Source organism: Erithacus rubecula, assembly GCF_903797595.1.
Source record: "Erithacus rubecula genome assembly, chromosome: 4".
NCBI lineage: Eukaryota > Metazoa > Chordata > Aves > Passeriformes > Muscicapidae > Erithacus > Erithacus rubecula.
Genome location: NC_136686.1, coordinates 20,224,096 through 20,367,959, shown reverse-complemented (window position 1 = coordinate 20,367,959; position 143,864 = coordinate 20,224,096). Strand labels below are relative to the sequence as shown.

Genomic DNA, 143,864 nt, shown 5'->3' with positions numbered 1-143,864 from the left:
AGATGAAAATCAGAATGAAAACATGTTGCTGGGAGTAAAAAAAGATTCAGTTCACGGTGAATACTGGAGGGGAAGGACAGGATGCTTTAGTATCCTTGGCTGTGATGGTTGCTGTGTTCTGTAGCTCTCTCTCTTTTTCCAGGTGAGTTGAGCTATGAAGGTCAGCCTTCTGTGCCCTCAGAGTAGAAGAGGTACTTACAGCAAGGCAATTCCAAAATTTCTAAGTCATTCAATATCTCTTGACACTTACTTAATAATTGTCTCAGATGACCCAAGGGTGAAGTCACTACCAGCACTGCTACAACAGCTATAATAGCAAACTACTGTCACCTTAACGACTTCATGTACTGCTAAGTTTAATGAAAAATGTGCCACTTCAGTGAGGCCAAAGACACCAGAAAATAGGTTTTGGGAAATAGCAGTATTACCTCAGAAATGTCATCTGCTTGGTGGTTGAAGAAATTAATTTCATAAAGGTGTAAAAATCCTCATAAATGTTTGACAGCTTTATGTAAATGCAATAAACCCAAGGTGTAGGGAGAAGAAATGAAACTCATTTTGCATTTATGATGTACAACAAAATTATAGTGCAGATCAGGACAAAGTGACTTAGAAATGTTAAACACGTGCTTTAATGTCTAATATGGCAACAGTGGCCCTGCTGAGTGTGTACAGTACTGTGATATTATGGGCACCATGGCTGGGGTGGGTGGTGAATGAGCAGTGCACAACTCTCTCTCCTCGAAATCATGTGTTGGAATTTGTGGGCTCAGTGAGAAAAACACCAGATAATGAGAAATATTTGTGAATCACATCTGACTGTAAGAATTGTGAGACTAACTCTTGGAAGCTTAACACCAGTAAGAGTCTGTTTACCTGTATTGAAAGCTTTTCTTCACTCAAGGGTTGAAGTTACTGTGCAGAAAGCTTTGGACCATAGATGCTTTCTGAGAACTGCAGAGGTCCTGTATTTGGCCTAACATGACTTCCCATTGCTGTTCAGCTGAAATCTCACATTCAAGGTCTTCTCATCCCTTTAGAAGCTGAAGGACAGAAATCTGTGAGGTGATCCCCTGAGTACCCTCTGGATAACATCTGGATAGAGGGCTGGGTGCTGCCCCCATCCTTGGCTGGCTGTCCCTCCCTGTGCCCTCTCCCTCTGCCAGACCATCTTCAGTGGAATATGCAGATGGCTGCAGGATCCAGTATGCTTGTTCATTGCACAGGCACACTGGGGGAGCAAGAGTCTTATCTTTAAATCCTCATGATGGTAAAGTAGATAAATGTTGCTGTTCTTGAACATATGTTAATGTAAGCCATGTGGCAAATATTATGTTATGGCATTAATAGTATAATTATACCTGCTAGCATTTTCTCACTCATTGATGGTTTTATCATCCTGTTGGCCCTTGAGCACAGTTTTATTCTGACATATATATGACATGTGTGCCTGTGTCTTCTCCCTCAGCACAGAGCTGCTGCTAGACATCAGTTTAGAGCAGGTTTTACTTTTGTTGCAGGAGATGCATGCCTACAGAGAAGCTCCTGGCTCAGATCCTGCCCTCCCTGTTGTACTGATTTCCATGGAACCCTGGGACGTTTGGCTCCCTTCCCTGCTGTGCTGGCAGGAGGAGGGGGTGGCCCACCCTGGGGTCTGGAGCAGGCTGCAGGAGCTGAGGGGTGGCCAAGCCTGCTCTCCAAGCCCTGGCAGCTGCTGGGGGAGCAGCTCGGGAGGCTGGGGCTGGCACCAACAGCTGCAGCTGCCTGAGGGTCACAGCCCCTGTCAGCCTTCTCCTGACCCAGCAGCACAGGGCAGCCTTGGGCTCTTCCATGTTTTTCCTCCTTGGACTTCTGCTAGAGTCCTTCTCCATCATTTCCACCGTTGCAAAATATGAGAAATCATTTCTGAGAGTAAACCAGAGCTAAATGGACTAAAGGCAACCAAAGGAAGGGAGCAAAAATTGATTTGATGCTGTAACATCAGCAGGCATGCCAGATTTTCAGGGAAGGAACTGGAGACTGCATTAGACTGACTCATCACTATGTTTGCAACTCTGAGGGGGTTTGCAGCTGGTTGGGTAAGTACGCTGAGCAGAGTAAAAAATGTTGAGTAAAGAAGAAAATAAATCCATGCCAAAGGCATACAGGCTCTGATAACTCGTTCTGTGCTGAAATTTAGACAAAGGGCTGTTGTGAAGTTGTTTTGTTAATGTCTAGAGCCTGTTTCAGACCACGTTCAAATAAATCTGCAGATTGCTGCAAGCTCCAATATGCTTGATAGTGAATTTTCTTTTCCTGTTGACCTTTGAGTGCAAGTTTATTTTGATATGTGTGTGAGATTTCTGCAAAATCTGCCCCTGGCCTAACAACTAGGGTCCTTTAGTAAAAGAAGAAGTGTGAGGCTGCCCAACCATCAGCTACAGTGACCCTGGCTCCCAATCCTCTCTGACTGTGACATTGCTGTAAACACAGCTGCCATCATGTCTGGAAGCACAAATCCCATCAGGTTCTGCACAAGGGTTGGGGAAATCCAAACCACAAATACAGATTGGGCTTAGGATGCATTGAGAGCAGCCCTGAGGAGAAGGACTTGGGGGTGTTAGCTGATGAGAAGCCTGACAAGCTGCAGCAATGTGCCCTTAAATCCCAGAGAACCAGCCGTGTCCTTGCTGTGGAGTGTGGCCAGCAGGCTGGGGCAGGTGATTGTCCCACTCTGCTCTGGTGAGACCTCAACCTGAGCTCTGTGTCCAGCCCTCAACATGAGGACATGGGGCCCTCAACATGAGGACATGGACCTGATGGAGAAAGTTGTGAGGGCCAAGGTCAGAGGGCTGAGCACCTCCCCTACAAAAACAGGCTGAAAGAACTGTTCAGCCTGGGGAAGAGAAGGCTCCTGGGGCATCTTATTACACCTTCCAGTACCTAAAGGGCCTGGAGAAGGACTTTTGACAAGGGCATGTAAGTGATGGAACAAGGGAGAATGGCTTCAAACTGAAGGAGGGTGGGTTTTGGGTTTTTTTTTCCCAATTGTTTTTAATTTTTTTTTTTATTTTTGGATTTTATCCAGCTGTCAACTGAACAGGAAACTGTAAACATACCAGACTTTCAGATCATTAAATAATTGTGTTTATTTATTGTGTTTCCTTGCAGTTTGCTCCAGCTTCAACTCTGACCTAAAGCAGAAAGCACAAGAGAAATTGCTTGAAGTGAATATGGGTTTCTAGGTCAAACAGACCTTAGGGGCTGAAATTACAAGTATGCATCTTATTTGACCCAGCTGTTGAGGTCTATGTTTGTTTTGTAGTGACTACTTGAGTTCTGGTAGTTCCAATTAGGCAAGAAGATACTGAAGCATAAGAGGTCCTGAGGAATTTATAGTCTACTTGTGGCTAAGTGAAACAAGCTAATAACACAAGCAATAGGAAGGAAGGTGGGAGGAACAGCAGGGATAACAAAAACAGGATTGCATGGTCATATGGAGAGATATACGTGGGTAGACTGTGGTTCTGAATCACATGCAGAATGGATCCTGCTGAAATCCAAAGAGCTGACACAGCACTGCTCACCCTTGTACACCAAGGTTCTTGTGGGCAGCAGGATCAGACACTGAGGGCATGGACCTGGTAACACAGCCCAGGGGAAGCTGGCAACAATTCCCTTGCTTGTAATGATGCTGTGGAGACCTGGGAAGAAAGGAACTCTTCCAGAGTAGCAAAAAGTATTTTGGGAAGGCCACAGATAACATGAAAGGGAAAGGAGGCCGACGACCAAATGGCCTTTACTTTTTGAGTCACAAAACTTTTTTTCCTGTTGCTGTGTTTACCAGTTAATGTTATAAAGTCAACATTGCTTTCCATGTGTTCCAAGATATAATCAGTGTTGTGCACAGTAATTCATTCAGGTGGGTGTAGGTAATAGTCTAGGAACAATTTTATCTATGAAATTGCTATAAAATGGTTGCTGCTGATGCATTCTGCTGTTGTTTGCCTCACAGTGTTTTGCCAGTGTTTGCCTACATAGCACCTGCCTAAGGATGAAAACTTAATCAGGAATTTTATATCCCTATGGAATTTCTGCTGTCCATGGCAATCTTCATTATTGAAACACTGTATCTAAAACCCATAGCCAGTCTTGGTCCACCAGGAGGAGCATAAAAAAGCACAGCATCAACTCAGAAGAGTTCTGTCATGGCAAAAATGACATTTAACCTGAAATGACATAGAGAGGAAGGAAGGAAGGGAGGAAGGGAGGAAGGGAGGAAGGGAGGAAGGGAGGAAGGGAGGAAGGGAGGAAGGGAGGAAGGGAGGGAGGGAGGGAGGGGAGGGAGGGAGGGCGGGAGGGAGGGGAGGAGGGAGGGAGGGATGGGAGGGAGGGAGGGAGGGAGGGAGGGAGGAGGGAGGGAGGGAGGAAGGGATGGAGGAGAAGGGAGGAAGGGAGGAAGGGAGGAAGGGAGGAAGGGAGGAAGGGAAGGAAGGGAGGAAGGGAGGAAGGGAGGAAGGGAGGAAGGGAGGAAGGAGGAAGGGAGGAAGGAGGAAGGGAGGAAGGGAGGAAGGGAGGAAGGGAGGAAGGAGAAGGAAGAAGGAAGGAAGGAAGGGAAGGAAGGAAGGAAGGAAGGAAGGGAAGGAAGGAAGGAAGGAAGGAAGGAAGGAAGGAAGGAAGGAAGGAAGGAAGGAAGGAAGGAAGGAAGGAAGGAAGGAAGGAAGGAAGGAGCACAGATGGGTCCTTTTACAAACCAGTACATTTTTGACTCTTGTTTTTAGAAGTGCACATCACATTTGCTTGTGAGGTTCCTGGAGAAACATTTGCAAGATTTGCAATAACTTCTCTGGCTGGAGAGCCAGTGGGAAGGGGCTGGTACTGGTGGTCCTGAGTTCTTCTCTCCTTGGCTATGAACTCCTTTGTTCCTCTCTCTTCATTTGTCTATCTGAGGGAAACAGTGCTTGTGTAATAACAATCTCTCACTAAATTCTAAAGCCCACATATTGCCTTTTCCTCTCTGTGGGCAGAGAGAAGTGTGAGGATAGGAGCACATTATGGGCTGCTCAGATTTAGCCTGCTCCAGAATGTATTTCCCTTCTGGGAAATACACTTCCCACTTGAGAGTGGGAAGAAACTGCTTGTCTTTTTCTGGCAGGTGTATGGATCACTTTCAAAAGGTGCTTGCATCTTGACAGATGCTTTCCTTTTCTCATTTGCTTTCATTATTAAAAATAAATAGCAAAATATCAAGGACCAGAGTGCCTATATACATTTCAAAATTCAAATATACAGATATGATTTCTTCCTGTTTTGATGAAAGTAGAAAGAAATTATGAGAAATTTATTCATTTTGCACCTTTAAAATATTTTTGATGTGAATTGAGTTGTTACTTTCTCCCTCTTTAATTTTATGAAGCCTTGAAGTCAGGTTATCAGAACACCCAGTGCAGCAGTTGTGGGGAAAAAAAACCAAACCAAAACAAAACAAAAAAAGTAAAAAAGAAAAAAAAGTCAGGATGGGGAGTACCATGCCTTTCCATCAGTGCTGTGCCACCCCATCTGGTTAAACTGCAGCTCCAGCTGCAGGCTGATCCCCATCCCATTGCCATCAAACCCTGCTTCCTGGGCCCAGATTTCATTTCCATGCCTGAGTAAATCCACCCACATGCCAGACTGAGTCCTGCTGTGCCTGACATTTCTCTTCTGAACAGGCTCTGGGATTCAGGAGCTGCCTGGAAAGCACACAAGTATGATTCAGCCATGCAGGTCTGCTTCCTTACTGTTTGTGTTAGCAGAAAGGAAAGCCAAAGGGGAGTTCAAAGGCAGCCTCACTGTGCTGAAATGACACTTAGAGAGATCACAGCATTGTAGTTGGACACAGTCAGTCCACAGCATTTTATTTTTAGGGAATCACAGCAGAAACTAAAATGGCTCATTAACAAAAATGCACTAGAAGAGAAATGCAAATCACTGCTCAGATTTCCATGCTGCAAAAAATTTGACAGAGCTAATCAGGGGCTACTCCCTGTGTGGCTTTGGCCCACATCTGAAGTCACATAATTTTTTTGGAGACTTCTGGACAATTGTCAGGAACAGCTGTTAGTTGACCACAGCATCTTTTGGCCACAACCAGCACTTGCAAGATAAATCCAGAACTAAGGACCCAAGTGTCTGGAGAGTTGCACAGGAATCACACTGGTGCTGCCTGCCCCTGCAAGGCAGGTGGTTTAGGATCACCCAAAATTAAACCACCAGCTGAACAGAGATGGAGAAAAAGTGGGCTCTTCTCTTGTTTAAAACTCCAGACTGTTGCACATATTGTGAGGCTAATTGCAAATGCTGCTTCAATTTCTTGGTTTACTTTTCATAGGAGGGAAAAATCTGATGCAGTTCCTGTCTCTTTCCCATCATGTCATTAATGTACCAGATGGGCAGATGGACAAGTAATTTCCATCCCTTGTTCCACAACCTCAGTCCATATCTTTGAGCAAGTCAGATCACCCACCCAGCCCTTTGTGTGTTTAGCCAGAGATTTTTAAGAGAGCATTTGGTGTGAGGCAAATTTCCTTCTAGCTTTGAAATCCTTCCCTAGGGAAAAGGAATGCAAATGTCCTAGGCAGGAACTGTGGGCCATTGTGTTTGCAAGGCTGTGACACAAATCCTGGTCTTCACCAGGCCTTCAGGTGTTTGTGCAAGGCTACAGAGTCACCATGATAATCCTCCTTTTCCATGCTCAGTGAGAAAGAAAAACAGGGATTGACAATAAATACTGGAAGAGCATCAGGGTAGAAAAGGGAGAGGTATGCTGAAAAGACAGAGAAGTGGGAAAAAAAAACCAGACCCAGGACAAGGACAGCAAATAGAAAAAAAGGGCTTTGCATGCAGGAAGGTGAGAAAATTAAGCGACAGCACAGTGGGAAAAAATAAACACAAAAAAATTAGAGAAATTAGTATTAACAGGTGGAATAGAGCACATGAAGCAGAAGGACAAAAGAATGGTTCATGAGGGAAGAGGGAAAAGAGAGAGCAAAGGGAACAGTGTGTACTGATAGCTGAGCACTCAGGAAAATTCAACTGATGATCTTTAAGAAATCTTCCTGTGCTGCTTGGAATTAGGATGCTTTTGGCTCTGCTGCAGGAATGAAAGCTAATATTCTTTGATCTGCTCCAGTGGTGCAGAATGACTCTAAGGGAATGTATCAATTAAGAAAATATTGGAATTGCTAGTACAGCATTTTACATATCTTAGGTTCCACTGAAAGTAGGTTGCATTGGAAAATAAATGAACCATGATTTTGGCATGACAAAAATCCACTTTGTGGAGCTCTTTGTGGAAAGGAGTAGGAAAGGTACAGATGTGCACATTCTGTGGCTCTTAATGATGACCACTGTGTTATAAAATTACGGTGCTTTTTGTTGTTAGGGCTCACCTCCCACAGTAGCAGTGTAAAACTGTGCTTCATGAATTTGATAACCTTTCTCCTCCTGAAAATGTATGCTGAACTCTTACCAGTTAATTTCCTTAAGGCATGGTCAAAAAATCAGATTCCTGGTGCAGAATGTCAAATATCAGACAAGACTGGTCATAGGAGGAAAACTGCAATGCTTAGAGGCTGGAGATGACAGGTCTAAAGATCATGGAGGTGTAGAAAATTAGTTTATCACAGAATAGACCAAACTTTTGTGAGGCTCTCACATCTCCTTTTGCAGCACTAGATCCTCTTCATTCTTGCACAAAGTATCTGTGAATTAAAGTTTTCTGTTCCTGATGTACCAATGGGAAAAACAAGAGTTGAAAAACTCCTAATGGTAAACTCCTTTCCAAGTCTTTGTGTACCTACAGAAGTGCTTCCCACTCTCTGTTGTTATTTTTTTAAATTCAGACAAATTAAAGGACTTTCAAACACAGAAACTTCATTTTCATTGCCTAAAGCCACAAAAACCATGACTGAATATTCACTAGATTCGTCGGGTCTGTGGCAACTCAATCATCTGGCTTCACTAAAGAAGAAATCATTTAATCTGCCTGCATCTTGGTCCTCTCATGAGCCTGCTGATCCCAGCTTCTGTCATCCATCTGGGTTATAAAGAAAACCATGTATAATGCAGAGTTTTGTGTCATTTGGGAGCAGAGAGGAGTGCTAATGTCATGACTCCTGGACTAAGACAGCAGCCTGTCTTAGCTGTGCTGCTGCCTCCAGACACAGAGCGGGAAGTTCTTGTCAAAAAGCTTGTTTAATACTTCCCTCATCTTTGACAAAGATAAGAAAAAGAGATGTGAATCTGGGTGTTCTTTCTTTTTTAACCATTGCCAAGTAACAATTGTAGCTACATGTTTTATAATGTGATTTTTTTTCCTGAATCAAAAATAGGAATAGAAAAAACATCAGGTACAGTAATGTACAGGAGCATATCTGGAGTCTGCTGTGGAAATAAAATAGGGAAAACACTCTCAGTGCAGTGTGTTACCAGCCTTCAAAATTCCCATGAGGAAATTATGTAAATCTCTATTCAGTCAAAGTCAACAGACTTGCAGGAGAGTCAAACAAGGGTAATTCCAGATGAATCAAACAAGGGTAATGGATGGGTGTTGTGGAGGAAGTCTGTCTGCTTCCCTGGTTCCAAGTGTGGTATGCTGGAATTCCAGAGGCTGTTTAGGGCAAGGGAAGGAAGAGCTGCACAGATAACCAGTATAGCTGGGAAACAGCTCCTAAAAGCTGGAAAAGAACTGCAGTAGATTTAGGGGTTGAGCTATCATTTCTGCATTTTTAACTATATGCTTGTTAATGAAATGTCATTTTAATACAGAAGGGAACCTTTTTTTTCTGAAAAAAATGTTAAAATTAAAGAAGCTGAGGAGTGTATAGAGGGACAGCTGTGTTAGAGTTTTAAACTGGTAGGAATTGATAAAATTATTAAGTGTATGTGTGTATCCAAACTCCTGGGTTTTGTACAAATAAAAATATCAGTCAAAACTTCTCTCCAGCCCAGCAGATGATTTGTTAATAGGAGGGGTGTTCTGCATGCCTGGCTAGAAGTTATGAAAGGGACTCATTGGGCACAGGATGGAAACTGTGGAGGGAGGTTTCTCAACAGCCCATTGTGAGCAGTGACCCAACACGGGCTGGAGAAAGATGCAAACAAGTGACAACAATTCAGCCAAGGATCAGGATATTTTGGCCTGAATGCTTCCTGTGGGTGAATACAAGAACTGAGCAGCTCTGCTCAGAGTCAGCCACCTGTTTACTCAGCATTGCAGAGGGCAGACAGCTTTTCATCATTGGTTAGATAACCAAAAATGTGGCCAACACCTGACTGTGTGTTAGTGCTCAGCTCCAGGCCACAGGTCACTCCACGAGTTCTCAATGCATGGTGGACATTTCCATCTGCTTTTCAAATCATTGTCTCAGCAATCTCTCTGCCCAACAGGGTTTTCCCCTTTCCCAGCAGTGAAAAGGCACGAGTGGAATCACTTTTTCCTTTGGAGGTATGGTCCCCAAAGCCACTGTCTCCTTGTGCTTTCTGCTCAGGAGAGATGAAATCCCTTTCCTGGACCCAAAGCCAGAGCTGCAGGAGAAAGGGCTGCTCTGGACTTACCCATGCCAGCCATGCTGCCTGCAGCAAAGAAGTAAAAGGCACCATTATGTACTGAAAAATCTTTCTGGATTGTATTTGTGCATTCATCCATGGGGGCTTTCCTTCCTTCCTTCAATGTATTTATAGGTCTCAGACCTGGGAATATTGATTAAATGAGGCAAATGGTAACAGTTGAAGCTAAATCCCAACACCTGTTTTCATAATCTGTAGCTGTCATCCCTTTTCAGCTGTTTTCCATTCTCCTTCACCAACAGTCCTACCCATTGTAACACACAAATTCTCATTTGCTTCACTGGCCAGGTCTCATCTCCCTAGAAAAGCTCAAGGTTAGGAAATCTGCACCAGTGACTATAGGGGTATGGATAAAACATGAAAGTCTGTGCATGGATGTTGGGCATCATTGCACAGGGTTTGCATTCTTCTCTTTTGTTTGACTGCAGGTGGAGTGTGGCCAACATCTCTTGAAAGAGGGCCATATGCTCTTTAATGTTTTACTTGAGCCTCTTATACCCATGAAGAGAATGACCTTTTAACTGTGTCTCTTGTCTAGTTTCATTCTCATGGTCAATGAATCACACCACAAGCTTTGATTGACCGAGTGTGAAAATTACACCATAAGGTCATCTGTCCCTTTGAAAATGCAGCTGTTCCATTTTTTCTGTCTAATTGAGTTTGTCCTGCTGAGAAGGACATGAAGTTTCTTTCATATTTCAGAGTGATGAGATCTTTGCATAATTTCAGTGAATTTGGAGTAGGAGAGAGACTGCTTCTGCTTATTGCTTCTTCATTCTCAGAGGAAATGTAGGAGGCTGATTTCATTATCAATAAAATGCAGCTCACACAGGCTGTTTAATGGCATCCCTGCACCAATGTGGCATGTGCTGATGAGGGCCCTCTGTATTTCACCTTTTGCTGTCAGGTTGGCATTAGCTTGTGCTGCTGCAGAGGCAGTGTTTGAATTCCCCTGGAGTAAAGAGCACCTGTGCAAGAGATAATTCTCCCATTCCTCTTTGCCTGACTAAATGGCAAAAATATGCTTCATTATCACATTTTCCTGCAGTACTGTTCAAGGGAGAATGGAGGACAAAGAAATAAAAACAGAACCAAAACAAAAGTACGAAAAAAAAATTTAAAAATCCAACCCCCTCAAAAATCAAAGAGCTGTCAAAAGGCTCTCTCCTTCCCTGTTACTGTTAAGTACAACCTTGAACATCCAACTTCTAGCAGGGACTAACCAAAGCTGAGTCACAGAAACTTCTAACTGCTCTGCCTATACTTAGGCAAGCTCACAGGTGCAAGCAGTGTCAAGGCAAGGCTAAGACTATGACTCAAGCCATTTTGAGATAAAGAAGCAAAACTGTTTCTAGAGTGGTAAAAGCAAGACAAAGTAAAAACCATGAAACCATTATTTTGCCCATTAAATATAAGAAGTACAGACTGAAACACTGTCTGCAGGTTCTTTATAAAAGCAAAGTTTTCTTCTGCTGTAGATGATCAGCCTCAGTTCCACTGAATTTTATGCAAGGTTTAAGCCAAATTTGCAGACTATAAATTGAGCAGCCACCTGAGTAGAAAAGTACAGATTTATTTCTGTGTGTGCACCTGTAGTGTGCCTTCCCAGAGAATGTCCTGTTGCTATTCAGAGAATTGCTTTCAGCAGTCAGTGCAGTCACTATTTGACCAGCATCGTGGTTTGTCAGAGAGGACATGAGGGACATCACTGTGGGGCAGACTTACTGCAAGAAGAGGCAACAGGCACTTACCAAAGGTCCCTCTAGCCTCATTCTGCTTCCAGTAATGCTCAGGTCCAGAAGTCTGGGAAGACACTTAAGCAACTGGATAAATTAGCTTTTCCTTGCGGTATCATTCATTTACTTTTCCTATTTTTTTTTTCTTTCTTTGAAAAAAGGTATTGCAAACTATGTAGACCATAATTTCTTAACAGACACATTTTCTCTATTAGCAACTTCATTGTGTACATAATTTAGCTCCTGATCCCTCCCTTGCAGCTTATTCCAGGGAATGTCCCAGTTTCAGTGAGGAGGCAGTTCAGGGCCCAAGCTACACAGAGACCATCACAGATGAAGAGCACCTGTTATGCTTTTATGCTGTCATAATAAACCTATACTGTTTTATTATTGTCTTTAGCTTAGATTCTTCATCTGTGTTCAGTTATAATGCAAGTGGAAATTTGTATCAAGGATGTGAAATAGGCTACTAATTTCACCCTGCTGCCTTTGGCCACAACTTCACTGTTGAATTCTCTAGAAGTTTAATAGAAGGACTGAATGTTGCTGGAATCTGTTTTCCTAAAGAAGAACTTTCTTCCAAGGTCACTGCTTTCTTGGGTAGCCAATAAGCTCTGATGCTCATTAATAGCTAAAAACAAGCCCAGACTTTAATCAGAGGTGCATTAACTCACATCCTGTTGTTTAGCTCTGTGATTGCAAAACTAAAATGACTGAGCACAATGTGGCAACATACATGCTTTAGCAAGCACTGCTGCCAACTGTTCTTGGCACAAAATGAGTTGACTCATCTTTAAAATAGGCCTCTGTTCCTTTAAACTGGGGCAGAATGCAAATGCCTGCCTTGCTGACCATCACCCACATCATTACCAGTATTGCTTGTGGAGCACCAATCCAAAAAACTTTGGATGTGTCCTGTTGAGCTGCTGTATTGCAGAAAAACAAAATCACTTGTATGATCAGATAAACCTGGAGACCACGAGTAAACCTAATGCAGACTGCAAGTGTTTTGGGAGGTCTGTCTGTGTAAACAATCTGTCTGAGCTGAGCTCCTTCTTTCTGGAAAGTAAAATACTGAGTACTCATTTTGTTGGTTCCTTGGGGATGTGTACTCCATTATCCCAACCTTGAAATTAACAGGTGTCAGGAGACAGAAAGCATGTAAGGGAGAAGAGCAGTTTGTGTGGGGGGAAGGATTACTAATGAATGGTGTTCTCCTGAAAAGGCTTTTTCCAGACACTGGATACATTGCTTTTCATTTCTTTGTAATCTTAGCTAAGTTATACTATGTGAGAGAATAGATTTACATTTTCCCACTCGGTTTTATGCAAAGGGGATGGTAACTATTCAGTTTTTGACTGATTTTCCTTCATTATTTCATGTCACAGGAGGCTACAAATGTAAGATGATAATGTGGAAGGTCTGTAACTGGACCTGTGCTAAGTGCTGGGTTGAGCTGAATATGGCACTCATTAGCTCCCCATGCATGGAAGTCCTGTAAAGCTATTTTGGAGCTGCACAGCATCCCTTTCTTCCACACCTTAATACATCTAATTGTTCTGAATAATACAATCCTAACTGAGAAGCAAGAGAGCTAGAAATGATCCTCTGTTGTTCTGTAGACTTGCACCCAAATTCCTGTCTTAAACATCAGAAGACATGTGATCTTCATCACAACCAAATTCCCTTGGCACTCTGTGAAAAATCTATTATTCTGCCTAATAATAATGACCTTACTAATCACATGCAAACTCCTAGTGGATTAGAGACATTAAAGAAAGACAAGGGAAAAAAGAGAAGGAAAAATAAAAAAGGAAAAGAAAGGAAAAAGAAATAAAAATTAAAAAAAAAAAAAAAAAAAAAGAGAAAAAAAAAAAAACGAAAAAAAAAAAAAAGAAGAAGAAAAAAAAAACCACCAGAAAAAACAAAAAGTAGAAGAAAGGACCAGGTAAGGATCCAAATGTAATTTAGCTAAAATGAGAATTGCCTTTCTCATCCTAGACCCTTCTTGTATACAGGGCAGCCTTTTTCCACAACCTGGACTAGGATGACCTGGTAAATCTTTGTTAACCTTTCCTCCTTTTCCCCCTCTGCTCCGCCATCCCAGTATGAGGAAGGCTTTGTATCACTGGCTTGGTGCAAACATAAAAGGTCTGAGACTGGGAAGTGGCAAATAGCTGGGCACTCATCCCACTGCCTGGAGCAGTGGTGTGCTGCAGAGCTCAGATAACAAGTGACTGCCTTTAAAGGCACTAGTTTCCTACACAGATTTTGGTTAGTGCTCCTGATTCAGCTGGCAGTACAGGGAGAGACTGTTGGATGAGTCTCAGAGAGGCTGGAGTGCTACCCCTGCTCTTTCTGGAAAATCTGGTGTTTGGGGCTTAGAGCTCATTTTTTGCACTGCCATGTGTTTTTGAACCTGTATGTGTATTGTGAACCTTTTGAACAGTGACTAGGACAGGCTGAGCTCAAAATGATCATTTCAGATTTCCCTTTCCTCCAGGTAAAAGTAACTGCAGCAGCAAAAAAGAAAATGTGTGGAGAACAGAAAAGAGGACTGCAGACACTGGAATGCCTTTATGGCAATCTATATAAATTTTGCATCAATTTACAGAAATAATTCATAGCCAGTGAAGTTGAGCATTATGGTTTTTTAAAATTGAATGCTGTACTGTGCTTTTCTACTTATGGCATACCACTGCCCAGGGATTTGGCAAGAGTAGGCTCTGCAGCAGTGACCCAGGACAGGCAAATATTGCTTGTTTAATAAGGAGTAAAGTTGTGAACATGGGTATGTATCCTGCATGCCATCACACTCATGCTGGGCAGTGTGAGCATAGTTATGAAAACTCCTGGGGAATTCTCTCTCATTCAGGTCAGGGTCCAGGCAGCTTTACACCAGGGACATAGAATGGCCAACCTCAGCCTCCTTGTCAAGGCCAATGCCACTCTGGCCCCTCCAGCCCTCCCACCAGAAATGCACACCAAGGCTTGGTATGGGTCTCCTGGTAGAAGCCTCCTGCATTGCAGTGGGTGATTCCTGAAGGGTGCAGAATGCTCTGTCCCTGGCAGAAATCCAGAGTCAACCTGATGGTGCAGAAGTGTTTGGGAAGGGCAAGTGAAGCTTTCTGGCTGATTCAGAGGTGTTGACACACCGTGGCAGCAGGTTAAGATTGATCTCCATAGCTGCTTGCCCTCTCTTCCTTCAGGGAGGCATGTCCCTAAGCAGGGGTGACAGAAGGCATTGTCCCCAAGCAGGGGTGACAGGAAGGCTCATGAGTCAGCTCCTAAACCAGCAGAGCCCTCAGTGCAGTGTTTTGGGAAGTGCCATTGACACAAGGTCACTCTGTGAAGCTCTACTGTAAACTGCAGCTGCGTGGGAGCTGATTCACATCCCTTTCATCTCTTTCTGATGAAACTTTCAGGAACAATTTTTGTGTCTTTCCTCCACCTTCCGTTGTTTGTGGGTCAACCTGGGATCAGGAATTAAATGCTCCTGCAGAAGCAGAAGAGGATGCTTCAGTACACCTGCTTGAGCAAACGTGTTTCTTTTCCTTGGTCTCATTGTCCTTGTGTCTGTCAGTCTGGCTGCTGGGTTATGACCTAAAATGGGCCTCATGGCCTTATGATGGATGAGCCTCAAAGAAGTTCTCTGTGCACTAGAGAGAGTTTTTCTATTAAATAGAAACAGATGTCCAATCCATTCTTTGAAATTTCAGTCCAAGACTTGCTTTTGTTGGATGTTTCTCTGGGCCTTGAGGGATGGACCTAGCAAAGAGAAGTGGCCTGATTCTCTTCAAACACAATAAATTTCCAGACACTGTGTATAGTGTTAAGAACAAAACCCAACATTTTTTCTTCATTCTTGATTTTAGAATAGTATTCAAAGGCCTCAGCTGACAAGAACCACTTCATAAGTACATAGTGGAAAACCATCTCTCTTACAAAGAACTTCAAGCTAATGGTCAGTGAGAGCATTAATACTTAATATTAATGAAATTCTGCAGGGGGAAGGAACCAAACCACACAGAGGGAGAAATTAGCTTATCTCATTTGAGCTACCTGGTTTGGCTAACCAACGAAATTAGCTCTTTTTGATAGTGATTTACCTTAAGTTTAGATCAATGTTGAAAAACAGTCTCTGTGCCTCTCCACTGACAGGGGAGGAAAGACTACTTGACTCACATAGACCAGGTCAAATGGTCTAATTTTTCGGTGGATAAATTCAAGTGAGATGAGTCCCAGCCTTGTCTTCATTTTCACTGCAGCAGGGCTAAGAGCTCTAACTGGAGCACTCTCAAAGGACAACTTGTACTCTTGCTCTGTTAGCACCTGGCTCCTTTAGCAGCCTTTGCATAATGTTCAGATCCTTCCAACAGAACACATTTTGTCCTCTCTGTCAAAAGCAACATCAGAAAATTGTAATCTTGTCAGTAAGGCTTTGACACAGTCTTACATCACAGGCCACTGAAATACTGTTGAGATGAATCTATGGTAAGATGGGCACCAGAATATCTTAGAAAAGTCAGATGGTAGTCACCAATAGTTTACTGTCTAACTGAAGACTTCATTGACTATAATGTGTGAGATTTAATGAATAGCTAGCTATCCATCCATCCATCCATCCTAGCAACTGTATATTAATTTATTCAGGGGCTGAGAGTCTGGAAGGGACTGGCCAGATGACTGAGATTTCAAGGAGTTATGAAAATCAGAGCACTAGTTTTAAGTAGCCAGTGTGGAGCTAAGTGAGGACACAGGTAGAATCAATTGCAGGTATGAAAATGAGTGTGTAGGAATCAATTCTCATTAAAAACATGTGAGGCACTTGATAATGCATCAAAAACTGAAATAAGTGCCATATTGTTGAGAAAAATACCAAACCAAATCATCAGGTGAATACACTTAAATGGAAAGTTTTTAATGTAAACCACCTAATACAGAAGGGTGGAAGAAGTGTAAAGGAAAGTAACAAAGATACCCCAGAAAATATAACCCATTAAAAAAAAAATAAAATTGAAAGAATGCATACTGAACAGCCCAGATGAGGAAAATCTGAAGGAAATATAGGCTGCAGTCTTCAGATACGTAAAAGGTCATCATAGAGATGGTGGTGATTGATTTCCTGCCCCACCCATATTGTGCCTTAGGTGAACAAGGAACAAGAAGATGAGATTACTGTAGAGGAAATAGAGCACAGATGTTTGAGCTGCAGAGTACTTCAAGAGACCAAGGAGCTTTAATCACTGGCAATTCTTAATGAGAACCCTAATGAGATCTTTTCAACTCTATATTCTAGGAATCTGTGATATCACCTACTTCGTGGTGAACAAACACACGTGACCAAGTGCCTGGAACAATTTGCTGAAAAAAGCAATTTTTCAGCAATGGCAACTCTTCTTGCTGGTTGCTCTAACCTTTGCCAGAACTTAGATCTCTCTCCCCTCCACTCCCACATTTCATTAGTTGCCAGAGTGATTTGGCCTAGCCTGTAGCCTGCATTTTAGCTTAGAGGGGTCAAACACTGCTCATACTGTCCATGTGCAAATGGTGGCCTTTGAGACTTTTTGGCAAAGCACTTGGCAGACAGTGCAGACCCTCTCCATCTTGGGGCTCAAGTTCCTCAGAATCATTTCATCATCTCTTCAAGCGAAATAAAAGCAGTTCTGGGGGTGGGGCTGAGGAGTGGTTGTTAAAATCTCTCTTTCCACAATGTAAGCAGCATCTTTATGAGGACAGCAAAGTACTACCAGCTGGAGAATTAATTTAGAAATTTCCTTTTATGGAAGAAGTCTTTTTTCTAACACTACCAAAGAGAAGCTTTTAAAGAACAGCTCTAATTTGAAAAGCTTACTGTTTCCTTTTAGGCTGCAGATTCAGTCTAAATAAAGAGCATCTTCCCATTGCAGTGCAGACATTTTCAAGTGCACTGACAGCAACAGGGAGATTTTGGTTATCAGTGAATCTGTCTGTGTTTTATTCGCCTAACAAAATAATTTTGTTGTTCAACATTAAACATCCATGTCAGATGGGAGGAATCTAATTCTCCTCACTGGGGGTAGATCCAGCTGTGCCGGTGGATGGAGGAAAGGGGGAGGGAGAAACAGGGTGAGCTGTGCAATTGCATGGCCACAGCTACTCTGTGCAGCTGAGGGGCTGTGCAGGGTGCACAGTGATGCTAATGCAGGGAGGGGAGACTCCAACCACCTTCCTTTCCCTCCCCAGTACAGCTGGACCGGGCTGGGAGCCTCTGGGGAACCCACCTGCTTCTCATATAGAAACACTGCTTGTTCTCTGCAGTCCCTGTGCTGGTGTAGGACTCCTGTTTTACAGACAACAAACTGGATTTTATTTTGGATTCTCATTTTGCCAAGAATGAGTGGTTTGCTATTGATTTTTCTACAGGTCTCTTATGCCTGGCTGTCTCAGCCTGTATTTTGCCTTCACTCTATAATCTTGATTTTATTTGCCCTTAGGCTAGCATTTTCACAAACTTTGCTGGTTTGGGACCTAGTGACAAATTTAGGAGGTGTCTATCACCCAGAAGTCCAGGTGACATCAGCTGTGACTGAGTAGAACAGAAACTGGGGCTAATCCACACAAGTATCTTATGGACTGATCCCTGCTGTGTCCTTAAGGTCCTGTATCTCTCCAGTCCCACACTATGCTGTCACCTCCTTCCTAATTCATAGAAAACCTGGATTCAGACAGACAAAACATTTCTTTTGGATTAATCTGGAATGATTTCTTGTGGCTGGCATGGACACAGCTTTCTGCTATGCCTTAGTCTGCTGTTGTAGACATTTTCAACTAAAGCAACAACCTGTTTCAGAGGAGTTTGACTCATTTAATCGAGGCAGAGGATCACTGCTCAATTTCCATTCTCCTAAAGAAGGTTTTTTGCTCTTTCCACTTTATGTCAACAAGCCATGAACTTGTCAAATTCTGCTGCTTCACTGTAATTACAACGTGGGCATGAGAAATTATTCACAGAGTCAAAGGCGGAGATGTGGCTCCACAAACACATTTGCCAAACTGACCTCAAGTCGGCAGGCAGGCAGTACCAGTGCCAAAAAATATTTAGCAGGTGCAAACATGCCAGACACTTCTGGTATGCAGTATGTTTCTTTAGGAAGTAGATGGCTCTATGTGGTGTTTCAGTATCTGTGGACAATTCTCTCATGTGCTTTTATTTATTTGCCATGGTATTTTTGACTGATGCCATGCTTGACAGTGAAGCACCTAACAAACCCATTCTCTACTCTCTTTTTTCACTTGTTACCCAACTGCAAATTTTGTATATTTTATCTTTTTCCAAGTGATTGGAATTCACTCTAACTTCAGAGAATTGAACATTTGACATAGAGAGGACTGAATGCATACAAGCAAGAGAGCAAACATGCCCACTGGACAGAGCCAGTGGAGACAGGGATGGGGAGAAAAAAAGCAATGAAGAGTCATGAGAAGAAATAAATGAAGTATAAGCGATTGCAGCAATGTATCTTCTACAATGTAAAAAAAACCAAAACCACTCTTTATAGTGATGAGGAAGCTTGATTAAATGGACACAGGGGAAAAAAAAGGAAAAGGATATTAAGAAAAGCCAACAAGAGGCATAAAGCCATGTGTATGAAACTTACTTACCAATATTATTTATCAGCATATTTAAGCAGGTTGGTTGTGTTTCACTCTTTTTTTCAGCCTGGAAAGAGAAGGACAGAGCTCTTAAAGCACAAGACAGCTAGAGTAACAAATGGTTATGGAGCCTGCAGAGCACTGGCTTTGATCATAGTCCAGCCTCTGAAAACTTCACACACATATAGTGAGATAATGAGACACATGTGAAAGGTTTTGTTTTGATTTGGTGTGGTTTGGTTTTTCTGGTGTTAACACCAGTGTTTTCCTTTGTCTTCTTGCAAGCCCAAGGGATTCCTGACACCTGTATGCTGGGTTTTCTGCTATTGTGAAAAAGAAAAGGGACAGGAAGCATAGGAAGTAATGGCAGAGGGCCAGTCATAGAGCCAAAGCAAAGGAAGGGGCATTGGAAGCTGTAAAAGCAGGATGCAACAGTAGGCAAAACCAAATCCAGCTTGTCTGAATCCAGACCAAGCTCATCTGAAATGTTCACAAGGTGTTTGCAGTAGTTTAATGCCTGGAATGACTAAGCCTGAAACTCATTGGGCACTTTACCTTGGTATAAGATGACTTGAAAGTAGAAAGAAACTGATTCTGTGCTTGTTGGCAGATGAAGTTTTCTTTCCCACACGGAGCCAGCAGGAATAGAAAAGTGGGAATGGAAGAGGAATATCTGGAAAACATGAAAGGTATTTTGTTCAAATCCTGATCCAATTCTGACCAGCTTGTAAATGAGACATTCTCCTCTTCTACATGTCTCTCATCCAATAAAATTGGAGCATTAGGCCTGGCCTGACAATTTTTTAAAACTTTTTTAATATAATATTGGTTGAGAGAAGCTCTGCTTGCAGTTCCCCTGCTTGAATAAAGCACAAGACTGACATGCAGTCTTGTGCCACTGGATCTGAAACCAGAGTCACTGGTCCTCACAGGAATAAACTGAAGACATGAATGAATTAACAGGATTGCAGCAAACTGGGGAAGAGCAGAGTTCCTGTTGTCACTTAGACCAGACTGCAGAGGCCTGGCTTATGTCAGCTCTCTGCTCCTGACTGTGCCTTGCTCACCTCCTGCAGCAACAAAACTATCCTGGAAGCCTAGAGTGCAGCACATTATGGGGACATCTGTCAGAAACTACACCCAGGCTGTTGTGGATGAATGTCAGAGGGGTAAGGTTGGTCACAGTCAGTAAAAAGGCATGGAAGGTAATTTAATCACTCCACGAAGTGAAACACAGAACAAAGCTCTCCTTCTTGCACATGGGGTCTTTGCAAAGCCCTTAGAGCCAGGCATCCCCACTCCTCTCTGCTGCATGTAGGCTTGGGACAAGATTGCCCTTCTCCTTCCACCTTCAGGCTCATTCCTGTCAGTCTGTCATTCCTTCTGCTTGGCAGCCAGAGCTGCTGGGGTTTGGAGGGGGCAAACACCCAGCCTGGGGAGTGGGGAGCTGCACATCTGTGCTCATGAGAGAACCTGAAACTGGGCTTCCCATTCCCTGACCAAATCCCCTCACCAGCAGGATGCTGTACAGAGCTTGACCTTGAGTCCTTCTGCCCACAGCTTCTTGGAGGAAAACCAGAAACACTCCTGGTGTCTGAGGCAGAGAGGCTCCTTGGGAGGATTTTTGTAGGCTGTTGTTACACTCAGATACCTGTAACCTGCCCAACTGACAGGCAAGTGCTCTTTGAATCCTGTTCTTGTTATCTGTGTGGCTTTGATAACACCAGTGGGTTTATGCCTACCTAGTTTTTCTTTTATGAATATATAAGGTACAGACGACATTTTTACAGAGTGCAATTAATGTCACCCATGCCAGAAACTGCAGTGGCATAATTACTGTAATAAAAATCCCTTACTTGTTTCTAATTTAATATTGCCTAATCTCTGTCTGTAAAATTGAATATTGCAATGGTTGGAGCAGATACCACTTGTTTTTTTTTTTTAAATTATACTGGTGTTCATCATTGACATTTATAACATTTTATACAAAATCATTATTTTTCATCCTACTCTGAAGGGTGCCTAAGAACTGACATTCCTTTGTCAACATTTCTGGAGCACATGTGCTCCTCTTTTTCTAAAGACCATGGTAACGCCCACTTCAGAAAGTTTGTGTGTGGAATCTGGTGAATATTTCACAGATGTGGAGCAGGACCTCCCTATCAGCCATCAGATCTGACCAGATGAAATTTATAACATCTGCTGTTCCTAGTCAGGCACAGCTTTCTGTTATTCCAGCTGTTGCTGAGCATGCATTAAGCATTTCCAATTAGTTCAACCTCCTCCTAATGTTACAGCAGCTTGTTTTTTTGCTGTCAGAGAAGAAATATTTTTTAGACCTAAAAGATTTATTTGTAGCTGTGATGTTGATACACCCTGTAATGGGCTTTCAGATTTTAGGCCAAAATACCAGAAGCCCCAGCTGTCAATAACAGTAACAGATCGCGTGGCATCACCCTTCTCCAGAATTCAGAGTGCTAAAAATGGGTAGTGAATTCCCTTTTCTGCACATAGGAAAAATGAATAATGGAAAGGATTAAGACAGCAGGAAACAGCCTGCTGTAAATTAAGATGGAGAAACTCAAAACATTTTTGCCCTGGGATCTACTAGGCAATGCTGTTTAGTATCAGCTACTTTTAGCTGATGTGTGTTTTGCATCAGCTCCATTGAGTTCCTACCATGGTTTGTTGCTGCAGCACACATGCAGGGCTCATTTTAGACACACTGTGGTACTTCAGTTCAGAGGGCTGTGGATTGCAGTGGGTTTAAAGCAAAGACAAGTGCTGGTACAGACCTTTCAGCAATGTTCCCCATCTCTAATTCAGTGTGACACTCCCTACCAGTGCTTCACAGCATCACATCTCCCAGGGGTTTTGCTGGTTAGAATCTGTGGCCAGCAGCACGGTGAAAACTGTGCCTTTGATTTAGAGGGACATGAAGACTTTTAATAAGGTCATTTTTTCTTGTTAGTGTCTCTGTCAAGAGAATGAGGCATCATATTTTAATGGCCAATGTATTTTGTTAATTATGGCATTTCATTATTTTTCTCTGACCTTGTCAACAGCCAACATTTAGATCGTGTATATGCATTAAATGCATTAATGCCTCTCTTTCTAATAATCCAAACTGTCAAGCAGGGGTTCAATAGTCAGGCAGGGACTCTGTGGAATAATGAAAAGATCAAAGCAGTGCCATGAACTTCCCCAGTTTGTGCAGCCTGCAAGGCAATCACTTTGCAATATTTCATTTCTGTGACAACAGCTGGAGGAGGGCACCAGCAGCCTCTCTGCATAGAGGCCTGCACAAAGAGCAGCAGAGCAAGCTCAAGCAGTTGTCACTGGCACTGGGCAAACAAAAGCAGCCAGCAATAAGTGGCACAGAGGCACAAGGTTGGAGGATATGGCCTTCTGTGCATTGTCAGGGAAATGGGAATACTCTCCCTGTTGTGGGAGAATGGAGCACTGTGCAGGGGGCTTCTTATAACACAGCTGCACATCTAAAATAATTTTGCTTCAATTAATTACTTTGTGTTCTTCTCCCTTCCTGTGTTCCAGATCCTCTCCTCCTTTGTCAAAACCTGAAGCAAAGAATATCCCTGAAAACTCTCAAAAACTATTGTCCTTTCTTTAGTAGTACTTCTCTGAAAGTACATTGATTTGTTCACTTTCTACCTGAGAATATTTTCTCCTGATGATTCTTCTTCATTTTCCTTTGTTTTTATTTTGTCTCTTATGCTGGAGAAATCAGTGACACTTTGATAAAATGTGAAGTTGTGGTGGGTTGCCAATAATTCATCATTTGATCCTTTGGTCAGTGTGGCTCATTATCTGTGTGGAAGAGGTGGTATCTTCTACCCTGTGAGAGTTTCTTGTGGGAAAAAAGCCAAACACATCTAGCATCTGTTATGCTTTCCTTCCCAGTGTTTGGGATTATAAATAGGTATTAGCATACTTTTTTCCTGCATTTTTTTACTGAGTAAAAACAGACAAACAAAGAGACCTGAGTGTTTGGCTCACTTACTGCAGTCTTACTGGATTAACTGAAAATGAAGCAATGGAATTGTAATGGTAAGGTTATAATGAAGCCAGAATCTATAAATCAATGGGTTCAAATTTCCATCCAGAGGATTCATCATGCATGTAATGAAGCAATATTGTGAAGTTAACAGTAGAAGCAATGGGGCTGTATTAGTTTGTCTTCAGAGGGTTTATGGTGGGGGGTTTATCAGCCCATCAGCAATGATGTATTGTGGGGTGAGTGCCCTGAGCCTGCTGACAGAGAAGAACCATTGACATGAAAACCTAAAGCAACACAGCACCAGTTTCAACCCAATTTTCACCCTGGTCAAGGGAAGGTGCCTGGTTGGTGAAAATCCTGCATGGCTTTGCACAGTCAACAATTCCACATCAACAGTCTCTGTTAAGGTATTTTTGCACCAGTTTCTCCCTTTTGATAAAACAATACAAGCTTTTCCCAGCAATGAATCAATCAATGCTTGTAGCAGCTTTTGTATACCGTTACTTTTTAATTCAGAAGCTGATGACTAGCATGATGGCACCTAGGTGCTGATTTCTGGGAACCAATCCTCTTGTAATGCACACCCACATGCACTCTTAATGAAGGTGTCTCTTCATTAAACAAAGGCAAAGGGATGAGTCTGTATTCCTTCAGCTCAGAGACTCAGGAGCTGTCAGCTCTCCCATGGCAGTCTAAAATTGGGAGACAGAGGGTCTGCTGAGTTTAATTCCACAACAAACTGGCTACACCTGAGGACAGATCGATAACTGTGCTTTTACAGGGTTTGATTCTTGTTACATTGAGCCCATTTTTAGAGATGCTTCCAATTTTCAGTGCTCTGCCCTTTGTGCAAGCCACGCCAGGTTACAGATTCTTCTTAGATGTCACTCATCCCAGTAGAGCTCTCTCCTCATCTCCCCTGAAGTGAAAAGCACAGATTTCTTGGCTGATGGGGCACTGCAGTGACTGCACCAGACAAGTCCCCAGTGCTGTGTGGCCTCTCCATCTAAGCTGGCTCTGCCACTGCCCCTGGGAGTGGCTGGGAGCAGTGGCACAGCAGCAGCTCCACGAGAACAGAGCAGCCAGCAGCAGGCAGGTGTGGGGCTGAGGCTTTACAGGGAGGTGGTGAGCAGTAAGGGGTTGTGTTGGCATGGCTGGGTAGCAGACCAAAAGCAGAGTCTGAGGTCATGTCATGATCTGGAGTGAGCTGCTTCCAGGGGGCAGAGAAATGTGAATGGAGCTGGAGACAGTCCCTCCTAGCCTGCTCTTGATTCCATGGAAGTGCTGCCCAGGAATGCAGGGAAGAAGCTCTTCTGGGCTATCAGAGCCCTCATAGCAACTCACCACACAGGATAAACAACCTTTTGTCCAATGTCCTGCACCACCTGTCCTGTCCCTCAGTATGGTCTGAGTCATATTTTATATCCAGTGATTATCCCTTTAGTTGCTACTATTATTAGTTTGGTTTATTTTGGTTTGAACCATGATGCAGAAGTCATATTTGCCTTGGGAGTGTCCTCTTTCCACCCCATCATCACCACTCCCCCAACAGCTGTTTCTAATCTCCTTGTTTTGTTTTTAATCTCCTTTTGGGGGTAGGGTGGTACTATTTACCACCCTCTCAACAAGGGAGCTATTGCCAGTGCAGGGCTATCTATGTGTTACTTGCATTCATCATGAGGAGAAGCTATGCAGAGCCAACTACAGGCTTGGGAGAGGCAAAAATTATTCCAGCCCAGCATATGAGTCAGGTTATTGCAAAGGAAAGTGGCATTTTGCTGATGACAATGGCACATGAGCAGAAATACAACTAAAGTATTCCCTTGTGTGTACTGCTAAAAATCTGAGGGACTGTAAGCAAAAGTTACTTCTTCAATAAGGAAGAATGCTAAGTCGTGCAGGTTGGGAAGAATAACATCCCCATGCACCAGTATGTGCTGAGGATGGGTCAGCTTCTTTGCTAAGAAGAACCCTGGGGTCCTGGTGAATGGCTCCCCAGTAGAACAGAGGCATGGTTATACTGGAGAGAGTCAGTGGAGGGCCACTAAGATAACTTTTATACTGGAGCATCTCTCCTGTGGCTGTGAGAGCTGGAACTGTTCAGCTTGGAGAAGAGGAAGCTCAGGACAGGAGATCTCCCCAGTGTGTACCTGATGGGAGAGAATGAAGATAAGGGAGACAGACCTTTAGTAGTGCCCAAGGGCAGGGGAAGAGGCAGTGGGCACAAATTACACATGAAATGCCATTTGAACACAAGAAAACACTTTTTACGGTGAGGCTGGTCAAACACTGCACAGTTTATCCATGGGGGTTGTGGAGTCTTCATCCTTACAGAAATTCAAAACACAACAACATTTCCTGGAGCAGGCTGATCCAGCTGCTCCTGCATGATCAGTGGGGCTTAGACCCAGATGACTTCCAGAGGCCCCTCCAACCTCAACCATTCTCTGATGCCAGGCTTCTACCATTTTGCCAGAAGAAGCTTTTGGCACAGCCATAGAAGAAGATGTCACTATTTTTAGGCAAATTGTTTCTTTCCTTGTGTTATTGTAATCACTCCATCTATGCTTTTTCTAATTTTGCCATCAGTTTCACTGGTAGCAAAGTGCTTGAAAAAGGTTCCCACTGATAAAGACAAAAAATCACACATCTTGTTTCTCTGACAAGATAACCAAAATGCCAGGCTCTGAGGGCATGCCTGGAAAATGTGAGGCCAGAAAGCAACTATTGCAAAAGTTGCACAGATGGAATATACCTCCTCAACAGCTGGAACACCCACTCTGCAGAGCTTGTTCAGGCAAGGACCATGTCCAGATCGGTGACATTTTGCCAGAAAAAAGGGGTAGGCCATTGCAGTTATTTTCCTGCATAATCTGACATTAAAACTTCTTCAGAAAATCTGGGCTGCCATGTCACTAGATATTTTGAACCAAATAAGTGTTTTTCATGCAATAAAACCTCATTGACTTCAATGATTTTGGGAAGAAAAAACCTGAACTCTTTTCAGGGGATTTAAATTATTTTTCAGCCTGGAAAAACATAAGCACTGATGTTTGCTCTACTTAGAGAATGTGCAATAAATCTACACTGAAAATGTAATTTCTCCTTAACCAGCTAAAACACAGCAAGGAGCAGAAACAGCTGCAATTGTGTGTGCTGCAGTCCCCTTCACCCTCTACACAGCTTGGTTACTTGATTTGCAGAAGAAATTGCCCTTAAGTAAATGTGAAAGCAGGTTTTGACAATAGGTACAGCTCAGTTTTAAAAAGAGAAGCAGGAGAAAATGGGAGAGGAGCAGAGAGAAAGGAAGGGGGGATGGGAAAGAGAAGGGAGGGTGTGGAATAATGGTCAGATATTTTTAAAAGCAACAAAACAAGGTCTTTAACACTAACCTAAGAATCCATTTCATGCAGGTAACTTCCACTGCACAGAATGTGATTTTGAAGATGTGGTAACATTGCAGTACTGATATTCAAGTGGTATGTTCACACCATCTCCTCCTTCAGGTGATGGGGCAGAGCACAAAATCTGCTACCACCACCAGTTCTGCTCATATTTGTATAAACTAAAAGCAGGGACAAATTTAAAACAGAATGTCTTGAACCTCAGAACAACAGGAAAATAGAAAAATACTTAAGCAGCAGAATAAGCTAAGGCAGATTCACTGTCAAAATTAATCTTGTATTACAATGAAAAAATTGTAACTAGCAAAGACAGTCTAGAGGTACTACTTTATCTTGTCCAAATGTTTCAAATTGAGCAGATTCTACATTTAGTAAAGCCTTTGAATTAAAAAACAATCAGTATTTGAGTTTCTTCCCAAAGTTAAAGTGTTTTCTACTGATAAAGAGTGTATATTAGATATTCCTTGTCTATCTGAAATTGGGCAAAATGTAAAATTTTCTATGCTAGAGCCATTGAGGAGGAATATTTTTAAATTAAATGTTAATATTGTTTATTCTTTTAGAGGAATATTCCTTTTAGGGGAATAATCTCCTCTGGCATCCTTATTAGTCTGTTGGAATAAAATAAAAATTAAGCATGGGTATATGTACAAGCTAACAGCTTTTGTTAGTCAATATAAGCATCCAGAACTGAGTATTTACCAGACTCTCCTAAAACTAGGAAAAGGGACAAGAATATCTAGAAGAAATATTTTCCAGACTCTGTAATTAAATCACCCTATTTGACAAGAGCTGTGGCTATTGCTTGCTGCTGTACATAAAGCAGCTCATCGCTTCACTGATACCAAGGCTTGCTGTCAGAGATGTGAATGCACCATTTATTAAAGAAGGCAGAGCCAGAGAAGAGAGGCTGAGCTAAATGAGCTGCCCTTCTCCTGGAGTCTGATTTGTGTTAGTGGCTGGAAGCTCCTCTGGTTGTGTCAAACCCCTTGCCACGTTGGCTCTGCAAAATGCAGGATTTGCTCCCAGATGGACAGGACAGTTTCAGGGGGTGGGTCAGAGGTCAGCTGTGCTGCAAGCCATGACGGATAGAAAATCCTCTTTGTCAGTATGTGCAAAGCATTAGGTTCTGTTTTCTAAAAGTTATGAAGTGTGAATCACAGTACCTATATTAAAAGAAGCTGGAAAGCAGCACGCTCTGCCCCATGTATTCCACTGTCTGTAGCTGGGTTAGATCAGCAGGCATCCCCCTGTTTCCCCTGTTGCTGGTGACAGGCAGCCTCCACTGCAGTGGTTGCTAATGGTGACTGCTGTAGCTCAGGAAGAGCAAGGCACCTCGAAGAGCTCTTTCACTGCTGCACTCACCCATCTGCTTCAGGGCTCACAGGTCACTAGACACTGGCTTTGAGGTCACTGAGAGAAATGTTTGCTTTCCTTTCTTTGTTCTGTCAAGAGTACCTTCTGGCTCTTCCAATGATGATCGCGTCTTATGGTGGAGAGAACAAAATAAACCTGTGACTTCAAGCAACTATGGAGAGATCTGTATTTTTCAAGGGTGATTTAATAAGGGGTAGGAGCTAAAATAACATGTAAACCCCTCATTTCTGAAGACTTATGGTGGTGTTTCAGGGCAGTCCTACTTCCAGAGGAAAAAGGAGGTTTTTTCTCAGTTTTGTCACTAGTTCCCTGCTTGATCATTGCCCTATATCCAAGAGCTGCTATGAGACTAATTCCTATAAAATTGCTTTGGGCCCAAAACTTATTCCAGAAGTATAAGGTAATATTGCTTCTGTGTCGAATTAATGAAAGAAGCACACAGATGATGCATCCAGCAGCACAAATGCCTTACTGTGTTTGCCTTAGTACACCCTCAGTTCTGTGTTATTAATTTTAGTGGGTTTCTAAATGCTAGTGATGAAAAAAAATTCTCTTCCCTTTCTCTGCAGTTATAGGGCATCCAAGATATGCTTTCACTCAGCCTTCCTTTCTGTCACATAGACAGAGACAGGCATGGCCAGGGTCTGAGGGGTGTTTGTTGTTAATTAGAGGTTTTATGTTGCACAGGATGGGCACAGTCTAAGAACCAGTACAGGTGCTCTATTGGCAGGAGAGATTTTTCTTACTTTGCAGCAAAGACATTTACACTGGGGTTTACAGAAGGATTTAAGAGGGTTAGGTGCCCAAATCACACCTTGCTGCCTCTGGTTCTGCTGCATAAAATGGTACATGCATGAATGCACTCCACTGATGTCACCAGTCATAATGTGTCCCCAGATCAGTGACAATATTGAAATAGTGGGTTGACCTCTCCCTGATCTGGAGCCTTTTTGCTCCAGTAAATTATTCTGATGCACTCAGCTTGACATAAATCATCAGTGGGCCTTTGCACTGATTCTTTCCACTTTTTTTTTTTTTTTTTTTTTTTTTTTTTAAGTGTGGGCATGTGTGCGGGAGGAGGAGAGATAGAGAGACTGAAAGATTCAGGAAGAGCAGGGAATGAATGCTTGGGCAAAGGATAGACCAAACAAAAAGGGACTCTGCAGGGCAGATCAGGGAAGGCCAGGGGAAAGCATGATTTCCGAGCCAGGTAAATGAACATTTTATGAAGGCAGTGGTTCTTCCACTGCAGGGCTATGGATTTTATAACATGCTAGGTAAAGTTTGCTATCCATACACAGGTAGGCTCCTGGGACAGAGAGCAACACTCTAACTGTGTTTAATAAAATATGGGAGGCATTAGAGGGTGAGTGAAGAATATTTTCAAGCTGATACCATCTGAAAGATGAGTCCAGCTGATGATAATTTATGCACCTTCTGCCTCAAATTGCTTAACACGTAGTAAAGGAAAGGCAGAGGCAGGAGGCCAAAGTGTGGAGAGAATGTGATTAAGGCAGGTGAAGTGCTGTGTCCATGGGGTTGTATGATGCCCCTCTCTCTGCCAGTACCTTCATGCCAAATTAATGTACTCAGGCTCATGTTCAGCTATAAGAGAGCTGAACAATGCCTGGGACATTCCATCAGTCTCCTGTGATTACAAATACTGTGCCTTCAGTGTGGCTTTGCATCTTCTTCAGCCTTCACTGCTCGCTTCTGCATGCACAGCACTTGGTTTGCTACTGCTTTGCAGGTTGAACATCATCTGGGGAGTTGCCTGAAGGGCTCAGATCTCTAAACATAGCCCCAAGCTACACGTGCCCTTTACGATCTTATACAAACTTACTCTTAGCAGAGTTTTTAATTGCATCTTCTACAGACTTGTATAAAAGTGTAAAACTGAATCACAAAAAAATCACAGTTTTCAGATGAATTCACATCAGCCTGGAATGCCTGAGGTTAGACACTCCTTTCTAATTGCAGGGGCTAATTCCAGCAGGTGAGCAACCTTCCCTCCCTGGAGGACTCCAACTCCTGCTTCTTACTGTCTTTCCCCAAATAGGACACTTCACCTAGACCCCATTACAAACTATCAGGCACACCCAGAGCATGGCACAGAGCTGGGGATGGAATTGGTGCTCCAAGTGCTTGTGGGGAGGGCTGTCCCTACCTGCAGTCCACAGAGTTCCTGGAGAAGTCCAAAATGCCAGGTCTGACCCTAACAGTATCTTTGATTGGGCACAACAGGAATGCTGGTGCATTGCAAAGCAGGCTGGAGGCCAAACACCTCCAAGGGCAGAGACCTGGTGTCTAAGTGGTCAGACCAGTGGGGACCTGAAGTGAGGGTTCCCAGAGCTCAGCATCTGGACAGCTGCAGCTTCACTGGGTGGTACATTATGAACTGGGCAGTGGGAGTGAGAAGGACACCACAGGGTAAAGACTCCAGTGATCTCTGCTTACAATTTTCTTTATGCCATCTGTGTTTTATAGTATATTCTTAATACAAATACAGCCTGATTAAGAGGCTGCACAAAAACTCTACAAGCACAGATATCAATAAATGCTTCATACTCTACTGTTTGTGTACTATAATGACATGACTTATCCTGAGTGCTAAGCCAGACAGTTTAGACCAGCTGTACTAAATCTCTCCTGCTTTTTATTGCTCTTCCCTGGTTTTTTATCCTGACACACCAAATCTCTCTATTGGGACAGTTGCAGTGGAACACATCCTGTTACCTGTGCCAACCCATACCCTGACTGCCTATTCATTCTCTCTGCCACAAACAGCATTTTTTTTCATTACAAAGTAGACCTTTCATTTGAAAAATGTGTCATTTTCCACACCTACAGATGTAGAAGGTATAGTTTCATTAATAATTCAAATCAACAATGAGGCTGAAGGGAATACACTGCAATAATGTGCACAAGCATAGAGCCCTGAAGCACCCCGAACTTCATTTTTGGTATTAGAAGAGAAAAGCAACTTATTTGACTTTGATTTGGTATTAAGGGAACATTTTATTTGTTCAGATACTTTGGCAATTCAAAATTTGCAGGAGAAAAGCACTTCCCTGAGTGCAGGACTTTGAGCAAAAGCCTCCCCAGGGGCACAGAGCTAATGCCATGCTCTCACACAGCTGAGAGGGATTTCTGAAACAACATCAGGAGGAATGGCTGGATGCAAATGCTCCTGGCTGGATGTTTGTCTCCTTGGCTGTTGGTTGTTCAGAAGGCTTCCTTGTGAAGGATATTTTGACCACATAAACATGTGCTGCGTTCAACAAAGGTGAAGTTGCACTTTTCCAGATGAATATTTCCAAAACCACCTTCCAAATTCTTGTTTGCTTTCACAGATTCACAGAATGGGTGGGGTTGAGAGGCACCACTGGAAGTCAACTGGTTCAGTCACCTTGCTCAGGCAGGGTCCCCTAGAACACATAACTCAGGGCTGTGTTCCAGATAGCATTTGAAATTTCCAGGAAAAGAGACTCCACAACCTCTCTGGGCAGCCTGTGCTGGTGCTTCATCACCTGCACAATAAAGAAGTTGTTCAGATGGAACTTCAGGTGGGACTTTCAAAGCTAGAGGTCGTCCTAACTCCTTATGCTGAGCTGTCAGACTGACATGTACACCCCTGCTCCTCATTTTTGCAGGAAGACACACCAAGTACACTGAGAACTGTCATGACTGCCATGACTAGAGGTAAAACAAGAATATAACCCATCTTAGAGGGCTGTGATTCTGCAAATTTGTGCAGAGGGAGCTTTTTCATTGATTACAAATACTTCAGTTCACTTCCTAACACACTTGCTGTTTGTCAGAGTTTTGCCTGTTGTGTTCCATATTTTGTGCTATTTTTGAAATCTTTTTACACTCTACACCATAAGATATGCTTTGAAAGCCAGTTATTTCTGCAGAAATGTAGATCTCTCAGCTCTTTTCTCCCAACCTTCTCAGTTTGGGTATGTTAAGCATTTTCTCACCTCTTAAACACATTTAAATTTGCAAGTTATCTGCCATAGTTTTGTAAAATTAGGCTACTCTTTTTATGTAGGTGATCTGGCAAGCATCTGAATGCAGATTTCCCAATTTTCCCTGGGTATTTTTTTGTCCTGACCACCACGACCTTTTCATCAAGAAGCAGAAGACTGGCACAAATCTCACATTGTCTCATTTTGAACAATTTTCAAATACTGAAGTACAAAATTAAAGAGATAAAAATTGTTTTTTTTCTTTATTAGCATGAGTCTAGCACATATGTTTTATTTGCTTGCTATTCCCTCGAATATGAATTATAAAACATTTTAGCAATGCAGAAATATTCATTTTCTCCCTAGCCAGAGCATTGAAAGCAACCAGCAGAACAGTGGAAATCATGCCTTCATGAGCATAATACATCACCATGAAAACAGCTTTGAGAATATTTTTCAGTTTTGACACTAAATTTAACCATGTCTTATCAAGAGAGTAATGTCTAGAAAATCCGATTTACGTAACATGAAAATCAGTCATTACTCAAAATTGTGCATGAATGCTTGCATCAGAAATCACTTGCTTCTCTAGACACAATATCCCACTGCATATTTGCACAGTTAAATTGGATTTCTCACCCTTCTTGTTGAACTGAGTATTTGTTTAGATACTTACAAACGTACCAAAAACTGGATACACAGCCAGTCCATGGAAACCATGCAAGCCTCCCTCTGCTGCTTCATGTCACTCATGTTTTCCAACTCTTACTTCTCAGTATAATTTAAAATTGTGTTATTGTAGGCAGGTGGCTACCTTTAACACCTACTGCCTGTAGCACAGTAATTCTGGCATAATTGGAGTCATTAGGAAGATAGTAGCACATTTAAATATTTAAAGAATAAGACCCAGTGAGAGATTAAGAGTGTTAGGAAATTATTTTCTGAGAGATTAAGAGTGCTAGAAAATTATTTCCCTCCCCAAAGATAACTGAAGCAAGTAGAAGGGTCTGATTTTCCCTACCCTTAAAGAAAAGAGTCTTTCAGGGCTGGAGTGTATTTAGTTTGCTCTTCTGCTGAGGACAGTCTTTGCAGTGGCCTAGGAGAAGCAGCTGGTCCCAGGGAGGACCAAGCTCAGGATAACCAGTCTTGACATGCTGAACACAATTGCAATTTCCTAAGATGAGGCTCAGTGGAGCTCTTTCATGTCATCCTAGAAGAGTGACATCTTTGGAGAACTACATTAATAACCTAAACAAGTGTGTGATTTTCAAGGATGCAGGTTGCCTGCCACTCAGATTAAATTTAGACAGTATTAGGCAAGACTCACCATGTCTGAAAATCAAATTTGAGCTCAAAGAAGTGCTTTAGGGAACTGAAAGCAGATTTCCTGATTTAGAAATGTCATCTTCTCTTCCCTAATGGTGATTTGTGGAGGTGTTTCCATGAACCCACCAAAAAGAAAGACTCTTATAACCCCAAGAATTGTACTTTTTGTTTGCAAGTGCTTTTGGCCTTTTTCTTTTAAACTCTTTTCCTTATATCCATCCATTGTATCAAAGCCCACCATTATTTGGCTTCAGCACCAAACTCTGTGAGCTGCTATGAGCTGTGTGACAGATCCAAACCTAGGTGATGTGCCCCTGGATGGAGCAGGGGGTCTGAGGCTGGGAGAGCCCCTTTGCTGCTTCCCCCATGGGGCTGGCTCATGGGAATGGAGAGCACTGGGGGCAGGGGAGGCCAGGCTGCTCCACAGCTCTACCTCTGCATTTCCTGGCAGCAAGGGATGCACTCCATTCACCTAGCAAACATAACACCTACAGGGACCTTCTCCATCACCCACTAGCTTTTCCCAGTACAATATATGCAATTTGAGGCTTTTGTGGACACACATGTGTAAGAACTCCTTTAAGAAAGTAGACCTGTTATTTCTGTCTCCCTGGACTGCAGTAGCAATTAGGTCATGCTAAGTTTCATTGCTTATCTCTGAGCTGAGGGTAGGAGCAGAAGAAGCCAGATATTACTTTCATGCAGGGATTAAGGACATGACCCCAAATGAACCCCATTTACTTGCTCAGTCACTCAAATGTCACCCATCTTAAAAATCAATGAACACTGAATTATGAATAGTTTTCATATGGAAAGTTTGAGAAATATTGATGTGGCTCCTGAGCAGTTGGTTCCACAATATTAATATGAGCTGTGAATCTAATTAGAGCTACATACTCAGCAGAATATGGACAAAGACAAGGTTAAAGTATTGCCTTCTGCCCTTCAGAAAGAATTGAGTGGCTTGCCTGAAATATCATATTTGATATTCCCTAAGTAGGTTAAAAATGCGATTATAAAATAAACTAATAAACCCAAAGCTAAAGAGCTGTGTGCAAAGTAGGTTCTCTTTTCTTGCCCACAATGACAAAATTTATATGACTAAATCTGACCTTTTCTTTTGACAATCTCCATGTGCTTCCATCAATGAAAATAACTCATTTTTCATCTCTCTATGCAGATTTTATCTCTTCTACAATTATATTTTCTTTCAATTATATTTTTCTTTCAGTCCTGAGTGTATTTTTAGTTTCCCAGTCTTTCAATATCTGTATCATGATGACATGTATACAACCTCTCTGTTAAAGAACACACAGCATGCCTCCCTACCCCCTTCTAATACAGTAGAGGAGCCTCTTGTTTGAAACATTTTACAACAAAATAGTAAATGACAAGTAATTGTTGTGCTTGGTCCTTTCTGTTGCTGGTGGACAGTGGGAGACGCTTTTCCTGGGAGGCACAATTACTGGCACAACATAGCACAAGTCTTACCAGCTGTGGTGTGGCCCTGCTGCCTTGGGAGAACAAAGATGTAAGCTTTCACTGTAATGTCCCAGCCCATGAATACCTAAGGTTGTTACAGCAAACAGGATAGGAGGAAATTCAATAATAAATGGTGACTTGTTTTCTTACTGTTGCCCACAATAAACATATTTACAATTCAGTGGTGTAAGAAATTATGGATGTTCAAAAAAGCCTGTTTGTATCTCAAGCACGTTGAACAGTGGGTGAAATTCAGCCCCATGTTGAACTCCATTAGAATCAATGGTGTTTCTTCTTCTTTGGCTATAATTAAAGGCCAGTTGTCTCATCTTTGCCTCCAGATTGCTGCTGTGGAGCAGCCCCAGCGGGTGCACTATTGGCTTGGGGGCTGATGGGGCACATCCAGCAGCACTCAGTGAGTGAATCAGGGAGGGACATTCCTGGGACCCCCCAATAGCATTTTTCTGCTTGGTATCTCCTCCCTCCAAGGGCTCACCTTCAGTTTAACCAAGGAGATGCCAAATATCACCTGAAGGCTCATGCAGATGGAAGCCAAGTCCTGTTTTCTGCAGCGCTTTTGCAGAGCTGATTTTTGGAACCAGGTAGTATTTGTGGCCTTCAGGGACCAGAGGGATAAAAAGTCCCTTCTCTGGATCAAACTTCCATCTATGCTGCTTTCAGTGCTGAAGCTGCCTCTGCTCTGGCTGCTCCTGACCAGGGGCTGAGCTCTGTCAGAGCTACAAATCACTGTGCAGCCACTGTAGGGATGCTCTGCTTCTCCTCACAGGAATACCCAGATGGTTCACATCCAAACACTGTCCAAAGTTCCTGCAGTTCTACTGCTCTACACCACTCTCATTCTCCAGCACACTGGAGGTACTGCATCCCCCTGAAGGGATGTGGTACCAGCTGATACCCAGTTGGCAATGCACAGATATTTTCATTTTAACAGTCCTCCGTGTCATGCCGTGCAATTTAACCTGATTCTCTTTTGCCTCACACAGACTCTGCCTTCTTTGTTGCCTGCTTACTTACTTAAATGCTCAAATACTTAAATACCAGGAACTCCATCAGAGCAGACAACCCAACATGTTCAATTACATTGTGCTGTTTGCTATTCAAAACACTAATCTCAGCACTGGAGCCAGTAAGGTTTTGGTTTTTGTTCTTCCTGTATTTCTCTGCAGCAGAGCACAATAGATGTCAGCACATGCAATGCCCCCTTTCATGGCCATGGAATAACAAAAGACCATAACTCTGGGTTTTCCATTTCACAGACAGTGCACCTGGGAATTCATAGCTGGCAGTAGCTTGGGAGAGTGCAGACAGCTACATTGCAAGTCACTACTGAGAGAGAATTATTTGAACAAGGTAGCAAAACAGCTTTAAAGTCCAACAGCAAATATGAATAGCTCCAGAAAGAATACAGGGGAAAAATTAAACAATGACATTATGTATACAGTTGTATGTCTGCTGTGTTCCACAGTTTATGTTTACCCGAAGTGTGATGGAATATTTGAAAAATCCTGCCTTTGAAAATAAAATTTTTATGTTTTTCTCCAAGCCAAGCAATATGAAATAATCCTCACTGCTCAGGCATGCAGCTTTGGTAAGGTTATTACTGAGTTCACAACACAGATGGACAGTCTCGTTACATAGAACAAATAGGAATTGTTTTTATTAGATTATTTAATTGGCCATCTCCAGACAACACAAGATAGGGAAAGGCGTGTTCCTCCACAATGATGCTGGAGAATTATTGCCAAGCTTTCCATGAGCTTCCTTTCTGTCTGATGACTGACTTTTTTTGGTGGAGCAGGCTCCACTCTCAACCTCTGCCTTCTCAGGGGGATCAGCTGCCCCTCCTCTCCCTCTTACACACTTCCATCTGTGTTTGCTATCACTGACCCCTAATGCTGAGTGCAGAAGCTGTCAGAACTGCAAACACCCAACGTGCCAGTACCTCAAAGAAGGCACAGCTTTCACCCAGTTCCCCACAACACTGTGGTTTTATGATCCTTCTCTTCTTTATTTGGCTGAACCCTGGGGGAGCCCTGTCCTTCCACCTGCCCATTGCTGGTGTCCCAGCACAGGCTGAGCTCAGACCCCAGCGTGTCCTCAGCCCCAGTCACTCCTTCCTGGAGAGGTGACCTGCTTCCACTGAGAGGGCAAGAGTACCCCATGCCTCCTCTCAGGGCAATATGGTGATTCAGGGGGGAAGCAGGAGGGGGTTTTGGTGCTCCCAAGGGAGAGGAGGGAGCTCAGCACACACTTCAGGATGGAGGCTGACTGCTCTGCGGCATCCAACCCTGATAGTTCCCAGCACAGCAGCAGCTCCTTTTTAAGGAAAAAAAAAGCCAAATGTTCAGAGATGCTGGCACTGCCAGAGCTAGGCAGCAGCTGCAGTCTGGCATCACGTTTTTGGACTTTTGTGCCTGACACTCCCTTTTAGCCCTCAGCTGAGTACCATAACTGGGGTTTTTGGTTGATTTCACAGAGTAGTACCCTTCAAGCAACTCAGGATTGCTCTTTTAGGTGTACTTGTGATTTGCTGTGTGTGTCCTTGGCTGAAGGAGTGTGCATAGGGGCAAGAGGGAGCCACAGGCTCAGGGAGATGCTGCTGCTCATAGCCTGCTACAGCTGAGTACTGGAGTGCAGCCCGGCAGAACTAACCTAAAAGATCACAAATTATGCACATTGCAGCTAGGAGTATAATTGCTCTGCTATTATGTACCCGATTTCTGTAAAATAGCATTATTTTACTGTTTAGAAATGTGTCTTTACCAGCAGCTATAAATATGTTAGCATTCCACAGCGGGTTAATTAAACATCAATTAAAATATTTATTGAATAACTTATTAATTGACATAACTACCATGTTACATGAAAAAATTGTTTGGAGATGTGAAATTATATCTTACACTTGTGCAGTTACAGCTGATGAAACTGTAATTTTATATGGTACATTGAGAATAAGCACTTGTGCACTTTTTTTGAACCCTTTGTTTTTTAAGCCCTCCTACTTCACGAAAGTTGATTTGGTTAGACAGTATTTTGAAATACAGATGACAAATTAAAATGCTACAAAGTAGTTTTCCAAGTAAGCTTTGGAAGCAGCAGAGGTGGAGCAGGAGGTGCTGTTTCTCAATCTCTGCAGCCTTCAAGCACTTTATCTGCTTTTGTGGGGGAAGCGTTTGGTATGCACAATGCACTAAGGAGAAAATTACAAGGAGGAATCTCTAGCAGCAGGACTCATAAATTATGTTGCCAAACCCCTCCTCTCGGTGACATCCTCACAATCAAGCTGGCACTGCTTTCATTGTGGAGGTGGGAAGCATCCTCAAGGTTACATGGCTTTTGGCTCCCAGCCTCTCCTTCCCCTCCTCTCACCTCAGCATCACTCCAACATGCCCTTCCCTGCACTCATTTCTCCTGATTTTCACCCTCTCCTTTTTTTTTAATCTGGCAGTACTGTACTTTCAGATGTGTTACCCATAGGCTATTTGTGAAATGAAATACACAGGCCATGAAATCTGTGAATGTTGTGACACAACAGCCATGTGAGTAATTACTTGTGGAGGGTTAGACCTTTTCCTTTCCACCTTAAAGCACAGGATCACTTTGCATTTGATGCTGGTCCAGGTTTCTAGTGTTTATTTTGAAAGCATTACTGGGACTTATCTTGCATAAACGTTGCTGTTTATCAGCTGCCATGCTTCTAATTGTGAGGGATGTGCACAGGAATTAACAACATATGTGCAGAAGAAACGTGGGCACAGGGCATGCAGCTTGCCAAGCTGCACCAGATTGCATGTGAGTAGTGTTCTCCAGACACACTCTTCCTCCTGTAAAAGATGTCAGCAATACTCAAACCAGAGCATGCTGCTTGCCTCTGGCTCAGGAGTCCCCTCCTGCCCCTCCCAACAGCACCAAGACAAACTATAAAATGACCTTTATAATGAGAAAAAAAAAAAAGAAAAAGGCAGGCAATTAGTATGCTAGAAGGGAAAATATGATGCTCTATGGTTTCTTTCTTGCTATGCTTAATAGATTAACTATGCCTGTAATTTAGTAAAAGGCTGTTTGTGGAGGGCATGTGACAGAGAACAGATGCAGTGAATACTGTTTTTAAATTTTCTTCTTTATTCAGTTATTGAGTCTGAGACTCTGAAAGAGATTTCCCCTCAGACCTGAGTACTGCATTCTGGTATTTTCACTATACTTTAGGATGTAGTTATGCTACTGTGCAGATTTAGGTGAAAATCCCCCTTTTTATTAAACTTTTTCCATTACTTATTACAAAGGTATCTTTCCTGTAATGCACTGTCACAAACTGGGGGCAGATACAAATTTCCTCATGTTTGACTTGTACTTCTGTGAATGCCTTCAGAATAAGTAGAAACTGAATATAGATAAGTGAGCATCAAAAATATGAACTTTTATTGCAAACTTGGCAGCTTTGAGATCAGTGGAAATCCCCTCTTTCAGGGGATTTCAGCAGGGCCAAATTTTTGTCCTTAGATCTTTCTAGCTATTGAAAATATGAGGTTGACTGTCAGCAGCTCTGGGTTTTTCAATATTTATTTGTTGTATGTATTACTCTATGAAGGTTGATGCCACTCTGATGCTGTGGTGTCCTTTTCCATTGCAATAGAATGGCTCTCATCCAAGCAGCCCTTCAAGTGGCTTCACTCCCTGCCTGATTCCATCCAAATTTAAGGGAGGAAGGTATCAGCATGTTTCTGGCTAGATGGGAGAACCATTTGGTGAGAAAGGAATGGAAAGTACTGAGAGCCCCTGATAAGTAACTTGATCTTCTTCACACCACAACAGGAGAGGAGGAAGGGAATCATTAGGACTGTGAGTAAGTGTGTTTGGTTTAAGCAGTTATTACATGCTACTTGAGCCCTGTGAGAAGGAAAGTGTGTCTGCTTTCCATGCACACATGCAGAATGGCTTGTGAGGGTCACCACACAGCTGTGACTTTGCTTGTGCAGTGCCATAGTCAGTGAGCAGGAACTGGCTATCACATTCCTGAGATGAGCAGCACCTTTGGGAGCAGCTGGGAAAGAGAATACCCATCCAAGGTGCTACCACTATTATGATCCGTGTGTGTGACAGTTTTCTGGAGCCTGGCTGCTGTGTTGCAAGCAATTCAGACAAATAAACATTGCCCCTTTTTCTCTTCAGATGCTTTGTCAGATGATTCCTGATCTGAGGCAGTCCCTCTGCCATGGTCTGAGAGCACTGGACACTTGGGGGTGCCTTGGGGGACATTGGGTCACAGTCTACCCACCTGCCAAAAGCGTGGCTACCATCAGGAGCCAGGATGCAGCACTTGTGCCTAGAGCTGGCCAGGATACAAACATCAGGGCCTAGTTAAGAACCCCTGTGTTTTGCAGGAGTTGTCTTTTTTTTTCCCAGCTGTGGAGAGGAAATCAAGAGACATGAGTAGCCTGAGAAACAAGCCCTTCAGCTGAACTGTGGGGACTGAAGGATTTTGTATCCTCCTTACCCAAAGGAGTAGTGAAACTGGAGACTCTCAGGTGTGGAAGCCAAGCAGCAATGGCATGGTACAGCTGCTTGGCTCCTGAGGAGCCTGCCATTGTTGGGGAGCTGAAAGGGAAGAGAGGCTGGCTGTTTTTCTAGCTCCAGCTCATGGTCAGCTGGGTTTCTGACTGCATGTGAGCAAAGTTAGAAAGACGGAAAAGAGCACCTTCCTGCAAAAGGGTGAATCTCAGGTTTCTTCTGCCTGCCTTGCAGCACATTTTACGACCCCCTCTCTGTAAGGCTCACCAGCATGGGCACATCTGGGCACATCATAGCTCAGCCCAACAGTGGGCATCTCTGGATCCCTTCAGGAGTGAGGGCAGCACATCAGCACTTGAAGAAGTCAGCAAATATGTATGGGTTTTTATTCAGTACACCTTTTCTGAGACAGACAACACTCCCACTTCTGATTTGTAGGGTCTGTGGCACCACCTCATGCCACATCTCTGTTCTCCTGACCACAGTTTCTGCACTTGATGCTTCCTCCCACATTTTCCTCAGGGATGCAGTAAAGAGTGTAGCTCTGTCCTTTAGTCCTCTGTTGTATGTATCACTTGAAGGACCATAAGACCACCATCTGCAAGCCCTGAGGTGTGCAGTTATCAGCAGAGTGCACCCCACTCACACAAACACTTCATTGTCCAGAGCCTCCAGAGAAACTCCAGGGATGAGAGGAAGAGGCAGAAGGTGATGTCAAGATGGGAAAAGGATGAGGGGACAGCACCAGGAGTTTGGCAGTGCCAGGAAAAGGTGAAGAGGATTAAGAAGCCCAGAGCAAGGTTTTTCCCGTGCTTCAGCTTGCTGCACTAAGCATGCCAAGTTTATGCTGGTGGGGTAATGCCAGTTCATTTACAAGATCTGCTGACTGGAGGATTCTGCATGTGTATCTCTCTATCTATATCGATATATGTATATATAGCTTTTGGCTTCTGAGGTGTTTTTCCCAAATAGCTGAGCAGACAGAAAAGCCCTTACAGCAGCAGGGTGTTTACACATTCAGATGTGCCCACTGATGGTTTCCTCATCATAATCTGGCACTCTGCACATTTGTGGGATATTTATGGACAGGAACCAGTTATATTTTGGGAAAAGGAAGCTACTAGAGCAGGAAAAATAACCACAAAAGGGAAAACATAACAGTAGGAAATAGAAGGAAATTTCTCACTGTATTACCACAGGAGCTAAGAGCTTTATCACACATCATGGTAATGAGAGTTTACAATGCAACAGAGCCCTAATTCCAGGGTGATCTGCATCCCCTGGTTTAGCTAGGATGGGACTGGAACACAAGCCTGAAAATAGCAAGGGGCTTTTATGTCTCAGATCTCTGTCTTATGCTAATGTCAGGTCACGCCACATCAGCCAGCAGAAATATATTCCTGCCACATCCTTCCTCTCTGATTTCCCCTCCTTACACTTTCATCTGCATTTCCTTTTTCAATGAGCAGGTACTACTTGGTCTTCATATCCCACAGGAATTAATTTCATCCCAGCTCAGGAAAAGGAATATACATCCTTAAGTAAAGAGATATTGTGCTTAAATAATATTGTTATACTTTAAAAGAAAATTCCAGATGCCAGTCTTGCTCCTCCTGTCCATGTCTTATCTACATCCTGCATGAATCACACAGAGCACAAAAGACTCCCTGTCTGATTTTCCTTGGCTGTGTCATAATGGAAGGTTAATGACAGTGCAAAACACAAACTTAAAACTCCTGCTAGCTAATGCCATTTAAGTATGTAGCTGAGAAAAACAGCAATATACCTTTTCAAGCAAATGCAAATAAGCTTGATTAAAAAATCCTGCAGAAGTCTGGCACATTTGCTCAGGCCAATGAAATTCAAAGTATTGCCATAATACCTGCCTTATAAAAATGCATGTATTTCTTCAGCTGTGTGTATTTAAACATTTTAGCAGTTCTAATGAGCTTTCAGAATGAAGCTACTACAGCAATCAGCTTCTGTGTAACAAGCAACATTTAAATATTAAAAACGTAAATTAGCGAAGCTGGTTAATTACAATTTTCCAAATACTGTAAAAGCGCAAGTAAGACTATTAACTGCTTTGAAATTCAGATATCAGTTCCTCCCACTCAGGGAACATCTAGTTCAGCAGCAAAGATGAAGTTACAGAACAGTCTCCTGAGCTAGCCAAAACAGTATCTGCTTACCAGCACTAAAACCCCTGCATTTCAGAGGCAACTGAGAGATTTTAAAACTGCACAGGCTTTTGCTCTGGTGCTGGGCACTGTGGTCAGCCATTCTGGGGGCAGGGCAGGCTGGGTCTCACCTCCACAGCCTTCCAGGCATGTGAGGACGTTTCTCTGAGCACACAGAGAAGCATTTGTGTCGAGCTTACCCACTGCCAAGAGTGTGCAGGTGGTGTCTCAGCAACAGCTCCTCTGTCCCAAATTCTTCATAAAAATTAATGTAGTATCAGCAGTGTTTACAAAAGTCCAGCTGATGAGGACTTTATCTTAATTTTCTCTTAGAGAGCACAGGTTGGCATATGCTAGCATTCACACCCAACCCATTTCCTTTAGAGGGAAAAAAGTAGATGGAATCCTCTTTGAAGTCACCGGCTAGGAATGTCCCTTAAATCCCAAATCCCCATTCACCCATTACACACACCTCCATGTACTGACATGGGTGCAGGCATGGAGCAAATTGCCTGGCAGAAGGATGACAAATGGCTCTGAAATTGTAAATGTGCACATCTCTTGAGTGTATCATCTGCCTGCACTGCTTCATGCTGCAGAACAAAGAAAGGGTGCAGAAAATTCCTCCTTCTCAATCTTCACTGGAACTGATTGAAACCACAAGGAAGTCATGCCTCTTCAATGAGCTCTGGAAGTTTTTATTTTCAATACTGAAAAAACCCATATTATTTTCTCATTTTTTACTTTACACATTGCTGCAATTCAAAACCTTATGAGATAATGTCATGTAAAAGTAAGGAAAATGTTTTATTATACTTCTTCACAGGAGCAAATGTTTTTGTTGTTGCTCAAGGAAATTATTTCACTGCTAGCTCTGCAGTGGTTGTGTGAACATTTAAGTTTCTAATGCATCTCAAAATTATGCATGTTGCCTTTGTTTCCTTTTAAATTATCTTTAATTTTCCATCTGTCTCTGACCCACCCTGTTTTTTTCTAAAATACCAGCTGGCCTGTTTAGCTTCATCTAAAGTAGAAATGAAGTTCCAAACTACCTCTAGAAGATATTGTGTATTAGAAGGATCAACACTTAGTGGCATCTTTCCCCGTGCAAGCCCCTAGCTGGCTTCATTTGGGGTTGTTTTCAGGCAAATATCTCCCTGAAGAAAGTGAGAAAATTAAAAGATTTACTCAACTGACTTTTGACTACTTTATAAGAATTGAAGTAACACTTGTGTCACTCAAGCATACTGTAAACTGAACAATTGTTATCACTAACAGCTAAAAAACTCCATAATACTTCAGAGCAGTGGACAGAACAGCTGCTGTACACCAGTCTGAGTAACCTTTCAGCTGAATTAACAGCAAGATGGTTTTTGCAATGGTAATTTCTTGCTTATATTAGCTTTGAGTCTGTTGGTTCCCAGTTCTGCTAGATCCCTGTCTTGGCATTGCACACAGTGTAAGAGACTGTATTCCCAATAAAGGTTGTAAACATGGGGATTTTTTTGTTACTCTTGGGAGATTGAGAAAAGAACATGCTGATTGTAAAATACCACTGTTGAGACACTGGATCAGCTCTTATTTCACTGAATTTAGAATGAGGTTATTTAAGCCAGTGGAAGGGAATTTAGTGTCTCTCAGCTGCATAGAAGTGATTTTTAAAGATTTTTGTGGCTGCTTCAGACTGTGTTCAAGAAAGCTTATTACTGAAGTAAAGTTCAAAAGGACTAGGCTCAGAAGGGGGATAAAAATGGATCTATAAAAGCAAAAGCTACAACAATTGTATAGATTTCTCTACAAAACAGATTTTATCTAGTCTTCCCAGTTAGCTCACTTTGAAAGGAAAACTTCAAAGATGTTCTCTGCAATGACAGTGTTTCAGTGCTGAACCACAGCAGCAAGAGATATCAACAAACTCTCTAAGTCCTTTAAAAAACCCTCCACCTTATTCTGCTCATCCTCAAATGCTAACATCTTAATAGTGCTCTTTGTGCTGTTAGATTTAGAAGCAGGCATTAAATCAACAAAACCTTACACAAGCCCATCAGTGAGAGAGAGAAATACAGAGGTGGACACTCACTGCATTGACATACTTTGAGGCATTTCACAAGCAAACTCCACTGTGACTGGTGCGAGTTAAAATCATTGTGATTCTCCTTCCTTTCTCTCAACCAACCTTTTACTGACTTGCTATGAGTGCTTTTTCTGGCATAGAAATCTGAGTGAATCCACAGCTACTTGCTGTATAGTTCATGCTCATGATTCTTGGCCAATTGTGGCCTCACCCAAAATATCCCTGGGTTTCTTTACAGATTATCTTTTACTTTCTGTTTCCGGCTGAGGGAAGGGTTTTTTGTCTGGAAAATCACAAACCAACACAAAGCTCTTTTGGACAATTCCTACATGGTTATCAGCAGTGAGCACCTTAATTTCTTTTGAGGATGGAAAGGGCAGAGGGGTAATTGCTGCTCCAGACACAGACACTTGCTGTGGATGTGTGTTTACAGCAAAATGTGTGGTTCATCTGCCTAGGACAAGCTTCTGCCTGGAGAAGTTTCCCTTCAATACAGGCACAGAGCATTTCACTGTGTCAGCAGATCAGCCACTTTTGAAGGCTCTTTTCTTTTTTGAAAGGTGACTGTGTGTAACTAATAACAGCTTCTTCAACACCTGGCCTGATGACCAGAGCACAAGCACCTAAAAAACCTATTTGCTTCCATTTGTTTTTCTCTGTAGTAATTCTAAGTCATCTGTCTCCAAGGAAGAACCTTAATTTTCCTGAGCCTGACTAAAGGTGCACCACCAGTGGGGTATTTACATTTTTTGGATGTTTAGATCTTTTGAGTCACAAAGAAAAGTATGGGCCTGCTCCAAAGCCCCTTGTCTGATGCTTTGTTAAGTCCATGCATAAGATACTTGTGCTGTTGTTTTTCTCTCTGCTGAAAGGAGAATAGGACCAGTTGAGTCCTTAATGAAGTATTTAAATTACTTTGAATAGGATCAAGGAAAGTGTATGTGATTTGTTCCCCACACCCCAAAAGGAAAAAACCACCCAGCTACATGGATGGAAGAGATGTCCCCAGCACAAGGCTGGCAGAGCACACAGTTTAGGGGCTCTCAGAGAAAATTATTTCCTCTCTCTGTTGAAATCTTGGAGAGCATGGAAGACCCCTGCAACACAGCTGGTTTATTGTCTCTGGGAGAGAGCCTGGAGGTTGCTGGTTTGAAAGAAGAATGGAGGGGGAGCACAGGGCACCTCAATGTCAGTGCCCATGTGTCCCTTGCAGGGGGCACCAGGGGCTGCAGCTGAGCCACAGCTTGCAGGATGTGTCCAGCATCGTGGGCATGGCTCAGCCCTGCTGCTCCTGTATCCCTCCACTGTGACTCTGGCATTGTACAGATTCACTGGGAAAACCCATGCATTTGTTTAAGGAAGTGCTGGAAATGAAAGCTTGAGTTTGATGATTTTTCTATTTTCCCCATGCGTCTTGTATCAAAGGAATAATTAAAAAAAAAAGATACTCCAGCATTAATTCCTAAAATTATACTCCAGCATTAATTCCTGTAACTACATAAACCAGCAAGTTAATTCCACAATCTTCTTTTCTATTTTTAGTTTCTTCTGCAGAAGACATGAATTTATTATGTTATTTATTATGTGTGAGGAATGTTTATGTTGGTAGCAGTTCTCTGATGAAGGAAAAATATTAGCTCAGTTAGAGCCCAGGTAATAAGGGAAATCTGAATCTGTCCTATGCTTGGATAAACATCAATCCCGTCAAAATAAAATACCTTCAAATTTTAACTCAACGTATTTTAAAAATAAAAGCAAAGGAAATGTCTTGACAGTGTCCTTTTAAATAACCTTCAGAACTGGAAGTCTATTTAAATTCCTCTAAGCATCTAAATGGCTCGGGGGAGAGCAGGCAGAGGAGCAGATAACAAAAATCAATACATGCTTTCAGTAAAGGACAGTGGCAAAGGAGGAGGAATGTAAACAATTATAAGAACAGAAGATTGCTGTAGCTCTAGTAATATTTCAGTTCCTTTCATCTTGTTCAACCTGCTGTTCAGTTTCCCTTATTTTAGACAGGGGGGTTGTTAAAGCTCTTTCCAGCCAAGGAATGGAAGAAAGCAGCCTGCTTTCTTCTGTGTGCTTTTTAAAAAGCAGAGAATAACTACATTAAAACACTTCCTGGCCTTTTCAGGTTTTGAACAGAGGCTTATTGGGAGTGTCCATGACTCTTTTGCACGTGCAGGCCAGCTGTGCTAAAAACTACTATGTATTTAGAGTAATGCATTCACCTTTGAGGGAAAAAAATCACTAGAGGCTCCCTGGCACCCTTCACAGGGTCACTAGCTGGAACAGCCTTTCTTGTGCAGGACTCCCTGGGCATTGATCTCAGAGCATATGATGAAGAAGCTCTGCACTATTGCACCAATATCACTTGAATAAGAATGACCTTGCTTTATAATGCAGTTTCACAGCTACTTAATTGTGTAAATATTAATAATTCAGGATTCACAGAGATGGCAGCAAGAATTATGAAAAGTGGAAGTATATGTGTATTAAAGAGGGGTTACCAGAAAGACCAGGAGAGCTTGTGCACTTATTAGCTGAACTCTGTGGCAAATGTGAAGTGCAAGAGGGGCTACTGGAAAGTTCCAGATGGGCTTGGCTGACACACTGGTCTCTTCTATCCTTGCCAGGCCTGTTCCCAGTAGCATGTGCTCAAATGCTTTGTTCAGCTCCATTTTCATGTAACCAGCTTCATCCCTACTACACCCCAATCAGTTAATATTTCCTTTGTTTTCCCTTCTTTTTTCATGAGATATGGCACATATGCTGATGAATCCCAGATTAAATGCTACTGCTGTTCCATGTCACTGTATGAACACAGACAGAGCAGGACCAGAAACAAGGAAGATGTCTTGGCTTCTGAAATCCCCACATGTGAACCTCTTCACCATAGGCTTCTGGGGCTGAGCTGCTGAAGCCCAGCCTGGCCCTGGTGGTGCCCAAGGAGATTATAAACTTGAATTTATGCCACTTCAACTTTGTCCCTGTTTTGGCATCAGCTGGAGATGGTCTTAATCTTGGTGCAGACATGAAAAGAGACCTCTGGACTGCCCAGATGTGACCACTACAGAGGTGTGGTGCCATGGAGCTCCCCACAGAGCAGCCCTCCACACTGGGCTGGGACTGACCATGGGCAGGCTGTGCTGAGTCACACAGCCTGCCTAAATCTGCCTCCTGGCTTGAGATAAATTTCTGTTCCTTCTTTAACCATGTTGGATGAATAGCCCAGCAGCTGCCTCCTGCTTTACTTACCCAGGCTGTGCAGGGGCACAGCTGCTTCACTTCTTGTGGCTGCAGGGATTTGAGATCACCTCTGGAGCCTGCTCCTGTGTCAAGCTCAGCACTTGAGCCCCACTGGATCTTTGAGCATCTCCTCTGGGTGCTGGGCTGGATTGGTTTCCACTGAAGCTTGAAATGAGATGTATTTTTTCTCGAGGAATCAGTTGTTTTAAAAACAGTATAAATGGTAGGGGAAGGGGGGGTGGGAAGGCAGGGATGGGGTAGAGCAGGATAGGTGGGCTCCAGGGATTTTATCTACATGGGCAGAGAAAAGCCTTTTGCTCCATTAGTCATCGTGTCATGGAACGTCTGCCTCCAGAGGCATCAGGGCTGTCGTGATCTCATTGCAGTTGCAAGGTGGGCTCCTCCAAAGACAGCTAATAGGATCATTTAATGCTTTTAAACCAGCACCAGCTGGAAAACCCTGCTGTACAGCAGCTTGCTGGAGTGATGTCAGGTGCCCAGGGGCTAGGAAGGGGGAGAACAAAGGCATCACGGGGATACAGTGCACCACTGCTGCCCAAACACATGATACAAATTGCCCCTAACGCTGAGCAGCCCTTCTGCTCACTGTCAGTCAGACAAACAGGAAGAGGAACAATTGAATTTGGGTGCAGCTGCTCAGTGTGCTGATGGAGCTGCCCTCTGCCCATGGCCATGGCTGCGTGGAGCCAGATTCCCTCCGTGTTTCCAATGCATGTCCTGGGAGCAGCTTGTCTCTAAAGCTGCCAGCTTGTCTGTCCTGCCCAGCTGCTCTGGGTCCTGTGTCCTGCCTGTAAGTGCCAGGCAAGTTCCAGCAGGAACATGTGTCACAGTGAGCCCTGCTTTTTTCATCTGTGCTATTATTTTCACTGGCTGTACCAAGAGCTGCTGGCCATTCTGTAAGACTTCTCTTGCCTCCAGCTGGAGGGGCAGCCAACCTTCAGGCATCCCTGAAGGTAGTCCCCATCTTTGGGGAAGCTGGCAGAAGGCTTGGGTGGCACAGCGTGGTGGCACAGAGTGAGTGGCTCTGGGTCCTGGCTGGAAGAGGTGACAGTCTCCCCTTGGGTTTCTGCCATGCCATTGCAAGGGCTCTGTGACAGGAGGGCTGGGCAGTGCTGTGGAGGGCAGTGTGCCAGCTGCAGGATGGTACCAGGCTGACTGGAGCATCTCTAGTGGGATTCAGAAGGGGACTGCACTTTGGTGCCGGCCAGCATGGGTGTGATCTGTAGGTTTGCAGTGAGCAGGCATGCCTGAGTGGAATTCCAGTATCTATGGGCAAATGACAAGTTTTAAACTGTCCTTTGAACTTTGGAAAGCCACGTTTATAAAGCTTATAGAAGAATGCCAGAGGGATAAGAAGAAACCAGAAGAAAGTTATTATTAATAAGCACATACAGTCTCATGTGCTGCATTCACACTGAAGGGTTGCAACATTACAACACTGACTTGATTTACCCACAGAATTGTAAAACAAGAAATAGTAAACATCCCTTGAGATGCAAAGCAGCATGGTGTTTTTTTCCCACTCAGTGATTGTTAGACACTTCTTTGTGATTAAACATTATAGAATTAAGTATTAACTAGACTAGGTCCTTTGCAGGACTAAACTTAACTGTATATAACCTGGTGCATTTACTTACTACCATTTGGTGGCAGTATATAGTTTGGTGCCAATGGACCTGCAGTTACAAAGAAATAAAACTGGGAGAGAAAAGATCCCTGAACACTGAGCCTGTGCTTAGGGGACAGAAATATTTTCCCTTGTTTTGGAGGATCATGAAATAGACCTTAAAGCTTTGTTGTCTTCCTGAAGGTTGACAGTGATGTGCTGAGAGAAGAAATAGCAAATGAGGTAGAGACAGGGCAGTGGCACACAACAGACTGCATGACCTCATAGTATGGTAGTCTGGTTGCTGTTAAAATGATGCACTTAGAAAATGCAGCCAAGCTCAAATCCAGACACTCAGGGAGATAGTGCAGAGCATCTTTCTGGGGAAAGGGCAGTGCTTCCTCCAAGGAAACTATGACAGACTGGAAAAGAGCTGGAGACCACGACAAATATAAACTGCTAACCCAACCCTTCTGCCAAGTGATTAAAGACATGGGAATACTGAGTGGGAGTAAGTAGGATATATTACCTCCATGTTTGGCACCAGCATATTGGCCAAATGAGTCTGTTTCTGGTGTCAGCAATTCAAGGAGGATATTGAAAACTGGAGAGGAATCAAGTAAGAGCTATCAGAGTGTCTAAAACTAAAAAAGAGGAAAACATAAAACGTGAGGAAGTCTCAAGGAGAGAAGCCAGTTTATCTTATGAAAAACAAGGCTAGTGCAGCCTGTGAATATCTATAGAGGAAAGAAAAAATTATTAGCAGATAAATCTTCAGCCCAACAAATATAGAGCACTGTCCATCAAGAGAAGCTAAAGACAGAAACACTTCACGTTAAAAATAAGGTGTGTTTTAACAAAAGGAGTAATTAACAACTGAGCTAGTTAATAACTACCATAGATTGAATTATTTTCCTGCTGAAAGAGGTGCTGTGGATACAACAGGGGTTAACAGAGAAATCTGAGTTTGATATTCTGCAAAATCTCAAACCAAATGCTCTCAGCCATCTCTTCCAGCTCTGCCTTTGAATTCTGTAATATATTCTGTTCCTAATTCAATATGGGGAAAAGGTTTCATTCCAATATCTACAATTTCTACCAAATGGTTTTTGCATTTGTCTTCCAGTGTTTTTTATTTCCTGTAATGAAATTTTGGCTGATCTTTAGCTCTGTGTGCATAAACATTGCAGATAACAATTGGGCTGCAATATCCAAAGCTTCATAGGAGCATTCCATAACAAAGCAGCCAGTTGTGAAGATAAATTATTAGATAATGATTCTGATTCTCTGTCCTGAGGGAATTTCAGCCCAAATCCTTTTTTTTTTTTCTTTTTTTTTTTTCTTTTTTTTTTTTTCTTTTAATAAAAACACAAAAAGAACAGTCAGGGCTTTTGCCAAGGGCTTGCAAAGTGGAGACTGAAAAATAACCTGGTTGAACCCTGTGTATTTCCTATAACCATAATTTATTGTACTTGTGTGTTGCAGATAAGTATTCAGGAGTAGATAATTTAAAAAATAAATCTTGCATTGCTAGTTTGTGTGAAGCTTGGTGACATTTTTTGACATTATGTGACACCTTGTTTAAATGCAGTTCTTGCTGAAATGCATCTCTCTAATGTGGTTTTGCCTAGCCTTGTATTCTGTAAAGTCCAAACCAGGTGGGTGTTAGAAGATACTGAGCTATAGAATGAATATTTTACATTTGTTTTCTGGGGGCCAGAAGAGCAGGACAAGTATCTGAGCTCAGTTATCATACTGCTTGCAACACCTTGCCTGTGTCTTGTGTTTAAGAATACAAGTTTCCTTTTTTGAGGGATTTCTGGCTTAGATCATCCACTGGTTATAGCATATCATTGTCACAATTTTATTACAATAATACTTTCATAATTTTTACTGTTGGTATTACCCAAAGAGTTTACAAAGCTGTGGCATGTGGACACAACACATGTGACATTTTTATCATAATTAATTTCTGAATTAGCCATATGCATATGCTAAAAAATAAAAAAAAAAAAAAAAAAGGAAAACAGCTATGTTTAAGGATTAAAATGTTGCTAAATGCTGCGTGAAGCATTTGAGGAATGGAATATTTTTATTAGGGTTAGTTTAATGTTTTCTCTTGGTTTGTCTGTTTGAATAGCTTGTGCAGTTCACTTTTCTGCCCTTGATGTGGAGCAGTCCAAAGCTCTTCTAGTTTCATTTTTAACTAGCCTGGTATGTACAACACAGAGTGATAACCCAGATCAGGTGGATTGGTTGGGACAATGAACTCAAATGAACACATTTTCTCTATGAATATAGAGGGTTGGGCAAGCTTACATGTTTGACCAGCTAACTTTTAATTTGTATCTTTACCAAAGTGGAGAAAGCAAAGGGGAAAAATCCAACACTAACAGCATGGATTACTGTCTGGACTCAGTGAGCACCCATAAAAGATTTGCTATTTACAGGATTTTAGATTTAGTGTTTCTGTGCTGTCAAATCCATTATTAAAGTCAAACTCTGTTTTCAAATTTACCATGTACAAACATGCAGTTAATTCAAACCCTCTGCATATAAATAACAATAATTTGAAGCACCAGAAAGCACAGACAAATTCAGCTAAGAAACCTTCAGCTCCTGTTTCGTGCTTGATTTAGAAATCAGTCCAAAGCCTTAGCTCATACTTGCATTTCTGTTCCTATATGAAGCATAAAGCCTCACATGTTCAAAACACACACATCCTAGAGTCAGAATTTGAGAATGATTTGGCCTGTGTGGAGTCTTCTGTCAGAAAAAGGCACAGAATCAACTGTGTCTTGTTAGCTCAGTCACCAGTGCAGCTTGGGTTCTTTAGTCCTGTCACAGGAAAACAGATGTGGTTTTGGTGATGCTTCTGTTTCCTTGCTTTTGTTTCTTTTTCTTCTTCCCTTTCTGTATGAGATGCCTCGTCCTTATGTATATTTCAAAGCAACACTCCCCACTACAGGTCATCAGTGGGAAAGAGAAGAGAGCCATGGCTGCCCTGTGAGGAAGGCAAATACAGATCTGGAGTTTTTCATCAGATCCTCTTTCCTCTGATATAAATGCTCCATTGGGAACTTTAGGAAAAAAAACAAAACAAAAAAAACAACCACTCAAAACCCCCCAAACTATTATTTAAATAAATTAAATATAGATAAAAGATTAAAAGAGAAATCTCTGCTTTTATCAATTCATAAGCAAGCTAATTTATACTAGCTAACTTGTTCTAGCCTGGCTGTTCACACGCTTTTGATTTTTTGTTACTAAATTAGTGCTAAGCTTTGGATGAGCAAGGCTGCACTGCAGAATTAACAAGGATAAGGGATAGAGCAAATAGATGCTTGTGTTCATTCTGTAATTTACCAGCTTTTAAATTCTGAGCTCTGAAGAGGAAGCTGTTCATATTTCTGAATATGAAACTTTCGGAGGTGTGGTTTGGTTCTCAGCTGGGCTCCTTGCTTCTGGCCCTGGGCAGTCAGTAGCCCCTTCTGAGTCTCTGTTGCAGCAGACAGCTTTATGTCAGCCACTCTTAAAATGCTCATAATGTGCTGATAGTACCTGCTTTGGGCATCAATGTGTATGAGTTATTAGTCCCCAGCAAACATGCAATGGGCCCCTTGCGTTCAGGGGAAAAAGAAAATGCCAGGATGATTTTTTTGTATGTTCCAGCCACTGAAATGTAATAGCAGGAAGAACAGCAGAGGCAAGCAAAGATACCATCCCAACAAAGTTTGTTCTGAGAAGCCCTTAGGGATAAAAAGAGGAGTATTATTGAATGTATTTTTGAGGTACAACTTCGCACAGGACTGAGTTCTGCAGGTATGCAAGTCATTTAAGATTGTTCCCATCAAACATTCTGCTGGAGACACTTTCATGTACTCTGAGAGTACTTGTGGGAAAAAAGTATTTTAGACTCTTTTATTCATTTTTATCTTTCTCAGACTTGTTAATGTTTCATTTGGAGTTAGATACGCACATGATGAAGGTGGAATTATTTCATCAGGACATCCATCCAATTTAATTTCCTCTAGGAATCAATCAAAGTGCATTTAATGCTCCTTCATGCTTCACAAAACAGTATAGGAGTATAAGAATGAAAGTAAAGATGTAATTGAGCATCTGTGTCTGTAAAGACATGGTTAAGCTCTAGGAGGGTTATATCTTAAAAACAGACAGAATTCAAAAACACAGCTTTGCTCTGTGTTCTTCTTGCATTGAAGGAGACTGAGGTAATTCAAAAGGAGGCTTTTGAATTAATGACTCAAGACATAAAAAAAAAAAAAAAAAGAGATCTTTTAATTACACCCCAGTGACAGAAAAGTATGAAAGCACTATTCATGGTACCCTGGAGAATACACGATATCTTGGTGGCAGTTGTTCTGTCCAAACAAAATTGCTTGAAGGGAACTATTTACATTTTGTCTAAATACATTCCCCTGAGGATTAATATTTATGGGAGATTTGGGAAAAATTGGTTTCAAATCAACACAGATTATTTAAATGAGAAACTGGACATTAAATAAGGGATGAAGGATTCCAGAAGAATATAAGATCAGTGGCTCTGTTTTCTAGGACAGAGAAATATACGTGCTGGGAGTCAGTCTGTAAACCTGGTTTTTATGAATGGGGTTTTAAGTGATGCTGGCCCCACTGAGGATGCAGATGTGGCACAAGCAAAGGGTGTATCCCTAGGGAGACAAGGGACCATGCCTACCCACTTTGATGGAGGATGGTGTTGGGGTTTGTGGAGTTCTGCCTCGTTCTTTTGTTCACAGAAACAAAGACATTTTCAAGGTGTATATCTGAAATCCTGCTGCTCAGCATTGCTAGCCTGGCTGGCAGAGAGATGCAGCAGACCACAGACATGGGCATTTGCTTTGTCACAGGCAGTTCTGGTAGCAGAAAATGTTGATTTTCATATGAAAAAAAGGAAAAAATATTGGTGTTCTCTTTTATACTCCTTATTAGGTTTTCATCCTTCCCTCTGGGGGATTTGCACCTTTATTCAGGGTGATGCTGGGACTGGTGAGCTATTTTTAAAATCTTATTTAAAATGTATAGCTTTTTGATGTGATTTTTTTCCTAAAGTTGGGGGGGAAGGGGAGAAAGACAATCACAGCCTTTCAAGGAAGGAGGGAAGGCCAGTGGGGATTTTTGGTGTGCTCCCAAGTCATTAATTAGTATCAGCTGATGAGTCAGAAAAATGTGGCTGTCTGCTGACTTGTACCATGCCCTAGTAACAAAACAGGTTCCTGTAGTGGCAGTTCACCGTTTCTAATCCAGAGACAAGCCCTCTGTCAGCCCCACATCCAGATAAAGGGCTGCCCTTTGCCTCCTGTTTGCTTCTCTGATCTCTTGGTCCCCCCTACCAACCTCTGCGGGCAGCCTGATGGAAATAAGGTTTCTACAGCATTCTGCAGCACTCTGTGTGTAAATATATATATTCAAATTGAATCAATAAGGATGCTGAATTGTTCAGTATTTAGCAGAACAATAATCTCCATGTTGAGACTGTGGAAAGCTGCAGAGGGGTTTCAGGCCATTCTTGTGGCAAAGCTGAAGGCAATCCTTCCCCTGCATGTCGTGCCCCCAGCAGCCCAGCACTGTCCTCACCGCCCAGGAAAGGAAGCAGCCCCAGCTGGGGTACACCATTGCAGAGAACTGCTGCACCTGCTGCAAGACAGTCCCCAGGGCCAGCTGTGATGGAGGAGAACAATGGAATGGCAAGGCAGATGGCAAATGGGATGCTCCTGCTCTGATGGGAGCCTGGGCTACACCCACAACCTGATGAGGTCCCTTCCTACCTGAGTCACCCTCTGATCCTCTAATCCACACCAGGACAACTCAGGACCAGAAGTCCTTGCATCAACTTGCCTGAGTCAAATATTTTGCTCCCTGGCATGCTTTCAGCCTTTTGGGCACAAATTTGTACCTACATCATCATTTTGTGGCTTGAAAATCTGGCCCCTGTTCTACATCTTCAGGAAGTGCACAAAAAAGAAAAGGACATAGCATTTTATGTTAGGGAAATTATCCAAACCTGTGTTTTCTGGTAGATTTTTATGGTTTGAGATGCAGACCTGCTATGTGCTACCAAAGCTGAGAGAGAGGATTGTGGTAAAAAACCTTAAGAACTATGACAAAAGGCATTCAGGGAGACAGAACTGGCACCACTGGGGTATTTGTCCTCTATGATGCTGTGACACACTTTGCCCAAGACACAGACTGCTGTGCTCTCCTGGCCAGGATGATGCTGTGACAATGTCACTATGAGAGGTCAGACACACTGGGATCCCAGCAGAGCTCCCAGCTGGCCTGGGGTGCCACAGCACTGCATTGCACCTCTCTCTCTGGGGAGCTGTGCTGCCTGTTTGGCAGGATACACCATCTGTCTGATCCAAGCTCTTCCTGCCTGTCCTGCACAGTTGTGTCACATGTCTTCATTCCTCTATATAGGCTGAAAGAAACACATGTAATCAGGCAGGCAAAACTAAGAGAGACCATGTCAAGAAGTATCACAAATTCCACAAAAAGGAAAGGGGAGGTTGGCCTCTTCCCTCAAAGGGCTAGGATCAGGGGAGCACCCAGCAGGAGTCAAAGCCATCACTCATTCTCCCATGTTTAGTAAAGAAAACTAATGATCTGTGCTGTGGGACTGCTCTCAGTGGTCAGATTTCAGAATCACACGAGTGTCTGGTAGCAAAGAGCGACTGAAAGGGCCTTGGGAAGGAGCACACATCCACATGGATTCCTTGCAGCTGTTGGTTCTGTGCTTCCTCCACCAGTACCAGTACAGACCTTGCTGTGCAGGTCAGCTCAGGCACCTTGTGAGCCATTCCCCAGCTCCAAAAGTCACCAGTGTGAGCTTGGAAGCTGAGCCCTGACTGCCCATCTCTGGACAGATGTAGCTGTTCCTGGCTCTGACATGTTCCCACCAGTGACACAGGCTGCAGGCAGCTCACTGCCCATTGCCCCCTTCCAGCTCCCAGCCCATGGCAAACACGAGTTTGGGTTGGATGGGGAAGGCTTCAGCCAGCAGCTCATCTCTCTAAATCCCATGAACCCACCTCCTCATGGAACCATCTCAACCACAGTGTGACTGGGGGAAAAAAGGGCATTTCTAAATTTCTAAATCCATGTGGTATGACCAGAAGTCTGTAATATCTGTATTTCAGACTGGGATTTAGAACTGGAGTCAAACCAAGGTGCTGTGGATCCCTTCACTCCCTTACACAGGGTAGTGACTGCATGTGAATTATCTAAATTAGTTAATAACTCTGATCAAATGTGGTTATCCACTAATATAGTAGATAATTGCTGGGTCATAACACCATAAAAGCAATTGTTTATGAAGGGTAGTTTGGTTCCAGGTGCCTGCCAGTCATTGCTCAGAGTGTTTTGAGACCTAGTTGGCAAGTGAATTGGGGTTTTAATGTGAACTTTTCTTTTTCTTGTCTGACTAGTCTTACTTTCCTCCTGGTGAAGTGCTTTCTAGATGAAAACCAGTCAAGGTAAAAATCAGCTCATGAGGCTGTTCTGTACAGCTTCATGGATTTATATGTTAGTTTTTTTCCAGTCAACTGCATATTTCTAATCACTCTTGTTTGACAAGCTCAGAGGTAAGGAGCTAACTGCCATTTATTCATGTTCAGCAGAAACTCAGACACATCTCAGTTTAATCATGATCACTGAATCTGATTTTGAGGAAAAATGCTGTTCAGAACCTGTACAGTGTCATGGACTGTGCAATGTTTCCTGTAAATACAAAGTGAATTACAAAGCAGGGTGGGAGGACACAAATATTTTGACACAAATAGACAGAATAATTTTTTTTTCTAGTAGTTAAATTTAAAAATAAAAAACCTATAGTATTTCAAAATAGAAATCACTTTTACATAATTAAATCTTTTGAGAGATTCATCTTCATGCTTGTCCCTGCTGTGGGATGGCTGTTTTGCTCTCCATAATCAGGCACAGATGGCCCCCCTGTAGCATCCCAGTCAATTTATGGTATGGTCAGCAGCTCCCAATGTGTTTGTGGGGCACGTGGCCTCAGCTCCAAGCAACCATGTGCCTGGGAGGGGAAGGGCTTTAGAGAGGCCCACTGAATTAATGAGTGAAATTAACACAATCCCCAGGGGCCAAATTTTCAAAGATAAGCATACAAGCAAGCTTCCAGTAGTGTTTCTCCAGCAGCCAGTGTTGTCCACCCAGTTTTTACATTTATTTAGAAATATATTATCTGAATGTAAAGCAAATTATGGAAAGCAAATTAAAGGAAATTATGAGCTATTATAGAACTTTATCCCCTATTCTGCATGAACTAAGGGTGTGGAAAAAAATGTGTCTGCAAACATTAGCAGTACTCCACACTAAAAATAACTGGGTAGTTTTTGAGCAGGCTGCTTTTGTATGTGGGTGTCTCCCTTTCTATCATCAGAATTCACAGATTTCTCTGCAGAGCAGAGAACAACAGCCTGTTATCTTTTGGGGTGCCTCTGTGTTTAAGACCTCAGCTGCAGGTATCTTGGGTATAAATAATCCCAACCACATCATGCCTGAGTGTGCAGAAACAAGGCACCACTGCTCAGCCAAGCAGCCAGCATCAGGGAGAGGTGGGAAGGCATTTGCTCCCATGGCAAATGCTGGCAGGCAGCCCTCGTTCCCCAAAGCAGTGAAATGCTTGGGGAGGGGTGACAGAACCTGACAAATGTGTCCTCTGTGCTTGGAGATAGATGGGTGCCCACAGGGGGCTGGGGAGGAGGGAAGCAGCCCCCATGCCCTGCATGCACTCCTGAATCACCCTGAGACTGGATGAGGTGCTGTAGTGGGAATGGTTATTTCATGCACACAAAAATACAGAAAGCTCTTCATAGTGTGCTGCACATGGCACCTTCCTGGGCAGAGAAGGAGGAAGGAGTGTCCCCATGCCACCAAGGCACTGATTTATGCCAGTGCTGTGCAGGAGACAAGCATCCAACAGCCACGGTGCTGGAAAGCTCCTGGAGATCTTTCCACCATGGGGTTGCCCCCAGGTGCCTCTCCCTGTGGTGACACCAGTCAGGCAAAGCATCCCCAGTGCCACCACACGCCAGCTTTGCCTGCTGCCCTCGTGGGTGGGAAGGAGCTGCCCCAGATCTCGTGTCAGGCCAGGGCTGATTTCCACTGGTGCCTTTCACATGCTGCAGGGGCTCAGAGGTAACAGATGGCAGCGTTTATTGCATTGCAGTGGCGTCCCCTGCCAGCTTTGCATTGATCCAAGTCTGCCAGCACAGGACAATCCCTCCCATTCATAAAATCCTGGGATTTTCATTGTTTCCTTTGACACTGTTTTTTTTGAATGATACTGATTTATACTCGTGAACGGCTTAGCAATCTTGTGACAAATAACACGGTGGCATGGGGTCAGGGGCAGGGAGGCAAAACCATTTTTCTTTTTGCCCCAGTTCTCTCCCAGGCTGGGTGTGAATTATGGTCTGCAGTTAATGATAAAGTGCTGAGGCTGCCAGAACATTCTGCTTACCCAACAAAAGGAACAAAGCACATCTCTAAACAAAAAGCAATTTTTTTTGTATTTGAAAGCCCAATGGTGCTCAGAAAGCACTGAGGCTTTGAGGTGTTTGGGGGAGGTTGAGTGAATGCAGCAGTAAAGCTGACAGTTTTAGAAGCAGAGATACCTAAGAAACCTCCTCTAATAGAAGAGTGGTGCATATAAAATGACCTGGATGGTGTATAGGTCTAACTCCTGCTCATAGCTCTGGCTACAGCTAAGGATAAATGACTGTCGGAATAAAATGCTGTTATGCTACAGTGCTTTCACAGTCCCATATGCTGCTATAGCACAATTATAACCTAAAGAGCTGGTGAAAGGGGACTGTAAATGTTGGGAACAAAAGGGTAATACAACAATATAATGAAATTTCTCAGTACTAAAGCTGTGAGTCTGCCCTGGATTTCATAAATATATGAATTAGTATCTTTGGCATGGAGATTCAGAGAAACCCTGGGCCATCAGGCCTCTCAGTGGGTAGCAGTAGCCTTGGATGCAGCTAGTATTCCCTGAAGTGCCCCAGCACATTTCAGGAAGGAAGAATCACTGCCCTGAAGCACCTCACTCCCTCTCCAGAATGGGACAACTGGGAAGGCTGCTGCCCCCACAGTGTGATAAATCCCCACACCCTACTCATCGAGCACCTTTCACATGGTGCCTATCTTTACCATCACTGCTCTCTGCTAGCCTAGCCTGGTCCTTCTCCATCCCCTGAGCATGCTGGGCCACACATTTCATTACACAGCTTCCATCTGGTGGAGTGCAGGTACACAGCACTGTAATCCACACTGGAGAGGGATAACAAATAAAATTAAATATTATTTATTGTTTGAACAAATACAGCATGTTTCTTACAAAATATTATTAAATATAAATTTAAATGTATATGGACCAACACACATATTATTTTAAACTTAGGTCTATTTTTTTCCTTGATGTAATTATATATTTGATATTTAATTCACAGCCATGATGGTCTATTTTAAGGTTATGGTAGGGAATTAAAATGGCTTGAACTGAATAAACATTGATAGATAATATTCAAACATTACTTGTTTGTTCTTAAAGTCCTTTAGACAGTTGGAGCTCTAGGACAGGAGCTGATCATATCGAACCAGAGTTTCATCAAGGAGATGCACCAGCTCTCAGCAGCAGCAGCCACTTCTCCAGGTACAGAAGGAATATCCACTCTGTTTTGCTTCAGTTGTTTAAAATCCATGACTATGGATAAGGCTTTCAGTAACCAGACTATTAATTTCCAGTGCAAACTGTAGTTTGAGAAGAGTAACTGAAACATATGAAACCAATTTACCATTGTTTCAAATTTCTGAACTTTTATTAAATCCCACTTTCCATCCAGAAACAGCAGGATGCAAAAAAAAAGTTAGCTCTTTCAGTTTTCATTTGCTGTTCTGTTACACAGCATGAAGAACTGAAGCAGGGTATGTTAAGTTATGGCTTAGACATGTTCACAAAAAAAAAAAAAATACTAATTCTGTGCAAAGATAGTATACAACTTCAAATCAACACATCTTTGTGGCTAGTAATCAGCAAGGTCTACCTCTCCCTTGCAAAAGAATCAAGGAGAAAAAATGTAAGAAGATTAAAATTAATTATTGAAATGAAAATGTCTTGCTGCTAATTTATATTGTAATTAAAGATACTGATTATAACCCCTTTGGCTGAAATGAGTCCATTCACATGCATTGCTCTCTGAAGATGCCTTTTACTAGAAATCACTGATCTTGGTGAGGAGAAACTTTGAGGAAAAACCAATTACCCTTGAGCCCTCTGATGCAAGTGGAGTAATCTGAAGACCAAATCTAAAGCAGGAAATGCTCTTGCTGCAGAAGTGGGCGAGCATAGTCATGTCCTCTTCTCCCAGCTTAAGGACCTGGTATGAAAATGTTCCTGAGCTAAAACCTTGTCCTGTTGCAATATGTGCCCTGACTTTATTTCTCCAAGGCAGAGGTAAGTGATATGGCTCTCTGGAAGGTGTGATTGAAAGGATATGTGAAATGTTCTTGCTGGTCTTTCTTGTGTGCTCCAGGAATTATTCATGAGGTGGTATCTGCTCTAAGGTTCCTCATTCCCCAGAAACATGTCACAGATTGGCTGTTACCAAACACAGTCTCATGAGTTACAAGGAGAGAAGTTTCCTCCTGTTTGAAAATGAATAAATGATGCATTGTGGTATTCAAAACATCAGAGGAGTCATTCTAACTATGAGGAGCATTGTCAAATGGCAGGTGTTGCCTTGCTGAGATTTCATAAAATCCCTTTAGCAACTTGGTGTCCCATTTCCAACTGGCAGTGCTGTATGCAGAAACCAGCCCCATCCTGCTTTTTTGTTCACCAAAGACCAAGAGATGCTAAAGTACTCTGGAGGCTTTCAACTGACTGCAGAATACTGCTGACTCTCAAGAGCACAATTTCATCTGAGCTGCAAGTATTTCCCATGGTGTTTATCCCTCTTGGTTTTGCAGCCTCAATGACTCCTGAGTCTCTGTGGGTCTGCTCCGAAACATGATGCATAAAAATGAACATAAACAGCTCAAACTCTTTCACATCTTTGTCTCATTCCCACTTATCCTTTGGTATAAGATATTTAATATGTTTTAAGTAGCTTTTATCAGTGATGTAGAGTTACTGTTCAGTCTATTATCTTTTGGCCATCATTTAATTATAGTGATTATTATATTCCTGTAGGGTAGATTTAACTAAGTACATTTGACTATTCTCATTTGAAAAACAATATCCTTTGCAATATTATCTTTCTTTACCTCTCCTTTTTTTTTTTTTTTTTTTTTTTTTTCCTAAGTGATGAAGCAGTCTGCAGTGTCAATACAAATGCTGTGACATTTATAGCTGGGAACACACCGCCTGCATGTTCCTTTTATTCCTAATTTGCTGATGATTTCCAGCAGTGTAAGAGCACAAGCAAGCACTCTGTTTGATAGCAGTGTCTGCTGGTGCCCTTTTCTCTTCTTGTGTAACCCTTATCTAATTTTGGCAGGACCACAGTTCCTGCTCTTAGGCCTGATAAGAGGATCAGCACACAGCCCAAACCTACAGTAAAAGGCTTTGAGAGCATTTAGGTGGGATTCTCAGTCCAGCACATGCTGAAGTGGGGCCACCTGACCCACAAGACAGAGCATCCTTTGGATCCAGTGAGCATGTTGGGTACCCACAACCCTAATAATCCCAGCACTAGTACTGCACTTGGCATGTCTTGTCTGTCTTTCTGACTGCCTTTGTTCCCTCTCTCCTGATTTGTAAATGGTCTCAAATGCTGCGTAAGAACTGCTGCTTAACCACGGAGTTTTACAAGTTTTTACATTTTCTAATTTATTTGTGGTTTCCATGGTGCAAACCTCAATGTGAAGAACAATGTGGGGAGAGAACTGGGAGGGTCACCAATCTTAAGGCAAGAAAGAAACATGAAATTTAGCACATTCACATGCAAGGAACAGATAATTCAATTTTGAGTGTTCATATATTGAGATCAATACACTAGAGCATATCACCCAGAAAGGCAACAAGTCATGAGCTGATGCCATCAAGAAGTGGAAAAACAATTTACATCTCGGCCACTTTTAACCACACTTGTACTCATGTACAAGTGCACTTGAGTAAAAAATGCATTTCTTATTTCTGCTACCTAAACCTGATAATTATTATCTGTTGATAATATAAATATTACCACTGAATCATTTATCTGAAATATTAATACCTTCTTAATACTAGGCATTTTAAGACACTGTAGAAGAAATTATATTTTTTCACAGAGTCTTGGCAATTTTCCTGTGCTCCAATTGTTTGGTAGGTCTCTTCTGCAAGTTAATTTAATTTTGTAAGAAATGTAGTAACTAACTTGACACAGGTGTTCAGGATCACCTCACCAATGTTGTATTTAAGCATTTACATCACTGCATTGCTCACCATTTTCTTGTCCATGCATCTTTTTTATTTATTTTTTCACTGCATTGTTCTGAGCACTTCAGTGGCATTGCTTGACCTGTTTTCATTCACAAGCTCTACAGAGTAATTTCTTTCCAGAATCTTATTACCTGCCACATAGACCCTGCACTTCTCATCCCTTAATGTGTGGTTTTGCACTGTCTGGTGTTAAAATAGTTCTTGTTTGGGTGACCTGAGCTGAGCAAGCTCAAAGGTGCTGTGCCCTGGTGCCAGGCTGCCTGGCTCAGAAACGTGCCAGTCCATTTCATGACTGCTCCTCACTGTTTGATTAACAAGGGCTTAGTCCACTGGGTCCATCCTGTATTACGTAGTGAGGAGTTTTTGTTTAAACTGGTGGGGTTCTTCTGAGATAACACCCAGCCAGCTTGTCACAACAAGTATGGATTAGCACTCTGTCATGTCCACCATTGCCTTTTTCAGGCAAATTTATAAACCGGAAAATTAAGAGATATATTAAACAAAGTCACCTTGCTCTTATGAAACAATGGTTTCAGTGATGAAATGTACATCTTCTTGATTTGAATTGCACATCAAGCTTCTCCATAGTTTCACTCAGGATGAAAATCTTTCAACCAGTGACTTCCTACTCCTCCTATTTAATTAGCACATTGCAATCTTGTTTCAAATTTTCTACAATGCCTCCAGTAATCAAGAAGTTACTGAAAAAATAATTTCCTTATCTTTTGGGACATTTGGGATGTGCAAGATGTGGTCTGCTCCTGTAACAGCATCCTACATCTTTCAAAAGTCGAGAAAAAACACTTTACTGAATGTTTCTGCCCTTTTTTGCCTCATTTGAAATGCAACCCAATTCAGCTATTGGAGGCCTTCAGTCATTTTATGTTCTTGTTTCGAGTATATCTGCCCTGAGTAATTTTCCTCAAACAAAGGGTAGATTGCCACAGTAAGAAGATGCATCTATCCAGCCTTGTTCATGAGACACATGTACCAGGGGCTACTGTGATAGATTTTCTCTGAGTTTGGGAACATCCTAGCACATAACTCCTGCAGCTCTGGAGTGATGGGGTGAACATTGGGATGGGTGCAGCTGTGATGTTCTGCATGGGAAGCTGTGTAGGGTTCCTACTTCCCTATAACCTAGTGGCTGTGCTAAAGGAAGGCTGGAGCCTGGCACCTGCTGCCCACTCCACAACTGTCTGCCCATTCTATTTCCACTTTTCTTTGGAGGCTGCAGCAGCAACTTTGTGCTTTACAAGTGTGACTTCACTTGAGAGAATTCCAAAGCACCCTGCAGCTTTCCCAACCTGCTCAGACTTGGAGTCTCCTTGTATGACAGCCTTTTGAATTGGCCACAAATATGTTTTCTCGTTACCCATTCATGTATTAAATACTCATCTCAATGATGAAATGCTTGCCTGGATCTCTCTTAATGAACAAGTGTCAGATGTTTAGCACCAGTAGATTTTATTGCTCAAAGGCACAGGCTTCTTGGAGTTCCTCTCGGTTGCTTCCAGTTCTGTCTGACTCAAAATATAATGGGGAGGGGGAGAAGGAAAGGAAGAGGCTGTTCCTGTCAATGGGATTCCAGCTGGTTTGTATATAAAATCTTTCCAGGACACCCAAAATGCTTTATTCACCAGTTGGATGTCATATTCTAAATAAAACCAATTATTTGGTTGACATCCACAGCCCTGCTGAGGTATGTGATAATGGTGCCCCTGTCTGCTCAGACAAGCACATGCATTCTCCCTGCAGCCAGCAGCCCGGCGGCCCCGCCAGCCCCGGCAGCGGAAGAATGCGCCCCTATTCCCTGCCTCCTGCTCCCTCCTCCTGCCAAGCCCCTCAGAATGCCCTGGCATAACTTCCTGGCAAGAACCATCATTTTTATGTTGCTTTTGGGCAAACTTCAATGATTCATCTTGTATTTATGCTCATCTATGGTTGGCTTTTCTAATTTTTTTTTTCTTCTAATGTTCTGATCTGCCAAGCTGCGAGTAGTTTGCTTAATAATGTGCAATGCTTGGAGAACAGATGGGCTCTTTTCTTCCACCCAGTGGCATGCAAAAACGAAATTTTATTCATCAAACTTCAGTCTGTGGCATTTTATTTGGAATGTTTATTTTAAACAGCTACTTTGCCACCCAGAAGCTCCATTGTATTTCCTTCAGCATTGGATATAACTTAATGACAAACTCAGCACTGGGCAGCCAACAGTCTGTATTGTGGTGGTACCTCACACAGGATTACCTCAAATTACCCTCCTGCACAAACACATACTTAGAAAAAGTTTGCATCCTTGAAAACGTACAGTGTAGGCAAGGAAAATGGTTTTCCAAGTGTAGTAGCAGCTCTGGAAATGGATACCCAGATTCTCAGGCACACTGTAGGGCCTGACTACACCGATAGACTCCCCTTTTCCAGGACTGGTGCAAACTCACAGCTCTTAAACCAAATTTCTGATTTAACCCAGAAAAGGTATTTTTGAGAAAAAACATTATATCTTTCCATGTGCTATTTCATGAAAAGCTAAGAAAAAAGATAACAAGGAATGCTTCATGCTCTGCTGCTCGACTTGTTCAGACTGCCTTTCTAGAGAGTTGACTAGTATAATTCTTTTTCCAATTGAAACTTTGTTTGCTACATTTAGAACCAAATGGCACTTTGCTTAAATACATGCTGCTCACTTCCATAAATACCAAGGGGGATGGCTGAAATCAGAGCTAGCCTAGGACTTCTGAAAAAGTCACATCTAGGACTGCTGCATTCCATACACTCAGTCCAAAGTGCTCTGGAAGCCCTTATGGCCAACTGTGCAAAGAAGAGAGAGTTTGTTCTTTAGCAGACTGAAATACTTATTTCCCTGTAGGTAAAAGAAAATAGATGTAATATCTTGGACATTCCCATATGTTGCTGGTGAATCTCAGCTCCTTGAAGCTGTTGATAACTGGTGCAATCTTGCCTAGAGCAAGAGCAGCACACAGACATGATAGGCTTTTGTGAGCTTTAAAGATGGATTAAAGCAGAATATTCACAAAGGCTAATTAAGCAATAGCTGCTGCTCTTCGAAGGTCGTTCTGCAGGCAGTGGGCAGAGGGAAGCTCCCCTGGAAGTGACTGACATCCCTACATTAAACTCTTGTTCTGAATCACCTCCTGGGAGAGCCTCTGCTCCTCTTCCAGACGCCCATCTCCACCATTTTACTACATCATGCATCTTTCCAGCTGTGTCCCCTGGGCTCCTCTGCTGTCACTGTGGACACAGACCAGGGGAAATTGCTGTGAAATCTATTGCAGGTGGAAGGATAAGCATGTTGTAAATGCTTCACAGACTCAGATAGGCTTTGATCTTTCCAGTGATGAAACACAGCTTCTAAATTCTGTGTTTTGAAACTCACTGCTAATATTTTAAAGTGAAAAACAATAACCATATGGGATTTAGCAATTTGCATGCCAGGTTATGATGAGATGCTTGGTTGGTCAGTTCCCAGCTGCTCCTTTGAAAAATCACCAGGGGATTTCCTCACTGACTGGCTGCCAGCTATCCTGGGGTCAATACAGGGAACGAGAAGTTTTGTATTAGATTTTATGGGCTGGAGCCTTCAACATGCCACAACCCCTCTGAACCACATGAATGTGAACCTTGCAAACTTACTCTCATGAATCCCATTGTTTAAGGGGAAACAGCTCTCCATGAACACAAAACTTGTGGAGGAATATTTCAGACACATATCCTATGGCACAGAGAGGTAGGAGGATGGAAGATATGTGGGAATAGGGCTCCTCTGGGCTCATCCTCTGCCTGCTGGCTTCCTTTGAGCCTGAGTTACAGCTGCAGCAGATAGGTGCTTTTACAACTTCTAGGGTCAGCTGTTCATCACCTACAGCTACACATACACATTTACTGATACATACATCTAACAAGGATGAGAACTGAGGTTTTATGTGCTCTGTGGCACAGAAAGTGTGAGAATGTGCAGGGTGAGACAGTGGGCTGTTGTCATGCCCTTCACCCAAGAGAGCTTTATCAGACTTTGCCCCTGTCTGGCACTGACAGCAGCAGTGAACTCGCCCACACAGCCTGGCCCGACTCAGTGCAAGGAGAAGCAGTGTGTTGGCTGTAGAAAGCTCTGTATCTCAAAATTAATTTGCCTGTGGTTCTGCTGACACCTTCTGATTATGCTGTTCTCCCAGCAAAAGAAAGGGTGTGCTGAAATCAATTTCCCACCCCCTATTCCACTGCAGATAGAAGACAAAAGATATATTGCTAATTAAAATGTTCTAATCTGCTGGAAAGCAGTTTTGTAGGATTGATTTGAATAAAAACTGATGATGCAGCCCACTCAGATCACTGGGAAACGACCTCTCTATTATGAAGTCCCAGAATAACACAGCCAAGCAATCTTGATTTCCTAATATCTGTCAAAAGAAGAACTTCTTAGTTAGTTACAGCATATAATACGGATATTCCTGAAATGTCCTCTGCTTAATGAACAGCTGATATTGGCTAACCTCACAGAAATAAGAGAGAATTAGTACCAGCTGCAAAATGCATTCACTGGATAGTGAAACTGGCAGTTGGTATTATGCCTGCTATAAATATTTTTAATTAAAAATTGTTTTCTGTCTCTTCAATTGGTATAATAGCGATAATGCTTACTGAGAGTTACTGAAGATGTAATAGGATTCCCCTTCGTGTATAGCAGAGCTATTTATTCTGCTGTGATATTGCTATAGTGGAAATCTGCATAATAATGTCCAGATTCTACTGCAAGAGAAAAATAGATTGTGAGAGTGCTTCAGAATAAGGCACATGAGCAGGCAAATTCCTAAATAAAAACCATGCTCAGACTGCTTTCTCAGGTATGACTTAGAAATTATTATTTAAAATTATATTAAAAACCTTTGTGGGGGGAAAGGGGGAATTTTCAGCTTCAATCCACAGCCCTGGAGTATTGTATGCCTCTAGTAACAGGTTTACTCTTTGCATGCTTACAGAGACCAGTAGAGCAGATCCTCTTGTGCTGCTCTGACTGGGCCCTGGCAGCCAGATAGGGGCTTGGGGGTGCTTCTCCTGCCCTCATTCAGAAAGGATCACCCCTTTGCCCATGTGGAGGCTGGCAGAGGCACTGGCAGAGGGGACCCCTCAGTGCTACATCAGACCCGAGCCTCTGGGCACCTGGTCTCCACTTGGTGCTCTACTGCCATGACCATCCACAGCTGATGAGGGACACCTCCTCCTTTGGGAACTCAAGAGGCATTAGGCCAGCTATGCCCTGACAGACACAGCCCATATTAGGCATTACCTAAATAGGATGGACAGCAGCTGGAGAAATCTGTTAGCTGTCCCTGCTGGGCCTTTGGGAACTTGTGACTGCTCTCCACACTGTGTGGGAGACTTTCTAAAGTTCATGGGACCAATTGCTTTCTCATCTCCACTTGACTCTTCCCCTCTGAGGCTTTGGACCAGTGTAATGATATACAGGCATTTTCTTCCACAGCCCTCCTCAAGCCCTGCCTTCATCCTCCCCAACTCCTGATACACCTCCCCCTGACCAGCATTCTTCACTCTTCCCGTTTTAACTCTCCTGTGTATCTCAGAGGTCCTGGTGCAGCTTGCCTTGGTCTGGTGTTTACTTTTTGACAATTCCCAGAGGTTCAAGTCAAGACAAAAGCCTCATTCTGTCAATCACTGTATGAATACAAGATTAGGCACATTCCCTGCTCTAAGGACCTTTTGATCTAAACCTACTGGTTTTATTTCATGACACTAAATTCCTTTCCCAGTTTGGCTCCTCTCATCCTTTTCTTGCCCCTAAACTGACAGCAATTTTATTGCAAGCAAAGAATTTCCCAGACAAAGTTATGGTCTCTTTTACCAATAGGTTCTTCCTTCTTATTCTGGGTTCTTTCTGCCACAAATTTGCTTTGCTTTGCTTTGCTTTGCTATTCCAGCCAGCCCTTTAAGATGCATTTATGGTTTACAGTCCTTTTCCAGCTCCTTGCTGCTCCTAGGGTTCAGCAGGTACTGTCCTCTCTGCTCTTTCAAAGGGAAAGATGAACTCTGCTTGCTGGGGCATTTCCCAAGCTCTGCATGGAGAATGCAGCAGCCCTGCTGCAGTGTGCTCCTGCCTGGCTGGGTTTGCAATGGACACCAACACCATTGTCTGTGAGCACCTCTGCAGATCAGTGGATTGTGAAGCAAAGAAGAGCAAAACAAAACCAGAGGAGTGACTCACACCAGTGCCCTGAGAGATAAATAAAGGAAGAGAGAGAGGGAAATAGAGAAATGACACCACAGCCTCATCCGCCTCAGGGCACAGAGGTCATGTTAGCCAGGGAACAAAATAAAATGGACTTTTCTGAGGGTGGCTGGGAAGGGAGTTTCTGTTTGATTATTTTAATTCTTCTAGGCTCCCTCCCAGGGTCAGGTCACCTAATTTTATTCTAATAATGAAAGTACTCTATTATGAAAAAGGACAACACATTTTTTTTCTCTATCCAATCCAATGAATTTGTTTTTGTGGCCAGTGTGAATGCTATTTTGACAACTTGGCAGGTTTTACATGAAATACCTGATAATTTAAGAGCATGTTACACCAGGAGAAAATCTCACTCGCCTGTGTGCCTGTTTCTTGCCCTATTGTAAACTAAAATAATTAAGAATTAAGAACACCCGAAGCCAAGATAAATTAGAAAAACAATTCTCCAGTTATTTGAATCAAAAAGCAGTATTGATTATTTAATTACATAGAAATGATCCAGATGCTTAGCATTTACTACAGATTAATGCCTGTTCCAGAGCAGTTAATGGCCCTTCTTGCTGCCATCAACAAAAGCTGCCTATTAATCCTTGGAAAATGACTTGCATAACAATCATAACCTGCTGTTAAAAGTTTATAAATAGATAAAAGTGTCACATGGATTTACGAGTGCTAAGGCTGAATGGGATCTGTGTAGCGTTTCTAGCAAATGAATGCCATGTGCATGAGCTCATCTGATTGCTTGAATTATCACAAAATCCCAAGTTGCTCTTTTGGATTGGAAAATGGCACGTAAGAAAGTGCCAAGTGGCTGGAGTCCTATCTACTGACTAGGAAATAATTACTTTGCTGCATAATAAAGAGGCACCTTCCTTCTAACAGCACTGCTCTGCCCTTTTTATCATATCATATGAAATGTGTGTAAGGGGGACTGTGCTGTTTTGTTCCTTCACTTTATTTTTAAGAGGAAAAAAAACACTTGTACATAGATAGACACACACAGAGCTGGGCCAGGTCCTCCCAAGCACAGCATTGACTCTCCAGCTGGTGTAGGGCTCTTGCTAGACTAGGATCTGTACTCTTCAGACAAAGGTCTTCAAAGGAGCCCTTTGCACTTGGGTCTCTCCATCCCACACTGGGCTGGGTAGAACTGAACGAGGTACGTGCTGCCACTGAAAGGTGCTTTTGGAAAACATGTTGCTCCTGTAAGAGCTGGGAGGGCATGCAGATGCTGGGGGAAGGGGAGGCAGAGGGCAGGGATTTACAGCAGCACTTCATCCCCACATGTGGTAACTGTGTGCCACCACTGTGGTGGCACTCACACTGTCCCTGCTGCCTGGAGCTCAGCTCCAAATCAGTGTGCAGAGGACCCTGCTCTGGTGGGGTTACAGAATCCCCATCCCAGTCACCTGCATAGCTGGGTTAGTCCTGTCCCCTCACTAGCCATTGTCCCTGTAGCTAGCTGTCCTCAGCTTCCTAAACCACTAAAGGAGCAGTAGCTGGTTATTGCATTTGAGCTGTGAATAGTAAAAATTATATACACATGCCCTGGAGAAGCAGGGAAGGTCTGTATGAGCATCTTGTTCCTATTAAGAATTTAGGGAAGTGGCTTCCCTGTATCCAGCCAGACCACAGACACTGAGGTAAGAGGAAAGATGAGAAATTACTGTCTACTTTAGAGTCAGACAGAAGGGGACCTGATGGTCCTTCTCAAATCACACCTTCCAAGTCTGATAGCATTACTGCCTCTACTTTCTGTTACTGCCAGTGTATCTGTCTTGATCGGGCAAAGACAGGCTTCAGTGCAGCACTGGACCACAGAGGGTTGCTCATCGTTAGAAAAAAAGTCACAAGGCCCCAGTCCCTTGTCCCTTACCCACACACTGTTCACTTCACCCCAGCACAGAGGCTTGAGGGCTCGGTGAGCCCCTACAGCAGCAGCTGTTCAAGGGGCTGGGATGCAGGAGAGGAGAGGGCACATGTCACTGCCACTCACAGGTGTGGGATGCACACCTGGACACAGCGCACTACTTAGGAGCTTGGCAGGCTGGAGGCTGCAGCCTGTAATTCTTCTGCACATTCTCAGCACTCTACGGACTGCAGCCTCTCTACCTCCCTCGTCCCATCGGGAGCTTACTCCCACTGCCACTGCTAAGGGCATGCCCCTTCCACTCAGCCCCGTGCGGGAGGCTCGGCTTGGCGCGGCGGCCAGTGCCATCTAGCGGGATCGGGAATGGACAGCCAGCCTTCCTCCCACGGCGCCCTCTGCCAGCCTCCCCGTCCGCTCCTTTCCCCTCGCTGGAACCGCTGCCGCTCCCTGCTGCAGGATGCTGGCAGACAGGGATTCAAAGGGATGGCTGAATGCTCGCAGCTGCTCGGTGTGCAGCTTGGAAAGGACCCTGGAAATCCCGTGCGTTGTGGGCGTAAAGGGCTGGCGGACGGAGCAGCCGAGGGAAAACAGCAGCCCCGTCCGAAGGAAAGCTTTTGGGAGGCTTAAAACTGATTTTAAAGTTAGTATTTTACTTAGGTATAGATCAGGTGACAGAAATCTCTTTCTCATCATTTAGGTAATTAAACGTCGTAGAGTACAGGTTTTAATGAACATCTGCCAAAGACAACGCTGTGCTGCTCCAGTGTGTTCTTGCTCTTAAAGGTCTCTTCCAGTTTTTCACCCTATTGGCTTTTCATGGTTCTCATAAAAGAGAGCGGAGGAGACACATTCTTGCTCTTTCACTGAAGGAAATACTCACCTACAGGTACAGGAAGGGGCAGGGAGGAGGACGCAGAGCATCCTTCAGAAAACCTTAAATTATTTATTTATTAACCACATTCATCAGCTGAACAGATGGTTATTCAGCTGAAAAATCAGGTCTCACTTTTCTTTGCTTAGGAGCACCGAAGAACTTGGCGCATTCCCGCAGGTTTTTGGGCGCAGTCCGCCGGGCCGCCCACACCGGGGGCGGGCGGAGTTCCGGCGCAGCGCGCGGCCCCGCCCCTTCCGGCGCGCGCGCGGACATGGCGGCCGTGCCCCAGGAGGAGGAGGCCGGGCCCGGGCCGGGCCCCAAGCACAGAGAGAAGCAGAGGAACAAGAACAAGAAGAAAGCGGCGGCAGGTGGGGCGGGACGCGGGACCGTGCGGCGCTGGAGGCCCGCCGGGAGGGCCGGGGGCGCTGCGGAGGGTAGAGGCGGCGGGTGGGTGCTTGGGGCCGGCAGCGGCGGTGCCGTGGTGTGGTGTGGTGTGCCCGCCCTCCAGGTACTCGGCTTCATCGCCTCAGCCTCTGCCTTGTTCCTCTGTAATATACCTGTATTATCATCTTGTGTATACCCGATCAACAGCGCTTATCTCAGCTGGTTTTTTTTCTTTTTAATAACAGTTGATGAATCTGAGCTCCTCACTGTGCCGGATGGATGGAAAGAGCCAGCCTTTACAAGAGAGGATAATCCCAAAGGGCTGCTGGAAGAAAGCAGTTTTGCGACATTGTTCCCGAAGTATAGAGAAGCCTACTTGAAAGAATGCTGGCCACTTGTCCAGAAAGCTTTGGGTGAACATGTATGAATTCTTAATAATTGTGATATTGCACGTATCCTTTAGGGACATACAGGTCTTACTTAAGAAAAAAAACTAGTGCAAGCTGCTTTTCTCATACCGTATTTGTATATTTCTACTGTGCTTGCATTTTGAATTATCAGTGTCATATTTCGTCATCAAAATTGGTGAAGAATTGTGTAGCCAGACTTCACAATTCTTTACAAATGCTGTCAGCAAAGTATTTGCAGCAGCAGATACCTCATCATCCAGGCACTGACAGCTTTGTTGTGCTTGAATTCAGGGAGATGACAGAAGTGGTGCTTTGAGCCTTGTGACACATATGCAGTCTGGGTTTTGTCTCTGTGTGTGTGAATTTTCTTGAACTAAAAATCATTTAAGAAATTTTGGGAAATAAATCTACATTCTGTTAGTTAACTGCATACTGCCAAAACTGAATTGTGCTATTGATCTGGTGTTTCTTTTCACATACTGCAGTATGTGAATGCAGCGCTGGATCTAATTGAAGGAAGCATGACTGTCACTACTACTAAGAAGACTTTTGATCCGTATGCAATCATTAGGGCTAGAGACTTAATAAAACTTCTGGCAAGAAGCGTTCCATTTGAGCAGGTCTGTAAGAAATCCTGAAAGTTTTCATCCACCATAATGCTTATATTTTGTCTTAAATTCTGTCATAATATTATACTTAAATTTTATCATCATACTTAAACAATACTAAGTTTTAAAAATGCGGGACTTTCATGTGAGTCAAGTGAAATAAAATATATATTTAAAGTAAATATTTCTGAAAGTAAGGGGAGAAGAATAAACTGAGGTATTCTCTTGACTGTTATGAGTAATGCATTTGAATTCAGATGATATTGCCTGCATCTTTTTAGGCAGTTCGTATCCTTCAGGATGATGTTGCATGTGATATCATCAAGATAGGCTCTCTGGTGAGGAAGAGAGAGACTTTTGTAAAAAGAAGAGCACGGCTTCTTGGGCCAAAAGGATCCACTCTGAAGGTATTTCCTATAGGTGTAGTAACTAGATAACACTGAGACCCAAGTTTGTGTCAGATCTTCATATTATACTAATTTCATTTCTTTTTTTGGTGTAGGCTCTGGAGCTGTTAACAAACTGTTATATTATGGTGCAAGGCAACACTGTTTCAGCTCTTGGACCCTTTAGTGGGCTAAAAGAGGTAAGATGAGATAGATGAGCCCTTTGTGTAGCAAACACAAACTTCTATGCCCAGCTCAAGGATAGGCAATACACAAAATCTGGCAACCTCAGCAGTATCTCACTGACTTTTCAGCCATGTGTTAGTAAGCTACATTTTCATCAATGTCCATAGCATTGTCATCTAAGCTCCTGAATTTTTAGACTCTGAGATCTTTTTGTTTGGAAGAAAAAGCATCTATATATGTTTTAATAACTATGTGGGAGAAGAATGCTTGTCAAAAGCAAGTTCCTCATGACACCAAAAGATCCATGGTGACATGAAAATAATGTTTGTGGGGCCTGCTGGAGTCTGTTAGAAGCATGACAATATTATTGGCATTTTTGAACTGCTGTTCCTTCCAGTTAAGCCGCTGCTTTACATTTTAAATGGTCTTGGAGGTCTTCTCCAACCTTAATGTTTCTGTAATTTTAAGTCTTACTGCTTTGCGGGGGCAGAGATGGGGAGAGGAAACATGATACTTTATAGCTGATATTTTAATTGATTAGCATGTGAAATACTTGCTGAGCTTTCTGTTCTTTTTCTTTTGTATTCAATACAGGTTAGAAAAGTTGTTCTGGACACAATGAAGAACATACATCCCATATATAACATCAAGGTTAGCGTGGTCCATTGTGCATATTCATTTACAAAAAAACACTGTTTCTTCCCAGAGAGTTGTATATTATTGACTTACATGTTTGTGTGTGGTAATCTATTTTTGAGAATATCTGTAGTGTGCTGCTTTATAAAAACCACTGACTTTGATAGCCTTCATTTTACTAGGACACATTGCTGTAACACCATTATGGCAGTATCTGCAAAATCAAAGGAAAAGTGTGTATAAACTTTCCCCTTTGATTGTTGGCTTGACACTTGCTCATTTAAACTGAAGCACCTTCTCCAGTACATTCTGTCCCTGTTTTGAGACATCTTTCTGGTTCTGCTGTTCATAATTAAGCCCCTCTGCTCTTACTGAAGTGAGATGTGGAAGGTTTGGATGTGGCATATTTCCTGTAAGAAATTCTAGTGAAGCTTCTGTTTTGGGTCTCTTGACTTCTACTGTAATACTCTTTTTTAAAATAACTTCTTTGTGACGTTCTGAAACTATTGAAGACTTTGATGATCAAAAGGGAATTAGCAAAAGATCCTGAACTGAGGACACAAAGTTGGGAAAGATTTTTGCCTAAATTCAAGCGGAAGAACTTGAAAAAACGCAAGGAGCCCAAGAAGAAAAATACTAAGAAGGAGTACACACCATTCCCACCTCCACAGCCAGAAAGTCAGGTCGGTTGAAACTTTATTTGGTTATGCAGGAATATAGCACACCTGAAATTGTGTTTGTAAAAAGAAATGGAGATGCTTTTTCTACCATGGTTTGATTCCCTGATATTACACATCTGGCTTATAATGCATAATTAACTAAGGCTTCTTGCTGCTTGCCTTACACAGATTGATAAAGAATTGGCAAGTGGCGAATACTTCTTGAAAGAAAGGCAGAAGAAACGCAAGCAAATGGAAGAGATAAAGGTAAAGCTGTACTAATCCAGAGTCCTGTTAAAAAGCATTTGGTTTCTGACTTGGAATCTGATTGGTTTTTTATTTTGTCTTTTTGCCCTGTGGTATTGCTACTTGACCTTTTTATTGGTAACTTCAGGCAAAGCAAGCAGATGCAGTCAAGAGAAGACAAGAAGAAAGAAATAAAGCTTTTATCCCACCGAAGGAAAAAACAGCTGTGAAAAAGAAAGGTAACCATTTTTTGAGTGTTCTAAAACCTTCTGTTGCCCATTTCTTGGCTGAGTGATTTTGCAAATAGAGCGTAGGAAAAAGAAAGGTCATGCCAAAAAAATCCTGGTGGTAAGATCCATGCTCAAAGTTGCCAGGATCAGCAGAAAAATCATATACCAATAATTCCATACCTATAAAATGGCAAATTTCCATGTAGGAGTCAATCTCAATTGGTTTTTCTAGCTTCATCAATTTTTGCCTTTCAATTTTGCAGTGAAGCTGCCATGACTTTTATATTCAACAGATAGCAGTACTTCAGAAACTTAATGACAGCTTTGGTACAAAATAGGGTAAATAGCTTTTCTAAAGGTTAAAGTAAAACCACAGTATGGGCAGAGTAAAAGCTTATGTTCTCTAATGATTTATTTTTTAATGCACTAGAGAAGTAAGGCTTTAGTTCTCACTGATTATGTTTCATATTCATAGTATTAGATCTACTATTAGCTATGCTACCTACATATTATTACACTATATATTACACACTTTCTTATGAACTCTAAAGTTTGTGTTTCTTGAAAAGCATGTGTTTTGTAGCATTGATACAGTACTTTCTTTTGTTGTGATGGCAGTAAATTTCCATGATCCTGTTGTTTGCACTATGTCTCAATTATGGTGCTTTTCTAGCTGCTGTGTGTTTTGAGCTGAAATCCTTCAGCCTTCCCAAGGACAGATGACAGGAGAGGTTTTTATGGTACTCACCATTAGATTCAGGAATTAACTGTGCAGAGGTGATGGAGTCACCATCCCTAGATGTGTTTAAAAAAAGACTGGATGTGGCACTTGGTGCCATGGTCTAGTTGAGGTTGGACTTGATCGTCTTGAAGGTCTCTTCCAACCTAGTCATTCTGTGAATTCTGAGATAGGAAAGTTAGATCCCAACTCATGACTACTTGTGCAAAAGAGAAAATACCATCACCTGTGTGAACATAAGAGTAGGTTATTCACATTACTCAGCACCACATGTTTAACTTCAGTATTCTGGCATTCCCTGTAGAAGCTTTTAATAAAGGTTTTCATTCAGGGGTCAAAGATCTACATTATATTCCCCCAACCCACCTTTCCTCATCCTATATCTGACAGTGGCCATTAATGGATGGCCACAGAGAGAGTATAAGGATGGGACAGGCATGTTTGGGATCTTAGCACTTTAGTTGCTTGCAGAAAGACAAAAAGCTTTTCTGCATATAAGGACTCAGCAGTTAACTTTGTTTCTCATGCAAGATCAATCAAGCCTGTGTCTAAGAGTGTGTATTTATTCATTTCAGAGGAGTACATCTGTGTTCTGAGGAGATGATAACAGTTTGTATCTCTGTGGGGTGTGGCATCTGTGTTCAAATGTTGTTGTATGGGATTTTTTTATATAATTGTTCTTCAAATTCTGCTGAGTAAGATTTGTAGATAATACTAGCTTCAAAAAAATTATTATTAGAATAATCTATAAAATTGTCAGTGAACATAAAATGAGTCCTAGCCAATGCCACAGGATGCAGTTTACTGTGTTTATATATATATATAGTCTTCATGTAGACTACTGACATTTTTCAGAAGTAAAATTCATGTCTGTTACTTTTGTATTTCTTGCTGTGTAGCCTCCACTGAGAAAAAGATTGATATTGAAGCCATCAAAGAAAAGGTAAAGAATGCAAAGAAGAAGAAATTAGGAGCACTCCCTGAGGAAGAAGTAAAGTTAAAAATGGCAGCAGATGAAAAGAAAAAGAAGAAAAAGAAGTAATTCACCAGTCAAGATGTCTACTTGTCACCTCTGATAATGAACATTTTTGCATTTGGAAGATGGGAATTTTTTTTTTGTCAGTATAATGTGGACAAGAAAAAACTTAAGTAAAAAGACCATTCTCTTTTCCTAAGTGCAGTTTATTTAGTGGACATACAATAGCTGACAGACTTGGTGAGGTTGGTGAAGAAAAGATGTGCTACTGTGCTGTTTGAGAAAGTAAGAGAATGTATTTGGATAATACCCATCAGTCTAAAGGGAAGGTTTCACAAAAGAAACACTCAAGAGTTTGATGTGGAGTGTTAAACATTTGGGTCAGAGAACTCTGGGAGGTGAAAGCTCAAGGTAATTCTGTGAAAGACTACTAGACAATATGCAGCCTCAACTTGTCGTGATAACTTTTGCTAAATGGGCAAGATTTATTACTACATTACACTTTTATTTTTGTAAAACCTGATTATATTTGTGTGTCTTGTCTCAGTGTTAATAAAGTATTTTAATACAGTGTTCTTAAATCCATAGTTCATCTATTGCACAACCTCCATTGTGTTGTCCAGGAAACAAACTCGCAGTTTCATCTGAAAATCAGACAAACCATAATCTTCATTGCATACATTAATAAACTTATTATCCTGATGGGTTTTTCACAGAATACGGTACAAAGTACTTGGGGATTTTGCTGTAAGGAAAGCAAAATGCTGTTACTTACCTTTAAATGTATTCTTAGTTTATTTCCTTCTTGCAAGAATGTCTGAAAAAATTGTGTTCCTCTTTTATTTTTTTGTAGGCACTTGGCCTATTTTAAAGGAAGTTCAGAGGTTTTTCAATTTCCTGAAACTGAAATGTAATGAAATAAAGTGCACCAGCAGAGCAGCTGTTGCTTATTTCATACTTCTGAGATTAAATAAACAAGTATAATGAGGAGGAGATAGAGCCACACTAATTTCATGTCTCTTTTTTGTTTTTTTTTTTGATTTTGATCACTGCACATGCAGTGGAAATTACTCTCCTAGCAGCTTTTTAGAAACATCAACTGGTGTTTGGCAGCTGGCAGAGTAAAGGGGAGACTAAAGTCCAGGGCTTGCTGGGTAGTCCAGAGGTCTCATGTAGTGAAATGACTGATTTCAACAGGAGACGCTGCAGTACTTGAGTTTAAATTCCCCTCACACACGTGCTTCAGCAGAAGAGCGCAGAGCAAGGACCCATTAAGGAGGAGTTGGACAAGGGAAGGAGCATGAGTGTATGAGGGGAGGGAGGGTCCCCGGTTCTGATCTGAACTGCATCAGGCCCTGTTCATGACAGAGGAGTGTCACACATTCCCCTGCCCATTGTTTAACAAGTTAAAAACAAGTGTAATGTTGTTTTGTATCACGCTGGTTTTTTAGACTGGCCTATCATTTCAGGAATCTGGCTGTGAAAAAAGGGAGTTCTGAGCTGCATCTGCTAACTTCTTGGGTGCCTGAGTTGCATTGCAGGAAAATGCAGCTCAACTTGGGGCAGCCTGGCTTTAAATTATGTTTACTTCCATGGAAATGCGGTTTTTTTTTTTTTTTTTTAATTAGGACCCCCAGCTGAGTCATTTATGTAGCTTTTACATAACATCTTTCTCTCCAGTAAAATTCTTAGTACACTTCAGGAAATCTTGTCCTACTGTTAAGGGGTGGAGAGGCATCACATGGTGTTTAGTATTCTTGGTTGTTGCTGTTGACAAGTTTCAAAGATTGTTGGTAGGACATGAATTACTTAAACTGGAAAATCAAGAAAGCTTATTCATATTCCCATAGGCAAGGCAAAGGATTTCATATCAGAGTTCATATCTGAATGGAAAGAGGCTGCATGGTGTCACTTGCTGGTGCTTTGTGCATCTCTTTTTCTGACAGTATGGCAGTACAGTTGTAACTCATGTAAAATATAAATAATAGAAAATAAAGTGGGCTTGTCAGATGGAAGAGGGTTTTTTTTTTTTTGTATTTTCAGAACACCTTGAACTACTGTAAATTATGTTCTTAAACTGATTTCACAGATTTGCAAAAATGTACCTGAAGTCTGTATTTCCGTACCGGTGTTTTGCGTTTATCATGTGGAATTCATGGGCGTATGCCATGTGGATAATTCAAAGTGGTTTGATCAACCAGAGCTAAATACCTGGATTTTTGGATATCCTTGAAATGACAAAGCTGCTTTTTTTCCTCTTGACTTCTTGATTTTGAAGTTTTTGTTTGAAAGATGCCACATTGTAATGTTTGGGGTTTTAATCCCCCCAGGCCCACATTTTTTTTAAGGAAGGTCTTTCTTAGGATTTCCTAAGAGCTACCTAAGTCTACAGTTAAATCAAAGTGTTAACATTGTGAACTTTAAGGTCTCTGTGTTGCTTCTGTTTCTTCTGGAGACCTCTCATTAATTAAACCAAGAAAGGGAAAACTCCTGCTGAGCTCATTTTAAGCCGTGCTGGGTGGTCTGCCCTGGAGCCCTGTGCAGGAGAGTCCCACACATTCAGTCCTGCTGCCCACGTGCCACTTGCCAGCTGATTTTTTGCAGCGCATGGAGCTTGAGGCTTGGCTTTCACACACAAGTGTGCTGCCATGGCTAAGGAGGCTCCAGCAGCCAACAAATTAAGATGTATATATAAAGATATATATATCAAGCATGAAATTTGTAATTTGGTCCCCAGCCATATTTGCATTTTGAAAAATGATTTATTGAAGGAATGCAATATTGAAATGATTCTAGTAGGAGCAGTACTAGCTGATAGCTAGCTAGAAATGTAATGTGAGAAATGCTGGGCCCCAATTCCAGTGTTTTCAGTTAAAATCCATGCTAGTAGTAAGATCAAGAGTCAGGGTCAGGAGTAGGCATGCAAAAACACTGACAGGCCTTGCTGTGACAGTCAACAGCAATGTAGGGGTGAGGGGAACTTCCCAGCTTCCTCTGCAGCAGTGTGTGCAGAAGCTTCTAAAAGTACAGACAGGGATTGCTGTGGTCCAGCTGTGAGTTTGTGCAGCTCTGCTGCTTCCAGACTCTGCTTGAGCTGAGTGAGTGTGTTTGGTAGAGGATATACTGACTTGAACACAGCAGCTGTCCCTGCAGCCTTCTGCCCGCTCCAGATGTGCAGGTTCCAGGAGACTTGTTCTTTGGCAGCTGTTGAACCAAAGTTGTAACTCTGGGCACAGTGTGATTTTATTTGGAGTTCTATCTTTCCCAGCACTGTTTCTAGTGTTGTGCAAGTTGGAGCTGAATCTGGGGTTATTTTGTGCACCAGCAGTTAAGCTTTAGCTCATGTTGCAAATTCATGATTGCCATACACAGGAAGCAGGAAAAAACAATTTATTGTTTGAAACAGCAGTAAAACCTCCATGCTCAAAAAAACCAAAACCACAACAGGAAGGATTGCAGTGATACATAACCATGTAAACACAGGTGAAACTGGTTAGACACAGATGCCATGAGTTTAAAAACAAATTCTAAGCAAAGTGAAGTACCAATGACAAGAGCTCTGTGAGACTGGGAACTGTGTTGCCTGACAGAGGATGCAAATTCCAGCACTCACAGGGATCAAAAAAAATTCCATAAAATTTTTTTTAATTATACAGACCACTCTGCATCTTGCTTGTAGGAGCACCCAAGATAAGAGTGCAATTATGAATGAGACAGGGACATGCTCTGTCTGTGCCTTGGCTGTGGGCTGAGGCCTGGCTCCTGGGCTGGACACTCTCCAGCCCTTCCTAAAGTGTGTTGGGCAGCTGCCTGCACCTCAGTGTGCTGCCTGGACAATGTGCTCCTGTACCCACGAGATCACGTGCACACTGCTCCACTTTAAAATCATTTTAACTTTTTAACTTTTAAAGAAATTTTAACATCTAAAACCATTTTAACTTTTAACTGATTCTGAAGAATGAGAAAGCTGCTTATCAGTGCTTGTAACTATGACCTGCAATGAAGATCTTATTTCTGTACTTCTGTATCACCTGTGGATGCAAACAATGACTCTACCAATGCTTGTGCTGCCTGTAACTTATGTGAATGGAAGAGATGAGTTGAGCCAAATGCTCTTGTGATCTTCTACATGTGTGTTACCCACTGGCAGGTACTAGAGACGAATATTTTGGTAAGAGCCAGGTGGCCACAAATGTCAATATAAGGAGTAGTAATCTTAAAGCAATAATGGAGATGCAGAACTCATCACATGCAGATCTGTCCCACTCTGGACGCCACCTGGAATCCTCTGTAAACAGAACAATTCACCGTTTTCAAGTATAACTGCAACAAAGGCAACAAACGGAAACAATAATTCCAGTGATACTTACCAATGACTTTGTCACGGTCTGCATTTCCTGGAGAGAGAAAAGAAGTAAATATAAGCACACTTATAATTTAGAAATAATTTGACTCTAACCAAAAGGGAATGAAATGTGACCATCACAATGGGCTTATAAATACAGCTGATGTGTTTCTTCTCAGGAAGAAGCAAAGACCCGCTGGCTCCAGGAGAGCCCTGCAGTGACTCTCAGGACTCTGCTGAGGAGTGTTTATCACACTTTTTTGACTTCTACTGCCAGGGGCTGGTGTAGACAGGACTCCCTCTGGATGCTCCCCAAGATCACTTTGACTTTTGCCCTGTGCCCTGTGTTTTGAGAGCCTGCAACTAACATTGAACAGCCCTGAGAATCCAGGACTCCCTTACATTCCTTAGGTACTGGTGTTTTAACGGGATCCTCCCACTCGTTTAGTTCACTAATGGACGGGTGATAGGGGAAAGTGTAACCATATCCTCAGTTCCCTGCAGGCCAATGGCCACAGCACAGTGCCTTGTCTTTATGGAAATTCCAGGTCTCCTTCCCTCCTGACTCCATGCAGCCATTACAAAGCCAAGTGCAGGTATATCAGGAAGGCTCACAGACTTGGACTGAGCACTGCATCTCCATGAAGGCTCTTGCATGTCAGCCTTGCTCTTTCCCAGTGCTTAGGGGAAAGCAGATGGCCTGGCTGATGTTCACTGGAGTGAGCACCTTTGGCAGTGCCATGGCTGCTCTCCCTACCCGCAGTGGCATGGCAGGGGCAAAGCTTGCTTGGACCTGCACCAGCTCAAGCCACAGCTCACACATCAGGTAATCACCTGCTACCCACAGGAAAGGACAGGTATCCATCTCATTCCCTACTTTCTGTTTCTGCAAGCAGTAATTTCTGGCACAGATAATAACACCTTAAACTGCAACCACTGTATCTCCTGTAACACACCCTCCAGCACCTGAAGAGCAGATCCCATGCCATGACTCCCCAGGGTAGAAAATAGGCTCCTTCTGCCATCCTCCCCTCTCTTTGTGCATCACTACCCACTTGGTTTCTGACTGCAGTTTTCCAGCCTAAATTTAGGAACAGGAGAGTGCTATTCCTGCCTCCTGCTGGTATCTTTTGTGTGCTTTTTGCCTTCCTACATGTGCCTGGGGAGGATGTCTGGTTGTCTTCTACTTACGACACAGCTGGTCGACACACTGGTCACCACCACACTCGCTGCACGCTGCTCCTGTCTTGTATGGGCGCACGGGGAAATTTCCACTGTGAAGGAAAATAACACTGCTCTCAAAATATCCCTTGGGAAGACATTAATTCCTACTGTTAATTAGGTTTTTAACCTGAGTTTTGATTCACTTGTGTTGATAGAGAGATGGTTTTTTTCAAGAGTCCTGTCTGAGTGCCCTGGGCCCAAGACATACAGTGAAACAGAAGAGATTAAGTGTAATTGGACACCCTCTTGTTTAGGAACCCAGCGACAGCAGTATTGCATGCCTGGGAATTAAAGCAGTCTCAGAGTTGGGTAATTTGTGTCTGTGGAGACTCTGGACTCTCACAGCTGGCTCTGGCTGTGGAAACAAAAGCAGGTTCAGTTACTGTGTATGTATGTGTATATTCAGCCTTGAAGACGGATGCTCTGGTGTTGGACAATCTCTCATAGGTGGTGATTCCATCCATTTGTTGGTTAATATTTTAGGAGTGATGTAGGTCTCTCTCCTGATCCTTCCCTCTGCCAGTGGTATGAGTGGGACCAACTACCTCTGCCTAGGCTGATACTGTACCAAGCACAGCTCAATGCTTTGCTCAAAGCATGGCCAAAGCGAGACTTACACCATGCCTCAAACTGCCCATGAACACAGAGAGAGATTTTGCAAGAATGAAATCTCGGCAGTGAGATGAAACTTTGTGGTAAAATCTCATTACTTTTCAGCAAGGTGAGGCTTTCATTGCTTGGTCTAAGCTGAGGAGTACATTCACTTGAAAAAACTGTGTATACATCTTGCCTGGGCCCTTGGCAGAGCTGAAACAAAGAAATGAAGCTTCTGCTTCTCAAAATCAACAGCTGGATGTGACATTACTCCATTTGTTAACATGCAATTGACCATTTGTGGTGTCCTCACACAGCAGGGAAGGGCTCAGCTTTAAAGCCCTCTCTGGAGTGCCTTGCCTCTCCAGAGAGCCCCCTGCCTGCTTTGCTGGGGCTGGTGAAGGGACCACTCCTCTTCCCCATGCCAAAACAGTATAGTGGGATTTTAACCTTCTGCACATCTGGATGTGGGGCTTCTGGGGAGAGCAGCAGCTGTGTCGTTTCAAGGTAACTATCAGGGGTACATATTCTTCCAAGGATGACGCATGGGCAAAAGGAATGCCAAATTTGCTTCAGTTGAAGGGCTGCCTGGCCTTGGGCCAACATGGTATGCATGTAAGGCTTTTAAAGCTGCCTTTATACCGTGGTGATATAGCTGGAGAAGAGAACAATACATCCATCCTAGCTTGATATCCACATGATATCAAGCTAGGATGATATGCACATGAAGGACCTCTGGATCAAATTTTATCTTGAGCAGCCCCAGCCTTCTAAGCAGCCCTCAGCTGCCAGCTGCCAGCACTGCACACTTCAGTGTTTATCCAAGCCATTGACTTAGGGGCATAATTCTTCAGGCACATGTGGGAATATCTTCAGACTTTGGGCTCGCACTTTAGCAACTGTCTGGGGCCATCTTGGCTATCAGGAGCGAGGGATTAACTTTCAGATGATCACATCAGTATTTTCATGTCAACATCTTATGTTTAATCCTTTCTTTTAGTCCCACTACTTTTTGTTTCCAATACATACCCCTCATTTAGGAAAAAAAAAAAATAAAGCTGGTTGGACAAAGGTGTACCTTCTCTCTATTTTGAAGACTATTTCCTCCCACAAAAAACAAGACTAAATGGACTGATCTAATAAATTTTCATGTTGTGGAAGGGAAGGGGTAGGACCCAAACCCTGTGAAATAGTGGTAACAAAAAACCTTACGGCGGCCCATAGTTGCAGACGAAGTGTGCTGCATTGCGTATGGAGATGAGTGCCACCTTGGGACAGAAATGGACTGCACAACCAACCTTGTAGCTTGTAGCCCAAACTACCTGCAAAGACAGATGGATACACTGGTGAGAAAGGCTTTGAGTCAGCACCTGAAGACTTAGGAGAACACCTGCTCTCTTGTTTTATCACATACAAATGGGACAAGGACGACTTTAGGCAGGCTTCATGGGAAAAACCAGCAGTAATGGATCTCAAAATCATAGTTGTTTCTGAAAAAAGACTGATTATTTTACCCAATTCACCATGTATTTGTTAAAACTATGCAGAAAGAAGACACAACTGGCTGTAACAGGTTTTTTTTCCTTTCTTGCAAAGGAGAAAGGTGAAGTTCACCTCCTTTGCTTCAAACTAATCCATTAACTTTTTGTCTTTCCTGCTTGGGAGCTGAGTTTACACCTGTGTAGAAAAGGCTGCATGATCTGCTACAGCTCTTATGAAGTCTGGCTGCCCCTTTACTAAATCCTGTGGGGACACAAAGCAAATTTCCAGAAGGCACTGGTGTTTTGGGAGGAGGATTGTGTCTGGCCTGCAGTCCAGCCTTTTAACATCAAGGCCAACTAAAATAATCTAGAGGCAAGGCCATTATTTTACTTACTAATCCTCCCTCTACTAGCAGCTTTTCTGTGGGATCCAGCTTTCTATCAGAGTGCAGCTAAATGCTGCAGTCCTGAAAAAGTAACTCCCATGACAGCAGCAGAGGGCAGACAAGGGCACAGCAGTACTTGAGGGTGATAAAACAGCAGTGATGACTGACCTCATGAGCAATACAGAAGGATCCTGGTGACTCAGAACATAAGTACATTTGTGTTTCCACTGATTTAAATGGGAGGTCTGGCCCTTACTGTTTATGGCTGTTTGGTACCAACTCTGGGAAGAGGGGACAATCCTCAGGATCTTGAGGGTCTTCTCAGTGCAGTGGCAGAGCAGAGGTTACTCTTGGCACTAGCCATAGATAACTTCATTCCTGTGAACTGTGAAGGACTGAATAAAAGGACCTTCCCTATCCCAGGAGGCCACTGACTGAGCAGTGATTTGTGGCAACTGCAGTGACTGTGCCCAGGGAAAATTCTCCTCACCACAGTTGGGAAGAAGAGGAATGATGACTTCCCCGACAGTAAAGACCTAAGGATGCCTCCTGAGGCTGCTGAATATACATCTTTTAGCTACAGCCATTATCACTGCTAACTCCAAATGAGAATAATCTTATTTTTTTATTCTACCCCCATGAAACTGCATGGGCCACTCCTCTATGGCCACCATGTGCTTTAGTGTCAGGTAAGATGTGCTCATTGCAGTTTCCAGGTGCTGGCTCTTGCAATGTCCTTGAGAGCAGCACATTCACCTCTCACAGCTCCTGCATCCAAGTTATCTTCTCTGCACACAAGTTCAGAAAGCCCACCAGCTTCACCTCATCTACTCAAGTCCTAAATGCATATATGTATCTCTGCAAAAAATATTAAATAGCCTTAGGTCAAAATTTAACCCTAGAGCTGCTGCTGCAAGCTGTCCTGCTTTCCTATAGCTGTGGGTAGTGATTGCAGGTTGCAAGGCAGCGGCAGTCCTTTTCCTCACTTTGCCTACTTCCTTTGGGAATAGCAGTTGGACAAAGTGTGCACATGATGTTTGCAGAACTGCAGACATCTCTTTTCACGATGGTACTTCTCCAGCCCTTAGCAGTTGCCTTAGTCTGCCTGACAGAGCTGAGACCTCATTCCACTCATGCACTGCAGTCCACAGCCACTGCCATTGCCTGTTTTATCATCACTGCTTAGCTAATCCGACTGCTTGACGGCTGCACTATTTTCTTCCAAAAAAACCCCCATACTGCTACATTTGGAGTAATAACACAGTGACTCTTTTCCTCCCATAAATGAGACCATAAGAACATCTTGTGCACACAGACACAGAGTAAGACTACAGAACCTGGAAAAGTTCACTGAATCTTCAACAGAAAGGTTTTGTATCAAAATGGCAAAGCTGGTTCATGGTTTAAATGGAGAAATGCAAAGCCTACCTGTGTGTAGTGGCCACATACTTTATCACATTTATTGGTGTCATAGTCGTAGAATTCGACCTCGTGGAACCAAGAGGCAAGGGCTGTTTTCACACTAAAGACAGAAACTGAGCCTGTCCAGATGTTTTCTCCAGCAGAAGCAAATCTGGGATGAACTTTCCCTCGCTCTCCGAGGTGTATATTATGTTTAAATATGCATTTCTTTGCCCAAGCTTTTGCAGTCTTTGCCAAATCTGGATCCCAAGTCTGCAAAATAAAGACAACTAAAGATCACATTGTTATATTAGCAGTTCAGGAATTCAGAGCAGCTCTCAGGAAAAGCTGGGTTTCAACAGTGTAGATGCTTTTGGTCCATTCATTTTTTGCTTCTGTTGAGACTTACAGAGCTACATGGTTGATCAGCTTGTAGGTTTGTTTCTCATTTGAACTTAAACTGCTGATTAAGCTTGAGGAAATTTTTGGGGTGGTGTATGATCTTGGCTGACTGGCTTGTTGGACACCAAAAGCTGTGTATCACTCAAATACAGTGTTCGTGGCACAATGAGCATTTCAAGGCTGTGCTTGCCATGTCATAACATTAATTTAAATTAAACTGAATCTCACATGGAATCTGGAAAATGAGGGTTATGGTTATGCTTACCATATCAGTAATGCAAAAGTCTTGTAACCTCATGTTTGCTTAAGGCCATGGCTTGTAGGTCAGTTCACAAGCACACTGGGATTCTGGGGACAGTTTAAACTCAACCCTTTGGTGAGCATCATTGTGTTTGGTGGCTTGAAACATTAGTGCTGAATTCATATTTGTGGAATGACTCATTCACTTGCTATTCAGTTTTAGAGAAAGTGGCTATTTAAGAACTGAGTTATGTAAATGTCTTTTGTTTGCACTGGAGGTGGTGTCTGCTCTTGCTGGGTTTTCTTGTGCACACACCTTGATTGAGCAATTACAGCATTGTAGCTCCTGGTAGATACTGTACCATAAGTATATGCTTGTAGTCCTACTTATATTTTGTATTACATAAATGAAGTTGTCCAGCACTGAATTATTTTGAACTGCAGGGTTTTTTTTTTAATAAACTATTTATTTGTCCTCTTCTGAATTAATTAAAATAGCTTACATGCTTCTGTAAATGATGGAAACACTAGGAAATTGTTTTGAATGGCTCAGAAATGAGGAAGGAAAAGGTGTATTTTACAATATACCTTTTTGTAGATTTTTTGTTAGAATCTAACAAAGGTAGGTTGTTACATTTTATGCCAGTGTTTTACCTAGGTAACCTTTTTTGTACCATAGCAAAGTCTGAAATAGTGTGCATTGTTTATGCTACCAATTAGTAATTAAAAACCACAAGATCATGCCAAAATGCATCTACAGAGATTTGAAAATATTTTTAAACCTATGTCTTCCATTTCTTCCTTTGCCTATGTTTGTGGAGGGTGTATTTTCCCATTGTGGTGTGGTGGACACCAGCCAGATGCCCACCAAAGTCACACAGCTGGGCAGGGGAGAGAAAATTCAACCAAAGGCTTCTGGATTGAGATAAGATTTCAATTACTTTATGGGCAAAACAGATTCAGCTTGAGGAAATTAATCATATTTATTACAATTATTATTACAATTTGAAACACCTTCCTCCCACTTCTCCCTTCTTCCAGGATATAACTTCAGTCCTGATTTTCCACTCCCTCCTCCCCTCCAGCAGCACATGGGGACACAAATTGGGGATTATGCTCTGTTCATCAAACATTGTCTCTGCTGCTCCCTCCTCCTCAGGGGGAGGACTCCTCACACTCTTCTCCTGCTCCAGAGGGTTCCTCCAACAGTCCCCAGGCTGCAGTTGGATCTCTGTTTCTCCATGGACCTCCACAGAGCAGAGGGTCACATCCTGCCTTTCCATGGGCTGCACCAGGAGCTGCAGGGAAATCTCTGCTCCAGTGCCTGGAGCACCTCCTGCTCCTCCCTCTGCACTGACCTGGGTTTCTGCAGAGCTGCTCCTCTCACGTTCTTACTCTTCTCTGGCTGTAATCACCTGTGCACAGTCTTTCCCCTTCTTGAATGTATTATCCTATAGCCACTACCACTGTAGCTGACAGATTTGGCCTTGGCCAGCAGGGGGGAAATGGCTCTGTGGGACATGTGGGAAGCTTCTGGCAGCTTCTCACAGAAGCCACCCCTGTATGCCCCCTCCGCTTCCACAACCTGTCAGTGCAAACCAAATACACTCACAAAACTAGGACTTAATTATTTAAGATGGGCACTCAGTGTACCAAGTATTGCATTTGGGGCAGGGAGTCTTATTTCAAGTGAGAGGTTGGTACTTCCTTAGATACTTTGCAGGACTGGAAGATAACTCTGATAGTTAAGAGAGAAGCTTCATTTTACATTTTGTCAAGGCTCTGAGATGATTATGATGGAAGGTGTGTGACTGTGGGGAGATGCACCTTAGCACTTCATGGTCTCTTTTTTTCCACATTCTGCTTTTTAAGTGTCTATGCACCTCCTCTCCTTCATCCTATAGTAATCATGAGTTTAAATTTTGATAAATGTATGCATAATACTAAGTTTAAGGTTGCATAGTAAGTTTGAATATACTTTCCATTTTGTATGAATGCTTAAACTGGCTGACAGATGAAAAGCAGTGTACAGAAATGTTCACAATGATCTTTAGTTTAACTCCTTATTTGCTTATAATACTGCACTTAAACAGAAAGACTGGACTAAATGGCATGGGAAGAAAATGCACAGGACAGGGAGATTTGCAAATAGATATCGCTGCTGTTTGAGGAAACAATACTTTTTTCCTCCTCATGAATTGCTTCTCAGTTTTCATTTTATAACAAGCTGCTTGCTGACTTAAGGAGGAAAAGTTTAATGTGTAATATGTGAAAAGTGATGGAAAGCAGCACTAATTCAAAGGAGACCTTTGTGAAGCCCTGATGAAAGTGGTGAGACTGCTGTTTTTGAGGAGCCTTAGAACAGAACTAAGTGCTTTGGGTGAATGAGCAAGAGCTCACACTTGTCAGGTAAAAAAATTTTAGATCAACACTCTCAATTTATAATACATCTATTACAAGTGTCAATGGTTGAGCTTTGTTACTTACAATTAAAGGAGTTTCCACTCTGCATTTTCTTTTAAAAACTACTTTTCCAAAAAATGGGAATGCCCTGAATTTAGTCTTAATTTTTACATATCTAAGTGGACAGCTACCTCCAGCAAAAAAGCAGTTTCCTGTGAAATAAAAGGACCATCTTATTTTCTGCCTTTTTGTAGTGCCAAATGCCACTCAAGATACTGGTTTCAATTCCACTGCTTTTCCTTTTGTAATAGATTTTATCAGGTATTGCACTGCTGTCTTCACATTAAATAGTTCACAGGAGAGGTCATATTTAAGACTAGGGGTTTTGCAGTGTTTTGAAAGAAACTTACCATGATTCAGTTTCCGTTTTAGATGCAATTTATTTGTCTCTTTCTTATGATGCCCTTTTTTTTCAGGTTTCAGCTTTTTAATTTTTCAAAAGAAGAAATTAAGCACAATTTAAAAATACGAACACTGCACTTTTAACACATCCTAACAATATTTCGTTTGTTTAGGGCCAGTAAAGCAATGTAGAAAACAAAGATTACAAATCAACATGTTTTGAGAGTCAGGATGCACAGCTAAGGAGAGCTGATGTAAAAGATTCATCTAGAGGAGAAACTAAGTAAGTTTCCGGTCATGCTTGCCATTCAAGTTTGATTGCTGTGCAGCTACTGCTCCCAAATGGGGCACTTATCTTTCAGTGTCTTATAACCAGAAACGGGAAATTATTTATTTATTTTTTTACTTCAGTGGGAGTGTTGCTAATTACAGCTGTGGTTATGTCCTCTTCTGGTGGTTACCATGAGAGATAATAAGAAAGCGGGGCGAAAAGGGAGCTCAGAATTAGGCCAGTGGTTGTGGCCCACTGAAAGGCAGCTGTGTTTTGCATGGTAGCTGCAGCTGTTGCTCCTGAGGTGCCTGGGGAGCAGAGCCCTGGGGACACCATTGTCTCCAGCACTCGATCCTGCTGCTCTTCGGCTTCCCTGCAGGCCCAGCGCCTCGGAACCGCCGCGCTGCTGGCCCAGTCCGTGAGAGCCTCGCAGAGAATGCTCGGGGAAAGCTCAGGGAAAGAAAGCTCTCCAGCGCTGTTTGGCAACAGGATCTGCCCTCGCCGACTGGAGCATGAAAGCTGTACAGGCTCGGATGTGCACAAAGCCCCAGCTCCGGCTGCCGAGCTGCGTGTGGCGCCTCGCAACCAGAGGCTCCTCACACGCAGCACCGCCCGCCTGAGGGCTGGGAGCCTGCGCTTCCAAAGGGCAACTTCAGGCAAACTCTGCACATACATAGAGCTTCTTCTCTGCTTTAAAAAACAGTCGGTCTTATGACCCCAAGTTTTTGTGGGGTTGTTTTCTGATTTTTTTTTTTTTTTTTTTTTTGCATTTGATCACAAAAGCAATCTTTGAGAATCATAAGCAGCATCGCAATGCTACAAATTTGTACATAAGTCATGAAAATTCCCTTACCATGTAGAGCATGTTGCTGGCTGCAGGATCCACTTTCGCCCGCAATGTGTTATGGGTTTGCACACAATCCCGAATAAACGTCGGATCCCGAGGATTAGGCAATGTCGACGGTCCATAAGAATCAGAGGAGTAACAAAAGAGTAGCAAAGCCAGCACACAAGCAGAAAATCTGCTTGTCATTGAGAAAGGGAGCAGAAGAGAGCCGGCGCGAGCAGAAAGTCACCAGAGCGGCGCTAGGGGCACGCCGGGCACCGGCGGTCCCGAGCTGGCGGTGCTGAAACGCGCCCGCCCCGCGCCGCGCGCGGTCAGCGCGGCGAGCCCCGCTCGGCTGAGGGCGGGGCCGGGCCTGCCCTCACGGCGGGGCGAGGCTGCGGGGCGAGGCCGCGGGGCTCCGGGCTCGGACGGGGCGAGCAGCCCGGGGTGCAGGTGCTGTGTGAGAGCACCCTGCCCCTGCTCCTGCTCTCAACTCGCTGTACACGCCGCCGGCAGAAGTATCACTGGCGGTCCTGCCCCCGCAGGGCCAGCGCTGAAGTCAGTTCATTTCTGCGGTTTGGGCACAGGCAACCAGTTCCGTCACCAAACACTTGCTTGAGGCATACACTGCAATTGTCATTAGCCCTTTCCTTACAATCATGCTTCTCAACATCTGGTCTTCCGGCTTTAAAAGCAGAGTGTTTTAGCTGCACGGAGCGGTTTTAGCTCTACCAGCAGTATTTTGCTTGGAAGATCTGTGGGCTGGATTTACCTTAGCCATGGTAATTGAATACAAAATTAGTCACAGGAAAGGAGTCATATTTCAAGAACACTGCTATGAGAATGAGGAAATTAAGCAACAAGTTCACATCAGAGCGGTAGCAGGCTTCTCTTTTTTTTCTTCTTTCTTTAACTGTGGTGGGCAAGCATCTCTCCTGTCCTTGGGCTTCTTTGTTAGTATTTGTTTGGCCCCTGTAATCCTATTAATAGCAGTCATTATGTATTGCAGAAAAATTTTGGATAAATTTTCCTCTTTTCTTGAAATGAAACTAGATTCTGTTAACGCTGTTGCTTTTTCTCTTTCTTTTTCTTATAAATTTTCTTCCTTTCCACTACAACTAAATAATTATAAAATAAAGCTTATTTATTTATTTATTTATTTACTGGTAATTCAGTGTAATTTCACTGTAATCCACCCCAAGGGATCTATTAACTAGAACCTCAGTTGGGGCCCATTTTTTATTCTGTGGGATGACATGCTGCAGTGTGGCTCACAATCTGAGTCACTGTGTTCTTAAAACATTAGAACAAAGACAAAGGAGGGAAAACAAAATATTTAAATACTGATGGAACTGTTATGCATTGCTAGTACCAGTCAGTATCTCCTGGCTTGAAAGATCAGTTTATTCCCCTCACTAACAAACATCTATTGAAACAATGGGGGTCAGGGTGAGGCCTACATATCTCTTCAACTCAATCCATCAGAGGTTTGGACTTTTTAAATGAGGCTGAGATATTCCATTTATAATCCAGAATCTGTCCTGGGCCCATTTCATCTTCTGTCTCTGTTTCCTGCTACCTGAAATCTCATGATGGCTGCCATCTACTCTGCATTTTAGATATTTTCACCATCTCATATCCTAAAATTAAGCTTTCCCCATTGATATCCCATCTTAATCTTTACTCTGTCAACTTTCCCTGGTATCCTTCTACTTATGGGGAATAAGGATTAACTCTGAGAGGAGAACTGAATACTGCAACTGACAATAGAGTAACGGACACTGACACACATAGGCTAAATATAGCAAAAGGCGAACTTTATTCCTGTTCATAAAAAGAAATATATACAGTTAAATCTCCATTATCTGGGGGAAAATTGTGTCTGGAATCACTGAAGGTTAATGAAGATGAATTATTGCTTCTTTTGGATACAGTGTGCCACTTCAAACATGTCTTTGTGATGCTCCAGGCTTCCAGGATTGTTAGCACATGGAGTAAGTAACATCTAGTCTCTGTGGTGTCTCTAGCAACCTGCCCCTAGAGCTAAGAAGCTCATACAGACATAGGAGCATGTTCCAGCTACTGTCAATAAATTATACTACCTCTATGCACAGCCACTTTTGCCTTGAGTGAAGAAGCAGCCTTTCCTATGCTGGATAGATGTTGCAGGGATAATGACAGATGACCAAATCTTTTTTTAAATGTGTGCCAATTGTGTGAGAGTAATACAACAGTAGGATCACAATCAGTGTCTTAACTGACCATTACTTATGTAAAAAAGTGTGTGGAAATTTCTGTTGTAACAGAAGTACAGCACCAGCACTCAATATGAGAAACAGTGGCCTTAAAATTAAAACACTAAGACAGTATTGGTCACAAGAGGGCCGTGAATGCTCAGCAGGTGGGACAGCAGGCCTGGGGGGATGGTGCTGTGCTGGGGACTGTGTATCCCAGTCTGGATACCAGTTGGCATAACCTAAAAGTCAGTGAAGAAACAGGTGTTAAGAGCTAGTCTTAGCCATACTTACAGGAAAGCCATTAAGAACACTTTGATACGTACTTATCAGCTTCTCACGTTCTGCATTTTCTGCAAAGAGATCAGAAAAGTAATGTGAGTACCATTCAATGGTGGTTCTTAATGTAAGCCTTTGCTAGTGCCTGGCTGATTGCACTGATGACACCAGTTAATGCTTAAAACATCCTGCAAGGGGGAAGCAGGCCAGCAAGAGCAGGCTCCCAGCTGGTGTGGAGTTCACAGTTTTTATTGAATTGAAAGAGAAGCAGAAAGAACAGCTGTATCAGAATGAATTTGTCATGGAGATCAGGGAATAAAAAATAACAACAAAATATGGAATTTATTTAAAATTGTTACACATACAAAATTTAGTTAGTTACAGACAGACAAGTATAACTACTAATTTGTCACAGAAGTACACCTTTACTGGAAATATAGATGCATTTGCAGGATTGCCTATGCAATCCTATTGAAATTCCTCATTTGCTCTATAGGAGAAAACGGTAAAAGTAGGTGGTAGGTTCTAGCACTTAACTTTTAAATACTCTGCTCCTCCTGTCCCTCCCCCTAGTCTTTGAGATATTTCTAGCTCTCCTGTGATGCATCAGTCTGAGACTCAGATGAGTCAGTGAGGATATTACACAAGGAAATAAGAGTACGAAATGCTGATGCTGTCTAGAGTCTGGCTGGTAAAGACTGTCCCCATTAAACCTCTCTATAGAATTCATATTTGATTTAAGACATTGCTGCATCTCCTTTAATATTTGTTTATTTAAAACATTGCCCAGTTTGGGACTAGGTGAGTTGACATAAAGGTCCACTGCTGCTTGGAGCAGACTCAGAGTGACGAGGTATGGGCTGTGGGTTTCCCTGCTGTGCCCACACTCAGACTGAAGAGAGACTCAGCACTCTGGCTTGTAAGAGGGGTGGCAAGGAGGAGGGAGCAGGCTGAGCCCCTTGCCATTACCCACTTCTCTCCCAGGCAGCATGTTTGCATGAACACCTCCACACCAGAGAGGCTTTTACTCCAACCACACTGCTTTCACTGTTGCATCTTTGCAGGGTTTGGGAGTGGGCTGTGCTGGCTCAGCCCCACACTGGCTCCCAGCACTGGCCAGCACAGCCCACAGCTGCCACAGGCCTGTTCCAAAGGAGTTACCAGTCCTTATTAATTGTTCCTCGAGATTTGATTAAAATCTCCTCATCCCTGGAGCCTTCCGAGCTCTGTTACAACTGTTCATTTAATTATTTTCCACCAGCACTCTGATAATACGGAGTATAGTTGGGAAAAGATTTAAAAACAAGATCTCACTGCTATTTTTCAGAAAATTGTGAAATTTTGAAATAGGTGTGCTTTTTGGTACAGTCTTATTATTAGTTCAGAAATACAGTTATCTGGAAAATGTGTTAGGACATGCTAAACAAGCAAAAAAGAAGAAGATAAATTTCCTTTTTCTGCTGAGAGAGAGAACTAGACAGTGAATATTTGCTGGGGCTAAAATTTTTGATTTGATTTCCTGACCAGATAAAAGGGAGCAAATAGTTCAACTGATACTTCCCTGCATCAGAAACTCTGGCTCCGACTTCTGAGAGCATTCAACAACAAAGTATTTCAATCATTTCCTTCTTACACAATTCCTCCCAGAGTTTGGTACTGTTGTGGGGTGTGCTACAGACCCACCATGCACTTAGTGCAAATTGACTCATTGTCTTTCTACTGCTAATTATGCCACTTTTATTTCTATACAAGTTTCTTACTTCATCTCTTTGGTCTTACCACAGAGATTGTCTACACACTTCTCATTTCTGCATCTACTGCATGCCTGTCCTTCTTTATATGGTTTTCTTGGGTAATTCCCCCTGCAAAACAGGAACAGTATTTTGTTAGCTGTCATTGAAAAGCTATCAGGGGGAGGGAATACACTAATCAAAAACTGGTCATTGCAATTACTTGAAATTCCTTTTAGATTAGATTAAAACTCTCACTGACATGGGGAGCAGTTGACTCCTGCCACTGGAAATTAATGAGATTTCTCAGGCAATACTGTATTATTGTAAGCATACAAGAATTTCCTTCTAGTCCCTCATTACCCACCTGGATTATAAAAAACAAACATGTAAAAAGTAAGTAGAAATACTGCAAGGTACCAGATAAACTAGAGAATGGTCTTCCTTTTATTTCTTAAATTACAATGTCTTGTTTGAAATTTGTGTAGGGACAGAGGAAGAGGTAATCTTTTTGAAGTGTGAAGATTACACCTTTCCCACTTTTTCTGCAGAGACTGAAGTCAAAACAGATTTTCTTCCACCATCTGCATTAAGGTGAGTGGTCTCAGCTATGACCTGCTCTCCTGCTTTTTTTAGTATGGGATTTTTAGACCTAGCTATGTCCAGTAGGTTCTGTTCTCAATGTCCAGGAGAAGTTTCCCTTGGACAAGTAACATGAGAATGTAGCTTATTCTGAAATTTGTTACAACTGCACCCATCATTGTTGGCATCTGATACCAGATCAGTTGGGATATTTAAAACAAACAAACAAACCCAAATGCCACAATTAACTTACGGTGGCCCGTAGTTACAAACAAAATGTGCTGCTTGGAACAGTCCTGGAAAATTTTCAACTGTATTGCAGAAATGAACTGCACAGCCAACTTTGAAGCTCTCTGCCCAGACGACCTGCAGGACACAGGGAAGTACATAATGCACTGTTCAAATACTGCCAACAGGATTAAGGGAAGAAGGAGAAGTGAAGTATCTCAGGAAAATTTAAATCAGCTGACACAGGAGCAACTTAACTCTGAAGGGCAATTGGGACAAATGACAGATTGATAGCCATTTTTGAACTTATTGTCTCCCCTGTAAGTGAGAAATTTCCAAGGGATAATCCCTTTCCACCATTACTGGAAGTAGAACTTGACATCCCCGGGGCTCATAATATTTATTTCCAATCTCATGCAATAATAAACTGGCGGGTGCAAAGCCCTGCTGTAATTCCTGTTCCAAAGCAATCTGTTTCAATCTGTACTCAGATCTTTAGTGAAATTAGACTGTGTATATTAAACTATCCATATGTTAGGCTATAAAGCACTGGGCATGTAAGACTCACCTGAGTGTAGTGACCACACTTGCCAATACATCTATTGGTGCTGAAATCATAGCTGCTGACTTCACTAAACCAGGACCTGAGAGCTTCATCCACAGAGAAGATGTGGGCTGTGCCAGTCCAGATGTTTTCTCCAACAAATGGAAAGGTGGGGTGCATTTTTCCTGGAATTTTAAGCTTGGTGTTGTGGTCAAACTTGCACTTCTTTGCCCATGCTTTGGCACTCTTAGCTAAAGCAGCGTCCCAGGACTATAGAAAAGGAAGAAAACATACCATAACCTGCACTGCAACGACTTAACTGAATTCAGACATTTTAAAACAGAAACTTGCTAAGAATTTTTTCCCCTTTTCTGCTTCCCATCCCTGCTTTCAGTTTCTTTTTCTCACTTGACATTTCTACTCCCATAACAATTTTTTGTGTTCTCCCTTAGCTATTGCAGGATATGCAGGATCTATCCACTGTCCTGTTGTATCTGATCTGTTAATATATTTAGATCCTGAGTGCAGTCTTTAAATTGCTGGAGGGGTAACTGTGTGAAACTTCCAGCTGTAGAGGGGCTTGGGGCACTCTGTGCTTAGGAAATGTTGTCTGTCCAGGAATTTGCACTTGGCAATTTTTACCAGTCTAGATAGGAATTCTGTTCTGCTAGCCAGGACAGAAAGGAGAGTCACAGCTGCTCACTTTCTCAGCTCCTTCTGCCTCTTTTCTCTTCTCCCTCCTCAGCATATGGACAAAGCAAATAAATGACTCACTCATCTATGCTGGGCTGAGAAGGAAACACTCCCATCCAAAGAGGCACAAGTGATAATTTAACAAACCAGTCTGGCAGACTTGTAGAATTTACACTGACAGGTAAAGTTCAGTACAGGGAAATTCAAGTTAAGGTATGTGAGAAAAAATTGAGTTTGTGTTCCTCGTCACAGGTTTGGAGATGGCTATTACCACTTGAAAGTAGTAGAGTAAAAAGCAAGCAAAGTATTGGAAACTCTTTGCAAAGAAATGGAGAACAAAACCACATATATAATCATACTTCTGCAGAAGTTCTCTTAAATGCTGTGTGCAGCACAGCACCCCACCTCAAGAAAAGTACACTAGAACTAGAAAGGCCAGAGAGAACCTGGAATAGGATAATGATCTTCAAGTTTGGAGGGCTTTCATATAGCAACAGAGGGTGCTCTGCAGCTTCAATCAGAGACATCTGGACATCTTGTGTGAAATAGGTAAATAAGCAGCATTAATTGCATCTTCCAATGCAAAGACCAGACACCATTAAATGAAGCTAGGCACTAACAGGCCCAAATAAAACACAAGGAAATAGCTTCACACAACCTGTGCTTAGGCTGTGCCTATGATCTCAAGGCTGAAAAAAGCAAAAAAAACCATTAAGAGCTTGTACCATGAATGGTACACCTTTTAAGTACACCTCTGACTCAAGAGTTTTAAATATATTCATCCTGCTGTTGCTCCAGACTTGTTGGGTCTTTGTTCTGAGCAAGTAAATTTGCTCTTGTCCAATAGCTTTTTAAATTACACATCACTTTTAACATGGCAAGAAGTTAAAATCAATGGTACTCTGAATCTCACCCCTTTACTCTGAACTTCCACTTGCACAAATGATTCGTAGTCTGCATTTGGTTATGCATTTAACTTCCTTTCCAGCTATGCAGCACTGCTGGAGGGGTCAGAGCAGTGACACTCACTGGGGTTACTTCCCTCAGCTAGCTATACACACTTCTCCTTATGTATTCCACTGAACAACATGTGACCTACCCATAACCTGTTCTGATATCCACTGTATTAGCAGCAAGCTCTACTTTTCAGTCTAGGTATCACTGCTCTTCAAACCCTGCTACAGCAAATGAAGATCAGGTGTCTAAATGAATGTGCTGGAAAATCCCTTTACAACACAGATTGTTCTAGATTAGAAGAAACAACAGGAGATGATAGTTTTTCAACAAAACCTGTTGCAGACTGCCTATTCAGAAACTTTTTAAAAGCCAAACAGCTTCTATGAAACCTGATCTGATATAAACCAGATTACTCTCTCTCTTAGAAAGAGGTAGATGACATACTGAGAATTGAATGCTATTTTTTGCAATCCAGCTCTTTGCTCTGGCTGAGATTGAGAGTAGCTAAATCTTGTGCTAAAGAAGAAAATCCCTTCAAGTTATTAAAATTGAACAATACTGTGAAAATTAATACAAAGAACCAACATATATGTTACAGAAATCATTAACTGAAATGGAAAAAATTGCACAGTACAGATGAAGAATAAGATGGTCTAAATCAGCAGCCCAATCTATAATAATTTCACAAAGATCACAAACACCACCTTACCATGCGAAGCATATTGCTGGCTGGTGGATTCACTTTGGAGCGAAATGTGTTGTGAGCTCTCACACAATCTTCAATGAACTTTGCATCCTCTATGTCAGGCAAGGGATATTGCAGATAAGCATGAAAGAAAGTGAAGAAATACAGTAAGAACAATGCAGCAAAGAAAAATGTGATTTTCATAATTCTCCAGTGTTTCTTCACAAGTTTTAAAATGCAAAATCTGCTCGATGCGGATGATACCAACAAGCAGTTTGTCAGAAGTTGTCCCGTGGGTGTGGAGGCGTTTGAAAGTGTCAAACAGGAAGTGAAGAGCAATTGCTTAATTAGGTACAACTCTATCTGACATCCCATCTCTCAGTCAAAGGGTAAAGCGTGAAACAGGCATCTGCCATGCACCTCAGCAAGGAGCAACATTCCAAGTGTACTTCTGCTTTTTCTTTGAGTGTGCTCCATCTTGGGTGATTGCCAAACCATTCTGTGACTGTTGGTCTTACCTGCAGAGATGCTGTGGGACAGCTTTTCTAACAACTGCATCAATCATAAAAAATGCAGCTTTGACAAAACAGAAGACTGCTATTCAGCTGATTTTCCAATAGTATTGCTTAGTTATACCAGCTTAGATACAACTATGTTGCAGGACACTGCTTCCATATCAGAATACTCAAGAAATAAACAGAATTAGGAAATCTGTGCTTCAGCAGGAGGAAAAAAAAGGTTCCTGAGCTTGCTGCAGAACAGACATTCTGGCCTGGTTTGCTGTGTAACAAAAATAAAATTTGGAAATCCCAAGTTTGAGTATGTGTTGATTCTCTCCTCCTCAGTTATTTGCTGTTACCTGCTAGCCTGAAATCACTGGAGCAGCTTCCTGTACTCCTGGAGAGCAGCTACAGGATTAGCACTCCTGGTGTAACATTGCAAGTCTGATCACTTCTCAGGGCAGTAGGATGGTATCTGTTGGCATTTGTATTGTCTCTCCAACTGTTCTACAAGCTGGTTGATTTTTTTCTTTCCAAACCTAAACCAAATTGTACAAATATTAAAGAGCATAAGAACCATATGTTTTAAGAGCTAAGCTCTTGTAAACTTGTTTTAGGTAGGTTTACAGGGAAAATATGTTGCAAATAGATTGTAAAATCTTATTCCCTGCTCAGTTTTCCTGGTCAGACTTAATGTAACACTGTGATTATATTACAACTACATGCAGTTTGCACAAAAAAAAAACCAAAAAAAAAACCAAAAAAAAATCATCACACTAAATCTGCACCATTAATTTAACAGTACAGTGATCTTACAGTTATGTATATATGCAGCTGAAATTCTGCATTTGGAAAATGAACTGAGATTTTATGCAGTAGGAAATTTTGATGTGTCCAGGATAGTCCAGGTTATAAAATACTTCTGTGCATTTCTGGCTCCATCTAGTGACTCTATCTATAATTAAAGAAGTTCAGCCTGCCCTCGAGTATCTATGATATTTCCCCAAGAAGAGTTTTAGACTTTTGCCAGCATTAAGTAGTGGATCTCAATTATGCTATGGGATTTGGATATCACATTATATAGTCTGGACAATACTAGCCATTACCTATCCTTCCACAGATCTCAAGTTAAACTTAGCACCATGAGCTGTGTACATGCAAGAAGCTTTACAGCCTCATGATTTTGAAAAATTCCCCATGCTTACATCCCACTTTCACACTTTTGACCTGCTTTTAATTGTCAAAATGGCCAGAAAAATAAAACCTTTTGATTTTAATTTTTTTCCTAACATTCTATTTAGTCTGAGGACTAAAACCTGGCGAATTACAGCCTATTTCAGATATCCATGATGCCTGGGAATCTGTGAAATTACATTTAATTTTGTTCTCAAATCATCAACTTTCCCACAGAGGGGAAGTTGAGAAGGTCTGACCTTGACTTACTAGGTTCAGTTGAACAAATTGGGTGGATCTGCTGGGTTTTCTTATTCTGTCCACAGGATTAGGCAGCTGCAAGATCACTTGGCCTTCCAGACCTGTGAATAAATTAATACTCTGACATGCATTGCTGCTGCTATTACAAAATGGCACCTCAGGGCTAAAGACAGATTACTGGACAAGAAGGTGGTGGTATTGAATTTCCACAAGAATTATTTTGTAAGAAACCATTTTGCATTCATTAAAACTTAAAAATCCTAAAATTATTTTGCAATAATGAGGCTGTAAACAGTTTCACAATTAACAGAGGAGGCCATTAGTATGTGATTGGACTGCAGACAGCTTTACTGTAATTTTGAAGTGATTTGAATGATTACTCCTGTGATAATTGATAAAAGATTCATGTTAATCATAGAAGTTTTGGAGTTTGTATAAAGTGGAAAATGGGCATTCCAGTTTGGGCATCTGCTTTTCTTAGGAGACTCTTCCAATACCTTCTGCACAGGACGAATCAAACTGTAATGAATGCAGGTAAAAATGTTTAATTCTATACCTAGAACATCTGGATGATCACACATTCCATTTCTGGAAGACATGCAGACACAATAGCTTTACTCAGTATTGGAGTATCTCTCCAGTAGGAAGGGTACAGGCCTCAGACTCACAAACTGACTCGAACATTCCCAAAAGTTTTATCTCTTCAATTATAAATGAAAGAAGCAGTTGTGTTCATCCAACATAATCATTCTACTGAAAAGGATTTTAAGTGGTGTTACCTGAATACTGGGTTAAGGACTAAGCATTTCAGGGACCTTTATGTAACAGCCTCACATACATTTTTGAGATTATCTACCATTTTGAGATTCCACTGTTGTGGCTCTCCTTGGAGGTCTACACAGCCCATCCATTTATGATTAATACATTTTATTCATTTTCAGTTTTGTGTTTGAGCCTTCAAGAACACAATTGCTCCTATCAGTTCTGATGACACAAGTACTTTTGCATGTTCCCAGTGTTTAACCCATGTACCCTGCTTGTTTTTTGCCAGTGATCAGTTTCCTTTGTAATTTCCTCTGAAATGTTGCCTGAAATGCATGAACATTTTGATATGACTTAACTGTGTATAAAAAGAAGGGAGCAAACAATCAAGGGAAAGAAAGTTTAGATGTGAACATCATTCTAAGAGAAATGTGCAAAACCCTCCATAATTCTATACAGACAAGGTTGAATTGCAAGTACTAAAAGGTAAAAACTACCTTGCTAGGTAACTTTTCATAATTTATTGTGCCACAGAAAAAAAAGAAAAATACTTTCCTGTGATAATGTCTAGTTCAAGCCTTCTAAAAAATCTACTGCCAAATAAACAGCAAAACTTAAATCCTGCAGCCTTGCTTTTGGTTTTGTTATAGACAGAACCAGGGGCGGAAAACAAAAATTAACACTTGAAGAGAAGTGAGAAAAACCAAAAAAACAAAAACAAAAAGAGAAAGGAAAATGCTTCATAAATGATTCTGGTAACTTTTGGTATTTTCATTTCACAATTCAATTACTAAAAAAGAATCTCACAGATATCACTGTTTCTGTGTAAGCAAACTGCACAATATTTTCAGCTTTAATTTACACAGAGAGCAGTCTAAGCATTTTTGAACACTGAGATAAGAAGTTTAAGAGCTGCTTTTATTACATAAGATCTACTTGGCATTAAAATTATCATCTGTTTTAGATCAGTGAAATACCATGTATTTGCTCAGACATGAAAATGATCTACTGCAAAGCTTATTTTTTCAACATGGGAGTGAATAAATAAAATGTTAAGTGTTCAAAAGAAAAGTTTACTTTCTCAGCAGCATTAAGTTTCTCAGAATTAGCACTGAGAAATCAGAAATATATCATAAATTCTGTTGTTGATTTGTCTTTTTTATGAGATTTTTAAGAAAGAAAATTTATTTTGGATAAATTTGGATAAAATCTTATCTTTCAATCGACATTTTTACTAAGTTATACCCACAGACATTCTGCAATTATTGTGATTACTTTGAACAGCATCTCTAGACTTAAAGAATTCTGAACTCTGTGGCTTGGCAGCTAAAGAACTACAAATTATTATTTTATAAAGTTCATGTAGTTATCATGCAGTGAAATGAGAAGTGAGACTTTCGGTGGAGTCGATACTGTGGACAAGAAGAGTGAATTATTGTACAAGGTATTGAGGTGAGACAGTGCAGGGGCAATGCAGTAAATCATTGCTTGATATTAAAAGGGACAGCAAGCTGCCACTTGCTACCATATATATTATTTACATATGTGTTATTTACATATGGTACTGATTTATATGGTAGGCACTAACCAGGATGTTTTACCAAAGACAACTCTTACTTGAATGTAACAAATCTTAGTACAGTTCTGCACTATGAAAATTGAAAATCTGACTTCACCATACCAATTTAATGGCATCAGCAACATTGAAAACTTCATGTCTTCCAATCCAAGTATTCTCTCCAACCGATGTGAAATTAGGACGGTGCAGATGTTTCTTGTTTAAGAATATGTAATGTTCAAAAATGCATTCTTCTATTCCCTTGCAGTCTGTGCCAAAGCTGCATCCCAAGTCTACAAAGCAAAGTCCCAAGTCTGCAAGTCTACAAATGAAAGGTGAAATAGTTGTGCAATGTTGAGTTACAACAAAATCTTAAACAATCAGATAAAACCAGTCAGCAATAAGTAGATAAATATCAAGCGCTGGAGTTTCAAAAATAAATACTTTCCCTTATTTAAGCAAGTACCTGTGTTTTATTTTAATTGACTTTTTCTATTGCAGCACAGAAATATGAACTAATTTCATTAGACAAGATTTTCCTCCCTTCAGTGTTGTAAATTAACTTTGTAAGAGTTCTTGCTAGCAACTGAAAAGATATTTGATATGCAGTTTTGTCTTAAGGCATGGAATTGCTGGCATGTTAATGAAACATGAAACTTTTTGGATTTTATTGTTGAACAGGTCATTAAGGGTTTTCATTTGATACATAAAAAATTAATTCAAAGTAAAAATGCACATATACTGTAGATTCAAGAGTACAAATATTTTAAGTATTTTTAAGAGAGCCTCTTAAAACAAATATTTACTCTTCCTATGGTATGGCTTTAAATACACATCAGGGCATTTTACAAAGACAGCCTCATGAGGCAAACATGCCAATTCTTGGCCATCAACTCATTCTACTACCTCTTACTTCTTTGCAGCTGATTTGTGAACATGAACGATCTTCAGTCTTGTCGTCCTCATGACTGTTTTTCAGAAAGTTTACCATTAAAGTACCCAATTTGATATCTTAATAGAAGATGCTGTGATTCATTACTTAGGTTTACTGGTGCTTATACATTTCAATTCTCTCTTAGTTTCTTTTTGGACTTTACTATTAACTCCACTGGCTGCTGATACTCTTTCTTCCCTAAGGCCTTTGGTTTTTTTCAAGCCATATTTTCAGTCATTACTTTTCCTGGTTCTCCTATTTCTGAGCATTTAAAATTGTGCGCGGTGTCTTTTGCAAACTTCATCACTTTCCAAAATCACCACCCCTCCCCTAATCTGCCAATCCAGCAGAAAACCCACCCAAGCACAGGACATTCTTTGCTGAATAAATGCTCCCAAGTGTGCTCAGGATGTTCATCGTTTAGCTGCCCATTGCTAACATGTTCCTCTTGTGGCACTTAGCGGACTAAACATCAAACATCTGCTTTTTCTGCATCTTCCTCACTTTCGTTTAACCCTTTCCAGCAACATTTTTCACTTGCCACCGGAACAGCCTTGGGTTACAGTTGGCGTGTTGGCTTTGTGAGGGGAGCCAGAGCCGTACCGTGCCGCGGGGCACTGTGCCGTGCCGTGCCGTGCCGTGCCGTGCCGTGCCGTGCCGGGCCGGGCCGGGCCGCGGGGCACTGTGCCGGGCCGGGCCGTGCCGTGCCGTGCCGTGCCGTGCCGTGCCGTGCCGTGCCGTGCCGTGCCGTGCCGTGCCGCGGGGCACTGTGCCGTGCCGTGCCGTGCCGTGCCGTGCCGTGCCGTGCCGTGCCGTGCCGTGCCGTGCCGTGCCGTGCCGCAGGGCGCCGCCGGGGGCGCTGTGGCGGGACGCGGGGCGCGGGGCGCGGCCCGGCCCGGGAGCCGGCGGGGAGGCGGCGGCCATGTCGCTCTCGGCCGTGCAGCAGGTGCTGGTCTCGGCCGTGCTGGTATTCTGCGTCTTCCTCGTCATGCCCAGGATGTTCGGGGGAGGAGGCGGCGGGCGGCCCGGCCGGTCTCCGCGGGGCGGCAGGGCCGGCCCCGGCCATTACGATGCCCGTCAGCACGGCAGAGGTAGTAGCGGGGCGGTGCCGCGGCCGGGGCTCCGCGCGGGGCCCCGCGGGCTCGGGCGGGCTCGAAGGGACCCCGGAGGGCTCCGAGAGGCATCGTCCGGCGGGAGGCGCGGGTGTGCACGGGCTGTGCACGGAGAGGCCTGCTCAGACCGCTTCGAGCTGGCCTGGTGCGCCTGAACACCCCCGCTCCTGCGGCGCTTTGCTCTCCGGGTTCGCCAGTGCTTTGGGTTTTGGCCGTGTTGTCTTGCCAAAACTACTCTTACTGTTACCCGGTAATTGGAAGCGCGGAGCGCTGTGAGGAGCGGTGCCCGCAGGGGCGCAATTGAACGGATGGGCTGAGAGGTCTCACGGGGAAAAATCAATTGCAATAAGGAAGCCGAGTGTTACTGTTAGTAAATATATGTACAGAGTCATACCAAACCTGTCCGGCTGTACATTAAAAAAGAGTCCGAGATGCTTGTTTGGTATCAATGAATGGGTTACAGAGTTTACTACTAGGAGCTATAGTGGTACCCATGTATGTTAAGCCGTGTTGGTGCATGTCACCATTTAGCTCAAGATTGAAAGGTAGACCTTTTTTTTGGCAATCACAAAAAGTCTGCTTTTGTGAGGTAGCCCTGTGATTCATTGATGATGCCTTCCAAGGTATTTAAAACAAAAAGATAGATAGCTAGTTGCTGTAATCCTCCAAATCTGTCTGCTTTTAGCTGCTGGCCAAGAACATGCAGGCTTGAGCTGCTACCATGTTCTTCCCACCTGATGTCAAACTTTCTGTGCTTCATAAGCTTTTGCCTGGCCTATTTTGCCTGATTCATTTTTATTTATAAAGTAGCTATATATTTCCCATAAATTTTAAAACCACATTAAAAAAAAAAAAAAAAACCACCAAAAAAAAAAAAAAAAAAAACAACCAAAAAAACCCCTTCACATTTCTGTGATTCTATTGACGTACTGGCCCAGCACTGACTAAAATAAATTTCAGACAGATCTCCTGTTCTCATCTCTCTGGGTGTTGCTTTTCTCCTAGTTGGCTAGTAACTCACTTCATCATTTCTTCTGTGGGATAAATTTGGTGCAGGACACTGGACTCCACTAGGATCCAACATTCCTCCTCTCCACCCTGAAGGTGTTTCCCTTTCCACATTCTTATTTGTATGATCTGTAGATCTGTTTTTTGTGTTTTAACAAGGTGAACTTTAATATTGACCAAGGAGACTAAAAGTGAAGATATACTTAAACTCAGTAGCATTTGAAAGCCCTTGTGGGAATTAAATTTTGGTAGCAGAATGAGTTTCTTCTTTTAGATGTAATTATAAGAAAAAAGTAGTTTTTAAGGTATAGCTGCTTATTTTAGTAAAACTTCTTATTTACTTTAAAAAAAAAGTAGAAATTAAAATAGGGAAAAAGGTGTGTGTAAATGTAAAACTAGGAATCAATATGAAACATTCTGAAAGGTGAAAAAATATATGTAATATAAAATGTGATTTCCAAATTAGTTAGTGCAGTTTTAGCACTTGTTCTAAACCTCATCCTTGTTCAGAACCTACTTGTTCTGAAAGGACAATGCCTGCCTGAATTTGTACTGAATGGTGAAGGTAGTTTGAGTTCTGATTGTATCAGCTAGAGCATTTAGGTTTTGTGTAACATTAATTTTTTCTCTATCTGATCGTGGCTGTACTTTGCACATTTGAGTTACGTTACTGTGAGTTCCTGAAATGCCACTGTTAAAGTATTAATGGATAAACAGTGATTTACATAATGGTCTTTTGCTTGGGAGTTTTTATAGAATGTGAACCTTGCCATACCCACAGTCAGCTCTGATATGTTAAGTTTGCAATTGTAAGTCTAGGCACTGGGTTGAGACACCAGTGTAAAACTTCACAATCCCCCAGTCCCCTGCAGTCTGTCTCTGCAAGCATCTGCATTCTTTAGCTGATGGTACTATTCCATATGTGCATGTCCCATGAACCCTGGATTTAACTACCAAATAACCTGTTTCCCAAGTTGGAACAATGACATTGCCTGTTTTCTCATCTGCTCCCTGTTCCAGAGGCAAATTATGTGCAAAAATACTTCTGACTTCCAAGGTTGCATCTCTTAGCTATTGTATAATGTTCTCTTGCTGAATATTTGATTTGCAAAGGTACAGTACTTCTGAGCCTGTATCCATGTAAAACTGAGTTTACTAGCAAAATAATGAAAGCAGCAGCACAGTGTATTTCAGCAAAACTTTTTATTTTCTGAGACCAGACAATTCAATTTGTAACTAACTAGTTTCCTTTAGTGCAAAGGAAAAAATAACAGTTACTGTTTTCAGCATTATCAGTGTTTTCTCTGAGTATACTTTAGTTTCAAGTTTTAAATTGTATCTTGTTACATCTGTCTTTCTGTGATTTGATGAGGATTTGCCAGTGTTGCTGTGAAGCTTAAGAATTGTGCATTAAAGAAACCAAGCTTGGCCTGAGAGTTTTTGCTGCCTAGATTTAACTGCATCCGGTTAATGTAAGAATAATTTAATTTTTAATTTTTTAAGTGATACCAGGCTGCCCACACTGTCTTAGAAGAGTGATGAACAAAGATGTTACACAAGAAGAAAACAATTTAATTCCAGTTGTGGACTCCTGATTTTATTTCTTACTTTGTTATCTTTCCCTCAATTTCATTTTTAAGGTGGTCCTCAGGCAGTTTATCAAGTTCACAGGAATCCAGGAAATTCTGACAGTAATGCTTACCAGAGTATTCAGCAGATGAGAAACGCAATGGAAAAAGAGATAAAAGGTGAAAGAACGAGAGGAAATGGTCGGGAGTTAGCATTCACCCTCATGCCATTGTATGCTCTTGGAGTGGGAGTGTTTGCAGCATACAAACTTCTTAAGGTAAGCCATAGGAAAAGCATTAAATTGCTGTGGCTTGTTTGTTTGTATTTCTAATTCTGAGCCCCTGTTTACGGTTGTCCAAAAGCCATTTCTTGCTCTGTTTGACTTTGAATGTGAAGTCCAAAGTTAAAATTTTAGCATATCTAATTCTTCTGTATAAAAGCTTCTGGCTTATGTATTTTTAGATGCTTGAAGAAGTGAGAATCTTACCCTGCATCTTCAAATGAGAATCTGAGAACGTAAACTGTGTTGCTACCTGAGTCTGTAACCTAAGTCTCATCTGTGTTTCACTTCCTTTTCATTCTTCAGAATGAGACTGAGTATGAGGAGGGGACAATTCCTGCAGAGCAGTGGTCTTAGTTCAGCAATTAGATAGAATATCGAGTAGACTTGACCTTTTGCTTGGACTTCTCATTTGATCATGCAGATGCAACATGGAGGTTTATTTGCATTATGGCATACTTGTTCTACCATTTGTAAATTCAAAAAGGAGAACACATGATAGGTTGTTTTTTAAAAGGAATCAGTCTTGAAATGTATTATTTATAGTAAGAGATACTACAGGACTTACAAAGCTGAGAGTGCACCTGGAATATTGTTACTTGCCCTCAGGGAAAATAAAAATGAGCAGGAGTAAGACTGGAGACAATGTTCTCATTTCTGGAGTCTGTTCATGTTAGTCTTGGTATGAGAAAAATATCACAGCTTAGCAAAATTAGTGTGGAGGCTGCCCAGTTTAGTATAAGATTTAGAAACTGTATTTTGTGTGTTACAATTCTTTACACTTGGGCTTGTGGTATTAAAGTGTAAATTTTTTTATGAAAGTATCTTTATTACTTTAAGAAATAAATTCTGTATTTTAATTAATGATAGGAGACTGGATCCAGTAACCTAGAAAGTTTCTTCTACTTCTTTTTGAAATAGCAACTGCTTTCTTTTACAGCTTTTGCCAGTCATATTGTATTTGCCTAAAATCAGAAGTGTTAGTTTAAGACAAGAAGGAGGCATCATAGAAGAAATGTTGCATTAATACAGCACATTTTCATGGTTGCTGTTTACTCCACTAAAATTCTAAATGCAGTTTTGTTTTTACTACACAAATAGTGATGAAGTTGTTTAACTTGCTTGTATTTTTAAAAGATGAAGTCACATGAAGAAAGTCACTCCAAAAAGGAAAAAAGTACAGAAGATAAAGCAAAGGAAACAGGTAAGATACCCATTCAGAATGCATATGTTCAACAAAAATGCTTATTTCTTACTGGAATAAAACATGTTTTCATTGATACAATCTAGCTAAATTAAGACAATCTTTCAGGTTACTGAGAGCAGTTAGGAATCTACAAACACGCGCTTTGTTTTTCTGTATGTTTGAAATGCTTGTTTGGGGTTTGTTTAAATTCTCCAGATGTAATGCTCTTGAAGCAGCTGTAGTAATGCAGTATGATTCTCTGCCTTTAAAATGTCTGATTTTCTCACTTAAGATCTGTTCAGTTTTCTTCAGTTTAAATGGGATATAATTAAATAAATAGGGTATTTAGAAATAATATGATTATCTGGTCTAGAACTGAACTGTATTGAGAGTGAAACAGTGTGGCTAAACAATTACAGAGACCATTTATGATTTCTAGGCCAAATGAGAAACCTGTCACAAACATTAAAAGTTGATGCTGTTTTCATGCCTTTCTCTCCCTTGTATAGACACATTATTAGTGAATTAAACAACTAGCAGCATCTTTTGGTGACTGTGTACACCAGGTCTGTAATGAGGTTCAGCAGGGGTTTGCTACACTGCCTACTCATCATCCTTGTGTGTTGCATTCTTCTTTCTTCAAAGTTTAATTGTATTTTAGGAGGAGTGACTCCTCTTGATTCTAGTGCATTAAGCATTAAATATATTTGTAAGGTGTGAACAGACAAACTCATGAAAGCACATTAAGTATAAATACAGTACTTATATCTCAAGAAATCTTGCAGCTGCATACTTTTTGAGACTGGAAAGGTAACTTCCACATTTTTGCTCAGTTTCTACAATGGTGTCCTCTGTTTGGGCACTACTGGAGAGAGGTTGCTGGGTGGAAAAGACTTCTTTTCATACATAATAAGGATTCTGTTCTTAGCCCACCTCTCCCTTTTCATATTATAGAATTTTATAGAGGAAAGAGGCTTTCTGGTTTTTAATCTGTTGAATGAAATATAAAAATTAATATCCTAATGATATTGTAAAGACAGTTTTTTACAAAGTTCTTTCTCTCCTGCTCCCCCTGTCTCCCACCTCCCTCTGTTTTTGTTGTATTGTTTTTGTTTGTGTTTGTTTTGTCAGAGCATCAGCTTTTAGAACTGGAGCAACATCTAGCACAGACAGAGAAAATGTTAAATTCTTTATTGACTCAGTTGGATCCACTTTCAAATTGGTGAGTGTTTCTAAAAAATCTGTGTTTTTTGCTGTATATTGAAGTTTGCCAAAATGTTAACAAAGAGTTCTTAAAATGATCTTTATATATAGGTATGGAACAGTTTTAGGAACCTTCTTTGATTACTTATTGTTTCTTTAGCCTTTTGCAGGTAATACCAGTTCTACCATTTGTGAACTTTTTCACAGGTACCTCCCATCTCTTGTTCACCAAACATAAATGCAGAAGACAAATTTTCATTTTTCTGTGGCTTAGCAAGGTGAACTTTGATATTGACCAAGGAGACTAAAAGTATAAAGATACTTAAACTCAGTAGCATTTGAAAGCCTTTGTGGGAATTAGATTTTGGTAGCAGAGTGAGTTTCTTCTTTTAGATGTAATTATAAGAAAAAAATAGTTTTCAAGGTATAGCTGCTTATTTTTGTGTTTTGAAATGAATCTGTGAAGTATGTTTATTTCAATGAAATAGAACTTGTTTATTTTAGTATGATAAGGGAATCAGTAGTATAAAAACTTCTTGTAGTTTTAGAGAAGTTCTGTTCTTCTTAAGAACTTCTGAAGAAGCTTCTTAAGAAGTTTTTCTTAAGAAGCTAGAGCCTTACTTATCTACTAGAAATAGAAGTATCCATGCAGTTAATTTTCTAGACTGACATCCTTCATGAAACACAGGTTAAAACATGAAGAATTTCAAAATTGTTTCTTCAGTGTACTTCTGAACTTGCTATCTGCTGAAACTGTTAAGGAGCAAATTCTGGCCAGTTTGCCTAACAAATTTCTAGTAATGATGAGGAGGAAAGTTATAAAACCTGGAATGAGAAAAGCCTTCAAACTCTAAAGATCTGTATTAGGTGTTGTTGTATTACTAATAACAGTACTTTGGATAAGTATTATTTTTAGTAGTCATTACTCAACTTTGTCCATTGGAGCTCCAGTGTTAGAGTACAGTGACTTTCAGTAGTTGTATGATGTAATGGCCTCCCTAACATTTCATAAACTTAACTATGGTATTTATGCACAGAAAGAAATACTGCAATAAGTGTACTGTTATCAAGCAATCCCTTCCAAGATAATCTTTCAGCTGTTAAGCATTTTGTTTTTTGTTTTTCTAGTGTCAATGCTTTAGCTTGTGAGCAGAAGGATGAAATAATGACACAGCTCCAGTCAATTAGACGACTGATGAAAGAAAGTGGATTGGATAAATCAGAAAACAAGATGAAAGGTAATTTATTTTTCAGACAGATAGGTAATTAAATAGTTTATATTTTAGAAGAATAAATAGTTTACTATAATAATGTTCAGCTTCTGCACCTTAGGTAATTTGTGAGGAATTAGTTTTATTCTGGAGGAGTACCATTCTTCCTATTTGAGATGTATCTAATTTCAAATTTTTGATACATCATGATTTATTTAAGAATAGGTGCTCAAGACATTAAACTGGAATGTCAGTCACATTCTGTTTTGATAAAACAGGCTTTTGGAACATCAGTTCCTAAGCAGTCTGTTAGTACTGGACTAGCTTTAGGTGATGGATTTCTAAATGGGGACCTCTGAGGCTGTGAGTAATGCTTGCATAAAACACTGAACAGCAAATTGTATGTTAGTTTCATCTGGAGACTTCTAAAACCTGCATAGTAGCCCAAGATAAATCTTAAATGTTAAGAATGGTCCATTAAATATTTGGGAAATTTTTGAATTATTTGAGTCTTAATTGAATAGAAAAAAAAAACCAATTAAAAATATTCTACTTCAAAACTGACCCTGAAATTCAGAGCCTTACCCAGCAAACTTTAATTTTTGATTATTTTTTGGGAATTTAAAGATCTTGGACACATTTGTAATGAGAAACTTGAAGATCTCATTCAGTCATTTGCTGAACATTCTCAAGAGAAAGAAATAGACAACAGAGAAGATGACGGTAATGAAGATTTGCATGAGGATATTGATAATGATTACAAAATAGAAGAGCATGAATTACACAGTGAATGTGAAATACACCACTTGGAGCCAGATGTTGTAGAAGATGAAGAAATGATAAGCAAGGATGTCATTGAATCAGAAGAGATGGGACTGAGAAGACGCAATAGATATGAATGGAATCTGCATATGTAAAACTTCCAAAAGCTTATGAATTCTTTTTATAATGTATGCACTTTAAACTGAAATGAAGCTATGTGCACTGCTATATGCTTTAAAAAGAGGGGTGAAATACTGCCTTTGCTTGTATCTTTGACAATTCTGTAACTGACTTCAGTGGCAGCAGAATTTTACTCAGGATGTTTACATATTTTTTCTATTTATTTTTTTCCCTATAAAAATATTTCTGTACTCTGTATATAATGCACTGTAATTATATCTGATGCTTCACTAAAATATTGGAATATCTTCTAATTTAGGCTATAAAGAATAGATGTTTCATAAATGGTTTGTAACTAGAAAGCATTATGCCACTTGAACAGTGAATTTCTTGAGTTCATTAAAGAGCATGCACTGATGAATTCAGCTCTTTGTGGAAAACTTTTCTCTGGGAGTGCGAAAAGCAGCATGGGTTAAGTCTTTGATACCCATTCATAGTTTCTTTATTTGAAGACAGAAATTTAGCCATGGATACTATATGAAAATAATGATATCTGAATTTGCAGTCTCCTGAGTAATGATGTTTAGTTTTGTATGTCAATCCCTTATGTATTACATTAAATCATTTAGTTTCTTCCCCACTTGCCACTGCTTAAACTCAGCAGCTGTCTAATAACTTATTGATACCCATTAGTACTGTATCTCTGTTTCACATTTATTTTAATATCCTAGAATCTGACCTTTTGATTAATTTTAACACCCTTTTTTAACATCAGAATGAACAGATATGTTGCTATGTACAATGCTGTTTTATAATTGCTTTTAAGTAGGCCAGTTATGATGCCTGAACTCTTCTGGCATCCTTATTCTTACAGGAAAAAAGCACGTGAATTGTTTTTTATGGAGGAAATGTACTGTACTTAAAGGCACTAAATTTATTATCCCATCACTCACTGAAATGGAATTAATTGTTCATTCTGGTGTAGAAACATGGTATGTGTTTTGTTCTAAAACTGGATCACACAGGCTTAGAAGTAGCAGCATCCAGAAATACATCCCTCGCCATCAGTGTGTTAGTAGTTTTGCACTAAGTGAGATTTTGCCTAACTTTGGAAAACTGGTTGACTACAGAGCCAGGGTTTCTCCAGTGGGGGTAGATTTTTTCCCCAAGACAGAACGAGTGAATCAGTACTAGTACTTGGATACAATTTGATTTTAAAAAATAACTGATGTTGCTCTGGTCATTCAGGACAACTTTTTCTGTGAACTATCTAATAAATTGAACTGAACTAATGTCACAGCCATTGATCTGAGGGAACGATGGAGCGGGAGCCAGGTGTGTGCAGGGCGCAGGTCAGTCCTGCTCCTTCCAGGTGCTGCTGCCCGTGTCCTTTGCCGGCGTTTCCCCGCCCGACGCAGCGTTTGAATCGTGCCTTTCACCCCCGCCAGGTTTCGGACGCTGCTGGCAGTTGTATCCCATGTCCGAAGGTGACAAAGGGTGATCCCCCCGGGGTGATCGCTGTGTTTCTGACCCAGGCTACACGCAGTTCCGAGTCTCCGGTTCCAGAGTTTGCCGAGGCAGGACCCGTGTGGCGCCCGCCGCTCCCGGCGGGGCGGCAGGGCGGGAGGGCGCGCCCGTGTGCGCGGGAGGGCGGGCCGGCCGGCCCGGGCAGGCTATTCCCGCAGGAGCGAGCGATCGGGAATTGCGGTTCCCCGCTCCGCCGAGGGGCACCTTGCGCATCCCCGGTGCGAGGCCCGGCCGGGATCGGCCTCTCCGCGCTGCTGTGCGGAGCACGCCCGGCCCGCGGAGACCGTGCGGGGACGGGGACGGGCCCGGTCCGCCGGCCGTGCACCCCGCGGCCGCTCCGGTCAGACACGGGACGGGCCCGGTCCGCCGGCCGTGCACCCCGCGGCCGCTCCGGTCAGACACGGCCGTGCCCTCGGGCTGCCGCGCCTCTCTTGGGACTGTGCGGCGTTTCCGCGGAGCTGCCGAGTGATGTTGATAAAAGTAATCTCAGCGAGTGAACCATTCGGCACAGCAGGGCTGTTTCCCCTGGCGCCCCCAGGTGGGAGGATGCTCCGCTTGAGGAGCGGCTCCCGGCCGTGCCCGGGGAACGGGAGGGCGATGCGGATCTGCGGGCAGACCCTGCAGCCCTGCTCCAGCTCGGAAAGGAAAGCGTGCGGGAGCGGGAGCTGCCCGGGGCCGTCAGCCTTTCCTTTGGAAATGGAGCGTCCGACTGATGGGAAATACATGGTGGGTTTGTGGTTCAGACCTGGCTGCGCAGGAGCAGCCAGCAGAGCGGAGTGCTTGGTGGAATGCCACCCTGGAGCTCTGGGAGCCTGGCACTGTGCCGGGACGGCCCGCCCGCCCTCCTGAAATGTTCCCAGGGCACGGGGCGACGGAGAGCCCGCCTGCAGTTACAAGTGGAGAGCACAAAAGGTTCGATGTTGCCAAGGGGAAACAAATTAATAACACTGGAATGAGAAGGTATCGATAAGTGTAAGGGAAAGAGGGAGTTAAGCTTGAGGGGAAAACATAAATTTGAGCAGGCATCTGGTTAAGCATTAGTAATAAAAGACTGAAATTAAGAGGCGGTGAAAAAGAGAAACCAACAAGATTTCATAGCTTGCTGAAGACAACACCAAAATTCTTTCTAATGCAGTTTTTTTTTGTTTTTTCCCCATAAGTACTTAGATTAAAAATACATGTTTTTTTCAATGGGATTCTCTGTTTTGCGTTTTTTTTTCTGAAAGCTGTCATTGAATTTGCATGGATTTGGAAGTCAAAGGAGTTGCTGCATCCCCTCGAAGGAAGACTGAGTTGTCATTGAGGGAGAAGAAATGTCAGGTAGTCAATGGAAGGCTTGTGATTGTTTTTCTTCCTTACTCTGGCATTTTAAAATTATTTTAATCATATTCAGAAGATTCTTAGTTTGAGGTTGAAGTCCATTCTATAGAGAAATAATTTTTGTCGGGAAGAGATAGTTTACTACAACAGCTTCTCAAATGAAGGTGAGAAATTCCAATATAAGCAGCTATCCTAGAATAACTGCTATTCTGAGTACTTAATTAGAGTGAGGGGAATTTAAGAATGAACTAGTACTTGCAGTTAAGAGCAACAGAGACTTGAACATGTACTGTGTGCTGTCTCAGGCTGTTGGTGAAACTGGCGACTGGTGTGTCTGTGTTTTTGTTTTGCAAGACAGCAATAAAGTGAAGCAGCCCCCAAAATATAATTTGAAGAGGCATGATTTCAGGTCAACATGAGCAATGAATCTCAGAGCTGTGTGTTCTGTAAGAAGGGAAACTACATTTTCCTAGTAGTCTTTGCTTTGAGATAGGGTAGGTGTGCAACCCTCACATGTTCACTCTAGTAGAACCTTTAGGGCTAGCTTTTGATAATCACTACTAATATGATCTTGGATTCTGAGGCCCAGTATTTTCCTTACTGCTAAAGCAATATCAATATTGTTAGTAACAGTTGATTTTTCTCACAGATACTGTGTACTTAATGTCCATGAACTGAAGTTAATTGCTAATCCTCCCTCAGCCCTCAAGCACCCACTTTACTTCCTTATTTGATGCTTGACCCCATTAGGAATTCTTGCAGTTCCACTGCCAAGTTCTTTTCAGTTTGGTTTGGAATGAAAAAAGACCTTTTGTAAATGATAACACATCAATGTTATAATGTTACTGTTAATGTTTTAACCATGTTTTTGAAAATTAAATACCTGTGGGACAACAAGAACATTTGGGGCGTTTAGTGTAGGTTGTAAAAGAAAAGAAATGTCCTCTAATCTCTCATCCCTTTTTTTCTTTATTGTGCAACTGCGTTTCCAAATTTTGACTCTCTAGTTCATATGATTTTTGGTAGCCTGTAAAAATAAATCTTAAATTAAAATTATGCTGAAAACATGTGCTTCGCCCCAGTGTTCATGATATTTTTTTGTCTGCTTTCTTCCTGATTTGCCGACTCCTAGAAAAGGAATTATATCAAGGCTTTAACATCGACAATCAGCCGAGTTCTTTACCTCACCACAGCTGCAATGGTACAGAAAAAAGATAAATGTGCGATGTAGTGGCTTGTTTTTGATGCCTTGACGGTCTTTTGTAGGTGACCACACGGTGGCGATGCTCGTTTTGTGCAGAGAGCTCTCAGACCTGCCCCGGTTGGCGACCCGGGCTCGTTCTGGGGGCACTGGAGGGTAGAGCTGCTGAGCTGCTGTTTCGGGAGCACCTGCGAGGCTGTGTGCAAAGAAAGGAGTTACAGTTTTGTGCTTGCTCTCAGATCGTGAAGGATGTTCGGGCACTGCTGGAAATAGGATTCTGCTCAGTTTAGGCTGTGATGCTGAGATTTGTGACCTGTGAAGTGTAAAACCAAAAATGTCAGCCTTGGTTCTGAACGTTCTCGAACCATTTTTTTGTTTCAGACTGGGAGGCCAGTTAGGTGAAGCATTACTTTGTGCTTGCCCCAAGCAGCCTTCCCTACAGATCTGCTGCTAGCTGTTTTCAAAAGCCATATATATATGGGGATAGGTGATGCTTTGGCTGAGTCTTTTTTCTTGCTATGTTCTTGCTCAGTTGAGTTTGGAGATCTGTGTGGTATGCAACCTTGCAAAATAATCAAAGTGAACCACCTAATCATCATCACGACTGCTGTAATAAAGCTGAGATGAAACAGTTACACCAAATATCTGGGGTTCTCTGGGGTCTGAGCTAGCTGCTTGTGAACCAGCAGTCTTGTGGTTTTGGTTTAGGGGTTGGTTTCCAAACAAGGACAGTGTGACCTAAAGCCTTGTGAGCAGTGACGGTACAAAGCCTCAGGAACATGGATTATTTTTAATGTATTATTAATAGCTGATGTGGATGCTGTCTAGATTCTTAATGGCTGGAAATCTTTCTGTCATGATGAATATTCAGTCTTTTAGTCTCATGATGTGTAAGAATTAACTTTCAATGAGAAGTTTTTGATTTTTTTTCCCCTTGTTAGTAGTGTCTTAGTCAAGTATGTTGGACAGATACTTTGATCCTCTAATTTTAGATATTTCAGGGAAAATTGAAAAGGACAACTATGTATTTTAATCTGGATCCTCTAGGTATGTAATAATGTGTCATTCTTTTAGGGCTGGAGACTGAATAGACAAGGCTACACACAGTCCTCGCCCACCAGAGTATGTCTATTTCTGATCAGCTTTATTTAATTGTATGTATTAATAACACAATGCATTTGAATTTGTAGTGACATGCAACTTAGTGTTCCATGAAATTTATCATCATAGGTTTGTTTTCTGTGATGTATATTTGGAGTAGAATATTTTATGCATTATTTACTTTGGAATTGATTTACGTTTGGCTGAGTGGAGGTGAAATTACAGAATGGGTAAAGATGGAAGAGACTACATTGGGTCTAACCCACTGGTCCACCTGGTCCAACCTTCCTGCTCAAGCAGGGTCATCCCAGAGCTCATTGCTTAGGATTACATGCAGATGGTTCTTGAGTGTTTCTAGTGAGGGAGGCTTCACAACTTCTCTGGGCAACCTGTTCCAGTGCTCAGCCACCTGTGATGAAGAAGTTTGTTTTGTGTGGAACTTGCTGTGCATCAGTTTCTGCCCATTGCCTCTTGTCCTGTTGCTGGGCACCACCAAGAAAAACCTGGCTCCATCCTCTTCAGAGGGTGTCGCTCAGTGCTTATATATTTATACATTGTTATTCTTGATTTTTTTTAATGTCTACAAAAGGAGAAAAATGGTATTTTAGCTACTGACCGCTTTTACAAGTATTACAGTAAAAAAACAGAGAAACTGTTGTGAACGGTTTTTACAGCAATGAGAAATTTTGTTTGTGCTTTTAAAATTTAAAACCTTATAGGGACTTTGGCACATAAGGAATATCTACTCTTTCAAGGACTATGATTGATATTTTAGCCAGTTTTGTTTACTGAAATGCCTTAAAGACAATGTATGGAACTATTTTATGAGTATGTGTGACTATGACCTTTGATTCTTCCAACCAAAGTAAAAAAAAATCCAATTTCTGTTTACTGTCATTATCTAATAAAAAAAGACTGTAAAATAAAGAAGTGTCTTATTCCAAGAAGTTATAATAGAGTTTCTTGGAAATATTGGTGGTAAAATATAAAAAATACGTATTCATGGTCCTCTGCAATATACCTGGAGTAAAGGCAGAAAGCACAAAGATGCTATTATTAATTGGAGATGTTTTCATTTTTTAAAGCAGAACAAAATACTGCGGTATGGTTGTCTTCTACAGTGTTAATCTCTTATGGAAAATTCAGAAGATTTGCATCCCAAGTAGCAATTGCTTCCCTATTGCCTCTGATTACAGAGGAATGTTGCCACGGATGTGCTGTGGAAGACAAGAGTGAAGTGCCTCTGATTTGTGATCTTGTTGCAGTAGCTCCTGTTGGGAGTGAAGAGAAGCCAGTGTGGAAGGAATGAAGGGACCTTTTCAGCTGCCAGGGTACTCTGCTACTTGGGAAGAGAAGCTCAGTGGCCACTTGCTGAGCTGGAGCAAGAGGGGCTAATAGAGATTTGCTGAGTAGGCCATATCTAGTTTCAGGGAAATTTTTGTGAAGGACCCAATAATAACTAATAGGCAGTGTTTTTATTGTAATGAAGAAATAAAGGAATGCATTGCTGTTAAAATTGTTTTGACTCTCTGCAGGGTGCCATGCCTTGATCTAGGGAGGCTGGGAGTTTCTGATGAAGAGGTAATTGTAAATTATTTTTTTTCCCCAAAAGTTTTTCAAATTCATACTGTTCAGGAATTTATAAAAGTATTACTGTAAATATAAAACAATTATGATTGCTTGTCCTTTTTTTCCCTGTGATTTTAGGATGGGGACTCTTACATACCATGCACTGGAAGTTCTTCTCATAGGTGCCAACTAGATTCATCTTCAGAGTGGAGAATGTCATTACAAACTCCATATGCACAGCATCAACATGTCAGTCTGTCACTACAAATATCTTTATAATGTACCCCATCAGCAGTAATTTAGAAAAACATGCATAAATATTTTTTCTGTAAGTTCTTTTTTCTTTTGGTTAAGCTCATCTCTCCAAGTGTTGTTGGTCCAAAATATTTTTAGCAAAGTCCTTTTACTGGTATTCTTTAGAATATTTAGAAAGAAGGATTTTATTACATAGCTTAGCTCTCTGTTGATTGTTGCACTTAGCCTTTTATTGTACTTGTCTTTTAGGAGATATATTAATAGTAATAATAACAAAGATTAGTAGTAGAAAGTACATGATTAAAACAAAATCCATGTTTACAAACACTAAATATTATTTCTATGGAACAGTAGTTGCTTCTGGTGAAAAGAAAACTTTTGGAGATACTTGCAGGCATTTCATGTTTTTTTTCTTAAAGCTGTTGTCTTTAAAACAGAACTGGGACATAAACTTTGGAATTATGTCTAATTTGTTGGCACTCATTTTATTGTTAAAATTTCCTCATCATGTTAGCTCATTTTGCCCTGGATGACTAAGAAACTTAATCACCACTAGTATTAGGTACTTAAGGAAAATCAGTAGCCCAGATGCTAATATTTTGGTTTACAGTACAGTGCAGCACTGTTTAGGATCAATATTCACTATAACAGTTTTAAGAGTTAATTACTCAGTTATTACACTTCCTTGAATGCAGGAAAAGAACTCTTTTGGACTGTTATATCTGAATTAAGTATGAATAAAATAAATGTGATAATTTTTTATTTGATCATGATACATCTTATTTCCTGTTTTCCTTAAACAGGTGTCCAGAAATTTTGTCAGAATGAAATGGAGGTAAAGAGGTTGGAAAAATACAGACTGTCAAAAAGTCTTATCAGTTCAGTACTATGGTATATGGTCTGAAAATGTAATATGTTTTAATTTATTTCATGTGACAGGAACTAGCTTATTGGAGAAGCTATAAAAATGCACTAAAACAAAAATATAAAAAATTACTAAAAGTCCATATTTCAAAAATATTTAACTTGTGTCAACCTAAGAAATATCCAAATGAGATTAAAAAAAAAAAAACCCAACCCAGGATTTTAACTTAAAATCTTTCTCCCTTTCTTTTCTTCTTTCATTTATATCTTGTTGCTTTCTTTCTGCCTTCATTATGTTTTATATAATGAGTGCTCAATGTATTGGAATGTATCTTCTGTTTACTTACCCTTTCTCTCTCTCTCTTTCTCCCTCTTCCTCTCTCCCTTTTTTGCCTGACTTGCTCCCCATCCTCCCCATTTTTTTTTAAATTTTTTTAAAAATTTTTGTGGAGAAGATTTTCAAGCTGTTTTAAAATATTTTAATCTCTTCCTCTGAACTGCCTTTATTTCTGCATTTCTTGCTGCTGGGGCTCTGACCAACAGCCAGACAGATTCCAGCTTCTTCAGTAACTGTGTAAGTAAGTCTTCCTAAAATAGGTCACTTTTGGAATAAAAATTTAAATATAGTCTTGTAATTCAGGAATTAACCAGGGAAGAGATCTGAGTCTTCTTTTGAAGGAGAAAGTTGGCTCTTCAAAACATAGATCTTTTTGGTTTTTGAGAAATGGGACTGTAACACTGTTGTTACAAGATGAGTTGTAAGTGCTGAGTAGAGATGCAAGAGAAGGCCACCTTACTTTTAGCACTGACTGAATATAACTTAAGTACTGAAGGTGTTAATTACTCAGGGAGACAGAAGAGAATGGAATCTTGGACTTCTGTCATTGCTTCCCTGTCTACTGATCCCAGCTTCTGTTGTGCAGAGCCCTGAAATGAGTGTAAGGTTAGAAAGGTACTTAGCTGTTCTAAGGAACAGTGTCCCAGTTCTCATCTGCCATACACGAACATTAGGACTTCTGACCAAAAAACATCCCATCTATTTTCAGCCATTCAAAAATCAAATGTCAGAATTTCCATTTTAGTAAAGGCAGAACCACTAAATCTGACTTCTTTCTTTAGAAATGATGTAAAACCATTTGAACGTGTATTTTTTAGATTTAAAAATTATAGAATTTGAAGAATTCAATGAAAAGTAAGCCTGAATATGAGGCCCTGTTTGGATTTTTTTGTTAATTTGAAGCATCATGGCAAGAAGTTACAGAGATTATACTGGATAAGAACAAAAAAAAAAAAGTTGTTCTCATTCAATAGACCACCCAGAGGCTTTTATATTGATTACTCATTGTTTTAACATTCTGTTTTGTAGCAGAAGACAAGACCAAAAAATCTGCCATCCCCCACAGACAGATCCAAACTGAAGGATGGTCAGTATGAAGAAGGTACAAAGGAGGAATATAAGCAGCATCCTCAGAGAATTGCAGAGAAGAAAAAGGACCACCTCCAGTGTTAAGACACTTCAATAAAGGTAGCTGGCAAAGTAGAAATTGCATTTTTATATAGCAAATTTACATTACTGTTTAATTACACTGTTTGGAAAAGTTTGCACGTGTGTACTTAATTCCATGTTTTTATTGTAAAGAGATAAAAACATGCAATTTAAGCATCTAATATTGAGGAGGAAGTAAACTATAGGAAGGTTGTTTCAGTTGTTGCAGAGCAAGAAACTGAAGTGCTCTGAGAATTTATGTATGGTTGTGTTCTCTGGTAAGGAAAGTAATTTTGGCCTTCCCAGTGCACCTCTAGCCTGAGCCTGAAGATTGGCATGATTGATAGGGAATAATTTACAGCCTATAAGAAGAGGAGAGACAGCAGGAAGATCTTGGTAAAGTGTTATTTCCAAAACCAGAAATTCATTCCACCTTTTTTATTTTTTAAATCCAGAAGTATTTTAATTACTACTCTGTAAATTGGGACTGTGTAAAAAAGGAGAAAATAAAGATTTAATCTGTTCCTTGGAGAACTATTAACATTGCAAATGCAAAGGAATATGGGGTTAAAATAATGAAAGATACCTGTACTTTTTGCTTTGATGTTGTATAAAATTCAGCACAGTTTTAGACTGCAAGCTGTACTAATTCTGCCAGGTTTCTTTTGTGTTTTGAAATTAAGGTGCAAAGAAGGGAAGATCAGTGGAGAGAAACTGGAAAACAAAGGGTTGAAAAAAACCAATTTTCATCTTGTTTGGAAGAGATAGCAGAGGAGAGTGGCTGCATAAGGAAAGGTGCATCATTGTAGATGTAAGGAAATAGGAAACCTAAGTAAGCAACAGCTGTGAGGACTGGCTGAATGCTAGATTCTGCTGAGGGGAGATGACCATTTAAGAATCTTAATGGAAAGTTAAGTGTGCAAATGTTGATGGAACATATTGTGCTCATTGCTTTTCAGAGAAAAGGTTTGTGATGAATAACAGTGAGTTTATTGATTTTACTTTCTTAACATTCAAAAGAAATATTGTTTCACATAATGTAGATAGCTTTAAAAGAGTTTTCTCTTCATAGTCGTGCTTCTAGTGATTAGATAAAGGAGGACCTGAAACACTTATTAATGAAAATTCTGTGAATAAGAGGTGAATGAAAAAAAAAGTTGAGCTATTTTGTAGTTTAGTTTTATGTTTGGTGGCAGATAAGGTTTTCTGTTCTGGAGATTTGTTATAGTTTGGTGTTTTGCTTTGTTTTGTTGTTTTTTTTTTCTTTTCTTATGATTCCACTCTAATTTACTGGTCTGACACTCATAGCATCTGTTTTTCAAGGAGTAACTCCTTTAGATGCACTACTGCAAGATCATCAAAAGGGTATTTACAGGAGCAGCCAAATTAATCTGAAAATGAATAAAAAGTTGGCAAATGTATACTTGGAGAGAAAAAAGCAGGACTGGCTTTTTTTTTTTCTGGTGATTGTGGGTTCCAGAAAGATATTTGCTAGGCACTAGAAGTATGTGTGTTAATTCTTCTCACAGATTTTAATATAATTTCTATCAGAACTATTTTTTGTGTTATGTATTATCACTACCTGATTAGATGAATAAATCAAAAGATTTCAATACACTTGTTTTGCTTGATTAGTGGAGCAACTTACCTTTTCTGGAAAGAAGCTGCTCATGGAGGAGATTACTAACGAAACCTACTCCTTTGATTTCTTTCCTATGCTTCCTCTTTTCTGAGTTCTTTTTTTCCATATTGTCCATGTAGGAAATATTTCTGTAATACTGGAACTGGTTTACAAGTCTGTTAGAAGCAGCAGCATGCTTTGGCTTTTCCCTGTCTAGGCTGTATTTAACTTCTTCACTGTCACAAAGCAGTATCTCTACAGTGAGCTTTGAGCTTTATACCCAACAGCAAATCCTCTGCTTCCACTTGACTGTTCCTAAGCAGAACAGAAAAAGGATGAGTTCTTGTCTTCTCCTCTGAGATACTAGAGTCTGCTTTCTCTGACTTGATGCTGTTTTTTCACAAACTTGTAGGAACACAGTATTTTTGAGATTTTTTAATTTATTTTTTTTTCAGTATGAATGAAGACTCATAAGTATTCACAAGATACAAGTCTTGCTCTCTTGTCTTTCCTTGTAAATTCAGTTTCTGTAAAAAGCTAGGCTTAAAAAAATTCTCTTTTAATTAGCATGAAGTAGAAGAAGTAGACACTTTGAAAAGTAAGGAAGAAAGAAAGTAGTAGTTTTAAATAAATTGTTGAGGAAAATGTGTGGATTTTTTCGTTTGTTTTTATTAGAATTCAGTAAATATGAGTTATGAAAATAATGTATTTTTGTAGGGTACACAGCTTGAAGATGGACATGATGATTTTGTAACTCTGGATAAGAAAGCTCTCCTGCAACAATGCTATACAAAAAAGCCTTACAATATGCAGCTCAACATAAGGAAATCAGAAGCTGTAAGTATTTGGACTGGTGTTATTCTGCTAACCACCTAGATGTGGAGAATGGCATCCTAGATGTTCAACAGAAGTTATGCCTTTGGGGATTTGGGTCTGGTAGGTAATTGCACCCATTGAAATTGTGTGAGTTTAAACTCAGCTGAACTGAGCAATCCAGTGAGCATTTTTTAAATCTTTTCTGCAGTGCTTGTATTTTATGCAGTAATCTGTAAAAATGAGAATACAAATTATGAGTAATATATAGAGATACATTCATACAACTAAGAATAACTGAGGTAGTTGAGTGAACTTAAATGTTACATTCAGTGTCAGAAGTTGGACTTCAAGGACCACTGTGGGTCTCTTCCAGCTCAGGATATTCTGTGATTCTATAATTTCCTCTGATCTGTAGCTTTTAGCTGAGCCCTATTCAATGGTCCATGGATTCCATAATTCCATCAGCTAGTATTAGACTGAGTCAGCAACAACTTTGGCTGTGTCTTTAAATTCTAGGGATGGAGCTTCTACAGTGTCTCTAGGCAACATCTTTATGTGATAACACTATTCTCTGTGTGAAGGAGTTCTTCCTGTTGTCCACACCAATCCTGCCAAGGCTCAGTGTAACCTTTACCTCCTGTTACACTGCTGGTTTCTGTCAAAAAAAAGTTTGGTTCTCTTTTCTTTGTCACTCCTTTTCAGAATGCCTCATAGCTGCTGGTTCTGCAAACTGAACAAATGCAAGCTCCATTAGCCTCTCCTTTTGACTGCTTTAGCTCTGATCTTTTGTCAGATCCTTTCTGAGGGAAGGAGGGAGCCCTAAAGTCTGGAAACCAGCATGGACACACTAGGGGAAGAGAGGGGAATAAAAACTTTCCTTGCATGGATGTACCCAATACACTTCTTTAATTTCTTACAGAGACACGAATTTTACTCTTTTTGGGACTGAACAATAGGAGTGTTGTCTATCTGAGGTCAGGCCTTGAATTTAGGATCATTTACAGTGATAAAGAACCTTGATTTGATATTTGCATGATTCAGTATTTGCATATGCAGAGGGATGGCTTTTATAACTTTTTGAAGGTGTTGCTGAAAAGGAATAGGCATTATAACTTTCTCATGGAATATTAAGCCATGAGAAATTTTATGATTTTTTAAAGTAAATAGTAATTTTAATTAATTTTATTTGCTTATCACTGTGCACTGAATTTTGCATCATTGTAAGCATTTATTTGATTTCTAGTCTTGTTGAAGTGAATGCAGATGTTTCTCTACTGACTTCACTATTAATTTTTATGATAAGAAATCTTTTGAGAAAGTACTTAAGCTTTTATTTTTAGAATAAATTAAAAAATCTATACTATTGGCTAAAGATAATGGAAAAAAGTCTTGAAGTATCCCTAGAGTAACTACTTAATGCTAAAACAAGTACAGTGAAAGCCCTGAGAAAGGAGCAGCACAGAACCACAAAACAAGAAGATATTCTGTAGCTACCATGTTTTCAAATAAAAACAGCAGGTGTCTGAGCAAGGTGTTACTGGGACCTTCAGAGGACCCTTGGTAATTCATTAGCACTCATGGTCATTTCATTTTAAGGTACTTTAAAATATTGCTTGAGAATACACAATGTTAACATATCCTTTTACTGTAATCATTACCAAAAAGTCAAATGTTAAAGTAGAAATTCTCTTGATTTTTCTGTAATTTGGGATGAAAGTTCTGCAGAGCTCCATCTTAGGCCCTGTGCTCTTCAACATCTTCATAAACAGCTTGGGAGCAGGACTGGAAGGGATACTGAGCAAATTCACAGATGATACAAAAGCTGTAAGGAGCTGCTGACTCCCTTGATGGCAGGAGGGCCCTGCAGAGAGACTCCACAGGGGTGTGGGCAATCACCAACCACAAGAAGTTCAGGGAGGGAAAGTGCTGGATTCTGCCCTGGGACAGGACAGCCCTGGATGTAAGCACAGACTGGGGAGTGAGAGGCTGGAGAGCAGTGCCTGGAAAGGGCCCTGGGGTCCTGGTCCATGGCAAGGTGAACAGAGCCAGCAGTGCCCTGGAGCCAGGAGAGACAGCCCTGTCCTGGGGGCATCAGGGACAGCATCACAGCCAGGCAAGGGAGGGGATTGTCCCCTCTGCTCTGAGATGGGGCAGCCTCACCTCCGTGCAGGGGGCAGGTTTGGGTGCCACAATATAAAAAAGACATGAAGCAATTAGCGAGTGTTCAAAGGAGGGCAACAAGTATAGTAAAGGGTCAGAGGGAAAGCTGTGTCAGAAGCAGATGTTGTTGCTTGGTCTGTTCAGCTTGAAGGAGACTGATGGGAGACCTCAGTGTGGTCTTCAACATCCTCATGAGGGGAAGACAAGTGGCAGGTACCAATCTCTCCACTCTTGTGACAAGCGACAGGACCCAAGGGAATGGCCTGAAGTTGTCTCAGGAGAGGTTTAGACTGGATATCAGAAAAGGTTCTACACTCAGAGGGTGGTTGGGCACCAGAACAGGTTCCTCAGGGCAGTGCACAGCACCAGACCTGACAGTTCAGGTGTTTGGAGAATACTCCTGGGCACATGGTGTGACTCAGGGATGGCCCTGTGTGGTGCCAGGAGTTGGACTTGATGTTCTCCATAGGTCCCTTCCAGTTCAGTTTGTTCTGTGATTTTGTGATTCACAGTCCATTGCCAACAGATGCCATATATAACCTCTGAAGAAGGTTGGTTTTCTCTCAATGTTCATATTTAGGGAACAACTGTTGCTATTTTTTTACCAGTGAGACCTGCTTCGAGTTCAATGTTTGCCTCTGGCCTCTGCATTTTTGTAATTTCATAGTAGAGGTTTTGTCTAAGAGCAGAATGGAAGTTGTTTCATGAAAGGTTTCATTCAGTGACCTAATAATATTCAATTGAAATTTAAGGTGTAAGGTTTTCTTTTTTTTTTTTTTTTTGAAAGTCAGATGCTAACTGGTTTGGATCTATAATCCATGGAAAATGTTATAACAAATATTGCTCTATAATATCACTGTGTCCTCCTTTTAACATATCTGTTAAAAGTTCTTTTTAACATATCTGTTTGCAACAGTTAATGGGTAAAGAATAAATAACTCAAAATAAAGCACCCTGTAGCTCTGATAGGTGCAAAAATGAAGCATGAAAGCAAGCTAAAAAGCCCCTTATCTTTTATAATTCCAAAATCTTCTAAGGCTTAAAATCGGTTTGGAATAACCAACGGCTGGTTTGTGGTTTCTTTATTTTTTTGGGTTTTGTCGATTTTATTTTTTTTTTTTTTTTTTTTTTTTTTTTTTTTTACAAATGCCAGTTAGTATTTATTTGAAGATTGCAAATTCTACCCATAACATTTCTGTGGAATTAGGAATTATCTCATATATGTACCTGGGAACTTTTCAGTTCTTCATCTACACAAAGGCTAGATCTCTCTAGAATTTGCTTTGCATACATGACCAATTAGAGAAATATCTTAATTCTTTAGTTTCAGAATATTGAAAAATATGTAAGGTTGCATATACCCCTCAATAGCAATAATCTCTACTTTCTCATATGTAAAATTAATATTTTGGAATAAAAAGCAAATTTAAATGCAGTAAAAAAAATCAGAAATGTGGAAGATAAAGAGAGGTGCTGAGGCCTGATTATTGCTGGTGGACTCCATACTATCCTGGGCCATCCTCTTGTGCTTTGGTTTCTCTCTTTGAACAGGTTATGATCAACACCTGCACACTTTACAGTGAATGGCACAGGGTTATGGTTCAGTGTAACTCCGATAAAAATAATAAGAAGATCATGTTAAATCCTCTTTTCCCTTTTGGATGATATTTCCTGAAAGGTTTTCAGATTGACCTGTCTCAGCAGAAAATTGTTGTGGCATGCAGGAAAGAAAAATCTTACAACTGAGACTAAGTCTTAAAAGAATTTTTTAAACTAAATATTGCTGGAGGTAAAGTTTTATTCTCTTAGCTTGAATCTGTGTCACCCATAAAACCTGGAATAATCTGAGTCTCCTCAGGCTCTATTGTACTTACAGAATGTATTGGAAACAATGCAGAAATAAGGATTTTGTCTGTCAAATATTAGAATTCAAAGAGTTCTAGTCAAAGAATTCTCATATTTATTACTAACATGCATAGACAAATTGCGTCTAGCAGAGAATATTATATGTCTATTTTTCATGCAAATAGAACTCTATTAAAATGTAAAAAAGTATTAATTGTGGCATGAGTAAGTTTGTGACCTCTGAATGCTGTCTTAAAGGGTAACTTATTATTTGAAGTGCCTGCTGTTATTTTATTCGTTTGTATTATTTGAAGTGCCTGCTGTTATTTTATTCGTTTGTTCTCAGCCAGTTTTTCATTTCAGCAGGATGTTGCTGCAGAAAGGAGACAACAGGCTGTTGTAGAACAAGTTATGGTGGATCAATTATGTAGGTAAATGAATTTATAATATAAAATTTCAGTTTTCCCTTACAGAAGAATTTAAATCTGTTAATGTTTGACTTTTCTTGCTTAAGAGGTGTTTTGGTCATCTTGTTCCAAGTCTCATGAAGTCCTATGTAGTAGTATTATTTGCAAAAATTCTCTAAATGAAAGGTCTTTTCACTTAAAATGAAACTTAAAATATCAGTTTAAAGTGCCAGATGTATGTTATTTTTTTGTGGAAATAATTTTTAGTTTTATGCTTGAACCTATTTTAAGGTATTTAGAAGAGTCTCTTGCATGTCATGAAAATATATGGATGTTATAAATTACAAATCCTCAATATTTATTGTTCTTTCTGAAAATCTTAGCTTTATTAACATTTACTAATCCTTTGTTAATACTGGCACAGCACCTTTCAGGCATAAAGAAGTTTTATACCAATGCTGGGCAAGTAGGGAAAAAAAGGCACAATTATAAACTGAGTTGATCCACATTGTACAATAAGATCTCCTGCCTTCATTGCTATTCCTTTAGCTTCAAGATAGCATTGCTTCTGTGCAGAAAGATCCCTCTATTTTAAGCATGCTTTAATAATTCAGGGCTTTATGCAAGCTGTCTGGTTATGACAATATAAGAAGATGCAAGCTAGTTTAATATAGTTCCATGTTACTTTACACATACTAAAAATTATCTGTGGGTATGTCTAGATTATTTTGCATTCTGTGCATAGTTTATAATCTCTGTAGTCATCTGCACTGGTGTTCCAGCCCATCAAATCCTACGATTTTGAGGTTGAAATGTTGTTGCTCTTCACTGTTTTAGTTTTTCTTTGTTTCTGTTAAAATGACAGTATAAATGACCTATATTGTTTAAAAGTCTATTAACACTTTTACACTATTTAAAAGCTGACATGACAAGAAGGTTGCCTGAGGGAAACAAGACTGTCATGAAACACAATGTTAAATTCCAATTTTAATCCTCATTTAGCAGGATTAAAATTATGGAATTATACAGGGTAGAAACCCCCAGTTTTCAGATAAGTGTTTGGACTGTGTAATATCCCTTTAAAGATTATTACAGAGGTGATCTTAAAAATACACTGGTTATGTTGAAATGTTTCAGTACTACTGATGTTGCATTAAAGGTATAGCTTTCTGCATCTTGGGCCATGGATGCCCATTCTGTGTTTAACCTCATTTTGCTGCTTTGCCTTATTTTTTCCATGTATTCCTTCTCCTATTCTGAACCCTTCAGTTGATAATGCCAAACCAATATTCAGTAGTGCTGCAGCTGCATCAGGATGAAGTTTTAATTTAAAAAATCTCTCTGTTTATGTTCCAAATATAACTCTGCCAGTATTTCTAAACAAATTGGTATCAGATATCAGGATGTTAATCGGAAAAGATTAGTTCAAAATTGTTGCATGAAAAAAAGCTATTAAAGGAAATACAAAGGTGTTTTGAATAATTTTTTGTAGAGCAAATCTTGCAGTTAAATCAGTGTAACTGATGTGTACAAAGATATATCTGTATAGATCACAGAGCCAGTTTAGAATAGCCATGTAAAATTTTTTTTCCTTTCTGATAACCATTTCAATAGCATAACAAGCATCATTTATTTTTAAAGGGTCTCTTTTGTTTACTTGTTGAACTGATACAGAGAATATCAAAATGTTCAAAACCCAGTTCATCTCTTTTTTTTCCTACTTGTTGGGACTTTGAGATCCTCTCAGCTGTGTAGTTAGCATGATGAGGGAGGAAGTGCCAATATTTTTGTTGCATGACAGGTTGGATGGGGCTCTGAACAGCCTGGTCTAGTGAAAGGTGTCCTGCCCACAGCATGGGGGTTGGAACTGGGTGATCTTTAAGGTCTCTTCCAGCCTAGGCTAGTCTATGATTCTGAGGTGATGTCACTGGCCAGTGCTAGAAACTGATATCACTGGTATTGGAAAGAGCCATGGTTAAAGAATATTACTGATGGAATATTTACAGAAATAGTAGAAATGATGAAAAATCGCACAAGCCATAATACGAAGATTTATTTTATATAAAGATACATAAAATATATTTTAAGTAATACATATCTGCATGTAACATTACCACATAGCAGTGCACTGCCAGAATATTATTGCCTATGTTTGATTTTGAGAAATAGACTTAATAATTTGTAAAAACAAACAAAAAATTAGGCCCACAAATTTATGCAAGCTTAAGGATAATTCCAAGATTGTATTACTGTATTATTCTTGGATGTTTTCTTTCCTGCATAAAAATATGTGAGACCTGAAATTCAGCCATCCTAATAGTCAGAGGGCTTCTCCCTGCTCTTTGTGGTCAGAGCTGTTATAAGTGATCCAGAGCAGTCCACACGTTCTGATGCTTGCAAGGAAGCTCAAGGACTTCTGGGAGCTGGGATAGCACCAATGTGTTTTAGGAAAAGGACACTCCACGAAACAATGTAAGTTTATAAAAATAAATTTCCTGCTGTGTATATATATGTTTTTAGCTCTGTGAATTCTATTTGCCTTTCCAGATGTTCTGTATTTGGCTTGAATCCACCAGCTTCATGTGAGCTGTTTTGAAGCTTTCTTCAGCTTATTATCACCTAGTGAGATAATAGGGGCCTTTTTATGTGAATTCTATGTGTATTATGATTGATTCATAGAATTTATAAAACCTGGGAGAACATTGTTTAGCTTATATTGATATTATTCATCTCAAGTATTTGCCAGCCTTTTCCAAGTGGTTGCAATCCTGTCAATATCCTTTTGAAGATTCCAATCCTTAGGTGCATAAATTGCATAAATATGCATCTCTAAATGCTAATGTAGATCTTCACAATATAATCAAACTTTTCATTCATGTTGTGATTTCTGCTGCAATAATTAACCCTATTGGCATTTAAATGACATTCCTGAATTGTCAGCATTGAACGAGTCGCTCCAAGGATTTAACAAACCTGAGGAAACACCTTGATCCATAACATTAAATAAATCTGCAGGTTGTTTTGTTCTGTTAATTTTTCTCAACATTCAGGCAAGCATTTCTGCTTTGTGCATTTTAACATCCTGCTCTAAAGTCTTTCTCATCAAAGGTCATCTTTGTATTCTTAAGAAAACAAAAAAGAAAACAAAACCAGTCTCAAATTCTTAAATCCATTGCATAGACAAATCTCCATTTTTGGAACTAGTAATTGGGCCAATATAAAATATTTAGGTGGGTAAAAACTCCCCAACGTGGGCATTTTTGCAAGAGAACACATTGGTTCATGGAAGTATGGTGAGTGGTAAAGGTTAATTCTTTATATAAGTGTATGTAAACAAAATTTCTCATTCATATCTATGTTCTCTGTGAATGTACTGTCATATTATATAATATCAGAACACTTTACAGCTCTGAGTTGCTTTCTAATTCAACTACAAAGGATCATCTCCTCAGCCAGTTGCCAAGGATACCGTATTTCATGGGTTTTTGCTGTTTGGAAACGGTTGAGATTTATGTAACATTTTATCTGTGAGCATATAGGTATCATTAACATGCTGCATTATTTCCACAGAATAAGGACCAAATCAGGACTAACTGAGAACATGCTCTCCAACAAGCTATGCTTTGATAGTAGGATTATATCGAGGTAATCACAAATTTTGTGAAGCTTTCAATGCTCTCAATTTGTGAATGAGGATTACTCTCTTGAACTGATTAATTGCAGTAAATGTCTCTGCTCCCTGTGTTGAAGAAAAAAAGTGCATGTGGGTGTCCACGTGTAGTACCAATTTTGACATGGATAGTGACTTTACAATCCCATTGTACAAGGCTAAGATCTGTAAGCAACGTTATGTTGCCATCATACCCATAGCTCTATTCAGGACAGTTGCCACAGGGGCTGTGTAAAATAGTGCTTTTAGCTCTTGTATCTCAGTTGATTAAAATTATATTAGCCTTATCTTAGATGTGGGAACTACTATGAGTAGTAATGGCTTTGCAACTTATTCATAGTTCCATATGTTTTAAATTAAAGAAGTCTTTGAAACTGCTCTGATTTGAGTAGTGGTAGCATAAACATATTTTTCAGTTTTGAAAGTGATGCTTTTATGCAGCTGTGAGCTGTATACTTGTTAGAAACAGCTGAATATTCAGCAACATACTTTCAAATACCTCAATGAATGCAGTAGTCCTGGTGTATGTAATCCTTTAGTTAAGCAGTGAAAATTATATTGAGATACTAAAACATGAAGACCAACCATGTCCTGAGCTGCACCAAAAGAAGCATGGCCAGCAGGGTGACAGAGGGGATTCTGCCACTTTGACTCTATCCTGTCAGACCCCACCTGCAATGCTGTGTCTAGCTCTGGGGTCCCCAGCATGAGAAGGACCTGTTGAATAGCCACAATAAGGTCACAAAGATAATCAAGGGGGTGGAACACCTCACTTATGAAGCTAGGTTGAGAGAATTGCATTGCCCAATCAGGAGAAGGAAAGGCTCCAGGGAGACCCTCTTGCAGCCTTCCAGTGCCTACAGGAAGGCTGCAGGAAAGTTGGAGAGGGACTTTTTTAAAGGGTGTATAGTAATAGGACAAGGGAGAATGGCTTCAAACTAAAAGCAGGCGGGTTTAGATGAGATATGAGGAAGAAATTCTTTACTGTGAGGGTGGTGAGGCACTGGAACAGGTTGCACAGAAAGCTGTGGCTGCCCCTTGCCTGCAAGTGTTCAAGGCCAGACTGGATGGAGCTCTGAGCAGCCTGGTCTTCCAGTGAGATGTGACTTGGCCCATGCCAGGGGTTTTGGAACTAGATGATCTTTAAGGTCCCTTCCAAATCAAGCCATTCTGATTCCAAAATAAATGTTGCTTATGTTTGGGTTGAATTTGATTTATGTAGATAAAAACATAAAAGTGCTTTTCAATTTTCCTTCTAGAAATGGTCACGATGCTTGTAGGGAGTTGATTGGATTTTTTTTTGCATGCGACAAATCCCTTACTGTGTATGAATTTCGACAGTTTGGAAAAAACAGGTAGGATTAATTACTTTTAAGAAGGGTTTTAGAAAACATATTTCACTGTACCTAAAAATCTTAAATAAATGTAATTGTTTTAATGCCAGTTTTTAGTTATTTTACAGGACAAATGCCTTGCCTTTCATTCAGAAGGGAGTTTACCAACATCAACGTGGACAAAGAAAGGGAAAAGTTTATGATCTTAGTGACTTCTACATTATATGTATTCTTCTGCTGAATGTAAAACTATTTTTTGGAGGTAATATTTGGATATTTGAATTGTAAACTGTGATCTAGCCTTCTGGGAAGACCCAAAGTCTTCCCCTTAAGTGACATTTTTTAATTAAAGAATTTCAGAAGTCTGGTCTGTATTGTTGCCCCACGTTTTAGAAGTTCTCAATTAAGGTTTCAGATTAAGCTGTAGTTTGTAGTTTCCCCCCTAGAGGGCACAACACTGCTGACAGTGTGGACCTTTTTTGGACGAAATTATCCACTCGGGAAGCAAAGTCCTGAAAAGGACGTAGACCAAAGTACTTGTTAAAAGTCAGTAATCTTTGCAAGCTCTGCTGGCATCTTTAACTCGAAGAAATGATTAAATATTTTTTAAACATGAAGAACTTGCAGGTTAATTGTTTTTAACCTACAGTTTGAAATGTAAGTGACCAGATGCTTAGAACAAGTGTATGAAACAATGTTAAGCTTTGTCTAGCAGCTAACCTGATGACTGATTAAAAATCATATTGCACCTTCTGAACTACTGTACTTCTGTACTGGGAAAGTGCTCGTGGTTTATAAATATTTGAGCATATTTTCAAGTACAGACTGTTTTCACCAAATTCTTTACCTGCTCCTGCAAATCTGAAGTTTAGAGGAAAAACTGTGTTTGTGAGAAATGTAGAAAATAAAAGAAGTCAACATTAGTTTTTAGTGTGCTTTTGTCTAATCATATGCCTATCCTAACTGCTTACACAACTGTGATATGGAAGATAAAACTACTTGTTGGGATTTTCAGATTTTATCGTCGTGTATTTTTGCAGCCTGCAGATGGAAATGTGTTCTGAATAAAGATGCATCATAAAGTCATCCAGAAAATGTACTGCATTGAGTTCAGTAGCTCTTTGGAATGATGCTGTGTCTCTGAATCTCCATATCTGCACTCATGCTTTCTGGGCTGACGCTAAGATACACTGATCTCTCACAAAATGCAAGTGTTTGAGACCCTTGCACAGTAACAGTGCCTCTGTCTCCTCCTTCCAAATCCATGAGTTTTGGAGATGTTATAAACCAAGCCTGCCCAGATATTACATTTAGAGCTACTGCATTCTTTTATTCTTCTTTGTTTTTAGTTTGCTGCTTTTCTTTCTTACCTCTTCCCCTGTATTTATGAAATACATGACCTATTTTGAAGTCATTGTGTGCTTTACCAACAGGGAGCCAATCTGACTTTCCGAAGTGTTGATCATAACCTCCCAGAAAGTGTTAAGCAGAACCCTATCTAAAGTGTTAAGCAGAACCCTATCTTCACCCTTCGTGTCACAAGTATTGATGAAGCAGCTATGGATTATCTGCTTTTTAAATTACCTTTCCTAACTTAAGCAAAAAAAAGAAAATTGTTTTTTTTGAGGTCCTAATACCTTATACTGCTAAAACCAGAATCCATATTTAGGCTGTTCTTAGGAGAAATTAATTGTAGATGTTAGAGGATTTTGTGTAATTCAGTAACTTATTAGAACGGTAAGAAGTAATTTTAAAGGAAGAATTGTAATGGGAAGCTGTTCTATGAGGTCACATGTTTTTATATACAAATCATACCTCCTGTGTTTCAGTTTGTGCCTGTTGCCTCTTGTCAACAGGCACCACTGAGCAGAGCCTGCTCAGTTTTCTTTACTCCTTTCTGTCAGGTATTCATACATACTTGAGGGTAAGATCCCTCAAGGCTTCTATTCTTCAGGGCAAACAGTTTCAGCTCTCCCAGCCTCTCCTCCTGTATCTTATACTTTGGTCCCTTCCTGATTAGGAAGAGAATAATTTTAATCTCAATTAAACATGCTCAGTATCTAAAGACTACTTTGTTAGCAGAACTCGACTATTATTTTCTTTTTGCAAGTGTTTAGACACATGAAGCTTGTTCTCAGATACAGTAATATTCACTTTAAATCCCTTTAGACTGAAAGCTTTGCAAAGGAGCCATAGTAAGTTAACAGTGCGTAGAACAGTAAATTCAAATTTAATTGGTTCTAGAACTGTATAGTTGTATGATGCTTAGTGCTAATTGTTCCCTCTTGGTAAGGTTTTAGGGAAATAAAACACAAGATAATTTAATTTCAGATAGTTTGTGTAAGACATTTTACATCTCAGAAGCCTATTGTTCAAGTAAACAGCTTTTTCTTTCATTTGTTGCTAATCTTATATCTGTGAAATTTGAACCAGTGTTATCTCTGAATAGAAGAACCAGAAAGAAGACCTACTCAACGGGTTGTAATTTTTGATTTTGTGCTACCTGTGGTGGAATAGATTATTTCTTTTTAGGTCTGTCTTTTTCTTCTGTATGAAGAATGTTACTGAGCTCTCTATTCTCTGGTAAAAAACTCTTGAATTGAGTCCTCTTACCTTCATTACTCTTCTGACAGAAAATCCTGTTCAGCTACAGTCCAAAAAGTCTACTGCAGGTTCCCAGAAGCAGCTGTGCCCTTCTGTCACAAATCATGAATCTTTTGGTTTACATGTGTTCTAAGGGACTACATTGTCCTCTGTAGGTGGTTGTTGACTTTCCAGTTTAGGTGATCTGATATAGGTGAGCTTTTGGGGACTTCATAATGGGAGGTATCCAAAGTGGAGATGAAAAGTCCTACTAGATAGCAGAGAGATAAATCTTTGGCCTCAGAAAGCAGGAGGTGTATGTCATGGCAAAACACTGGTGAGCATGCAGCTCAGAGTTGACAATAATGCTTTTCCATTTTTTTCTAATATGCATATTAAAATAATTGTAGGACTTTTTTGGTTTGGTTTTGTTTTTTCTTGCAGTAGGTTCTTCTACAACATTTTTTTATCATCCTTTATAGTAATATCTGATGAAGGCTTGTGGGAAGCCTTTCTCAGAAGGGAACTTAGCAGAAAAAAACCCACAAAATGTAACCATAATTTCTAGATATGCTTTTGGTCTACACATTTTCTATTTGTGTTCTATAAAGATTTGAAAAGTATTTAACGATATTTTTCTTGTTGTAGTTAGATGTGGTTGCTTTAACAAAATCTTCTAGTGGTATGAGATTGAGATTGAACTAAACTTCTGAAGATTTTATGAATGGGAGGAATCATTCATGGTTAATGAAGTAGTAGAGGAGATGCCAGTTAATATTGTTAGAAAAGAATTTCTGCATATCTGCAGATGGTCAGCAAGGACTTTTGTGAGTGACCTCTCAAACTCAAGCAATTGGATATTGTTTTCACAAGGCTAGTATATGAATTAAAGTTGAGTATGTTGGGATTTTCTTTTTTTTACTACATGTGTTTTAAATATAGTCATATTGCATGTAATTTCACCAATCAACATTAATTTTTACTTTTTTAGAGCTTCTTCTGTGGAACTCAAGGAAGAGTGTTCCAGGCAAGTGGTTGATAATAGTGAAGTTTTCAAGAAGATTCAAGGTTTGTATCTACCAGAATCCATTTAATTTTAATTTCTGTGTCTCTATCTTTACAGATTGTGCGATAAACAATAGGGATGTTATGAAGATTTTATTTGTGTAAATGAAATTAAACAAAAGTTAGATATTTATCAGAATATTATTAAAATCTGATATCTTATGAATCAGTCATAAGAAAGTATTCTCCTATCTCTCCAAATAAACACTTTGGGTAAAGACTGTGTAGAATGTATAGAGTAATTAGGAATGTAATCAATAAAATGTTAATCTCTCTGTCAACATAATCTCTGAAAAAATTCTGATATTTAATGCTGATGCTATGTTACATTGACATTAAATTTGCTATTGGTCAAATATACAAATGCCATCTCATTTCTTCCATTAATTTTGTGCTAGATATTTCTTTTGGCCATTGTTTCTATACATTGATAAGTTGCATTTTGATATTCTCTATTATTATGCTTTTTAAAAATCATGAGTGTAATTGTGTAGTGTGCTCTGAAATATGTAAATAAATTCTGCCACGTCCCTATCTACAGTCTTTAGGACAAAGGCATAGCTTTTTGATGAAGATTATGGAAAGATGTTTGTACATCTGTGTACAAACAAAGCGTGTATTATTTTTGTAACCTTGTCAATAGAAATGGTTGATCTGAGTAGCTCACAGCTTATATAATCTTCCCAGTTTACTGTCATTAACTAAACCTGCTTTAAGTAGGCACTCTTTGGTCACTAGAATCTGCTTGGACATTGACCAAAAAAAAGTTAGAATAATAATTAAGGTTATTTTTTAATCTCCTAGTTATTCCATTTTCTCCCTTATATAATAGGCACAAGATGACTTTTCAGTTATTTGACTATATCTAAGGTTTGCTGGTCTGGTCTGGAAGAATGTTGTGTGTGTGTGCTTCAAGGCACCTTTTAACAAATGTCTGAATTTCAGAATCACTGGAAAAAACTTCCTTCTTTCACCTTGCCCCTATTTGTCTTTAAAATTGTAGATACAAGGAATCTGAAGGTAATAGCAGATGACTTCTGTTAACAGAGTATGCTGAGAAACTCAGACATCTCTAAGTGAATACCTGATGACTTTCATAAGTCTTACCGTAGAAATTGCATATAATTTGGGAATGATTTTGCAAAATTAGTCATGTTTGTTCTAATTTCCACATATACTTAACACGTTTGTAGAATAAAGAAGCAACTCAGTCTCTCATGATGGAATTTTTGTGTTGTTCTGAAGTAGTGGTTCCAAAATTATTTGGTATGTTAAATCATGGCATGTAATCAGTTCCCACGGAAGTAGGCAGTCTGAAACATAGAGAGGGCAAGAGCCATTTTTTCTTTCCTTATGTAGTCTCTGAAAAAAGTTTGTTAGATATTGCTTGTTAGATATACTTTACATGATTTTCACTCCAATGTTAGATAACTGATGGTTTCCTTTTGGACTGGCATTCCTTCACCAAAGACAAGGGAGCCTGAATGCATGGGTATGTCTTTCTAACCAGCACCAGCATATGTAGACATTGTGTTATTTACTTCTGTGTTGTCTCCATAGCAAGTGGACACCTTCAAGTAAATGTTGTGTCCTTTATTTCTCTAAATCCTCAGGCATATTCAGAGAAACACTAAGTAAAAGAGGAGTTCATGTTATAACAGGCTTAGGAAAATATTTCTGACAAGTAGACAAGAGCAGAAATGGCTTTCTCTCTCAGGCAGCCTTGAAAGAAGCTCTAAAAGTATTCCATCTGGAAATGGCTCAAGGGGTGAGTCTAGCTGGGTATTCTCTTCCTTAATTTATGGAATTGCTTCTTTTCTTTGCTTAAATCTATAGTTTAATACCTGGGTTGTTCATGGTTTCTTTTGGTGGTTTTTTTCCCCTTATGGTATGTTGCCATTTCTGCATTCAGTTCTATGTGAAGTTCTTAAAAATAAAATAAAAAAACATATTTAGAAAAATGCAATCTTTTTACATCAAAATGCAACCAATTTTTTTTCTTTAGGCTTTTAAAAAAATGCTTTAGTTTATGTTCTTTACTTAGGTTTTTCTTTGTTTTATATATTATATTTTTAAAGTAACTCACATCTATCAGAACTGCAAATAATGTGAATTACGGTCATCAGTGACTGCTGACGACATGTTATTTTTACAAAGCTTTGTGTGAGTTTCAATCTAGAAGTTTGGGGGAGGGGGTTGTTAGAATACTGTAATTTCCCATTATAGAAATTGTTCTATTTCAGGATATAATGAAGGACTTAGGCAAAGTATTTTTAAATTACAGGACTTTGAATCTTTATGGTTTATTCTTGATGATACCAAGAGTGATAAGGTCGACTATGGATAATTTACTCGTGCCATATTTGGAGAAATGAATGAATATAGGAAAGCATTTGTAAGAAAAGTAAGTTTTACTTCAGATGTCTTAAGTGTCAATATTTTGCAGTCTAACTTTGGAGTGAGTTAGTCATATTCTAGTTGTTGGGTTTTGTTGCTATTTTCATAAAAAATAACAATTGACTTGAAGTTTCAGATCAGTTTCTCAACAGAAAGGTAAATTAGTGGACTGCATGCTGTTCCATTGTTAAATTAATTAGTTTTAAATTATAGGATTAATTCCTTTATTATCCTGAGTTTTCATTAATACATTCTAGTCTTATAGTTCAGTCCCATGTATAAAGTGTCTGGCACCCTGAGATGATCTCTTCCTGAAGTCTGTTTCCTTATTTTAGCGAATGACAAATTTTGACAAATCTACATGTATAGTAGACTTTCTTCCCACAGTGCCTGAAATAGAAGGCAGTAATACTTGTCTCCTTTGAGACCTACAGTAAGAATCATTATATTTGTGAGACATGTTATATGTGAAATTCCACTTGTTATTTGTCAATAATCTGATGTGGAGCTGTTTCCAGTATCAGACACTGATCATAGACCAGCCCAAGGTGCAGCAATTGGGCATCAAGATCAAGAAAAATGACACATACTTTCATGCCTTCAATCATGGAGGGTCTGACTCTCCTAGCCTTATGTACCAAGTATGTGTATTTGAGTAAACTGAGATGGAAATGAAGCTGCTGTTAGCAGTGCTGGAGAGGCTGTGTGGAGGCTTCTGTCAGAATGATGCAGAATCTGGATAATTGGAGGAGGCAGAAGGGAAACAGCTAAACTTCTGATTCTGAGGATGAGCTAGAAATTAGGGAGAGAAGACAATTTTTTTTTGGTGTTGACCAGGGGACACATATTTGATGTGAAAGCTGCTATGTTAAAATAATCATGAAACTGCATAATCTAGAATGATTTTCTGATATCTGGTGCCTTATGTAAAATAGGTAAATTGACATAATCAATTGCACAAAATCTAAAAATATGTGTTAAGTAGTTAAGTGTATTTGATCTTTTAATGTTTCCACTTTTTTTTTTCTCTGAGATGATTATATGAAACTCTTTTCCCCCTTATAGGCTTATATGAAATTAGATTTCAACAAAACTGGGAGTGTGCCTATGGTAGATGTCAGAAAATGTTACTGTGCAAAGAAACATCCTCTAGTATTGGCAGGTAATTCACATGAACAACCAACCAAACAAAAATCTCTAACTACAGAAGTCATCTTGTTAGCAGAGACAGCAGTTCCAGAAACTGGCTGGAAATAAAACTGTTTTCATATTTACTTAGACTTGAACTGTTAAAGGGGAACTTTTTTCATCTGAGGACTTAAAATGAGTCTCTCCAGAACATGACTATAAGCAGTAATGGAGTTCATATACACAATTTTAATACTTGCTCTTTATCAAGCTGCTAATACTGCCTGTATGCAGAGTAGTTCTTTTCCCTACCTCTGTAAGCAGTTATTTCTCAGCTTTTATGTGTAAGTTATCAGTGGCAAATATGGTATTAATAATTTTCACTTACTAGGATACTCTCATTTTCACATTACTGTTTTCCATCAAAATATGCCAAGATTCCAACTGACATGAAATGTGCTCAGCACTTGAATAATTTACTCAGAAGGAACCTAAATTTATTTCTGGGACAGGTTTGTCATCCTGTACAGAGGAAATACTGGTTTCTTCATTATTTTTTCAGGATTCTCAAAAATGTTTAAAGTCTGCCATTGAAAAAATAGGAGTTTAAATATTTGTATGTCAGTTTTAAAAAACAATACCTCCATATACCAAACTAGTCACTGTGAAAGTCTCCATGGTGTCATGACCCTTTCTTTTTTACCTGTAGAAGAGAGTATTTTTTTTATATTGCCAGTGATTTTAATGGTAACACATGAAGTCACATGGGGGTATAGAGATAAAATATGTGATTTTTTTTCAAGTTCTGTAATGCCATATTTTCTGTACTTTTTTTTTCTCAATGCTATGAAATTTTCTTGAGTTATTATCTTCATAAATTTGCTGGGATACAGATGTAAATTACAATACACTTTTCAAATGCCAATTTCCATCTCAAAGTTTTCCCAGAACTTTGAAGCTTTATTACAGTAAACTTATGCTTTCTTACAAGATAATTTAAGAATTTTAGTTTATGAATGCATTATGCAGCTTTTACAGTCATTTGAATAAAGAAAAATTCCTCAACTCATAGTTCATTGCAATTGGCTGACCCCATGTTTTCTGTTGATACTTAATTCTATCATTCAAGGTAATTTCTACAGGTGGTAATAAGTTAGCCAATTATTTAATTCTGAAATCAGAATATTGAATTTGTTCATGCCAAAAAAATATTGGCAAGCTAAAATTTGAAAATTTCTTGCCTGAAGTATACTAAATGCTACATATTCACACTTTAAAATGTATTTAATAGAAAAATATACTTTCACAGGTGAAACTGCATAGGAAGAAATTAAATTGTCATTTCTAGAAGCATTAGGAGAGTCCTGCAGCAACCCCAGTGAAGTATCCTATTCTGAGTTTGAAGATTACTATGAAGGACTAAGTTTTGGAATTGTGGGTGATGATGATTTTGTTAATATCTTAAGGAATTCATGGGGAATTTAGAATGGAAGATGAAAAAACAGAAGGGACTCCTTCTAAATAAGAGAGGATTTAGTTTGGATGTGCATTACTTTGTAATTAGTGTCTTAAACTGATTTCAGGGACAGAAAACTTTAGATGCATTCAGAATAATACATGGCAAATTTCATGGGGTTTCTGTAGAATTATGTTAGCCACTCTTTTAATAAAAATGCTGTTCATGTCTTTTCACTGGAAATGATTAAAGCCGTTTCCCATGCCAAAAGCTATATTTTTTTAATATTAAAATAAAGTGTCCTATTTTAAAATAAGAGGGGATTAGAATACAAAAAATGCCTGAAGGGGTATGTGCAAGAGAAAATTTGGCTTTATGATGTATTGTAAAAATCTTCAGATTTGACTGCATGAACATGACTGGTGGCTTTTCTTCAGAAATTTTCTTTTCACATTCTTTGTTTTGCTTATTTTTTTCTTATGCTGGTACTTAGCTTAAGAGAGCAGGTCATCCTTTTCCAATTTTGAGGATGTTTGCTGTACTGAAAGTACAGCCCCTTGGCCTGTGCACCATCTTGACTGATCTTGCTTTGCCATTTTGGTCAGGCATCTGAAGATAAGCACTGAATCTCAAAGGTTTTAGTAATCACACATGTGTTTTGTAGAGCATATCTTCCTTTCCTGTACTTTGCTATTTGTTTTTCAAAACAAGTAATTTATATTTTAATATCTGTTTTCTTTATACTGCTGGGATTTTTTAACTAAAACATAGCAATTATATATTTTCTCAAACTGATATATAGCTTTTGCTATCTACTCTGAAAGTGTAAAACTGAAATGTGTTTTTAAAAAGGCCTAAAACTGCCACATTGGCACAACAAAAATAGAATAATAAATTAAAATATTCTTTTCTATTTCAAATATTCTGACTGTTATGCTTTTCAATGTAATACATCTTGCTAATTCTGTAAAATTCTTTGTGTTAAGAAATAAAAATATATAGTTAATGACAGAGAGACTTTGGTTTTCATAGTCCTGTCACTGTAATTAACTGTATGTTGAACTGCATTTCTGAAGTCTATGCAATTAAGATACAAAACTTTCCTCTAAACTTGTCTGCCTGATTTTGAATTTATAGCCTGTTGTTTAAAGATTCTTCCTGTGAGACAGAATTCGTGTTTCATAGGAATTAAAGGGCAGTGCTGGTATGGATGCTGAAATGAGGAACTTTGGTCCCCTGTGGCTGACTAGCATAGTCTAGATACAGTACTTCCTTGTTCCAATAACTTGTGGTTTTATGTCTGGATTCTTTGATTGTGGCCTCAAGTGTAAGAAGTATTGGAGGCTCTACTCTAAATCC

General features: G+C 40.9%; 5 protein-coding genes across 5 annotated transcripts; 3 read left to right on the top strand and 2 right to left on the bottom strand.

Moving 5' to 3' along the window:
* The first annotated feature begins 71,914 nt into the window (after positions 1-71,914).
* KRR1 (KRR1 small subunit processome component homolog) lies at positions 71,915-77,724 on the top strand. Its single transcript, XM_079303635.1, has 10 exons — positions 71,915-72,062; positions 72,324-72,499; positions 72,974-73,108; positions 73,378-73,503; positions 73,599-73,682; positions 74,263-74,319; positions 74,817-74,987; positions 75,153-75,230; positions 75,358-75,448; positions 77,078-77,724. Exons 1-10 carry the CDS (start codon positions 71,966-71,968, stop codon positions 77,218-77,220), a joined length of 1,158 nt encoding a protein of 385 aa, XP_079159761.1. The 5' UTR covers positions 71,915-71,965; the 3' UTR covers positions 77,221-77,724.
* A 2,806-nt stretch (positions 77,725-80,530) lies between these two features.
* Positions 80,531-91,486, bottom strand: LOC306800946 (glioma pathogenesis-related protein 1-like). The gene is made up of 6 exons (XM_079303474.1): positions 91,157-91,486; positions 86,613-86,858; positions 84,530-84,639; positions 82,691-82,773; positions 81,525-81,551; positions 80,531-81,442 (listed from the first exon to the last, which is right to left on the bottom strand). The coding sequence occupies exons 1-6, from the start codon at positions 91,334-91,336 to the stop codon at positions 81,291-81,293; spliced, it is 798 nt and encodes a 265-aa protein (XP_079159600.1). The 5' UTR covers positions 91,337-91,486; the 3' UTR covers positions 80,531-81,290.
* A 1,439-nt stretch (positions 91,487-92,925) lies between these two features.
* On the bottom strand, positions 92,926-99,474 carry LOC306801496 (glioma pathogenesis-related protein 1-like). The gene is made up of 6 exons (XM_079304617.1): positions 99,086-99,474; positions 96,751-96,996; positions 96,208-96,320; positions 95,422-95,504; positions 93,690-93,716; positions 92,926-93,605 (listed from the first exon to the last, which is right to left on the bottom strand). The coding sequence occupies exons 1-6, from the start codon at positions 99,434-99,436 to the stop codon at positions 93,394-93,396; spliced, it is 1,032 nt and encodes a 343-aa protein (XP_079160743.1). The 5' UTR covers positions 99,437-99,474; the 3' UTR covers positions 92,926-93,393.
* A 5,636-nt stretch (positions 99,475-105,110) lies between these two features.
* Positions 105,111-113,125, top strand: CCDC107 (coiled-coil domain containing 107). The gene is made up of 6 exons (XM_079303636.1): positions 105,111-105,340; positions 108,010-108,215; positions 109,356-109,422; positions 110,536-110,626; positions 111,736-111,845; positions 112,446-113,125. Exons 1-6 carry the CDS (start codon positions 105,172-105,174, stop codon positions 112,733-112,735), a joined length of 933 nt encoding a protein of 310 aa, XP_079159762.1. The 5' UTR covers positions 105,111-105,171; the 3' UTR covers positions 112,736-113,125.
* A 1,992-nt stretch (positions 113,126-115,117) lies between these two features.
* On the top strand, positions 115,118-143,052 carry CAPS2 (calcyphosine 2). The gene is given in 23 exon segments (XM_079303080.1): positions 115,118-115,547; positions 116,814-116,946; positions 117,840-117,870; positions 119,385-119,430; positions 119,557-119,667; positions 121,904-122,044; positions 122,048-122,062; positions 124,362-124,481; positions 128,829-128,896; positions 131,225-131,344; positions 132,443-132,517; positions 133,802-133,897; positions 134,005-134,098; positions 135,310-135,375; positions 135,379-135,449; positions 137,451-137,527; positions 139,138-139,202; positions 139,206-139,292; positions 139,809-139,868; positions 139,872-139,928; positions 140,987-141,083; positions 142,359-142,369; positions 142,373-143,052. Coding segments are annotated over 23 exon segments (1,881 nt in total). The 5' UTR covers positions 115,118-115,469; the 3' UTR covers positions 142,535-143,052.
* Positions 143,053-143,864: the final 812 nt, after the last annotated feature.

Bases quoted from the DNA above. Each gene is read 5' to 3' on its own strand.
- LOC306801496 (XM_079304617.1), bottom strand. From the start codon at position 99,436: ATGGGATGTCAGATAGAGTTGTACCTAATTAAGCAATTGCTCTTCACT. The intron at 96,321-96,750 runs GTGAGTCTTACA...TGTGTCCTGCAG, and splicing joins AGTGTGGTCACTACACTCAG to GTCGTCTGGGCAGAGAGCTT. The intron at 95,505-96,207 runs GTAAGTTAATTG...CCTGTTTTGCAG, and splicing joins GTTTGTAACTACGGGCCACC to GGGGAATTACCCAAGAAAAC.
- KRR1 (XM_079303635.1), top strand. From the start codon at position 71,966: ATGGCGGCCGTGCCCCAGGAGGAGGAGGCCGGGCCCGGGCCGGGCCCC. The intron at 72,063-72,323 runs GTGGGGCGGGAC...TTTTAATAACAG, and splicing joins CAAGAAGAAAGCGGCGGCAG to TTGATGAATCTGAGCTCCTC. The intron at 72,500-72,973 runs GTATGAATTCTT...CACATACTGCAG, and splicing joins AGAAAGCTTTGGGTGAACAT to TATGTGAATGCAGCGCTGGA.
- LOC306800946 (XM_079303474.1), bottom strand. From the start codon at position 91,336: ATGACAAGCAGATTTTCTGCTTGTGTGCTGGCTTTGCTACTCTTTTGT. The intron at 82,774-84,529 runs GTAAGGTTTTTT...TTTCCTTCACAG, and splicing joins GTCTGCAACTATGGGCCGCC to TGGAAATTTCCCCGTGCGCC. The intron at 81,552-82,690 runs GTAAGTAGAAGA...TTCTCTCTCCAG, and splicing joins GTGTGTCGACCAGCTGTGTC to GAAATGCAGACCGTGACAAA.
- CCDC107 (XM_079303636.1), top strand. From the start codon at position 105,172: ATGTCGCTCTCGGCCGTGCAGCAGGTGCTGGTCTCGGCCGTGCTGGTA. The intron at 105,341-108,009 runs GTAGTAGCGGGG...TTCATTTTTAAG, and splicing joins TGCCCGTCAGCACGGCAGAG to GTGGTCCTCAGGCAGTTTAT. The intron at 110,627-111,735 runs GTGAGTGTTTCT...TTGTTTTTCTAG, and splicing joins TTGGATCCACTTTCAAATTG to TGTCAATGCTTTAGCTTGTG.